At 41.5% G+C, this 123822-nt stretch overlaps 4 protein-coding genes across 7 annotated transcripts; 2 read left to right on the top strand and 2 right to left on the bottom strand.

Annotated features, from left to right (window-relative positions):
- Positions 1–3391: 3391 nt before the first annotated feature.
- LOC102225902 (noggin-3) lies at positions 3392–4982 on the bottom strand. Its single transcript, XM_005806718.2, has one exon. It carries the CDS (start codon positions 4776–4778, stop codon positions 4143–4145), a length of 636 nt encoding a protein of 211 aa, XP_005806775.1. The 5' UTR covers positions 4779–4982; the 3' UTR covers positions 3392–4142.
- An 8415-nt stretch (positions 4983–13397) lies between these two features.
- ankfn1 (ankyrin repeat and fibronectin type III domain containing 1) lies at positions 13398–95815 on the bottom strand. 4 transcript variants are annotated; one of them, XM_023341511.1, is made up of 25 exons: positions 95631–95815; positions 92107–92234; positions 91792–92031; positions 87204–87424; positions 81570–81826; positions 72063–72100; positions 57590–57715; positions 45246–45441; positions 43304–43514; positions 39075–39269; positions 38333–38446; positions 37151–37248; positions 36517–36607; positions 33615–33722; positions 28057–28156; positions 27740–27872; positions 24925–25041; positions 24616–24831; positions 23407–23573; positions 23049–23220; positions 22323–22491; positions 20478–20644; positions 16176–16398; positions 15907–16099; positions 13398–15643 (listed from the first exon to the last, which is right to left on the bottom strand). In XM_023341511.1, exons 2-25 carry the CDS (start codon positions 92220–92222, stop codon positions 14896–14898), a joined length of 4416 nt encoding a protein of 1471 aa, XP_023197279.1. In that variant the 5' UTR covers positions 92223–92234; positions 95631–95815; the 3' UTR covers positions 13398–14895. The 4 variants fall into 4 exon arrangements, with proteins under 4 accessions (XP_023197279.1, XP_023197280.1, XP_023197281.1 ...); XM_023341512.1 differs by having other exon boundaries at positions 15907–16081; XM_023341514.1 differs by having other exon boundaries at positions 15433–15557.
- A 1715-nt stretch (positions 95816–97530) lies between these two features.
- Positions 97531–102022, top strand: LOC102226161 (TATA-box-binding protein-like). The gene is made up of 8 exons (XM_014471651.1): positions 97531–97590; positions 98240–98309; positions 99335–99437; positions 99521–99608; positions 99715–99806; positions 99884–100048; positions 100713–100804; positions 101946–102022. Exons 1-8 carry the CDS (start codon positions 97531–97533, stop codon positions 102020–102022), a joined length of 747 nt encoding a protein of 248 aa, XP_014327137.1.
- Positions 102023–106891: 4869 nt separating this feature from the next.
- On the top strand, positions 106892–111581 carry LOC102226414 (transmembrane protein 100). Its single transcript, XM_005806720.3, has 2 exons — positions 106892–107115; positions 109902–111581. The coding sequence occupies exon 2, from the start codon at positions 109943–109945 to the stop codon at positions 110414–110416; it is 474 nt and encodes a 157-aa protein (XP_005806777.1). The 5' UTR covers positions 106892–107115; positions 109902–109942; the 3' UTR covers positions 110417–111581.
- Positions 111582–123822: the final 12241 nt, after the last annotated feature.

Here is a 123822-nt window from a genome sequence, read left to right as displayed (position 1 = left end):
AAATCATGTATGTTGTGAGCAGATGCTGTCGCTTCATGAAGCCGATGCAGATTTCTGCTCAGTCAAAGCAGAGAGGTGGAATTTTCCTGAAGCGAGTCCCTGTCAGGAGCAGGAGACGACGAAGCGGGCCCCTCACAGTGGGCTAAACAGTGAGAACTCTGTGGGGCAGTGTGTGACCTGCCCTGACCCAAGACCTGCAGTCCCAATGGAAAATACACTCTTACTCTGACCAACTCTGCTGCCCCCTGCTGGATATCTAATGTTTATATATTTTGTTTGATTTTTTTCTGGACATTACGAATAAGAAACATTGTTGTAAACTGAACCTGCCACTGTTTCCCTCTGTCTGCGTGTCAAAAATGGTTGATTGAAAGAAATTGAGAGTCAAAATTATTAGCACCGCCTGATGATCATTAAACACTTTCCCACAAGTGGAAGAGATTAGGTTTCGGCAGAATCGGGTTGAAGTGTTGATGAAATGTTTTCGGGATGTAATTTGGTATCTGTACATGAGCCAGAAAATGTCTTTCATGGCGGAGGAGCAGCACCTGAAGTAGTCTGTCATGGGATGACAGATACAGAGAACACAACTTTATCATTCCCAGAGGAATTGGTTAAGGTTTAATCAAGCAGACAAAGACAGTGAAACATTCAGAAGGGTCATCTTCAGGTCAACGCCTGCTGAGTTGTGATACAAATGGGGAAAAATAAAACAAAGGCCCAAACTCACGGATAAATGGCCACTTGTGCTTACTTGCTATGTTTGACCCACACTAGGACTGAACAGGAGAGGCAGAAATTTTTTTCAGAAAGTTCTTATGTTCTAGTTTCTTGGACAAACCTGTTCAGAAACAAAACGGGTAAAAGCTTTAAAAGGCTGTAAAAAATTGGGATTGAGTCCAAAAGTTTAAAACCAACCCTGAAGCTGGTTAAAAAGGATTCTTGGCTGGAAGCAACAACCAGCCAACATAAAAGGCACATCCAAAAAATTATGTTAGACACAGAAACCACTAAGAACGTCCAACAGAGAGCCTCAAACATGATGTCCAAACCACCAGTCCACTTTAGCTCCTTGTTCTGCTGCCATAGTTTTCATTAAGGCAATCCCTAATCTTTGAGTTTGGATGTTTCAAGTAGGATGTCCACTCCTGGGATTATTAGCTATAATATATATTTTCTTTGTTCCACTGTTATCAACCCTCTCCCAGCTGCTTCCCTAAGGTCATCGCTGAGACGCTCCCACCTTGACATTGAGTTAAAACACATCCAAACATTTTGTGAGAGTTGGAGAATTCACTCCACCGGGATTTTGTAAATCCACCCAAACATTCCCTGCCACACACACACACACACACACACACACACATACACTTGCACGTACAAGCAGCCTCCCAGTCACTGACTGGTATTACCTGACGGTAGCAGGCTGTGTATGTTGGCACACAGTTCAGCAGACTGTAGCGACATGTCCGGCTTTCAGGGCTCTCTGCAGGTCACCTTCACAGTGGCAGACAGGTGGAGGCATGAACATGTGATCTGTGTCATCAGACAGCATTAACAGCCTTCAGACACACTCAGCTACTGGCTTATCAATAGCGAACAGGAGAATACTTTGAAACCTCCTCAATTATCTGATGTTCCCCATGCTATTAAGAGAATCTCCTCAGACAGCGGTGTCTTTGGAAGACTTTGGTTTATGTCTTCTTCAATCCAAAGACGAACTGGAGTGGAACGGACACCTTACTCATCCTGTCTGTCTAAACCTGACCATGGTTTATGTCGACAGCAGTCAGCTGTGAGGCCACCGAAGCTTCCTTCTAGTGTTATCCTAGCACCCTATGGTGTGTTTTACATTCATTAAAGCTACGGTTACAGCTCAGAAAACAAGGGGGAGGCAGAAATTCTCATAATTTTTGTAAATACTATAAAACCATCTTCTTACACCCTGGTGCTGGTGCCTATCTCCAGAGAGACATTTTAGGCGAGAGGCGGGGTCCACCCTGGGCAGGTCGCCAGTCCGTCGCAGGGCAACACAAAGACAAACAACCATGCACACACACACACACGCACCCCCCCCCCCCCCCCCCCCCCCACACACACACACACCTAAGGAGAATTTAGAGAAACCAGTTAACCTGACAGTCATGTTTTTGGACTGTGAAGGAAGCCGGAGTACCCGGAGAGAACAAACTCCATGCAGAAAGACATCAGGCTGGGAATGGAACTCAGGACCTTCTTGCTGCAAGGCAACGGTGCCTCTAACTGGTGAAAATACTTTGTATAAAAATTGTATATTTTTCTTTAAACCTTTTTTTTCAGAAGGAGTACCTCAGGGAAGTTGCTACATATAAGTTTGTTGTTGAAGGAATCGTTCACATTTTACAAAAAAGTTTCTGATGAAAGAAGAAACCAGTAGTATCTTCTTTGCATTATATTTATTTATCGGTGCAAAGTTCAGGACTAATTATTAACTAATTAATCTATTCATAAAGGAAAAAACAAAAAAAAACCTGCAGTATAGAGTAAAATATCAAAATTGAGCACAGTTTGCCTGAATATGCTTAGTTTTCCATACAATCCTGTATAAATATGTAATCAAAAATATATTTTTCTGCCAGAACCAAATATTTAAGTTAAAAACATAAACATGCAATTATTCTACGGGTGACTGCACTGGCACTATAATATTTGGATCCCAGAAGTAATTTTGATACCTACAGACAACAAAAACCAGAAAACCGTTTGACTACATTTGAATCCTAAAGTTAGATGTTAACTGTAAAACTACAGAAACACTGGGGTTTGAATTTTTTTTAGATGAATAATAATTTGAGCAACATTTGTGTAAATTTTTGCAGCAGGACATAAACTGTGCCAACAATTCGCAGAAAGAAGTCTGGGGAATTTGAGCCTGGAAAACCCCCGAAAACAAGAAACAAGAAGAAAGCACAACTGTTGTATCCATGACAACGCATTTTTATATTGTATCGGTGTTATTTGCAAGTTCAGGAAATTGGAAATGGATATACTTAGAGGAACATTACAGAAAGAAAGCTCTGGATGGTAAAACGTTATTGGTTTCAAATTAAAAAATGATTTTGTTTGTTATGGTTCACGCTTCTCTTCCCCCCCCCAAGATGCTTAAGTCCTGCTTGGTGTCAAATTCAAACCAACATATTGTTGCCCATTTTAAAATTCATTTAAGCAAAAAGTATTCCCTTTTGTAACGCCACAACTGTAGATGAGAAAATAGCATGTTTTTTTTTTTTTTAGAAATATTGTGTTATAAATGGCATTTAAGTCACTTGTATTAAAAATGATGGACATCAATGCTAAAAACAGACAACTTTGCAACTGATAGTTATAAAAAACATTTATTGAAGAAGTCTGAATTGTTTGGTATTTTACAAGTGAAATGACAGAAACGTGTCTTTTTTTTGGTACAAATATCAAGATTCTATGAATTTATTGTAAAAATGTGGAGCACTGTAAACAATTCACATCTCTCTCTAAAAGTTATTTGAAGTATTTGACCACTTTGCCCCCTCATAAAAATAGGGGATTGTCATCTCTTTTATGGCATTTAAAACACCACAGTTTTGCCGAAATAGATCAAACGCTATCAAAAATATTTCTTTACATTTGATTCCAATTTTCAAATTGCATATGAGTCTTGTCCATTTCGAACTAAATGGGAACTTTGTTGTGGAACCAGACGTTGCAATAGCGTGATCATGAACAGTTCAGTAATCCAATTACAAATAAAGCCGGGTGATAAATAATTCGTTTCTGACCATCATCTGAAGAACATTTCAGCTTCAAACCCAGTCGCCTTTGGACTCAAACGGGAATTCATTTATTAATTCCGAGTTTTGAACTTCTCTGCGGCAAATTCTGAAAAATTCATCGAGGCAATTTTCCTGAAAACTGACGTTTAACTCAGTCTTATAAATAAGAAACACATATGACACATATGGTTTATATTAATACAGTAGAGCAGAGATTATTAAAAACAAACAACAACTGACCATCATTTATAAAGTTTAGTCCCGAAGCAATACAGCAATCTGAAGACGCAGAAAGCGATTCTCCTCTGAGATTTTTTTTTTTGAACAGTTCTGCGGATCCGGAGCCGGTTCTCCTCAGTTCGGACAGGAGCATTTGCACTCGGATATGACCGGGTACTGGATGTGGATCCAGGCGCACCTCTGCGGAACCTTTTTCTGCGGGCAGTGCCACCTCAGGAAAGTCAAATGAGTCGCTTTGGCCGGTTTGCACGTCATCCCCTCCGGAACCGAGCAGGACCGCTTGCTGTAGCAGCTGCCCACCTTCAGGTAGCGCGGCCAGAACCGCCAGCCCAGTTCGGTCCACGCGTAAACCACCGGACACAGTGTGTAGGCCCAGAGCATCCTGCGCAGCTTCCGGTTCGCCTTCTGCTTCTTGCCGAACAGCACCTCCAGCTCCAGGGTTCGGATCTCTTTCGGCATCGGTCCGGTGAGCTTCGGGCTCTGATCCGGGTCGTCCTCGTAGAGGTCCTCCGGCGGGGACACGGACATGAAGTCCGGGTTGAAGTGGCTCCCCAGGAGGCTCCGCAGCTCCGTCCCGTTCAGGTCCTTCTCCTTCGGGTCCAGCTGCGGGTCCGGTTCCTCCTTCAGGACCTCCACGGGCAGAGAGTCGCTGGGGATGGGGCGGATGAAGTGGTTCAGGTGTTGGCACATCCCGTCCTGGATCCAGAGCGCCAGAGAGAGAAAAAGCAGGAGCCAGCGGGAGGGATCCATCCCCCCTGTCTGGTTCCGATCGCCACAGATCCCCAGCAGAGCTCCTGGTCTTCTCCACAAAAAAAGAAAAAAAAAAGAAGAAGAGAATCCACGAGGGAGTTCAACCCACCTCCAGGCAGGACTAAGTCCGGGATCAGCTCCGGGCTCCGGGCTTCATGGTGGCTGCAGGCTCCTTGGTCCTGCCGGAGCCGAACTGAGTCGATCTGACTCCCGCTGCGCGCACATATTCGGCAGGAGGAGGCTGATGTCATCCAAACCGAGCCACACCTCCGCGCACTTTACGCACCGGCGGTGGCGGATTCTTTTTGGGAGCGATGAAAGGATGAAGTTGCCGGGAGCGGGAATAACGGTTCAGTGATCAGGAGGAGGTAGAAACAAGCTGAGGTTCGGTGTGTCTGGGTCAGTAGAGTTTAAAACTTTATGGGTCATTTTATAGTCTTACCAAGTGTCTCTCTGCTCTATTTTTTTTTTTCGTGCAAATATCTTAGTGCATTTAAAATAAGGCAAAACTAACTTACAAATAACTTTTCAGCAAGATGTGGGAGCTTGTTTAAGTCAGAAATTCATTAATATTGATGAGAAAGTACCAGTTCCACCGGAAAATGTCTTATTTATCAAATAATTTGATAATGGAACTGGTACTTATACTCTACATATACATATACATATACATATACATATATATCAATATCAAGAAATTATTGACTTAAACTGACTCGTATCTTGCTGAAAAGTTAATTGTGAGACGGGTTTGTCCTTTTTAAGGTGTACTAAGATATTTGCACTATAGAAACTAGACCAAGTAAGATTTGTGTTTTTGCAGTGCTGCACTGAACAAGCAACGTTTTTGCGCATGTTTCCCCTTACATGAAGAAAACTCTCATTGCTGCACCATGACTCTGTGAGCCACATGGTTTAGTTGAGACTTCCTGTTAATCCACGCAGTGGGGACGGAGTCGGTTCACTTTCCTGCTCCTTAGGGCTCCTTCCTGTCTGTTTTTTGTTTGTTTTTGCCATATTAGTCATGAAGATTCAACTGAGATATTGCACAACAACCACCACCAACCACGGAGTGGCGGTTAAAGTTTGCCACAGCTTTTAAGACCAGCTGAACACAGCATTGACCAGGTTTAATAGTTTGGAGTGGCATGGAGCCACACTGAAAAAACACAAAATCTAACTAAGTATGTTTTTTTTGTCTAGTTTCTAGTGCAAATATCTTGTTACACTTAAAATAATTCAAAACTAACTTACAAGTAACTTCACAGCACAATACACGGGGTTGTTTTCAGTAAAAAAAATAAAAATAACATTGATCAAAAGCATATTAGTTCCACTGACCAATTTCTTTCACTTAAAACAAGCTATATTTCTCCGATATTAAAAGTAAAAAAATAAATAAAAATCTGCTAGTGAAACTAATACTTTTATTAGTATTCAAAAAGAATTACTGACTTGAAACAAGCCGGTACATCTTGCTAAAAAGTAACCTGTGAGTTAGTTTGGACTTATTTTAAGTGTAATACGATATTTGCATTAGAAACTAAACAAAAATACGTTTATGATTTTGCAGTAGTATCAAGAACAAGGGACGTCTTGGCTCGGGATTCTGTCAGGCCATTTTTAAATGATATGTATATGTAGCCATGTAAGTCCTTGGCTTACCTGTTGTTAGTCTAGTGTCTGAATTTATCTCCCAGGCGCATTAGAAACGTTTAGAGCGGCTAATTAGTTAAACACAACAACCTGTTTGTGCTTGCTCATCTTACACGACAACAGAAACGGCTGAGCACAATGTCCTGTTGAACCACTGAAGTGATTTTCGCCTTTTAAAACAACCATTGCAATAAAGAAGAGAATGTACTCGCTATGGAAAACCAAACCAAACCAAACGGAAACCATAGGAACACTATGATTTCCATTGCTCTGTTTGAAACCTTCGCGTACCTTCATGATGCTAGCCCACGGCTACTTCAGATCAGTGCTTTCTTCGGCTTGTCCGACTCTTCAGGTTCTGTTAAGGCTCAAAAACAGAAATACTTCAAAGAAACCGTTTTTGATCAGAGAATAAGACCTGATTTGTAGAAGCAATGACTTGACAGCCAACTACGTCCATACTCGCCGACTCTTTTTTTGCACTGGAACCGGGTTGGTAGGGTTCGAAACTTCTGCAAGGTTTTGTCCAGACTTCGAAGTAACAGAGGTTGAAAGTGAAAGGCTAGTCGCCTATTTACTGACAGAAATCACACGAGAACGCAGCAGCTAGAAAATTCACTCCACAGACGCCTTTTTGTTACAAGAGAAGTTTTAAAAGACAATCTTTAAAAAACATTTCTCTTATCCTGAGGAAGCCCTACAGAAGATAATCCAATTCATCACAGGATTGAACTTTTTTCACACAAATTGTGTTTCTCTCTGATTCTGACAGATTGTTAAACAAAAAAGCTTTTAGTTTCTTTTTGTTTGGTTCTTTTTGAAGTTTTGTTCTAATTTATCCACCCAGACCGCACGGACACGGATTCACCTCAAACTGCTCCAGGTTTTAATGCTCACAAGTCTTCATGTACATTCAAATCATGCAAATTCTTTATTCTTTTTGAAACATTCTGCTGCCAGCAGTCCGCCAAATGTCGCGTAGTTTTTCCTAAGTTGTATACTTAATACTAAAATCTATGTCTCGTGAAGCTACTGAAATCAACAACTTCTACCTGGAAACAAAAACCTCCCCGGCAATTTAGTCTTAAATGATTCAAAAATAAAGTAGGGGATTCATTTCTCATTGAATCCCCTACTCATATATAATCATAGTTGACATAAAGTGTTCGTTTTGAAACACATTTACTTATGTACTGGCAACGTTTGCGGTCAGACAGCAGCACGGAGCAGCGTTGCGTTCTAGTGCGGCGACTCCCTGCGTCACGCCGCAGATGACTAAGAGATTGCTTTTGAAAAACACAGAGGAATGTGCAACCGTGTTTATTTTGGAGGATCTCACTCAGAGCGAACAGAGAGACACGCAGCAAGAGTCTGGGCTTTTTTTTTTTTCTTCTGGTGACCACCGCCGCCCTCGCTGCCTCTGGCTCCGGCTGAATTTCGGGTAATTTTATGGTGGTGACAGTGTGTGACGGGCGCCGCTAAACTGTCATATCTTGCGCCCACAGGAAGTCGGTGGCGGAGAGGTGATGCTCAGATAAGACTTCCTCTCTCTCTCTCTCCTCTTTGTGAACCTTTTTTTTATCATCCACTCTCATATCTGGCGCCCTCACGAGGGGTTTCTTGGGGGAGAGACCTAAGTTCACACCGGGATGATTTAAGGGCCTAAAGGACTTTTAGGGGTGGTAAGAAAAGTTAGCGCTGTGTGCTGAGGTCATGGGGTGAGTCCGGCTCTCTGGAGCCACTGAAAACGTAGGCGAATTAGACAAATTGGTGTCCAATTCAAGCTTCTTGACGCAATTTTTGCAGATTGTCATCAACTTACCTTTGGAGCGAGTCTCTCAGAGAAACTTTGAGTTTATTTGAAAGTTTAGGAAGCTCTCTGAAAGTTTAGGAAATCTAAATACAGGCTTTCTAGTGAACAATATTAAGCATGTGGTAGGTTTAGGGCACATTCTTCAAAGTCTTCTGTAGCTTGAAAACAATGTGGTTTACAGTCTTCGCTCCCTTCGACTCTGAAAGCTTTTATATACGGTTATCCACTGCCAGAGTCAGAGTTATTGTAAAAGACAATAAAACAGTGTCCGATTGATCCCTACTATAATAATTTTTATTTTATGTATTGCTTTATTGGTAGTAAATAATTTATTTGACCAGATTTATTTGGAAATAAATAAATAAATTGGGCTTTAAAGGGCGTTTCACTTGGAAGGTCTTTCATCTGGAATCTCTCTGATTATGGAAAAAATACTTAGCTGCTCCAGGTCACAGAGGGTTGAAGACATTTTATTCTTTATGGCACTTTTCATGTCAAACAGCATTTCAATCAGGGCATGATCTAGACTTTGACTAAACCATTGAATCATCATTATTTTTTCCTGTTTTTGTCATTCTTTCATAGACTTGCTGCTGCGTTTGGGCTCATTGTCATATTGATGACCTAGTTTGGTCCAAACGTCACAAATGGCATCACATTCGACTGTAGGATACAATCTAACGTTACGCTGAGGTTGTTGACGACCGACTTGCAGAACAAGTCGCAAATCATCATCCCTCCCCCTCATCGTTATTGACAGCTGGTGTGAATTGTTTGTGCTGATATTTTCTTAAACATGTTATTACTGCTAAAACATCTCTGCTTTGGTCTCATCTATATAAAGAGCATTTGTCTAGGAGTCCTGTGTTTCATTTAGACTTTTGTCTAGAAGTTTTGTCTGTCTGCTCTCTTGTTAAGAAATGTGTTGTCCTTCCTTTTTTTCTAAGACAAGCCCTAGTGTGGTCAGTTTTTGCCCAATTGACCCGCCATGAACTTGCTCCGACCTAGGTCTGTTTTTGCTGGGAGTTCCACTCCTGGAAAAATTAGCAGCTGTTTTTAAATGTTTTCCCACTTGCGAATAATGCCTCTCTCTGCAGATTAGTGGATTTCCGGTGGTTCTGAAATGGCCTCATAACCCCTCCTGGGTTGACTGGGAGAACCCGTTGCTTCTCTACAGTTTGAGATGTTCTGTAGGATTTTCTTACACTGTTTAAACATTTGATGCCAACTGGAATGACCAATATGGAACTCGTCTTTTGCACAACTCCTGAGGATATGTTTTTTTTTTTTCTATAAAAGGCGCTAGGTCAAGAAGCTACTAAAAATGTTATTGACTGTGTTAAAATCCTGTCTTTTTTTGGGGGGGGGGAAGATTATGTACAATTTCAATTCAATTATTTTAGGATCATAAAGTATAAAGAAATCCCAACTTTGGCCACAACTGTTTTGAAAACGTTGCCGCAAAGTTAGTAATTTTAGTCTGCAACACAAACCCCCCCAACCCCTCCCACTGCGACATCCTGGACGGACACTTCAACAGGATGATGGTTTTGCCCCCTTAAACTTTGTTGAATCGGCGAGCGTTCTGACCATGTTGGAAACTTTAAGTAACGAGCAAATGATTGAACATGAACATTGACTCAGTGCTGACGCCATTTTAGATACTTGTGGGTTAGATACCGAAAGCTAAGCCTGGCATTTGCCTGTTTTTCGTGTCTGTAATTGCTTAGTTGACCTGTCTCTGCAACCTTGAAGCCGTCTCTCACAAATGGACCGTCCAAATTGCCCCGGCCGTCTCACCATCAAAGCAGCTGCTTGTGGGGAAGGAAAAAAAAAAAAAAAAAGAAGAAAGAAACGACACAAACAACAAACAAAAGATCCTTTTCTCGGCTTCATCTGGCCGGGTCACGAACGACACGGACGGCCTGTTTGTCCATCATCCTGGGAGGCCTCGGCTGATTCGACATTAAGATTACGCCGCCGCTGTATCCGAACTTCAGACGGAACATCTAGATCAGAACCGAACGAGTCCACGCAATGAACGCAGAGCCACTGATCCACGGCGTCGCTCCGTATCTTGGCCCTTGCGATGTAAAATCAAAGGGCCGGCTGATTTGGAACATGTGGACCGGTGTCAGTATGTCATGCAGAGGAGAAGAGGCTGGGGGCGGGGGGCAACGCAACAGCAAACTGGAAACTATGAAAACCTGTAGCAGTCGCTCCGGGACTTTGATGATAAGTGAAGGAGATTGCTGGTGTTTAAGTGTGACGTAATGTTTTTCATTCCGAAGTTTCACTGCTTACCATCAGACCGACTTTTACCAGACAGACTTGTTTCCTCAGAAATAAATCAGAGACTCGAACATAGACCTGAGGTTTCGCAGCTACTGTCGAGTCAGACAGGGAAATATTTCAACAACCATTTTTCCTGTCAACTGAAACATTTTCCTTCTCATCTTATTAATGGGACAACGTTATGTGTTTTCCAGGCACATTGTGCCATTTTGTAGCACAATCAAGTAACTATGTTATCTTCAAACAAATGTATGAAAGATAAAAGAAAGTTGACTTCGCAAATTGACGCTTTGAAATTGGGCCTCGGTCTCTTTAAGAAGCTCCTACTCTTTCCAACACTAAGCTTTATATAGCAAAATCAAACAGATTGTCAAATCTGCCCACTTTGCCCTCAGCGACCCTGGAAAAATATCTTGTTATAAGTGAAATACCTTGCACTTTAAAAAAAATCAATATTAAGGAAATATTCTAACTAAAATAAGCACTCATAGATTGCTGAAAAGTTACTTGTCCTGCTTGATGCTTTACTAAAATATTTTCACTAGGATCTATAGACCAAAAATACTTGCTAAGATTTTGTATTTTTATAGTGTAGAAAAAAATGTAACACATATTTCCATATTTATACTTATGCAATGTGTTTAAATGTTAAATCTGCTGTAACAGACATCCATACAAAAAAAATAAAATAAAATCATGGCAATACATTTTTCTTCTTTCCAAAACTGTGAAGATTCAGCTGATTTCAGATCTGACGGTCTGTCTCAGTCTTTGCTGGATCCTAGAGGGTCGGGACCAGAAAAACATTTCCTACTCGTGAAAGTGAACGATTGTTTCTGGCTGCGCCTCAGCAGCGTTCCTGTGGTTTGGACCGGTGCTGTCGAATGCTCCGAAGTGGACGAGATTCCAGCAGCTGTGTGAGATTCCAGAAGTTTCGCACTTTCCCCCAAAAGCAACCGGAAACGGCGCGGAGTCTGACTGCTGCCCGTCCCTCATGAAACAGCTATGTTTTACAGATTACTGGCAGGTTTAGGTTTTTTTTTTTAAAACCTCTTATCTGTTCTCATTAGGGTCAGCTTTTTTTTTCTTTTAGAAGCACAAGTGAATTATACTTTTCTGTGTGTAACTCAAGGAAGATGTTGGATAAACAATGACATCCTACCAAAAGCCAGCTTTTGGCTCAGTTATGTTTTTACACCATTAGGAAAACTTTGTCACAATCACCAATTTACAGTCAAGATTTCTACTTAAGAAGTTTTACAAAAAAAAAAAAGTAACTGTTTATCATTGCAGTATTAACAATATTGTTGGTCTACAAAACTGTCAGCATGATTATTTTTTTGTATTTTGGTGGAATTTCTGCTTTTCAGTGAGTCATCATGCGATTTATATAAAAATACATTTTCTTTTAGCATCAATTAAATGTTTGTCCCACCCTGAATCTTAATCCCGAGCTGGTAAAGAAGGTAGCATCACAACTGAATTAAAAGGTATTACATGCAGAATATGAAACCAGAATTACAGCGACATCAACTGTAAACCAAATCAATAAGAGCGACTACGCATCTTATAATCCCTTTTAATGCTTCGATCTGCTTTAGTTGGAGCTAATCCAACAGATTATAGTCTTTAAACCACCATTAGTCTGGATCGGTTTTAACTAAACAATTAGAACCGATCCAGGCTAACGGCAGTTTTAATTAATTGATAGAGCAAAGATTTTGAACCCCAAAATCAAAAATACCTCCAGGCTCGTGGCAGGTGGTGCCAATGGAAGGCAAAAATCTGGATTATCAACAAGAAAATAATCTTGTTACTCTCTTTTAGCATTTTAAAAATGAATATTTAAAGCATATTTCAATATAACAAACAAATGGGCATGCAGGTTTTTGGAGACTTGGCTGACATTTAGCTTCTCTAAAACACAGAGTACAACTGCACCATGTTTTTATTTTATAGTTTGTTTTTTTATTTATTTCAGCAAAAACTGATAGATGCCAAAAAAGTACAGACACCTGCAGCAGAAACAAGTAAATACATTTAGTGCATGTCTGGTTGTAAAGCTGAACTCTGACACTTCACTAATAACACATTCAAACATGACCAAACTCACAAGTTAATACTTCATACGTCTCCGTCGTCGACCCCTCCGGGAACCAGCCTTCAGAATAACAGAAGCTGCCACAGTTAATGCCCTGTTGCATCAAATATTCAATTAGCTTGTATTCCATGATCAGAATGTGCAAACTTTAGAAAAACGCTGATTTAAAATACTGTGCATACATGTTGAGAACGTGTGCATGTTCCGGCAGGTCCACATGTCATCACTTCCCGAACATTACGAGAAAAAAAAAAAAAACGGGTGCAGGATTTGGTTCACGTTGGTTTACAAAAATAAAAAAATGAAAAACGGGGGGGGAAAAAAAAGAACAGCAAACACTACAGTAATCAAGTGTAAAGCAGAACAAGGACCGGAAGGATCAGAGCGCATCACGCAAGTCACCGTGCCGGACCCGAACGAGGCACAAACCGGACACAAAGCGTCAGTCCAATAAAACAAAGACTACGGTCTACATCATGCTGACAAAAATACAGCTCAGGCCACATTCCATCTTTAGGTTTAGGAATAAAAAAATACTTCATGTGATAAAGACTCTGGTGTTCGATCTGTTTGTAAGAATATATACACATAGATTTGTTCCTTTCTATTTTTTTTTCTCTTTTCCAATTTTAACTGAAACATCCGAGCAGCTCAGAACAACTGATTGAATCGTCACAAACGGATCAAAACCTACATTCAGTTCATGCTGAGGACGGCGGTTGCGGGAGAGCCACCAGAAATACTGGAATCTTTACAAATAGACTGAACTGGGGGAAATGTCGTCTTCTTTCTTCTTTTTTTTTTTTCTCCAGTTCTTCTCCTGGGTGGCCTGAAGGGTCACAATGCAAATGTCCTGAAGGGGGTGCAGCGATCTGGGTTCTTGGTTGCATTGATTATTATCGGTAACAGTCGATGCCATTGGTTCTGAGGCATGGTGGAGTTGAACCAGCAACTTGAAATCAATCTGGTAACCGGGGGGGGAGGGCTGCTTTTTGAGTCAGTGAGTTCAGCTTCGAGGACGATAGCTTCAGTGTATCACAGACGTTCTTGTGGAAAGAAGAAGTTCGTACTCAGGCTGTTCTGCTGAATGACGACTCTGCTTCGCATTAGAAACATCCACAGAGTAGCCGACCAACCATCAGAACAAACACTGTGAACAAGGTTCCCCCACCGTCCTTAAGGTCTTGAAGAGTATGTGCTTAAACTTTATTTCATGCCCCAATTTCAGGAAAACATTTAGGTCAAACAAAACATGTAACAGGATTGAAGTGTTTTAGATTTCTCTCTGAAGTATGTTATTCTTTTACATTTGCTGCCTAAACACCACTGAAGAAAATTTGGTAGTGAATCCGAAGAGGGATGCATCTGTTTAAATGCTTTGCTTGGTTTTACGTGCAGCTAACAGGACTGCGACAAGCTAGCAGTAAACGACAAAGTTGTTCGCCAGTCATCGTGATGCTATTTTTTAATGATGCAACACCCAGAAGAGCTAAAACATCATGCAGAGCTAATTGCACTGCTGTCCCTCTGCAATTAGGATTTGTCGTATGAGCAAAAAGCATAAATAGCTGTTAACCGGATCGTGGCGTGATCTTTGTTTGAAATGTTGACCAGAAATCAATGGAATGGCCGGGAATCTAATGGAATGCTATAATTGAAAGTGTTTATGCAAGGATAAACTGATCTACTATCTTCTGAACTGGTTTCCCATCAAAGGAAAACCTGCAGGCTATCCACAAACTAAGTTTTACTTTATAGCCTGAAACGGTTTGAATTATTTGGATTCATTCAGAATTAGCACCAATGGATCATTGTTGGTCACTGATTTCTGTTAAAGCACAAACTTTGATGTCAAGATGTGGAAAATTCTCCTTCCCACGTCTTAGGGGTCTTTGTAGTTTCACTATTTCATTTGTTGCTTACTTGAATGTGCCTCTAATAACTGGATTTGTTTGCACAAAGGCCTGTGAGGAACCTTCGATAGAGGGGTTTAAAGATCCCATCTGAGCTGATTTTGATGGGAGTGAATACAGTGAGCCTCTGACCTTTAGATTTAATACAATAAGCTATAAACTGGTTGAAGGTTTTGTTGCAGCTTTCCGCTGTGACGTGACACTGAAGGAGAGGATGCGAGTCCTTGCTGGACGCAAGGACTGTTGGTGTCATGAGGTAAAAACATGTACGACTCAGTCGTTTGCAGTGGCTTTAACAGTGGCCATGTAACGTACGTTATCCAACAACGCGTTTCCTCTCTACAGTGTGCTGCTGAGAATCTCTGAGACCTGCGCGTTTGTCTGGTCGTCTGAGTCCACTTCCTGGGCAGTGGCGCCCTCTGGCTCCTCCCCCTCCTCTCCAGACTCTGCCTGTGCTACAACCACTGACACTCCCGCAGTCGTTACAGTCTCCTCCTCCCGACTCGGCGACGCGTCCTTGCAGGGCTCCACAAAGATCCTGCGAACGTGGGGCCGCGGTTCCCGGTGCCGGGCTTTACGACTCTCCAGGACACAGGAGGCGTGGCTTACGTAGGTGTGGCCCTGTGGTGAGGGTGGGTCCCCCAGTGGAGTTAAGTCGGCATCCAGTTGCCTGGTGTAAACGCCCTCTGACAAAGACCCAGTGAGACTCTCCCCACTGTGGCCCCGAAGCCAGCGCTGGGGCCCGCTGAAATATTGCCCCCGGTGGCTCCTAGAGAGCAGTTTGCGTTTGGCCGGTGGATTGGCAAGACCCCTCAGAGGGGCTGGGCCCTCCTTAGTAAGTGAGAGGCCCTCAAAAGTCTTGGTGGTGTCGGACAGAGCCGGGGACAGGGGGAAAGACAGGGGGAGATCTTTGTAGAACCTGGGGGACAAGGGAAGGGAGGGAGATGTAGACAGGGTTCTGCAGCGAGATGGCGGGTTAGGCGAGGTGGGGAGGGAGAGATCTGCAGATGGAGAAGTGGAGGTAGGTAGGAGAGGATCCTTCCTGGGAGTGGAGACAGGGAGGTCTGTCGGTGGGCAAATACTGTACCTGAGGAAGAGAGAAATCAGATTAAAGGCGAGGTAAGTCTGGGCCACTCGGCTTATCCTGCTACTTCTGTGACCGGATCCAGGATAAGCAGAAGAAAATGGATGGATGGAATCAAACTACAGGGGCACTTCCCCTTTTTCTGAGGAAAGTAAAGCCAGTATATTTACTGATCAGGGATCAGAGCATCCCTCATCTTTTGAGACTGGAGTAGAAAATTTTGGTGTCTGAATTACCCTTGGCCTTTCAGAAGTGTTTAACGTTACCTGAGTTCATGGATCTGCAGGACATCGGGGGCGCTTCCACCTAGCGAGTGCAAGACCTGCTGGGACAGATCTGAAGCTGGGGAGTAGAGCAGATCCAGTTCGCGGGGGCTCAGGGCATCACTGGAGTCATAGTCGCTGTCGGTGGGCAGGAACACCTCGGAGGAGCCGTCCTCATCTGAGCCGAGCAGAGAGTCTGTCAGACAGACGTCAGGGTAAAATCTCTGGAGGTGCTTTGAGTCTGCTTTTAAGAGGAAAATCTTCATACGCACCACTGATGGCCTTCCTCTGCCGGAGCTCCGGCGATGGGGAGGGTGTAGGCATGTAGTCCATTGTGGAGGAGGTGGAGTCAGTCTTCTGCTGTCCAGAATCGCTCTCTGAAGCACTGGCGTCCACCAGACAGGTGATGAGTACACCGCCACGGGGTTGCTTGTAGCGCGCATACTGCAGGGCGTCTGTTATCCAGCGGAGGTCACGCCGCATCTCATCCAGCTGCTGCAGAGACGAAAAGACAAGCAAGTAGGATACTGGGGAACATCCTGGACTTAATATAACACACGCCAAACTATCCAGAGATTGACCGTGACTTTGGAATACTGTTGTATAAAGAAGAGTTCATAATAAGCTCAATAGAAGCAAGGTGCACAAGTCTTCTGACTGGAAAACTGGCTCGAATCACGATCCCTTTATCACTATGCTTGACAGTTGGTACTGTGCATTCATAGTGCTGGTGGGACAATGAACCCTTCCAACACTTCTCTGTCTGGAACAAAGAAAATGCATCAGCTGTCTTAATTACAAGCATTGATTTATCTAAAAAGCTCCCACTGGCCAAACCTATCCAAGTGAATGACCATGGTCTGCGTAGAAAGTGACCAGACTAAGTTAACCTGGAGGATAACTCTTTAAGGACAAAAAGCAAGCAGATTCCAAAACCGTGAGTCCAAATTGGGTTTAGGAAGTACGTAGATCTTTTTCCTTCACCTGTTCCGTTGCTGTGTGTAGTGTCAGAATCCCGCAAAAAAAGTAAATTCCATGCTAAGATGGTTAATGAACATTGACGACTGTCCCTGGTTCTCTGCCTCTGAATGCGGTGTGAACTCCGTTGTGGTACCATTTCTTGATAAAAATCAACCTGGGCAGATAACTGGATTGCGTGAGGACAGAATGTGTCGGGATCAGCAAGATGTTCTGGGTTGAATACACTGGAGTAACTCGCTGAACATTGTTTGACCTCATCCACTGAAAAGGTCAGGTCTTTGGGGATTTGAGAAGTCAATTCCAGGTTTCTTGTATCTGGGTTAAAAATGCCCTTGCTTTAGACTACATTATTTTCAGAAAGTCTTTTCTTTTTTTGCTTTGTGTCTCTATTTCCTCTGACAGAAAAACCTGAAAAAATAGTTTTTGAGTCCAAGTTGTTCCTTCCTGCCAGAAGAACTGAGATCCCATGATAGGTTTGTGATTATTAATCACGAAATTATTACTCAAAATTGTATTTTTATTTCTATGTACCAAACAATGTCTTGAGATTAAGGATATTTGCAAATACTGTAGTTGGACTAGGTTCTGTCCACAACAACATTCGAGGCACTTGTACCGATGTTCTAGGTTTGATTTTCACTAAAAGTGTTTCTTCTATGACTTATGACTATGGTCCCAAAACAGAGTGATGGGAAAGAACTAAAATGGACTAGGAGTCACAGGATAAAAGACCTCCAAAAAACATGAAGAAGCTCCTTTGTAGAAGAGGCTGGATGTTTAAGGACAACACACAACTGCTCCATGTGGATTAGATCATTTGTAACATTGTCATGTTAAAAATATACAATTATTCTCCGACTCTCCCTCACAGTCTAATCACGTTGTTTTGGTTAGCCTCAGTAGGAAATTCGGAGAATCCGACCGAGACAATGTGGTTCTGGAAAAGCTACCGATCGAAAGCTCAGATGTTGGATGGATTATTTAGTATGTAGTGTCTTTTTCATACTTTTTTAAAACTCTTGTAAAAGCTTTTTTTCTCGGTTTTTATGTGTTATTTAAAAATAATTTGTTCAAAAAGATTTTTGTAACCTTTTTCTAAGTTGGTTTTGCTTTAAAATTGTTTTTTTTTTCGCAGTCATTTCATTTTAATAACTATTTTTACATAATTGATCACATTTTCTGTCTTTTTGATCATTTTTGCCTCTTTCATTATGCATTGCGTTATTCCTGGTTTTGGTTTGAGATGGTTCTGCATCTGTCCGTCAGATATTGGACCTCTTTGAGCGCTGCAGCTCCAGCGCCAGCACCGTTTGATCTTCTTGGCTCTCTGTTCTGCTGAAACGCCGACTGGCTGCAGTGGGATGACAACAAACAAGAGATTTCCTGGAGATTCCACCACGGATGAAAAAAGTTTCTTGCAGCTCGGGAAGAAAACCGTGGAGCCGTGGAAGTCTTTAAGTTTCCATCTGCAGCAGATTAAACTGACAGCAGCTTCGTGATTTAAACCGCAGATCTGCTGAGGTTTCAATGGTCGCTCTGCAGCTTCAGCAGCTCTCGCAGACTTTTTGGTTTCTGTCTCCGTCTGAGGAGTTCAACTTTACACATTAATGTAGAAAAGGATTAAGAAACTGCATTAATTCAAGAAAGAAGAAGCTGCTGAGTAACGTAAGACTCTTGCTGAGGGAGGGGTTAGTTTCTATGGAAATTTCATCCTTTTCAGCATAGGGATGGTGGGCCTGCAGCATCACTCTTCACTAAACAGGAATATGGAAACGGGTATAAAAACTTCAGCTTTAAATGGTCACTTTGTGAAAAATATTTCATCCTGGAAAAGAGAATCCCAAAAAAGCCGGAGATACACTGGGAGATAGTTGGCAAACATATTTTTTGTTTGATGTACAGTACAGACCAAAAGTTTGGACACAACTTTGTGTCCAAACTTTTGGTCTGTGCTGTATATTCAAGGTGATTTGAATCAAAAAGTTTCAGAACATTTCACAGAATCAGAATCGAAGCTGAATGAAGTTGTACTCTCTGTGAGCTGCTTAATTACTGAATTGTGCTGTGGAGCCCCGATCTGGCCAAGGCTTTTCCTTTTTTTTTCAGAAAAAGATAACCTGAGCTAATCAGGAGGATTCATATCACCAGCAGCCTCAGCGCAGGTGAGGTGAGTTACACGGCAACTAAACAACAACCTTTTGAAAAACGTGTTTTAGGTTTGTATCGACTGTATAAAATATTTCGGTTGTTTACAAGTTGGCTCTGTCGCGTTTTTCCAGAATTACCGTATTTTCCGCTCTATAAGGCGCACCTAAAAACCTTCAATTTTCTCAAAAGCCAAGAGTGCGCCTTATAATCCGGTGCGCCTTATGGACCAATATTGAGCCACAACAGGTCTCGCAACTACGGTAAGCAGCCGCCGACTTCATTTTCCCCCGTAGAAGAAGAAGCGCGCGGTGCACGCTGGGTTTTGTGTAAAGACCCCAAAATGGCTCCTATTAAGAGACACGCTTAAGATGCAGAGTTTAAGCTCAAGGCGATCAGTCACGCAGTAGAACACAGGAACAGAGCAGCAGCGAGAGAATTTAACATGAACGGATCAATGGTGCGGAAGTGAAGGAAGCAACAGCTGTTTATTCATTTTGGGAATGAACGGAGTTGTCAGAACGCTGGTTTGTAATCTATTAATAAAGTTTGACTGACCTATCTGACTATTTTGTTGACATTCCCTTTAGCGCAGCTCCATCTAATGGATGCATAACGTAACCCCAGCCTCTACTGTAGCGTCTATTCTATGCGCCTTATAATGCGGTGCGCCTTATATATGAAAAAAGTTTTAAAATAGGCCATTCATTGAAGGTGCGCCTTATAATGTGGTGCGGCTTATAGTGCGGAAAATATGGTACATTTTTTTTCTACAAACTCTGATAAAACAAACAAGACTTTGGTCTTCTGCAGGTAAGATACAGACCGCTAATAAATACTCCACAGAAACCCACTTTAAAGCTAGTTAGAATAGTGAGATTTTTTCAAATCTTAACTTGTAATTTAATATTTTAAACTTGTCTGGGTCTTATTTTTTATATATATACAGCGATGCCCCTTAGCAGTACTTCTGCTCACACTGGCCCCTGAAACAGTTTTTCAGTTTGATTCGTTGAATCTGAACTCTGTCGGCACAGAGCGGCTCCCCCTGCGCTGCGATTCGTGTTATTTATCCCAGCTTCTCTGTGGTCAGAGTCCATTTTTTTCCCAAGCCTTACAGAAAGCAGACAGATGGTGTCACTCGCTCTGTGTTTGGAGAGCACTGCGGAGGTTTTGTGGTCGGCCTCCATTAGTGGCGGGCAGCTCCTCGGTCAGAATCTTCAAATGAGGAGAAAAATACTCGCCGTTTATCGGATGAAATTCTACGGCAGAAACAATTTGACATTTCAAAAATGCTTCTGCTTTTACGAGCACATGGGAAAAAAAACCCAAAAGTTTATTTACGCTTCCTGTTGTCTCTGCAGATGTTCACCACAGAGAGTCGCTTCCTGAAAAGCTTAGAAAAAAAACGTTTTAGCCGTTGGAAAGGAGGTGGACGGTTTTCTCACCTGGATGTAGTCCAGGATGAGCTGATGTCGGGATCTGGCGCTCGTCAACTCGCCATCCGTGATGGCCTCCCGCAGTGCTTGCTGGGTAATCAGGGCGTCCAGGTCCAGAACGGAGGACAGGCGGCAGTAGAGACCGATGAACTTTTCTTTGTAGGTGCAGAAGTGAACTGAGATGGGAAACAGAGGCGGGAGCACAGAGGTGAGCTCAGTTGATCTGGATTGGACTGAATAAAACAAAACGCTTTTTATTTAAAAAAAATAAAAAATCCAGAAAACTCTCCAGACTGAAAGATCCCAGTTTTATGGAAAGGTTTTTTTTGGTGACGGTTTTGTCCTTAAGCATCATTAAGGCATCATTTATATACTGGGGGATTAATTGTGTTTTTTCTTAATTAACTTAGTTTTACATGTCTAAAATAGCTTTTTTTCCCCCCTGAAATACCCACACTTATTTTATATCCAATCATAATAAGAAATTGCTATATTTGAAGTGTATGTTTTGGAAATCTAGTGTAAAAAAAAAGAAAAATTATAACACATTTTCATTTTATTGAAAAAAAAACCACGCACATTTTACAAATTTTTTCTTTTTGGCACTACCACAGCTCCATACGATGTATTTTTGATGAAGGTTCCTGGTCACTGCCTATCCTGCAGCCCTTGAGCATAAACTCAAATGCTTCCTGCTCAACTTAGATGCTTTTTTGGAATGCCATTGCTGCCCAAAAACAAACAATATACCCAACAAAATAAATGAAAAAAATAAAATAAAATCTTTGACTGTCTCTAGGATTAATGAAATGACCAACCGCCTTATTACCATCATTATTCTGAGCCTATTCTCTTGAGCAGCATGCAGTCGGAGCTGATCGCCATGATTAAACTGATCAGTAACAGATAAAGTGAGCGTCCTGCAGACGGCTCCGTCCGTCGTGGACGACGTGGTTTTCAGCGGCGTTGGACCCGCTCCACGGGTTGAGGACAGACCAAGCTGTGTTTGTAGCAGCAGAAGTACTAAATCAGCCTGCAGGCTCCAGCAGGACGGCCTCTCTGCTGACCCCCCAAACACACACACACACGCACGCACATGAACGTGGTAATAACACCCGCACGCACTGCACAATATGCTCTCTCTATACAAGCAGACCAGCACACACACACACCCACACCCACACACACACACACACACACACGCGCGCACACACACACACATGCACACACCCCCACTGATGCAGATTCAGCCTCTAACTTTTGGTATTAATGAAAAACGACTTATTTTTCAATTTGCTTTTGACTTTTTTTTAAATTTAAGGCCAGAAAGGTTTAAAGCCTCTACTACATCATCTGATTTATTATCCAAACGTCCTGAGAGATGCTGCAAATCGTTCCAGAGATGTCGGGACAGTCCCACTGAAGACGAGATGTTCAAAGGATCTCTTGTTTGATAAGCAGAGTGCAAAAGTAAAAATGATTCATAAAAAGATCGGAAGAGATTTTAGAGCGACATCTGCTGCCTTTCTCTTCAAGTCCATGCATATTTCACCACGACGATAGAAATGGCTGTGGAGAAGAGATTACTGCATGCAGTCCTGACCCGTGTCCAGTAGACAGGAATAGGAAACAGGACTGCAAAAATGACAAATTAGGAAAATTGCACTAAAGCAGCAGTTTGTGATGTGGCCTTGGTTTTAGTTCTTTCTAAATGTTTTGGGAAGCTGGTGAGTTGCAAAGTTCCCTCCGAACTCCCGGTTCTTTCAATCTGACCAGAGCCTGCGTGTGGGTGTGTGTGTGTGTGAGATGTCGGGCTCTGCGTGCTGCAGAGAGGGAAACAGTGTGTGTAGTTACCGAGCTCAAACATCTGCAGCGGGAGGTGCAGGAACCCCGACAGAGGGGCGTAGGGGTTGGACTGCCCGGGGGCGGAGCAGACGTCGTCAGCAGGGGGCAGCAGCAGCAGGAAGGAGACGCCGTGGCCGATCTCCACCACCTCCTGACTGTAGAGACGGAAGTGGCGGGCCTGTGTGTGTGAACACACGGAAACATGATGGGAACCACAAACATGACGGAACATCTATGCATCCATGGTGATGTCTGTTGTTAATACATCTAGATTGTATGGTGTGTTGTATGAGTTTATTTATATACTGGAATTACAGTTTATAATTCTTCTCATTTATTTATTTTGTTTTATTAAAAAGCAAACTTCAAAACCACTAGATGCGTGTTGTTAAACATGTTTTTTTAATGAAACTCGCAGCATAATTTTTTGTTTTCAGTTAATTAATTACTTTTTATTATCTAGATTTATTTATTTATTTAATTTTTGATCCTCCCCACCCCTCTCTGTTAATTTTTTGTGCATTCCTCTAAGTTTTGACTTTGACTGGTGACTTTGTTACAATAAACAATCCATTTGAATAATTTTACTTTTTAGATTTTTTTTTTTTTGGCCAGTCCTTTCACGTCTTAGAGTGTTCAACCTTTCCAGATGGAATGCACAGGTGTCACACCTAGGAGGCGCTGCTGCTGTGTAAAACGATTTGGCTCGAAGAGAGGCTGTGCAGGTGAGCATACCTGGTGCAGAGGGACATTGATGTGCTTCAGTATCGACTTAATGGCCGTCTGCAGCTCGTAGTAGAGCAGAGGGGCGTGGCTTTCTGGCTGAGGCTCCGCCTCCTCCTCGTCCTCCTCACTGCGTCGTTTTTCCCCCACGGCCACCAGCGTTTGAATCCAGTCCCACTCCTCCCTGAAGGCACACACAGGAGACGGGTTACCTTACATTTATTGCCTACAGGTGCATTGTGAGAAATGCAGTCCGGTGTCTTTGCCTCCTCTGGTTGCAGAGTCAAAAAATGATTTATGGTCTTTAACAAAATGTCAGCATCCGAAAAAACACAAACGGCGAGTTTTAGTTGTCTGTGTGAGAGGGAACCTGGACACGTTGGCGTTGTCCCGGATCCGGGTGTGGCACAGCATGTTGGGGGCCCGCTGGGACACCAGAACTTTGATCTGGTCCACTGAGCTGCTGAGCTTCAGGTAGCCCAGGTAGAGGCCGGGGGCGAGGCGGTGGGTACTGCGCCGCTGGTACGCCAGGATGTCCTGCAGGATCAGGAGGAAGCAAAAGAAAAAAAAAACAAAGAAAGATGAACTGGAGAGTTTTGAAACCCTGGCTATCATAAGTAAACTAATCCTCTAAGCACACGCACATTGATTCACCTTGTATCTTCTTTTCTGTCTTTAATTCTCAGTAAAATCTCTTAAAGGGGCAGTATTATATAAAATTGACTTTTTTCAGCTTTACATCCCATTGTAATGTTATTCCCTCATCAAAAACATAGTTGTAGTATTATTTTAATTCTTTCATGGATGTTTGATTATTCCTTCAATCTCCAGTGGCAACCATTCAGCTGTGCAAAACGCTTGGGGGCACCCAGTGCCTCACGGAGCAGCCCTCCCCAGCCACTCCCCTGCTCAGCTCCTTCAGACTAGCCGGCAACAATCAGCAAACACCTGATGGAACTGCACATCTTCTGAGCTCATTATACAAGCTACTTCTCTGTGCAACGCTGGTAAAAATGTCGTTAAAGAGTAAATAGAGGAGCGTTGTTGTGACTACTTCCTGAAGGGAGAGTTTCCGAAAGAGCAGGAATTTTTAAAGAGACAGAGGCCCAATTTCAAGGTGCTAAATTACAACGTCAACTTTCTTTTAAGGCATATTTTTTATAATAACTCAAGGTAACATAGATACTCGATTGTGCTATAAAATGGCACTACTGTATATAAAATACATACTACTATCCTTTTTGCCCCTTTAAAAAACTAAAAATCGTTTTATTTACATTCGTTCCTGTTCAAAAGATTAAACAAAGAATCCAGCTGTTTTATGTTTTTTCATCTTGTCTCTGATTGTTACACTTGTCCCAATCATGTTAAGAGCACAAAAATGTTTCCAAACTCATACGGCTGGTTGACCTAGCTCTTTTTAAATCAATATTAAGGAATTACTGACTTAAAACAGGCTCCTATATCTTGCTGAAAAGTAACTCACATATTAGTGTTGTCTAATTTCTATCTGCACTAGGATCTAGACAAAAAAAAACAACTTCGTGAGATTTTGTGTTTTTGCAGTGCTCTTCCTCACCTGCATGGTGATGATGAGGATGTCCAGTGCGTACGGCTCCTCCGGCGTGGACAAGGACTTCCTCTGGCTCTGCAGTTTGGTCACCTGCATCCACCTCCCGCTGAACAGCGAGTGCTGGCTCTCCGTGTCGCGGATGGTCACGAGCAGCACGTTGCCGTGGCGATCCTTGATGGGCTCGTAGTGGACCCGGCCCAGGTTGTGCGTTCCGAGAAGGTTCTGTCCGTACGAAAAAAAGCAGATTAAACTACAGCTGCAGTTGTTTTTTTGTTTTTGTTTAATCCTGCTGGTCCTGGATTTAAATGTCCTCACCTGCAGCTGGGCGGCAGCAGTGAGCATCTTATGGCGGGCCTGCAGTGTGGACGAAGAAGACATGGAGACAGACATGCTTTGTCTCAGCCATCGGACATCCTCCCACATACAGGACAGCTGTGGGGAAAACACAGGAGCAGGTCATTGTGCTGTGGGACTGCTAATTTAGGAGGAAATGATCGTCAGTTGGGACACTCTGTAAAGGCAGGAGACAAATGCACTGCAAAAACATATAATCTTACCAAGTATTTTCGGTGTAAATATCTTAGAACACTTGAAATAAGACAAAACTTACTTAGAAGTAACTTTTCAGCAGGACAAAGGAGTTTATTTTAGGTTAATAATTGCATAGCATTGTGTTAAAAAAAAAAAAGTACCAGCTCCACCGGTGGAATATTTCACGTAGAAAAGGGGAAAAATTTCTTTTTTAAAGTGAAATAATCTTCCAGTCGAACTACTTTTCATCAATACTAAAGAGATTATTGACTTAAAACAAGCTCCGACATCATGCTGAAAAGTTACTTGCAAGTTAGTTTTGTGTAATTTAAAGTGTACTAAGATATTTGCATTAAAAACTAGACCATAAATACTTGGCAGGTTTTTTTGTTTTGGCGCAGTGCGAAGTGTCTGGTAGCACAATGCCAAGCAGGAACGACATCAGCTGTGGTCTTAGAGAAGCAACTATTGCTGCTTTTCTTAGTGGGAACTGCCAAAACTGTCTGAAGTTCATCATCCTGCACAGCATATCAGTTAATCATCTCATAGCGACTGCGGTTCGCATCTGCATCGGGATGTTTCCTCACGGTCTGTGGAATTTTCCTGCCACCTTGGCACAGTGGTGTGTCTGTACATCCCAGTGAGTGCAGTGAGACGGCATCATGCATATAAAATCCAAAATCTTTCTGGAAAAGTTTTCTGCTGACCTATAAATACGCATTCTTTAAGCCGAGCCTGAAGACTGAAATTTTCTGCATCTTATATGGACAATTTGGAGTTGTGCATGTTTCCTCCCTGCATGGAGCATTTTCTGTTTTAAATAAAACCAAGAAAATAAAAAAATAAAAATAAAATATGGACAACCCTGGCCATAGTCTTCATGAGACTGTCTTAGAAAATATACAGAATATCTTCAATTCCCTTTGGGATCAATAAAGTAGTTTTGAATGCGAAAGACTGATGGAATCGCACTGAAAACCACAGTTATTCCAGCATCAGAAGTACGGACTCTTTTCATGAAAAGCACTTCTGTATCAAGTTCTTTTTTTTCTTAGCCTAGGAAGACACTTCTTTAGACTTGCTGCTTTTCATCCCATTCGTGGTCAAGGGGGCGGGCGGCCATTGTTTTTACAATCTCTGCAGCCTGCTCGTTTCATGGACTTCCTTCAAACAATATTTTTCTCTGCCTTCCATGAAATGTTGTTCTAACTCAGTTATTCAGATTAAAGATGCTCTCAGAAACCTTTAGTCAAATTGCCATGCGAGTACTTCAGGCACTCCTTCGTTCCCCCCCCCCTTGTTGCTGTCAAGGCTTTAAAGCCCAGACGGCCGGCATTCATTCAGACTCGGCGCTCTGCGGCGCTTTGCGGCGCTCTGCGGGCTTCGGGGGAAAGTGGTAATTTTCCACGTCAGACTCAGAGCAGTAAAGCTGTAAATGTTGCTGTCTTCCCACTCAACACAAGCATTACAGCTGCAGTTGCTCTGTGGTTTTAATTGTTCAGCATATCTCTGAAAAGACTAAAGCACAATCTCCTGGAGCCTAACGGTAACGTTTGTCGAGCTTAAATCGTTGACATTTTGTCCGGATTTGCGAGATGGTGTCAGAGAATTAAGAAAAACTGAAGGAATAAGTCAGATTTTAGAAGCTTTCTGCTGAAATATGAATGGATTAGATAGAATAGGGGTGAACAACAAGCAGGAGCAAAGTTTCTGCTTTGAAAGGTTGACTTTAATAGACATAGAAGTGGCAATTGGTGCGATAACCTCACTGTGAATAAAATATTAGCTGTATGAGTTTATTAAATGATTTATAAAAGAAAAGAAATGCAATTTCGACTGCTATTAAAATTAAACCTGTCAGTAAATACTAGGGCTGAAACAATTAATCAGATTAATTGTTGTGAACTTATTATTTAAAATAATCGTCCACTAAATGTAGTAATCGATTAATCACTAGCTGGACCATACAGATTCAAAAAATGCAATTTGCTCAAAATGTTACCATATTCAGAGCAGTGCTTAAGCCAAGCCTGCACCAAATATACAGTATATACACGTTGCACCTTCGTCTATAAATATGTCTTACTCAAAACTCTTTGAACGGCATAGTTTTAGCTTCATCCTATGTCATTACATTCTAGGCAATAAAATGTTTATTTTCTTATTTAAAAAAGAAACATAGTTATTTTACTGTATTTCTAATATTGCAAAATAGGCTTAAGTGGTTTTAAAAGAAAGATCTTCAGAAAGTGGCAATTTAAAAATATATATTTTTATCAATGGAAAAATTCATTACTAAACGAAGTTAGTTGCAGCCATAATAAGTACAGTGTGTGCTAGAAAACAAGAAGGAAGATATTAAAATGGGTTCAAGATTTATTAAAATAACCTGCAATATTCTAATACACATCTTAACCCCTTGTAAACCAAATCCTGCGCGTCCCTTTCACCAGTCTGCATAAAGTAAGTAAAACCAACAAACATCCATTCATTAGTTTGAAGAACTATTTCTGGAATCATTTAGGATGCAGTTTGAGCTTTTATGGTTGTGGAGTGAGTCGTCTCAGAGGGATGGTGCGACGCAGCCGCTTGGCCCTACCTTGGTGAACCAGAGGAAGTCCTGCATGAGCGAGCTGCTGTAGGAATCATCCACTTCCACAATGGGAATCTGCTCCTCGGCCGTCACTAGTAAGCTGTCCTTATAGTAGAAAACAGCAGCCAGGTATATCCCCCTGCACACAGTGTGGGACAGGTGTTGGATTTTTTTCGTTTCACAGCCTTCAGCTGTAGGTTTATATGGAAGAGGAATAGGGCCATTAATCTAAAAATTCTGACATTTTTTGTTGTCGCTGTTGTTGTTGTTAGTGACCCTAATCCTCTTCCGTAGGTGAGGTGTTATGGCTGTGTGAATCAAACCTTTTCAGTGTCTTCACAAACTTGTTCGAGGAGTTGAAGAGGTGTTTGAGGCTTCTGGAGACGGACTGCTTCCTGCTTGGGTTCTGCAGTTTCGACGAGTCTACAGAGAAAAACAGCAGACAAGCTTTTAAAACGTTCAGCCGGAACCGACTGAAGCGTGATGTCCAGGTAAATCCGGTCCAGTTGGCAGATGCTGTAAATGTTGAGGTGGGTTTTGGTTTCCGTGCGTAACTCGGGGTCAGGGGTTCGGTCACATTTCTCTCCCACGTTCAAGTTATCTCCTTCATTCCTCCTCCTATCTCTGTTCCCTCGGCGTCTCGCCCCCCCCTAACCCCGGCCGTCCTCCAGTCGGAGCGTTCAGGCGATGCCAATCTCCAGACCACAGCGGCCTTTTTACTCCGGCTAATTACACGGCGCATAATTATCAGGCTGTAAACAAACGAGGAGCTTACAAACATGATGCCGTGCCTGAAGTGGCCGGCGGCCCGGCTGCCGACAGGAACCTGTTTAGCTCCGTCCCGCCACAGAGTGAAAACTATCTGTGGCAAGTAGAAACGCGCTTGTTGCGTTTAAGTCAAACTACCGGAACGGGTTCTCTGCTGGAAAGACAGGATTTATCCTCTGATTAAAGACAGAAATCCTGCTTCTATGGAATGTGCTGTAGCCTGAACTGCAGGAATGAATGGAAAATAATAAAGTACAGCTAATGAAGCAAACAGGAAATATTTTATTTATCGAGAGTTATCAAGAGTTGATAATGTTTTTTTTGTTTTGTTTTTTTTAACCAAACCCTTGTTTCTAAGTTTGAAATGTAGACGAATCAAATCGATAACAGAATGAGTCATATCCTGGGAATGTAAAAATCTATATTTTTATTCCTTTTCAGAAATATTTGCAAACTATTTTTCATTCGTGTTTCAGAGCTTTCTTCAATAGTAAAGTTTAGACATTTTTATTTAACTTTAAGAACCATCAGTACCAACCTACAGTACAGATGTCAAACAAACAACCCCCTAAGAGGACAAAAAAGTAATTGTGTTAATGTCTAAGACAACAGACTCCAAGTAGTGAAAAAAGTAAAACGTAAATTCCTGGAAAGTAACAAGCATATTAACAGAAACCAAGTAAGATTTTGAGATTTAAAAATAACATGAACGTTTCTGTGAAGTAACCTGTGACTTCCAGGAAAGTGGCCTTTAATTTCCATGAAACTACTGTAGGTGTGTTTTCACACTATGGTCCTGTGTGGTCTGCTTTAATTGCACTCTAGTTTGATTAATCAGAGTTTGATTTGTTTGGGGAGATGTGAATGCGAAGTCAAACTGCGATGAGAACCAAAAAACAAAAAACAAACTCTGTCTGGCACAAAAAACCTAGGTTGCACGGTTCGAATTCAAATGTGATTGTCAAGCGCAGGGCATTCTGGGTAAATAAAACCAAAGCAAATGTGTGACGCCAACGCTAGCAGTGGAAATGGCTTGCGGTCTTTTGCCAAAGACCAAAGTAACATCCGACAACCACTACAATCTGACACTACTCTACTTTTATTTACATTTTAGGAAGAAGTTGCGCTCAGTGTCTTCTTATGAGGTTTTCGTGTCGTTTTCTTTGGCGGTTCTTGGAGCAGCGCCACCACAGGCGAGGAGATGAACTGATTTTTCAAAGGGGTTTATTTTGTTAAGTGGGAAAGTGAGCAACAGATGGGGAAATACTTTTAGATTTATTCTCCAATTTTAACAAAGCTATGCATAGGTTCCAGAAAAATAGCGCTTAAATGAAAAAAAAAAGAATAAATAAAACATTCCTAAACAAGATTGAAACTGTTCACATCATTTTAGCTTAGGTCAGACAAAAAAATTGAGAGGATCATAACTTATGAGGATAACTCATTGTTTCCGAAGTTCGAAACTCGAAGTTATTAAACACCGCTGAGTCATCGTGTAAATGACGGACTGAATTCTGCTCAAATGTTCTAAAAACATGACAGATTTGAATATCATTCTTTTGCTACTGGAAAATCTCAAGAGCAAAATTGCGTTCCCATTTCAACCAGTGACTGTGCTGGTGTGCGTCTGTGAGCCGTGTGGCAGCATTGGCCCCTCCTGCTGAACACACAGCTCTGATGTTTTACAGTCTTGGCTGAGCTGTGAACAGCAGCAGCATTCAGCAGCTGTAAACGGTCTGCTGGCGTGTGTGTGTGTGTGTGTGTGAGTGTGTGTGTGTCTGCAGCGCTGCAGGATAACACCGTCTGACAGCAGACTAATCTGACAACAACTCTGCGGCCGACTGCGGAGCGCCGCCTAATAAATAAAGAATCGAGCTCAGGTTGGAGCTGATTAATGAGACAACATATTTCCCGCCCCACCTCATCCCTTCGCCCGACAGCCTGAAATAAGAGCAGCTTCACCTCCGCCTCACACGGCTCTGACCTTTTTGTAACCAGTTTTCTCTGATTGTAAACACCGAAGTGACAACAAGTCAAGCGAGCGCTTGGAGAGTGTAATCAGTGGAGAGGGAGGGGGCAGAGGAAAAAAAAAACCCAAAAGAGTATTATGACTTATTCTGAGTTAAATTGCTAAGAAAAACCTGCAATCAAAACGAAATGGGTAAAATCACATTGAGCAGCAAAAATATGTTCGATTGGTCTGATAGGAGAAAGCCTCAAGAGCCGCAGGACTAATGAGGACTTTCAACCGAATGAGCCGGATTTTCACCTCAGAAACTTGAACTGAGCTCAGTTTACCGGGACATTTTACTGAGCAATGGAGGCTGCTGCGAACTGAGATACTTTCTAAAGAAAGAATTTCTATTTTAAGCAGCAAACCCGGTCCAAACCAGACCTTTCCTAGAGGCAGGAATGTGGTTGTCTGCTGTGTGAATGCTGTGGGGTCAGACTAGCTATCTCATTTCCATTAGTCTTTATTAAAATCATTGTCATTTTTGTGAATGAGAGAAGGTTTGTTGTAAATTTAGCCACTTTAAAACAAGTTTTGTGTGATTTTATCTAAATGGGACAGTGCGCATTAATGAACCGATTACACAGTTGCAAATATACCAGATTTAGCACAACGCAGATTTCCGTCCATAGTCCCATAAAGCAAACAACAATAGATATAAGAGCAACATAAATACAATTTCATGAATAAAAATAAGAAATACAGTAAAAATAAATTAACAATAGACGTGATAAACTATTTTAAGAGGTCCACAGCAAAGTGCAAGCTTTTAAAAAAAAAGTTTACAAAGCATTATCTGTCATAATAATAATTGCTGAAACATAAAGTTTGTAAAAAGATAGATAAGGTTCAGCAGTTACAGTGATGATTGCTTTAAGCTTCCCCTTACAGGAGAAACAGGTGGAGCTCTCTGTAGCTGTCAATATTTCAACACCTTACATCCCTTTATTGATAAAGCATCCAGTGAAAAGGAAGATTTTCTAAATTGACCATCAAAGTCCCCCCTGAAAGGCGACCTGGTTCTATTGCTATGGGTTTTCATTAAATCTTTTAGAAATGGTGGGGCCTTACTCATAAAAGATGTGAAAATAAGAGTAATTTTTAAATAACTTTAAATTCTCAACACGTAAAAACAATATACATTTTTGTCTAAGATTAGGTAAATACGATAAACGGGAGGCAAATTGATGCAAATCAGCTGAGAACCGACTGAAGAAAAGCCAACCTAAAACCTGACTGTTTTAACCCAGCTGGGTCAGAAATGAACAAGATTAAAATAGTTCCTAAACTTTGCGTCTGATGTCGGCCGCGTTCGTTCAGGGCTGTTTTCCCTCCGACTCTGTTAAGGTGTTGACCAGGTGGGGGTCTGAGCCAGCGCACCGATGCCGGCGCTCTGCCAGATTAATGTGACGTTGTCTGAAAGCGATGGAAACACGCGCGCACACGTCATAAATTACCGCTGCCCGCTGCTGAACCGGCTCTTTGTGCCCACGCTAATTAATTTTACACATTTATTTTTGGCTCTCTGAGAGTAAACTGTGTAAATATACAGCCCACATGGGGGCGGCGGGTGTAACGTTACAGCTGCAAACACAGCTGGAATAATAACCAGGCCGGACCTCCACACCAACACGACGTTTAACGCCGAGTTAAACCTGCAGAACCGGTAATGCGCGGTGAAAATGACAATATGATTGCCTTTAGTGCATATTGAAAATCAATGGAAACTGATTTCCTGCTTGATCTCCATGAAATTATAACAAGTTTTTTCTTTTGCTGCTGGACGTTTACAATATGTTGATGACAATTACTAGACAATCAAATTGGCTCTGAGTTTACTGGTCCAGCTACCTTCCAACTCCAATCCATGGTTGCGCGAAACGATCAAGACTTAAAAAACGAGATTTTGGGTCCAAGCATCTTAGTCCAGCTTCCCCATCAACATCATTTAACTCAAGCCAGGTGGGAATTCAACTCTGCGTGAAAAGTCTAATTTAACCTCTGAATGTTTAAGAATTGACTGCATTCAATATCAGCTTCAAAATCAATTTTACCTGATTAATATGAATAGTTTTTTTTTTTTTTTCAAACTCACATTCCAGAGGTAGATTCACATGTAATCTAAATTTCTAAGCACATTTTAAGTGGTTGCAACTGTAAACGTAACCACATGAGTCAGACACTATTCAACTGAGTTTGTTGCTAAACTCATAACCAGTCATTTTTATGTAAAAAATCTGAGTGTGAGCCTCATGTGTCTGGTGTAAACGTTACCTTACAGACCCAGGTTTGCTCAGTTTTACCACTCATGTCTTTATTGGCAATGGAAGTGTCTGCCAGACAAATAATTAGCGGCGATGTAAGCGTTGGTCAGATGCTTTTAGCGGCAATTTAAATGTCTTTCAGACATTGTTCTGAGCCTCGGGAAAACGCTGCTGTGGACCACAATGTCAGCAGCAATCATCTTAGGAAATAGCAGGAAAATAGAATTGAAAAGAACACAAATTTGCACATATTTGAGCATTTTTGAAATAAAATACACTCCTTGCCCTTATTTGCTAACACTTCATTGGGAGGGGTGTGCATAAGACTGACATGACACTGACATAAACGTGACATAACACCTGTTATGAACATGAACGAGTCCTCATGAATGGTTATGACTGTTGTCGTGAAGTGTCATTCGGTAAATAATGACACTTTTAATGCAAAGTTGTACAAAAAGTTGCATTAAAAGTCCATTAAAATGGCCAGCTTTGCATTATTCTGTAAATCAACGCAAAGTTGTACTAAAACTTGCATTGAAAGTGCATTAAAAGTGTCATTATTTACAGAATGACACTTCATGGCAGTAATAACCATTCGCAAAGACTCCTTCATGTTCATAACATGTACACGACACGATACCCACCCATTCAAATAATGTGTTAGCCCTTTAATTTTCTAAGAATAAATACCAAATTGTCGATGCCATGAATGAACATCACAACGTTGAGATTCTCTCAAAGATACAAAGCTTTAATCGTTTTAACTGGTCCTGTTGTTGAGGACCAGTTTCCCCCCCCGCCCGCATGCCGGTGCAGCGGCGTCACCTGGACTCACCTCCGCAGCAGTAGTGTGTGTGCGTTGCTCGGACCTGCTGCAGCAGACGCTCCATGGCCTCGATGTGGCCCCGCCTCCTGGGTTCACGGCCGTCGCTCTCCCTCCAGTCTGCAACCAGAGGCATGTGGTGAGACACTGATAAAGGCATCATTTGTGATGCCGTGGGGTCGGTTCACGCATCATTTCAGGTAAGAATGCAGGAAAAAAAACCAAACAACTCAGTTTTCTGCGGAGGATGAATATCAGAGCAGATGCAGCCGTTTGTATCCTGAGTGGAGGGCTGCTAACATTCTCTACGATGGATCTTTCACAACATCGTGAAGAAGTGGTGTAGAAATTTAGATAGTAAGTCAAGGTTTCAAGCAAGGACAAAAACAGGTTATTTTTCAAATTAAGTACTTTTTAGAACATTTGAAACAGCCGAGGAATGTATAAAGCAAAAGATAATAAGCAATACCTACAAAAATCCGAATGCTCAAAAATTTAAAAAGAAAGAGAAATAATATCAGAGGACAATTTTACCTTCAAAAGTCTTTGGTGAGGACAAAGAATTAAATGGTACAAGTTCAGCGACTGAATATGTGGAGCATTTTCCTGACCAGCAGGTAGGGAGGAATGAATCGAAAGGATTTGGCTTCTGTTGTACGCCTGCTGGTTCCAGTACACCTTTTATTGCAACTATTCCTTTGGGACAATAAGACAAAAAAATAAATCTTCTTATGATACTCGCTCTTGTCTTTAGCTCTTATTTTATTAGTTTGTTTAATTGAGCCAAATTTCTCAACTACTTGTTTTGTTGCTGTGTTTGTAATTTTGTTCGTTTTATCAAAAACAGTTCTCAAAGAAAGTACAAAGAAAGATCAAAAGCCGATGAGGCTCAAAGGACTTCCTCTGATAAATTAAATAAATTAAATAAAGCCCAAATGTCCTTGGACAAATGAGGGCATCTTTCAGATATCCTTCAATGTCTGCCAGACATATTCTGTGGTAATTCAGGCGTCTTTCGGATGCCTAAAGAAAACTCAGATGTCTTTCAGACGTGTTCTCTCCAGTGAGACGTCAGACTTTTTTTTTTTTTTTATTTTTCCAAAATTTCAGTTGATTTACGTGGCACACATTCACACCCAATCAAATCATTCATACAATTCAACAAATTCGACGTCTTTCCTTGATGGCAACAAATAAACGTCTTTCAGACGTCTTCAGATGAAAATATCATTCGGAGATTATTGTGGTGACTCACCCACGGCGAAAAATGAAACACTTTGAGATGTCTGTATCAGTACTGCAAATACCGAGCCGATGTCTCCGGACACAAAGTGTCTTTCAGACGTTTTGGACTTTGTACCATTTCTAAGTTGCCTAGATGTTCTCATGACCAGCTCAGGTGTTTTAGTGGTGGACCAATTCATACTGTCTCCCAGACATCGTCAGCTATAACTCAGATGAATACAGATGTCTTTTACATGTCTTTAATTGTAATAAAAACATCTGTAAGATGTCTTCACTAATGCTTTTTAGACATACAAACTAATAAGCAGTTCCCTAAAGACTTCACCCTCTTTTCAGCCTATATCAGACTTTCATCTAGTGCAGTCTGAAAAGAATAATGAATAATATAGCAAATATTGAAGCTTTTTGGACAGGACATTTTTCCAGATCACTTCAAGCAGTTAGAAACCTTCCTCAGAGGAACAGGACCGGACATTCTGGGCCCGTGTTTCTTCGGTGACTTCTGAAGGAGAAAAACCGATCAACACGTCGGAGAGGAGAGTATGTTGCTGGAATCTGCGAGGACTTGTTAATGGATGCGGGGCTCTCGTGTTTTCGCTCTGCTCATTTAAAAACACCCGCCCACACACTCTCTGCCCTCCGCCGCTGTTACAGACACACCGAGTGCAGACACGCGCGCACGCTCTCGCAGCTCAAGGCTGAAGTGCTCGCAAAAGAAAGGGAGTCGTGACGGAGAGCTGGAGCCGATGTTCCGACCCGGAGGACCTCGGAACAGAACAAGCGGCGCTGTTGACGCTGGTTTTCAGACGGAGAGCTCATTCGCCGTCCACCTGAACGGCTTTCTGAAATATCTACACCCAATCAGTTGTACCACAGCTTTTCTGCATGTTTTATAACTTTAAACGCACAAATACACTAAAATGAGCGATAGATTTGCCTTCAACATCGGAAGGAGACATCAACAATGATGTCAACGTTGCAGTTTGCAATATGTTAAATACTCAAGCAGCCGACGATAATGATAAGTGCCACTTCAGAGATTTACATTGGTGTTTTGAAAGCCGCAGAGACGCAAACAGGAGAATAAAAGAGATGCGGCATTCCTGTTTTTATCTAGCACCGGGGTTTTCAAAGCTCGATGTTCCACTGAAGCATGTTTCACTGATGGCTTTCCCTGCTCCAGCTATGCATAGCGCCACATAACATGATGCTTTAGCCGCTTTGTCATTTGCAGTTCTGACAGTATAAACCACCTTCTCCTGTGACCGCAGTTCACTTAGCCTCCTGTAAAAAAAAAAAAAAAAAAACTCCCCGGGTTTTTCATTTGCAGACAAAACAATGGCAGTGGAGCATCTTCAGATCCAGCCTATGAAGTTTACAACTTTTAATAGTCATGGTCACACTTCCTCCTTTTTATATTCTTACTGTGCTTCCCCCAGACTCTGCCTCCTTACTCACAGTAGCTTTAGGTGCTAAAAGTCTTTCCATTTTATCTCTGGCAAAGGCTTGGTGAAGTTGGCAAAATGTTCGCTGTTGCTTTTTCTGGTTTATTTATTCTTTTTTTCCCACCCTCTCATGTCATGCCCCACCCTGAAGATCTCTGGCGACCCCAACGGAGGGGGTCGCCCTCCCCCCACATTGAAAAGCTGATTCAGTGACGGAAACCTACTGGACGGAGCGGCGGATGGAGGCAGGGAGGAGGCAGTCGGACCCCAGCCCTTCATGTTGTACGCCGACACTCGCACGTAATAAAGCCGACCCTGAAACACAAAAACCGGCAGAGCAAACGAGGATTTTAGTTAGTGCTCTTATTAAGTTCTTCAGCCATGTTTTAAAAATAATGTTGCTACGCTGACAGTGTCTAGATGTGCGTTGATGTTAAGACTTGAGCCTCTGATAGTTTCTTGATAAAGGCAAGTTGTTGGTAACTTCAAATTGTACCTATGTACGTTCTGAGTGGATCGAATTGGGCTTAAAATCTCTGTGTACAGTATCGAGAAACTTTAAAACAGGAATTCCAGTGGCAACATAGTCATATTTCGCTCATTGGTGCAGGTTGTTGAAACGGTGACCACGTGTTGGCGTGATCTCATGTTTCGCCTGAAAACTGGATCAGACAGCAGGTGCCGAGTGTCCAACCGGCGGCAGTCCTGCAGCAGTTGTTGCGACGCTGCATTTCTTTGCGTTGCGGGAATATCTCCGCCGGCTTCGCTCAGCGTGTCCTGGCCCACTCCATTAAAATAGCAAACATAGTTAATGTGAGAGAGAGCAGAGGGAGGAGGGGAGGAGGATGCTGCCGTTACCGTGGAGAGGCTGCTGATGGTGCATTTGAGACTCTGCAGATTATCCAGCACCATTTCACCGGCGAGCAGCGAGAAATCCTCCAGGCAGCTCCACTCCACTGCACACACACACACAGAGAAAAAGCACACAGACACACACACACACACACACACGCAGAGGTGGGGTTAATTACGCCAAAGGTGTTAGCAGCAAACTGCCTCTCTTTTCATTGCAGATCAATAGTTCCTCCTGAGGTGCTCAAATCATCATTAACCTTCTCATTGTTTGGCTGGAAGCCTGCAGCGCTCGTTGACTGTTACTTTCTGTCTCAGCTCAGTGGAGACGCTCAGCTGTGAAGCACATTTACCTCTGAATCTCACAACAAGCATGTTTTTGCTCTGTAATGACCCAACAGTAAAGGAAACGTTACAGGATGTTTGTAGACAGCGGGCTTAACCAGCAAACTAAGGAGAAGCTGGGAGTTTTGATCACACCAGGACTAAACTGGAAACTTCTAAACTACACACAGAGAGACAGAGAGAGAGAGGCTTTTATTCCTTAAAGGGACAGTGTCATGTAAAACTGATGTTTTTGAACTTTACACCATGTCATAATGTTATTCCCTCATCAAAAACATGCAGAGATTGTTGCCTTGATTCTTGCATGCATATTTGAGAAATCCTTTAGTCTCCCATGAAACTATTCAGTTTTCCAAAATGCCTGGTTGGACCTAACATTGCCCTAAAAACAGTTCGGGGAAAGTGGCTGCACGAACCTCTGAGCTTTTTGGTTTTTTGCTCTTTTTTTTGTTCAAAATACACTAAATGTCTGCTAAATGATAAAGAATAACTTTTCTGAGTGGGAAAATGGAAAACAAAATTTCAAATATCAGACAGATCATTTTGCTCGGCAGCTGAATGACCTGTCTGGTATTGTCAGAGTTAATGAAACATTTTGGTTTGCTAAGGAGCAAATTGTTTACTCTTTGAATTAAAATAAAAGCCGGTTTGATATCCGAAAATGTGTCATCAAACTTAACAATGCTGTTTTATTTAGGCCACGTTTTCCTGAGCCATTTCGTTTTGTAGGTGAATTGAACAGATCTAGAGCTGAACATTGATTTCATATTTTTTGGAATATATTTGTCTTTGTTTTCTTGTGATCTTTCTAGGCTGTGTGTGTGTGTGTGTTTGTGTATTCACCTCTGTACTTGGTCACCACTGTGGAGTTTAGACTCTGCGGCTCCTGGAAGGTGACGGTCAGCGTGTTGCTGCTGCTCACGTTCAGTCGAACCATGCTGGGGGCCTCCGGGGCACCTGATGGGGGGCCAAAGAGACGCATCAGCTGCAGGGGAATTACTGTTTGAATAGGGGAGACATTAAGACAAAACAAACACCTTGATCTATGGCTGTCAAAACAGACAGCCATAGATCTATCTTGGCCTCTTTGAATCCTTGTTTGATTCAAAGAGGGTATTTGAATCCCATACTAAGCCATTTTCCAGGACTTCCTTCCTTTACCTCAGCAATAATGGCATTGTACTGTAGTTACCCCAGGGTGATGCGGGATAAACTAGCTTATGGTTTCGTTATCTCAAAAGTTTAATTTTCTGCACTACCAGGAAGCCAAAAAATTTCAACGGAAAAAAACCTTCACCTTGTCTGCTTTCAGAACTGGGCTTAAAACTCTCCTTTCTTTGCATTTATGAATAGAACGCATGTCATTGACATCCACTCTGTCTATGTGGTTAGACTGAATCATGCACATTCATGATTTGAATTGGGTTTTTTTTTTTCCCAGTAATATGGCGTAAGACAAATTTTTTATCGTGAATCACTGCTACATGAATAAACTCCCGCTCCTTCTCAAGTTCAACTCAAGCTCTGTCATTCAGGGAGAATACCTGAGCCGCGTCTTCGGGCGATGTCAGTGTTTTTGACTCACGTGCGTGCTGGAAGCCCGTCCTCATGCGCTTGTACAGCTTGCTCCTCCACTCCCACGCCCTCAGCTGCTTGTCTTTGTGGCAGGCCTCGAGCGACAGGCCGTCCCTCTGAGCCTGAGCCGCCAGGTCGGCCGCCCGCCGCTCGGCCTCCTCCACCAGGGCGCTCAGGTGGGCCTCACGACTCTCCACGCTCACAACTAAAACACACACCCACACACAAAACAGGTTTCAGTCATTTAGATCCAACACATCCTGTCTTTCATACTTTGTAACTTTGTTTTTCACCGTGCTTCATTTTGGTGTTAAAACTCCAGCTTTTAGGTGGTTTGAAATCAAAATTCTCTGAACGGTTCCGAAACATCTTGTTGGGTCTACATGTGGCGTAGGAGGAGCAGCTCAGACAAAAGGCTGGCCACTGTGTCGAAAAAAAGCAGGAGTAAAATACGATTTGTGTTAAGCATGTGGATAAATTTACTGTTATCAAAATAATCTAAGTGTAATCGCAGAGTTATATCCAGAAAGTTTCTTATTGTCACCAACTGTCCGTCCGCTCCAATGTCTAATAACAGTATATATTGAAACAAACATGCATTTTGTAAAAAAAAAAAAAAAATCCACATCTTTATATTAGTCTTACAATATCATGACTAAAATAAATATTCACTTGTTGATTTGAAGGCTTTTTTGTACATTTTAGTAATTTTCTTTTATTATTGTCTAAACCTACAAAATATGTAAGTCTGGAGCACAGCTGCGAACAGAATTAGCATGGACTCATATCCAAATATATGTACAGCCTCAATGGTTTTCTTATTTTGCATGTTATGTTGGCCCTAACGTCCCCCAGCGCTGCTGTTTTCTGTGCATCAGGAACTCGTCACGCAGCAGTCGCCGCAACGAAGCATCTGGCTGAGCAGGAAGAAACACCTCCAGGCCTGCCGCTGGGAATGCGTGGTGGTTATGGCCGATGCCCATCCGTTTCCAAGTGCAGCCGAAAGAACTGTGTTTCAGGGTAGCTGCACATGTCATTCTCATCTTTATGGCAGACCACAGATGGTGGCGTGATCCCCAGCAGAGCGGTTTTGCAAGTTGGGCCTCAAAAAGAGCTTTTATTTTATCTCCCCTTAAAATTAAAAACGCAAAAATAAGTGTACATTTCATTAAGATTGTTTACCTTTTACCTGTTTTATTTAATATCTTAATGAAACAGAGAAAGTAATAAGGAGTTTTGCCTGGAAAAAATCTGTAAAAAGGCATTAATCCAAAACTTAAGAATCCACTCACACTTACCTCTAAAACATTTTGATGGGTTATTTGTTTTCTATTTTGTTGGATATGGATCTTTTTTTTTATGTATACAGCAGCGTCAAAGTCTGTTTTTGAATAAAAGTCAAACAAGCAAGCTCCTTGGTTGTTTTTAATAAATGGCAAATACTTTGAGATCCAGCCAACATTTCCCATGCTAAGGAGATTTTGACCTGTCAGTGAAGATTATACCCTAAGAAACTTTTGCTTGTGCGGTTCTTGGTTTGTGGCAGGGGAGTGTGGGGGCACAAAATTATTTTCAGGGCCTCAAATGATCCTTGGGTTGTACTTTGGACACCCTTGCTGTGTTAGGCACTGAAACTGACTTTATGATGGATTAAAATCAGAGAAAAACATCCAGTTGCTTTGAAAATACAGAGGAACTAGTTTCTATGGTGATTTTCCGCTTATCCTGGGAGCATGAAAGAAAAGGAACCCAGGGCAACACTATGTGAAAAAATATAAAATAAATTTTTTGAACTATGTGCGTCGTAACTTGTTGGTGGCCAAACATGCCAATTTTTATGTGTCTACATATGTTTTTTTTTGTGTGTAGAGGCTCTAACAAAAACGTTCAGGTCCAGTTTGGAAAGTTTTGGATAATTCCAGGCTGAAATAAAGTAGAAGTGAATTGAAATTTGAGTGAGAGCATTTTTTGGACAGATCTGACAGAAAACTGTAGCCCTTTAATATTGCTAGACAGAATGGATGAAAGTATATAGAAATGGATTTTGATGTTTAAGCTGTTCATGCGGAGCTGAAACTGTTGCCATGAAATTAGTTTTAATCCTAAAGTTTTGAAGTATTTAACAAGGTGACGTCACAACTCTTAAGATCAACATCATGTTGGGGAAAAAAAAGAAGCAATAATCAACTTTAAATTGTGAATGTGTAACAACTGTGTAATCAAAAGGCCATTTCAGTCATTTTAACTACAACTTTCGAAAGTTCACAGCTATGGACCACCAAGCAGGATCGTTTTTATTCACACTTCTTGTAGTAAAACCCCATTGTGCCTAAAGGGAACGTTTTTGTTTATTATGTTGTTGTCGATTTTGTAAACGCTGCTCACTGCAAACATTTATAGCATAGAACTCTTGATCAATTCCACACATTTGATGATAACAGATATCAATTTTAAGCTTAATCCAAGATTAAGTTTGACCTGACCCCAAAGTCAGAAGCACAGTCTTCTGTGGAAACTCATAGCATCTCACACACACACAGTTCTGTTTTTGTGTCTTCTGGGGACTTTATATTGACTTCCATTAATATTCTACAGCATAACCCTTACACCATCCCTAACCCTACCCCTAACCATCACATACCTAACTCTAAGCCTAAAAAACACATACCTAACCCCTAACCCAAAAACAGCATTTCCCCTCATGGGGACCATGAAATGTCCCCACAAGAAACACTGGTCTTCACAACCCCACAATGTAGACAGAAATAGGTCCCCACAAAGATACAAAAACCTGATTCACGCACACACACACACTTAGAGCACCATCTCCCCCCACCTGGCCGATTTTACTTGGCACTTGAGGAATGACACAAACAGAGCCGGCGGCCCCCGGAGGCAGAACAGCGGCTCTGTTTGTTTACAGGGATGGGATTGTACCACCGTGTGCGGGGCGAAGCCCTGGCTCCAGGGCTCCAGCGGACCCCCGCCTCATACCTCCCCTTCGGCACAATAAATCACTTAGCTGTAATTGCTGCAGCGTTACACGCATCACTGGAAAAGTTCAACCATTAAACAACAAGCGCTGTTAGAGCTGTTCGGCGGGAGGCCGCGCGGTGTAAAGTGGCCAATGTTTCTGTAGCGCTGACAGCAAGAAGGCAAGAATCACCTGTCTGCAGAGGACAATGGGAAGACTGATGGAGGGGCTGGAATAAGAGGAGAGAGGATTCAGACTGAATCGGCTGATGCAGACCTTCAACAAGCGTCTCTGTATCTGATTAGATCAAGGAAATCTAGCTCACTCCTCTATAATAGTTGAGGTTTATGTGGTAGATGAATTTGAATCTGTTTTTTGTTCTCTGGACAAATCCTGGAGTCTGCTACAACCATCTGATCGCAACGTTCTGGGCTGCAGAAAGACCTGAAGGACCTCCTCCTGCTAACTATTGTTGTTTGGTTCTCCTAGGGTTGTCCTATGATTCTAATTATACCAGGTCTAGAGCTTAGGTGATTTTAGGATTAAGGCTGAAATTTATTTACATTGGAAGTTAGAACTCAACACAAACAGCAGCTCCGAAAACCAGCGGCTTATTTTGGCTGTGCTCAGAGAACAGACTAACTGCAATTAACAATGTGAGTTGGATTTTTTAAGCTTTCAAGCAACGCTACACGTTCATTGAGAAATGCAGCACAAACTGTGTTTGTGACTGATTATCTGACAAAGGTGCAAAAAAAAAAAAAAAAAAAAAACCCAACAACAATCTAAACAAAAGAAAAACAAGTTATTACTTCAAGTCTCATTACATTTTTAGATCCAGATACATTTGGGTCCCCAGATACTTGTGGTCTTTTATTGTAGCAAACCCAGAGAAAAGCTACCAGTTCTCACAGATATATGTGTTTTTGACAGTTTCTTCAGGTCTTATAAATACAGTCGACATGTTTCTGCTTCCCAGTTAATATTCCCTTCTACAGGTTTAGAGCAGAGGCAGGTCCAGCTAACATCTCTGAACCAAAATTAACAAAAGGAACAATTTGTCACTTTTGGTCCAGAACAGGCAGAAAGTTCAACTAATGTCTCTACTCTGAGTCAAATCTGAGTCAAGCGGCAGGTTTTACTAATGTCTCTCTCTGAAGTTGGTCCAGGAAAAGGTGCAACTAGCACCTCTAAACTATAAACAAGAGCAGAAGGTCTAGCCACCACTTCTGATTCAAGACCAGCAGCAGGTGCGGGCTACTCACAGTGTGGACTCTCCTTCCCGCCAGCCTTTAGCAGCAGCTTGGCAATGGGTGTGTTGTTGGTCATGATGGCAATGTCGAGCGGCGTCAGGCCCTGGCTGTTGGGCGTGTTCAGGTCCAGCTCCTCAGCAGAAAACTGGTAGAGTAGAATCTGCACGGTGTCCAGATCCTGCTGCTCCACGGCCTCGAAGATGCAGTCGCTGCCCTGCATCGTCTGAAAGGAGCATCATGGTTACTCGAGTGTAAGATGCTGTTTCCCTCCTGTAAAATATGATCTGAAGTTGATCAGGCTTCCTGAAGGCCTTCAAAAAACTTTCCTGCAGAGCTTCGCGGCTCAACAGACGAACATTTTCAAAGGAACATTTGCTTGTGAACACACTTCACTCTGTGACCTGTGAATCACTCAGACATTTTAAAGACTGCATGTCTCTTTGAAACTCGTTACAGCCCTAAGAATAGGAACTAACAATCTCAGACACAAGAATGTTTGGAGCAAAGGTGGGAAAATGTGTAAAGTGGAGGCAGATAAAGTCTTACTTCTGCAGATGACTGATTTTCAGTATCTCTTTTCAATGGACTGCAGCTACACAAGACTAAAAAGTCGGGGAAGAAAACCACAGCAGGATGCTTTGAGGATGTTTGGAGCAGTTGATTTAACTTGGAGGATGAAAACTAATATTACACGGAAAGATCTCTTGCAGAACTTCCTGACTCTGGCTGAATGTTTTGGGATTCTCGTCGTCTTTCAGGATGCAGGTGTGACGGTGTTCGACATTAAGGGTCTGAACAGGGAGTGTTAAATGTCAGTGAAGCGCCGCGTATTGATCGGCTGCTCCCCTCTTCATCCGTCTGCGTCTTTCCTTTCATGTCTGCTGTTGTGGCTGGTCTGTAAATGTCAGTAGGCTGGCAGAAAATTCTGGAAGGCTTTCAACGCCCACACACACGCTCGCGTGTGCACCGCAGCGTGATCCATCTCACTTGATGAGTCTAAGTGACCAAATGTTTCGTAGGGCAACAGGAAGGACATGATGAAGGAAGCTGAGAAAAAAAGCTAAGCTGTTTCAGAGGCGGACAGAGCGCCACTGAGGATGGCACCGCGCCTCTAAGCAGCGGCAACGGTAGGTTTCAACCTTTCCAAAGCCCAAGGCAGTGGCTCAAAGATCCAGTTATAGTCGCAGAGTTGGCACTCTGCAGACATCACCGTTAACAGGATCAGCGAAGCAGCAAACGAGACGGTTATTGATCCATCAGTCTGAGAGCCGAGCGGAGCTGCAGCTTTCCAGGGTTCTCCTCCGACATCGATGTTGTCGAAACTCCTCAGAAAGTGGTTCAACATTCCACTGAACTTAAAGGAGATTACTTCAACAATTATTTGTAAAAGATTTGGAGAACGTGACATCCCAAAGTCTTGTAACTGTTTGTACGCGTCGTCTGTCCATCAATTTTGAAATCAAAATCCCTGATTTTGTGATGCTAATTTACAGATTGATCAAGGACAATAATTTGACATCAGTTAAGACTAAAGTGGCAGTGTTGTGGAAGTTAGATATTCTGCAACCTGTATTGGAAGTCTGTGGCCATTTCTGTGAAAAATTAGCAATAAACTCACACCTGCACTGCAAAAAAGTGTTGAATAAACACTGTGAGCTTTAAATAAATTAGATTTTCTTTACTGTTTAGATTGTAATAACCTGGAGAGAATATGGTCAAAAGCTTTTGCAGTAATGAGTGTTGCATTTGAATAATTCAAACTCTGTCATATTACTGAACAAAGTGAATATTCTCAGTGTTGACGTCACCTTTATTGCCTTACCTTTTTATTCCTACTGAATCATGCAAAGCAATGATTGTAGGGACTGAAAATGTAAGACAAACTTTGATGTTCATGTGTTTATCGATTGATAGGACACATAGCCGCTTTCAACGTCGTCTCTGCTGAACTCACCGAAGCTTTCCGGAGGCGGTCCGTTTTTCCAAAGAAGTAGGCATCTTCAAAGGAGGAGGTGCTTCCCCGCAGCTTTTCCGACAGGTTCCTGTAGAGGCGCTTGGCGGCGCTCGGTGACGTTGGCCCACCGGGACACTTCCTAGTCTGGGACAACTGCAGGTTCTGCATCTGTTGGGTCATAACGCCTGGGAGATGTCTGCAAAAGGAGGGATGTAGAGAAGTTCAATGCCTCTGGTGAATAAAATGAGTGTAGATATCGCAGGCTATAAAGATCAGCTTGTTAAAGAAAGGATAGAAGAAAAGAAGGGTCAAAATTAGCTATATAATGCTAGCATCTAAGCTAGCATTGTTGGTTAACATTAACATAATCCAAAAAGTAGGGCAAATAGTTCTTAGGTCAAAATTAGTTAACAGGGCTAATGCTTACTAAAGTGATATAATAATTGTTTACGCTGAGAAACATGCTGTTTTTATCAGGTTTGCTTAAACAACAAATACCTGAAACAATAGCTCAGTTAAAAACATTACAGCTAGTGTGTAATTTTAAACAAATACCATCAGTCAGTAATATAAAAACAAAGATTTGTTTTAGTTCCTCTCGAGGTTATCCCTCGGAAGCACTGACCTTATGATCCTCGACAAAATCAACACAAAACACGGGAAAGATATGAAACAAGAAGGATAAAAAATTGCCATGTCAATGCCATGACAAGAATGCTTTTAAGACCTGAATGCTGGGCCTGCAGTGACAAAGCTGGGGAAAAATATGCTCTGTGTGACAAAATATTTCTAACACACATTGGTGCTTTGAAATGTGAAAACATGGCAATTATGAGTTTCTTTGAAATGTGACTTTAAAAGGACTAAGGTATTTTTGTTTAATCACAGTGTTACTGATTAAGGTTGCAGCTCCTTCCTCTCCACGAAGGTCAGATGTTGAAGCCGCTTCTCCACATGAACCCGCTGACCTTTGAGGTTCTGACAGAAAAGGCCTGACCTCTCCTGAGAAGCCGCACGGCTTCTGCTTCCAGTAACCTGCAGCTTTAAGGCCCTGCACCGGCGGAGCAGTCAACATGAGTGACCTTTCAACTGACATTGCTGCCCTTTCTACAGACAAATGTTTGCTTCTCCTTTTTTTTAATACACATTTAACTTTTTGCAAAACAGGATCTAAGACCAGTCTGTCGGTCTGTGACTGCCTCCAGTCGGGATAAAGACGGGAAGATTTCCCAAGCTCTTCATCGTCAAATTAGATATGGCAGCTGGGAAATTATTTACAGACAGGATCTTTATTTAATCTGGTTTGTGTTTGACTTGTGTTACACCTCACCACAGTGACGAGTTAGTTGTGTGCCCTGTGACTAAATATGAGAACATTTATGCAGCATTTAGGGTTAATCAAACTGCTAGATGTTCTGCATCATGAAGACCAAGAGACACAACAGACAGGGTCCTGGATAACGTGCAAAACTATGGATTTGGATGTTTACCAGGTAAAGCAGTGAAATATGGTAACTGGAGGAGGTTTAGAGATCCATTGCTCAGGTAGACACATGTTTTGACGTGAAAACTCTTAGTGGCACACTCCACAAATCCAACCTTTTTGGAAGAGTGGCAAAAAGAAAACCAATTGTCGTCAACAAAAGCCACCAAACATTCTGCTGGAAGTTTCCCACAAGCCACAATAGAGACTCAACACACAAGTAGAAGAAGGCGCTCTGTTTAGATCAGACTCAAACTGTTCTTTATGGACTATGTACAGGCCATTTCTCTCTCCCAAAAATGGCCTTCAGAAGCACCTGGCTCCTACATGAAAAATACCAAGTCCCTTCTGGAATCCCGCATTATTTTTCTTAATAACGCAGAACAATTCAAGTTGTTGGGTGTGCTTTCAAGCTGCTGGGCACCGATGATGGCACAACAGAAACCAATTCGGCGTCGCCTTTGGAATCAAACCGGTTAGGCGTCGTCTTGTTCCCTGCTTTTTCTTGTTACGAGGTGGTGCGGTGAGCCAACTAAGAGAGCTCCTGTTCCCCCCACAGCTCTTCGCATACTCATTATGTGCGAAGCAGCTGCTAACAGAGTTGCGGCTGCAGGAAACACACCTGCAGTGTGTCGGCGGTCTCGGGCTCCACCTGATTGTTGAGCACTTGGCCCAGCGGGACGTCAGCTTCGGCGATTGGCTCGTCGTGTTAATGTTGCAGTTGTTACATAAGGCCTAATGGCTCTGTAGTAAATCTGCTTGGAAGCAGAGCCACATTAGTGAGGGTGATTATGTGGCAAAACTGCTAATAGCACATTTTCAGCGTTCACAGGAAATTTGATAAGCAATAAAATCTACTGATGAACCAATAATCTGCTAGGCCTCAGGGTAAACATGTGTGTGTGTGTGTTTTCCAGAAGTTTTAAAATGATAAGACAGAGATCGTCACGAGGGACAGGAAGCATGCCTTTTCCATCTTCAGAGGTTTTTCTATCGCATTAGGAAAAATCAATAGGTCCAAAAATGACACATGAGATTTTATACTACTTTATTATTCATTAAACAAAGACTAAACCAAAGCCCAGTGAGCTAAGTCCACCTCATGATCCAACAGCTTGTAGAACTATCTTTAGCAGCCGTATATTTTTGGTCTACTTTCCAGTGAAAATACCCTTGAATTAAGACAAAACTAACTCACAAGTAGCCTTTTTGGAAGATATAGCAGCTTATTTTAAGTCAATACTGCCTCAATATTGACGAAGAAGTTTTAATTCTACTGGCAAATTATTTCACTTATAACAAGGGAAAATTGTTTTGTTATAAGTGAAATAATTTACCAGCGAATCTAGCATTTTTTCATTAGCATTAAGGAATTGTTCACTTACAACAAGCTTCTATATCTTGCTGAAAGGTTACCTGTGAGTTTGTTTCATTATTTCAAGGGTACTAGAATATTTGCACTAGACACTAAGTCAAAAATACTTAAAATTTTGTGAGTTTGGAGGAATTTTGGCCCACTCGTTTTTCTAACATTGCTTCAGTTCACTGAGTTGAAAGTGAACCTCTGGAACACACGTGAGAGAAAACAAGTTTCTTTAATCTTGTACGTGTGTTGAACTACTGCCTGCACTTGTGTAGCGCTTTATCAGATCCGAGGACTCCAAGATGCTACACCCCATTCATTCATGCATACACACATTCACACACTGATGCTGGTAAGCTGCCTTCTAGCTACAGCTGCCCAGAGGAAGACTGACAGAAGGGAGGCTGCCATTTTATCGATACCATGGGCCCCTCTGACCACCACCAGGTGTTTTGCTAATGGAAACAATAGCAAAGTGACAGAGAGACAAATTGAGGGTTCGAACTGGCAACCCCCAGGTTTCAGGATGAACCGCTACCTCCTGCTGTCCAGAAAATAAAGTTGGTCAGTGGATACATTTGTGGACTTTTTTGGTAATATTTTAAGATAAAATGGAATACGATTAAAAATACAATGAAAATGAGATAATTTCCATAGACTATCCTTTACAAAAAACGTAAATTACAAAATAATGGGTTGATTTGATTACAATATTTTTATATCTCAAACTTCAGGACTGTCTTCCCTTGAGAAAGACAGTGATGCTGCCACCAGAGCAGAGCTTACTTAGCATCGACAGGAATTGGTACACACCGGATGAGCAAACCTTAGATTGGTTGTGTAAAGCCAAGCTTACTGAGACAACAAGACTTTAGGAAACTCCATTAACTCACTAAAAACAGAACTTTTTTAGTTCCATTTAAACTGTTTATCAAATGTTAGAGTTTTTTTTTTATTTATTTCAATTCAAACAGGTAACAAAGTGCATCAAAATATGTTAACTGGACCCTTTTCAGGCTTAAGAGGATAAAAACCGAGATGCTGCCGCAAATTTTATTTTCTAATGTGCTGTTTTAGCGGGAAGCTGTGAAAAGAAAAGGACCCTCTTCAAGTTCACCAGTAGCTTATAATCCGTCCACGCACGCCAAAGTGTGCAAAGAGCAGCTTTAATCACGCTTTCTGGAGTGAAAACAAGAGTACGGGGGAATCATCTTCCCCCGACATCCAGCTGATGGGAAAACACGACCTCGCCGAACTGAAAATGACATTCAGCGGAAACTTCTGAGAGCGTCTCCTGTCCTGCGGCTCAAAACACGGAGAGCGTTTTTTTTCTTTTGTTCCACTCCGCGGCTCTGATGGCTCTGCTCAAAGCGCGGCAAACGTCGGGTAGGAACCAACCAGCGCAACAAGAGCAACAATTACACACTCCACTGGGTCCATCGGCAGATGGGGAGGGATGTGATGGAGACACACACACACACACACACACACATCCACTCAGCAGGTTCTGAGTGTTTGAGGGGGAAGTAATCGACCTTCGGTTGCAGAAGAAGAAAAAGACAGCAGCGATAATGAAAGATTCGCACTAAAGAACATCGAGTTCGGAACTGGTAGTTATGACTTTATTACATTACAGATGGCAAACTCTTTAAAAAGAGGCAGCCAGAAAATATGCAGCTTTTCTGCTTTTTTTTTTTCTGGCAGAAAAACCGCCAGAAATGGAGAAATGTTGTCACGACGACGTGCTTGTCGGAACGATTAGCAGCTTCTTAAAGAGACAGAGGCCCGATTTTAAGGTGTTAAATTGCGTCTTTAAGTCATGTTTCATATATGCAGTTTTAGAAATTTCTCCTAAGACTGAGTTGTTCTTTTCTACAGGGCAGTCTAATACAATTTTAAATAGTCAATGAGTCAAAGGTCACTTTATTAGGGACCCTTGACTCAATTCGAGCATCTTAGGAATTTGAATAGAAAATATGTACTAGGCTAAATTAAGGAGTCTGTTTCAGCTCAATTTATGCTCAATAGCTTAAATCAAGCCCTCTACAGAATTTGTCAGAATACAGGAACATGGAATTCTCAGGAGTCAAAATACGATTAAAACCACTTGACATTCCACGCGACTCTAAGTGAGCACTCTGTTGGTATTTCTTGTTGTGTGACGGATGAGACAAGAAGCCCGCTGATAAAATCCTACTCGGATTTTCAGAGTTGAGGCTCTCACAATGCCATTTCCAATCGGGAGCTTTTTGTTGCAGCTGTGTGATCTCCTGGCAAAATAAGCAGCACGTCGATCCAGCGCCACCTGGTTTAGAGGGAGATTAAATTCACATTTTGTTTTCTGTCCCTTTTTGTCAATTTTTCTCTTTGGAACATGTCATTATCTTCCAAGCAAGGCTCCAACACTGCCAAGAAAGTATCAACAAGCAAAGCGCTCTGAAGGTAAAAGCAAAAACATGCCCACATTGCAGCAGTTAATAACACAGAGACGACTGGCCGAAAACTCAGCGTACTAATGGTTTTCCCGCCATTATCGAAACGTGAGGCTTAATGGAGAAACGTTGTTACGATGACGTGCTGAATGCGGATTGCTCCCTGTCAGAGCAATGTATTTGTAGGACTGAGAAGTCTACACATAGATGCTGCACGTTTCAGACTTTTATCTGTTGACGTATTTTTCAAAGCATGCCTCGTTTTATTCCACTAGGGCGCGGCAACTTGGGTGCTTGTTCAACTCCTTCGTAGTTTCATTTCTACCCCAGAGAAACAAAGTCGTGCTGATTGTGAGAACCTTTGATCGGCTTCAAACAGTACATAAATGGTAAAGGTACCTTAAGTTCAAGGAGATTGTTAGAATTGTGTAAAAACATAGAATGTAATTGAATTTAATTCTCAAACTAAAGGCTCCCTTAATGCGTTGTTCAGTATTAGATTATGCTGCTGTAATTATAGCTTTTCAGGCTGTTTATACATCAGCTGGTCAATGAATGAGGTGAGCGCTCTATGTGCTGCTGCTTGACATAAGGCAGAGAGGATCTGTTTAATTAAACCCGTGGCAGAGAGGAGCAGCACATTTCCTGCACTTATAATAATACATTTATTCATTTTTCTTTTTAAATTAGTGCGGAACTATGCTTTCCTGAACCATGACAAAATGTGTGTAAAGATGAAAATGATTCATAAGGTAAGCCACGGTTTGCAGCTCTGTTCTACATAAGGAAAATTCTGGCGAAATGAATTGTCTTACAAAAAGGAAAGAACTTGAGTTTACAGAGATAAAAGTGGAGTCTCTTGCACCACTGCAGAAGCCGCTGTTAGAGGTCACCGTTTTATCTTAAAATAATTTGAATGGATAATCAAGGCAGCCGCAGATCACAGATGTGTGTGCTGGCTGGAGTCTGCAGACATCCCATAGTCATGAAACAGAAGCCGTCTGCAGCAGCTCAGATAACGACACGGTTTATCTGCGGGTCAGCAAGGTGAGGGCTAACAAACACTGCATATGTGAGCATACACACACACACCTCACATAGACACAAAGTGCAGGTGAACACACACACAAGATACACACAAATCAGAGATGGTAGCTTAATGGTTATGACTACACATATGTCTCTCCAGCTTACACTCACAGCGGGGGGACGCAAGTATTTGATGCATTATCTTTTTAAGTAATGAAGAATTGAGAGGTTTGCAATTTTTAACTTCAAAACATCTGCAACTGTGAGATAAAATAATAAAATATATATATATATATACAGCATATGCTGTATATATATAAAAAAAATTACATTGATTTTGAATTAATTTATTTCGGTTTTTTTGCTTGAAATAAGAAAGACAAACAATAGAAAATAGAAATTTATACTTGATACAGAAACTTTTTTTTAAAATTACAGAGGTCAGACTTTTTCTGTAATTTGTGACCAGATTTGGACAAGCTGCACAAGGCTATAAATGTTCTGCAAAGGGATTTTTTCCCCCCAGATCTTCATAGTGTCAGGGTAACTGTTAGGCTGGCCATGGTTCTGGTTTCCAGCTCAGTCTGGGCTTCCTCCCGTTGACTTGGATTGTCTCTGGCAGATTTTTTTTACCGAGCCAATCAGAGAATTGAAGGAGAAGATATTTATTTTCTGCCCTGTTTTTAAATTGCAGTCTGCCTGTTTAAGCAACGGCAGTGGAGGAAGTGAACAAAGTCGTTCAGTCCGTGTCGGTCATGCTTCCAAATACTGAACTAACATTGACAGCCATCTTGTTCAGTTCGGCACTTCTCCTCTTTGCAGTGGAAGACAGTTACTGGGCAGACAATTTCCGGCTGTGTTCTGGGTCATTGTAAAGCTGGAAGACGATCACGCTTGATTGTCGGGATGGTGTTCATGGAATTGCACTCTTCATCCTTCTTCCTCCAATCACATCAGCTGGAGTTTATCCCATAATGTTCTATTCTGGTCTCATCTGACCCCAAGACCTTCTCCCCTGCCTCCTCTGGATCATACAGATGGTCATTAGCCAACTTCAGACGGGCCTGGACATGTGCTGGCCTGAGCAGGGGGGCCTTGCACGCACTGTAGGATTGTAATCTGTGACGATGCAGTGACTATTGGTAACCTTTCAGATTACGGTCTCAGCACTCTTCAGGTCATTTATCGGACCATGTAGCTCTGGCTTTTTCCCTCACACTTTTAGTGAGTGGGAAAGAGATTGACAGTCATTTTCAGTTTCTTCTATTTTCTAATAATTAAGACAGCAGTGATTGTTCTCTCACCAAGATGTTTGTCTATTGTCCTGCAGCCCATCCCAGCCTTGTTCAGATCTACAATTTTGCCCCTGGTCTTACAGTTCTTTGGACTTACTCTTGGTGGAGAGGATGGAGTCTGATTGAGTAGAGGGTGAACAGTTACCTTTGATGCAGATACACACATTCAAACAGGTAACGATTGGAGGGTAGCAGAGCTTCTTCTTCTTATTATTGTTTTTTTTTTTAATCCAGAATGTGGAGAAAAGTTTCCGAAACCTAGCATATCATAAAGAAGTGAACAATGTGAGTTGAGGGATTTGCAGGTATTGAATAAGACATTAAATTCACAAAGTTAAATGCTATTAGTTCATTTCATTCAGAAATGTGTCACTAAAATGTTCTAACTTTTCCCCTTAGGCATAGATCCATATTTATATTTCCAAAAAGATATCTATAACATTTTACTAAGTTTCAAATATTAAATATCGGCCTTTAGCACATTTTTCATGCTCAATTAAATGTTGAAAAAGAAAATGGTTGATAATTTTTTGTAGAGTTTAAATTGTTTAATTCATTCAACTATGAGTTTTTAACCTACAGCAATTTAGTTTGTGGGCTAAGATGGAGGCCATCTAGTCTGTAGACCAAATGGCCCACAACTGATCAGAAAGTCAACAGTGACTTGAAACCTGACATGGACTTGTGAGACACCGTATCTGACCTGAAGAAACCCTGAGAGTTTCTAGGTGGTTTCAAGGTTTCCCCTCTGCCTGGTAAAATAAAATAAAATAATTAAAAAAAAAACATCTTCTGCATGTTTTCTGGTTATGACTCAAAGATTCTACATCAAAGTTCTCTCTGGCTATGTCATCTCTGGTTCTTCTCAGGAACTAATCTATGGAAATGAGAACTAATTTAGCCTTTGTGAAGCTGCTGGTAGAGAGCGAAAAGATTTCATTTCAATTCTTTGCCAAGCGACATGTCAACACACCACTGGTTCACACCTTCACGTCCCAAGACTTTTTCTGCACGAGTTATTCTGGGGTCAGAATTAGGTGGCTCAACCAATAAATTGAAAATCCTCCTGTAGACTAAAACAAATTTTTAAAAGATCTCCAGGAAGTTCAGAAACCGATCAAGAAAAGTTCACTATTATTTTTATTTTTTTTTTTTACTGTGGATCAACCAAGTCCACACCAATCAATGGAAAAGTTTATGAACAGATGTCTATCAAAAGACTGGCTTTGCCCTTAGAGGGAAAGGTATTCTAAAATTAGATTTTCAAAGAAAAAGTGAAGGACGGTGAATAGAAAACTTTATATAAAAAAGCGCCTGAAAGGCTTCAGATCCATTTGTGTGATTCGTGCTGAGAAACAAATAATTCAGCCTTGAGATGTTACAGCCTTTGGGTGATATTAGAAAAGATATAACTCCAGAGAAGATTTTGTGATAACTGTAAAAGCAGAGAAATCTATGAAATATAAGGTGACAAGAAGGATCACAGACAATAACTTAATCAATCAATCAATCAATCAATCAATCAATCAATCAATCAATCAATCAATCAATCAATCAATCAATCAATCAATCCGCCTAAACCAATCCAGTTGATTTTGTTTTATGTAGAGAAGCACTGGTTCAACTCTAATTTCTCTCTTTTGACAATGTTTTCACAAGTACCTATATTTTAATACAGATCCGATTAAAACTTATTCCTAGTTCAATCTAAAATTGGGGATATTAAGCATGTTGTTCTTGTTTCGATGTATAAAAATGTGTGTTGTTTCCCAGAGGAGAAATGAGAACGCAGCCTCCTGGATCTGACGGAAAGCGATCAATCGGAAAGCGCGGCGATGGGAACATGTAAAGGAAATCAAAATAGAGAATATAAAATAACTGCTTTGGTGCATCAGAGAGTGTGGTGAAGGTCAAATACATATTTATTGTTTTCTTCTTCTATATATATATAGTCCACAAACTAGCACCATTTTCTTAGATGGAAACAAAATTTTTAAACTACTTTGAATAATCAGCTGAGCTTACTACTATTTGATAACTAGGATGTATGCACGATTGAACTAAAATTAGTTTGTTGGCCAGAGGCTGGAGACGACATTTTGGTGCAGACTGGCACCATGTAAATAAACTGAATTGAACTGCTTCTTCCCAGTCGGCCATGTTTGTTTACGTTGAAGTCACGTAGGAGTTTTGAGAGATTTCCAATCAGACACCTGGAACCTTGGCGATTGAGACCGGTTTGTGCGTAGAGTGTTACCCCACACTCATTGTAGGACCGAACCTGTTCCACCTTAAGACGTTTTAACGTCACGTGAGCGCTCCCTCTGGTTTTGAAAATCAGCCCAAAATTTGAAAATCTTGCCCCGTGAAGCAGGCATATAGCGTGAAAAATAAAACCTTCTGTGTGCGATGGTGACTTTTCCTGCCCCTTTCCCCCCATGCTTGGTCTCAGTCTCCACAAACACAACCAGGCCTTCCTCTAAGTTTCTGGGTTTAATGATTCACGTCGCAGCGTTTATAACTTTATAGCGACCGCTCGTTCTCATAAAACAGCTGTGCAGTCAGGATATAAAGACGTGTCCTCGCAAGACGAGGAATAACCTGACTCCACACACACACACACACACATACTGCAGATCCCTCTGATTGGCTCTTTGTGTGCTCACCTAAAACGCAGCTCGGGTCAGCAGTTTAACCTATTCCCCGAATCAAACCGGGAGGTAACCATGGCAGCAGATGAGTAGGGTTAAGTGGGCTATTGGCTCAGGCTGAATAAGGGCAGAAAAAAATCTGTGCTCCTGTGAATAATTTAAACACAGGAGCATAACAACAGCCAACAGTCACCCACCAACACCAAGGATATATGGGACTGCAGCATCCTTGCATATGGAGTTCTTTCTCCAATTTGAGATACACTTGCAGTATAGCATTTCCCAACCTGGAATTTCAACATGGCAGAGCAACATTGAAAAGTCTGGACACCCCAATGGAACCATCTCAGCAGCACCAACTACATCCACAATAAAAACAATCATAAATAAATAAAAATAAGAAAATCCAGTTTCATTGTGAAAATTCATGTTTTGCCACCAGTCTTCTGGTGTTTTCAATGTTTAGACATCTGTGAATCAGGACAATCCCGAATCAGTGCAACTGGATGTAAATCTAGCTTTTAAAAAGGACACAAATCAGACATCTATAGCAAATAATTCTGAAATTTCTTTAAAAAAAAACCCAAAACAAAACAAAAAAACCAGCTCTTTGAGGACGTCCAGTCAGCAATTTGACCAAAGATTACAGATACGATGGGAAGCTGTTTTATTTAACTTGTTTGTTCAGCAGAACATCCTGGCTTTGTAAAACGTAACTCAAATTAAACTGCAGTCTTGTAATTAGTGACGCATCTCTTTTTATTCCAGGTCAAATACAGAAAAACAAATCACTACATGAAAGTAAATAAAAAACATCCTAGGGAATTATTTGTTCCAGCTGCTTTGACTTTTCTTGAACTCTTTGCGGACTGTACCAATGCTGGACTAAAAGCCAACGTATCAGCCGTCCAACGTGGAATTATTTGGTCATTTTTAAAGTTGTCTCCAGAAACGTCCAGTAGGATTGACGTCTGAATGGTTTGTCTGCCATGTTGTTCCGTGTTTCCTGAAGTCGGAGTGCTCTCATTGGATGAGAGAAGGTCCAGCTGTGTATTTCCTGTAGATGTCCTGACCTCTATCTGCCCTGCTTCTGTACCTGAACTGTTCAGATCTGTGGCTGTGACTTAACTTTTCACGTACGATGTTGGCACCGAACAAGTGTTCCGGCGCCATTTCCATGACTTTTCTTATGACTTTCATCTAAACTATCCACTTTCCATGAGTTGTTTCTAATCAGTCCACTGGATCCTTGTTCAGGTGTTAATGTTTTTTTGTTTTTTTTGTTGTTGTTGTTCCCTCAGAGTTCCTCCAGAATAGTGTCTGTTCAGTCGTCCTTAGGCTCTGTTATTGTTCAATCTCTATTTTCCGGAGGATTGCTTCAAATCTTGATGCTTCAATGCCTTCCTTGGTCCGTTGGACGCTCCCATGTTGCCGCTTGAACATTTAGTGTAGCTCAAACTAGCTGGGAGTTTCCAAAAATTTTTTTCTTTACACCCAGTGCTGATTTACCTTCTTTAGATAGTTCCAGCTGCATATATCTGTCTGATTGGCTTGATGTTTCCCGTGAACATCTTGTTAGACTGGGTTGTTTCAGAAATTCGGCTTAATTCCTTCCTCAAAAGTTATATAAGGTGATTTTTACAAAGCGAGAATGTTCAGCTGCTGACTCAAAGTTTTGTGTCCTGTTGACCGAATCTCCACCAGGGAGACAAAATCAAATATTTCCCTTCACCAGGATTTCCATAACATGTCACATGATTTCTGGACCTGAAAATAAACTCTAAGAAAGAGCTGCATTTTATTTTAACAGTGAATATTCCATCACCACACGCAGAACACTGTGTTCTTTGTCTGATTACTCACATTGAAGTGATGCAGAGATGACAAACAGAAAATGTTGTGTTTTTGTCGTTCCGGTTCCCTTCGAATGTAAATCACCGGAGTGCACCACAGCGGACGAAAAGCTACGTCTTCACAAGTGAGGATGAACTTCTTTGTCGCCAGCGCGGCAACAGAAGTTTGCACTCTGAGCAGCCAACGCGTGTGCGCGTGCGTGTAGGGGTGTGTGTGCATCAGTGTGTGTACGCTCACCTGTCCAGGCTGAGTGAGGATCGATAGATTCCTGTGGGGTACAGGGGCTTCGGGTCTCGGATCACAGCATCTCCTGCTGGCCTCTGGTTCCACCGCAGAGCCAAGCGGGAGATCTTACTGTCCGACCTGGCGCACAGAAACAGGGGAAGAGACGGGAATCAAATTCCGACGGCTTCCGCTCTCTTCGCATTCCCTCCCCAGACAGAAAGGAAGAAAGCTCAGACCAAATGGGGTCCTTTCAGATTCCTAAGGGGAAAAAATTGCTTAAAGAATCTCCCGCTGGAGACACTAAAGGATGAATTCTGATCTCAACAAGTGTCTTTGCATAACAGGTGCAGCCCGCGCTTCTGACAGACTGCTGCAGCAAGCCCCCACCCCCCCAAAAAAACCCATCAGCTCTTGATCCTCTGAAGGTCCTACGCAAGACCTCACCGATGGGTTTTAGCTCCACACACACACACACACATACACCCCTTCACTCAGAACTCAGTTTGCAGAATCGGACCGATCCCGGCTTGAATCCTCTCCAACTTCCTCCCATACTCACTGTAGGAACCAGCAGGAGGATGAGCAGGAGATTTATCCCAGCGCTCCAGCCTCCTCCACTGGGTTAAACCTCTCAGACTGATGCCTCCCGGCTGGTCCCCCGGTGCTCCAGATCATCTCTGCAGGAGGAGAGGAGTCTCCACAGCGGGTCCAGGGTGGGAGCGAGCGCTATCTATTCGCTCCTGGCTTTGGAGCTCTGCCTCAAACACCTGTTCGCCAGCGGGTGCATCGGCACGCGTGCACGCCCGCCCGCCTGCGCATGCACACTTTCACACACTCACAAGGGAGGGGAGCGAGCGAGATGGAGGAGGAGTGGCGGAGTGAAAAGGCTGCGAACAAAAGGGGCAGAGCGAGGGGAGGCGACAGTGAGAGGAGGTGAGATCACCGATGCTCCACAGGAAGGAGAGAGGAACGCCGCTGCAGGAAAGACAAATAACGGGGAAAATAACCCAAAAAACAGACGGATGTTACAGTAAAAAGGAGGAGAGCGGCGGAAACAATGAAATTTCTAAGGCTTGAATCTAGTTAGATTCAATTATTTCTCGTAAGACGAGAGTATCTTCAGACAGTATAAAATGTGAAAAGAATAAAGCTGCAGCTGAACATGCTTAGGAAATATATGGGGTGCCGTTTGTAAAGTTACAGTAAAAAAGAAAAAGGAAAATTCAGAATAGGGTAAATAAATAGATGATACATAAAATAAAAAAAAACATTACTTGAGCTACAACTATCCTGCAAGCAGTCGAGATTATGCTTTTGCTATGTTTTTTTAGTTTGACAACTAAACATTTAGCTCGGACTTAAAGATTTAATTTTGTTCTCAAATAAAATATTCATCTTTCAAATTAAACATTTCATTAGCATGACAAATATTTAGTTAAAAACTAAGACTAGTTAAAACCATTTTAGCTAAATATTTAGCATGAGCTAATGCTAACACCATATGCTAAGTGTATAGTTTTCAGAGTAAACATTTAGCATTCTAACTAAATATGAAATTTGAAAGTTGCGTATTTAGTTTGCAAACCACATATTTAGACTTGTACAATTGAAAACTAAATATTTAGCATTCTAACTAAATATGCAATTTGAAATCTGAATATTTAGTTTGAAAACTAAACATTTAGCTTAGATTTAAGTGTTTAGTTAGGAACTAAATATTCTGCTTACAAATGAAACATAGCATTCTAAATCATTCGAAAGCTAAATATAATTTTTTTTTAATTAATTATTTTAAAAATACTGAAATATTTTTTTGAATTAAATATTTAGAGTGGAACTCAAGACATTTTTAAATGCATGAAAAATATGGCAAACATATGACTTTGATAAATGAACTCCCATCTTTTTCTCTGACAGTCTAAAATCATAAGTATTGCTGTCAATCTTTTACATTAATTGTAACCCACAGGAAAAAATCAAAAGCAATACTTTGACAAAAAAAAAGAACTTAAAAGTCTCATCTGTAAATCAGGGAACTGACAATAAATAAAAAAGTAGATTGAATAATAAAAAAAAAGAAGACAAAAAGATGTTTTTCTTTGGAAGACATGGGATTTTCTGCAAGTTTTCCTACAAACATCTTTGAAGAGATGGAGATATCGCAGGGCTTTCTCCAGTTTCTGAGGATTCAGATCTTTCCCTCTTCCTGGGAATGTTTACACCAAGGTTTTGGAGAAGAGACTCTGACCGGTTCAGTACAGAGAGTGACTCTTAGGCACCCTGTGAGGAGTACTAGTCGACTCCAAATGGCTATCAGCAACAAAAAATAAAAAAAGAAGAGATTTTACAAAAAAGCTTTTCGCCACTGCTACAGGTTGGACTTTTTCGGAACGGCTTAGCGTCTCTGGTCACAACGCTGTTGTAAAAGGTGTAAGACCTGGAGAGGAGAGTGTCTGGTTTGGTTGAAATGACTAAAGGAACTGGGGAGATGGATGTCTGCTTGTCCTGCTGGATGTTGCCTCTGCAATCTGACCTTGGATAAGTGGAAGATAAATGGGGCAAAATGACACTTGAACCGCTTCAACAATAGCTTCAAAACATCTCAAGGATCACACTGGACCAACTTTCTCTGGGATGTGATGCAACAAGAAACACGGGAACGGATGGGTAACATGAAAAACACTAATAAGACATGAAAATTGCGCGTGCTCAAACTTATTTGTATTCGGTGGAGTAAAAGCTGGTTTTAGGTCGTTTTTTTGGAGCAAACAAGCACGAAGCCTCACATCCCAACACCAGACTCGTCCTTCTTCCTAATGATGCCTGCACCGACGTGACCGTTAGCTTCTAGCCAAAAAAATAAATAAATACACAGACACTAATTTAGAACCTTCACAGGACAGAAGACTTTGTTGTTGTGATTTAGAGCAAATGAAAACATCCAAATCCATCTCAGCAGAAACACCTTTTTTTTTTTTAAAAAAAGCTTTGTTCCTGCAGCTTTTCACACATCCCTTCAACCCAAACTCACTCATCTGTTCCTGGTTCTCGGAAAAGAGGATTTTATTCATATTTGAGTTTTAAAAAAAAAGAATCTAATCAACAAATAGACAGCTTGTTGCAGATTTAGAGGACATGTAAATTAGTCGTGTTTGTCCACGTAAGAGTCCAAAGCGCTCTCCGGTCTCAGCTGCTCGGTGTCAGACTGTCCTGTCCTTCGGACTGAGAATAAAACACCTCCAAGCAGCAGCAGCAGCAGCAGCTTCTAATGATGTCCCTCTCACCTTCACATGTTTCTGAGCAGAAATCCCGTCTCACTCAGTTCCTGGAACTTTCGGTGTGCAAGGACTCAAAACATTTGGCCAAAAACGCACCAAAAATTCTAATTTTTATACAGCCACCATCGATCCTATGAAACCTAATCATGTCTGGATCTAGTTCACAGAAAGTCGCTTTCTCCACGCAAGACTCGGCGTCACTTGAAAAGAAAAAAAAAGAAAAAATCAACCACCGAATTTCATAGAGGATGACAGAATCCTTCAGAATAAAATTCTCCTTTAGTTGTTTGTGAACCAGCTTGATGTAACGTGTTTTACATCAAGCGATGAGATGGCAGCTGTGATGTGTCTGACGGTCTTTTATAATACGTTTTCTTTTACTTACAAGTTTTTACAGACATGCTTTGTAAAGCCGAAAGACCCAATCTGGATCTTCCGGAAGCTTTTCTTATTATCCAGAACTCCAGCACACATTCCTCCTGCTGATTATTTCTCTTGAGTACTTGTGCACACGCAGTCTAAAATATGCAATTATAGGATATAAAGTAGTAAAAACTTAAATCATCAGGCGCCAGCGCCGTTTCCCCTTCATGTGTAGAAACCTTTCACCTCCAGATGTCCACAGATGAATACTTGCTGTCAAGGATGAAACAAATTTTGCTCCAATCTGATTATGAAAAACCGACTATGATCTGTAGAACTATGTATGTTTGCTATTTTTTTGTTTTTTAGTAATCATAAAATCATTTTTGTGAGTGGGAGAAAAGTAATAGAAAAGTAATCTGACAAATGAGTGAAACTTTTGCAAGCCAGAAAATGCATTCAAAAGTAGTTACACCAGAGGCATCAGATGCTGAAAAGTGTGATTTGACTCGATCAAAGGTTAAAGGTCAATAAGGTTAAAAACTAATGACCAATCAGGAGCCTGCAGGGCAGAAGAGTTAGTCCAGCTTACTGACACCGGATCTGACCCCACTGACAAGTTTTCACCTCTGTTCCACGAAGGCTACGGTTTTGAACAGTGATGCGGTTTCACACCTGTGCTGTGTTCACATAGCTGCTGCATTTTGCGGAGCCAACCTTAAACGGGTCAGCCAACCCTCCAGCAGGTCCTGGAGGAGGCCGTCGGACCGCAGAGACTCTCTGTGTTTTTGTTTATGAGTGCAGTCCAGACAAAAAGGCCTGGAAGCTGGACGGGAGCCTGTTGGTGCATTTCAATATCTTTCTGTCCGACTTATCTGTCGCTCCAGCTGCTTTGTGTAAGGAAGACAGGAAGTTGGATGATTAGCTTAGCTCCATTTACCGATGTGTTGTTTCTTGTTTGTTTTTTTAAAGCAGAAGACGAAATGTGTGAGTGACACATAGAAACCAAAATGAACGATCGGCATCACCACTCAATTATTTTGAGTTTCTTTGTAAAATTAAGACCGTTTCTGTTTTGACAAGGTGACACCTTCACAGAAATGTGAACTGGTGATTTAAATATTAACTAGTGATGGCAACACTCTACAAACGCTGGAGTTTGAGGACGTCTTAGGATGTTCCAAAATTACTAAACTTCACTTTTACTATAATTAATTTACACAGTATTACAGCTATATCACCCGACTCTGTAGCAAAGGTCTTTCGATGACTTCATGTCGTCTCAAGTTTGGTATGCAATATGGCTGCCAAGCATGTAATATAGTAAAAGTTCCATAAATAAACTATTATTTAGCACATAACAAGGTCAAATGTTTCTTTAGCATTGGATTGCATACACAGTTGATAAGCACCTTGCTAACTGTTGTCTTATTACCACAACAAATTGCAAATTCTACATGTCCAACCGCATTGTTGACCTTTTAATGATCTCCATTAAAAGCAGAATTCAGCCTGAACAAAGTGTCGACATTATTAAGGATTATTTCTGGAAGAAGAACGGCGACTGGAAGAGGCGTCGCTTTATTTAAAGTGCTTGATTTCTGTTGAATTCTTTCTTCCCTCTAAAAGCCACAAAAAGATCTTCAATTTACTGCAACACGCCTCATTCCCCCCGCCCCCGACCGTCCAAATACGAGTACATTTCCCTCTGCTGCACCCTGTCCCTACAGCGGAAAACTACCACCATCGTTGATCTGCAGAGACCTAAAGAAGCACTCGGTACAAAGAAGAAACAAAAACAAAAGAAAAAGCTTGGATTTCTGATAGAAAAATATCATCTCCTGTCTCATCTTGCTCTTCTGCTGATTTTATTGGAACTTTTATGAGGCAATTTGGGAGTTAGCGAGCTTTACTTGGTATTCCGCCTCCACAGTGAGGCTGAGACAGCTGGTGGGGGGGAAGAAACCGTACTTATCTACAAAAAAAAAAAAAGAAATTATTAAAATAAATAATCTGCAGACTGTAGCGTGCAGATGTGACCCTCCTGGTATCATTGTTGTGGTAATAATCTGGTATGATCTTCTAAAGGGCATAGCTGCATCACGATGCATGCAGCATGATTAACCTCTGCTTCTCTGGATGCAGTGTGACCTCAGGTGCTCCACAGAGAAAGTGCGCCTATTGCATGCTGGACGGTGAGAGGGGGGAGGGGCAAGTTGAGAGCACGCTTTTATGTAAAGTCAAGTGTCTATTAAAGTTTATGAACTAGACGCATCAGCTTGTTTCCCACCGAAGAGGGTTTTCTTTTTTTGTTTCATCAGTTTTGGGGGATTTTTTTCTCCCCTTTTTTGTTTATTCAATGTTCCTTCTCCTACTTCATCTCAGCTCTAAACCTTATTTTTTCTGCTAAGAACTGAAAGAGCACAAAATGTTCATGAAAGAGCACAAAATGTTTGCAGATGTTGAGACCTGATCCCGACTGATGTTTTAATTGGGGAAAAAAAAAAGAAAAAAAGGCAGACACCGTGACTGACACTAACCGTTTTTGTTGCGGATCGTGGTGAGAACGAATCGTTAAATCCATGGTCTCCTCCTCCCTCTCAGATGGTTCTGCTGTCATATCTGCAACATTCCTGGTTTTTTTTTTTGTTTTTTTTAATTCTTTTATTTATTTATTTATTTTTCTGCATGGATCTACAGCTGCCGCAGCAAGAACAAAACCACCAGACAATAGTTCGCTTTGACATCACAAACATGGAACAATGGATGCTCTGGCATCCTGCCAGCCCCTGGTCGGCTGCAGCCAGTGGCTCATTGGCTGCTGCATTTTGTTTCCATGGTGCCCAAAGCAACAGGTGAGGAGGGAGCAGAAACGGTTAAACGACCCCTTATAAATATTTACTGATGTTTTATAGATATATATATATATATATATATTTTGTTTGTTTGTTCTGCATCTCTGGTTTTCTGGGAACAAACAAGCTGGAAGAATTACTTCAATCATCTCTTGGGCGAGAAACGCTATTTTTATGAAAACATGCGTCACGTTTTATGTGCTGCTTAAAAGGACGTTTTGAGACTAGTTTGACATCTGAGGCACACTTTACACCTTCAGCTGGCTGAAACATCTGCAGAAGTTGACGGAAAACAAACGGAGGACAGAAAGTAATGAGAAAAAGATGACAGCGGAGAGACAAAGAAGCCAAAGGAAGATACCACGTTCCTCCATTTCAGGGTCAATAAAACGACGTTTGCGAAACGCCGTCGATCAATGCGAAACATAAAGATTTTTATGTTGCTTTGCAGAGCCGAATATGTTAGCGTTCATTTGTATATGTGCTGACATTTTCTGGTCAAAGAAATAAAAATAAGACAAATTGAAAACTTAAAACTGCGTTTGGGTGGCAAGACATCAGCAGTGACAGCAGAGAAGCAACAAGAGAGGAGTGCCAAGACCATTTTACTAAAAAAAAGTAAAATAAATATCCATAACACGGAAACAGGTTGAGACTACATTTACTCTTCCCAAGAGAGGACGTTGCAGCAGGTTCATCCCACAGTAAGACGCCGAAATACTCAGAAAAAAATAAAAAATAAAAGACCAGGATCTCCGTCTCTAGTTTTGCAGGCCTCATGTAGTTTCAATGTTAAAGTTCATGACTTGACAATTAAAAACAAAAAAGTCTGAAAAAGTTTAGCTTTGTGTTGGAGAGGTAGAAGTGCAAAATCACTTTTCTTTTTCTATGTAAGAATATGGCAACTCGGATATGCAAATGAAGCATGAAACTTCTGGAAAGATGTACAGTATATCAGAACCAGATTAGAAATGTTTGGCCATAATGCACCGTGTTTGATAAAAAAACAAAAACAAACAACAAACATCTCATTTTGTACATGTGAACAATGTCATAAAAATCATTGAGAACTACAACCAATAAGAAATAATTGACGTATGGTCTCTTAAATACTATTTATGTTCACAAATTCAAAGTAAAAATGGTTCAAGTCTATCAAGACCGTGATTTAAGTTCAGATCTAACACATGGCACATTGTGTCAGTTGCCTTCATGGTGGAAAAGGCTGGACTTGGTGTTGGCTGATCTCAGAAAACGAGATCAGCTCCGCACAATGCCGTCGCGCGGAGCGTGGTCTGCTTTTAAAGTTCGACCGCTGAAGCCGCTTTGGACGGAGGGAGGGAACGGGAAGCCGCCGCAGGTTCCCTCGGCAACCTGACTACATTAAACCAAATTCATGAGACTGCTCGACCGAATTTACGTTTCTGTGAAGTTAAGATACGAGATTGAAACGGATGAGAGTTTAATTATTTCAAACGGAGAACATGGCCCTGTTTCCCGTTGGTGTGTAGTGATCCGGTTCTGTAAGTCATTGTGTGTGTTTGCAGCTCTTCCTACTCGAGGTGTTCTGCAGCAGCAACACACGCACACACACACTGACTAAGAGAGTGAATCGCTGCTCTTCAGCTCCTCTCGCCTGTTTGCTTGATCTGATCAGGCGTTCTCGTTGTCACGACTCTGTAGTTCAGCCGGGAACACGCGGCTTTAATGGAGATAGTATGTGTGTGTGTGTGTGTGTGGAGGAGTTTACGAATGAGTGGGAGTTTTCCTCGGAGGGAGGGTGACAGCGAGGAAATGACTCGCATCAATCACAGAGATGCTTCATCCCCGGCTTCCTGCCGTCCCGACGCTCCGAGCTGCAGGAATCTCGGAACGAACCATCAATTGACGGAACTGAAAGAATTCATTATGGCTGCTGCTGCTGATGATGATGATGATGAACTGCTGGCTGAGTCCCAACTCTTCAGAGCCAATTAGAAACTAATCAAGTCACTTTGTCTCCCCTGAGGAACGCCGCATTCACACACCCTGAGATCTGAAAACATCAACACCTGCTTCAGTGTCCCCAGGCTGAAATTCCAGCCGTGCTTGTTTATTTATTTATTCATCGAGACTCCTTTTTTTTTTTAATTGTTTTAGCACAAAAGGGAGACATTACATTGTTAAACAGCTCAACGTTTCTCAGAAACACCTCCCACCGCCTCACAATACCTGTTCTCAACCCTAAACTCCACCCTCTCTGCCAACACATGGATCAGCCCTAATCTTTATGGCCGCCAGATAACACTTTAATGATGCGAGTCATAACAATAGTTTAGTAGTGCAAATATGTTATTACACTACAAATAAGACAAAATAACTTAAAAGTAACTTTTCAGCAAAATATAGAGCCTCTTTTTAAGTAAATAACTCCTTAATATTGAAGAGAAAGTACAAGTTCCATTGGCAGATAAATTAACTCATAACATGGGAAAAATGCCTGGTTATGAGTTAAATAATCTGTCAGTGGTGTTAGCACTTTTTCATCAATATTAAGAAATGATTCACTTAAAACAAACTTCTATATCTTGCTAAAACGATACTTGTAAGTTAGTTTTGTCTTACTTCAAGTTTGCTAAGATATTTGCACTTGAAACTAGACAAAAATAAATACTTGGTACGATTTTGTGTTTTTGCAGTGTATGGATGAGGGGCTGGCTTCATCACGAACCTTTTCTGAGGTGTTAAAATGTGTGACGACAAAAACTGAAGTGGATGGTTGTTGATCCAGCGATGTTAACCCAGGTTGTATTCCAATTGATTTTTCCATTTTTAGCATTCATGTCTTTTTGCCATTCTTTAATGGAATAATCTGGTCATTTTAAATGACCTGTCAAATTCAAGTACAACAGACATTTTTTTTTTGTTGTCTGTGAGTTTTATATTAACTCTCCAATAGGGTGTAATTTTAAACAGCCTCCTCATTGGAGGATGTAATTGGACGCAAGAGATGAGCGTGATCTCAAATTACGAAACAACGGGACTCCGTATCGAGCGACCAAATCTTGCTCTGTTTAAATTGTCCAAGTATATTAAAGACGTCCAGAACTCGGACAGCCCGTCAACTTGAACCGACTCCTTTTGTCGGGAGATCCGATCGTCCAATCAGCGCCCTCACAGGCTTTAAGACACTCATTTTTGTTTGATGCATATAATGTTTGCCTCAGCAGCAGCAGCCTCATTTTGGACGCTGAATCAGATTCGCAGCAGGTAACACAGAACCTTTCAGCTCTGAGCTTTTAGCGCGACTCGTCATGACTTGGGAAGCTTCCGGAGCTCCAGAGTGGGTTCTGTTCTTTTAACTTTTTACTGAAAAATCATCTTTTTGATGATTCGCAGAAGTGGAGCCTAAAATGAAAACTTAAATGGTGTTACAGGATGACAGAAGGAGTATAAGGGTGGAGTTTGAGTAACTAAAATTGTCTCTCATCAGTCCCTCCAGGATGATGCGATGTGTTTGTTGTGATCGTCGAGGCCTGAAACGGCTGATTTTAACCCGGTCTAATGTCTCCTGACTCTTTGCTCTTTCAACAATAAGGCAAATGTTTCTGCTTGGAGTCACACGTTCTTTCATCTCGCAGTTTTGGCTTTCAGGAGACGCCGTGACAGAGGAAGTTACATTAGAAGCGGACTGAGGGATTGGTCAAAATTCAGCCATGTTGCAGTGATTGATCAGAAACGAAGGAAACAACAACAACAACAAAAAAGGATGTTAACGAGACTGGTAAGACTTGCAGAAAAGTTACAAGGACTGGTGAAAATTGTGCAAGTCCGCACAAACATTTATGAGTAGTGACGGAATTTGCATCAATAGTTACAATTGCATCACCACAACTTCCTGGAAAAATCAAGGTACTCCTGCAGCTCATTTATTTGACGTTTGTCAGCCAAATATTCTAAACCAGCTGATTTCTTGTACATTAATATGTACTGACTCTCCTGGGTAGTTAGAAAACCCTATTTGTAAAACTACAAAGTTGACTTTGCATTGTACGTCAAAGGAGATCACCAGAAGATGTCCTGGATCGGCCAAAGCTGCTGAGAATAAGTCTCAGGCTGTCTGCTTTCATTCGCCAAAACTATTTTTTTATTAAATTCCTGAAAGTGTCTTTTTCGAGGGCACGCCAAAAATGAATCTATCAATTTTTAAAACAGATCAGAATTAATTTAGCGCTTTCTATAAAATACTTTTGAAGTTTTATTTATTTATTTATTTATTTATTTTTGGTGTTAAGGCAAGTTTAAGGCCACATCAACAGAAAATCTTTTTAAGCAAATCATCCTATTCAATTATATTCTGAAAACCTCGAGTTGTTTATAATAAAAGAAGCTTGTGCACAGAAAACAGAGTGTTGCAAGAGGAAATCAGGACAACCTTATGGCATTTAACGAAGGTGTCCCTCAAAGCTTCTAATTTGTATCCGTTCGGTTCCATTTCATCTCGACAAAACCCGCATATGTTTGCCTTTACGCCGCCTACAGATGATTCGCAGCTCCATTCTCAAACACACGGCTGAACTGGAGCGCATCTACCTGAAACAGCAGACGGGACGCAAACTAAGCCGAACACTGAGCAGAAGAGGACAAAGTGTAGAGTTAGGAGCCGTGTCCCTGTAAATGGGTCACACCATCTCTCTCATCCTCACTGTGACTGCAAAAAAAAAAAACATGACTCAAGTGCCAAGACGGACAAGTTTTCAGATTTCCTGCGAAGACGAGCAGAAAAAATATGCAACACTGTAGTTTTTAAGAGTCCCCCCCACACACAAACTTTAAGAACAAAAAAATGATTGGGATGAATTGGAAACAGCAGCAAAGCTCCGTTTCCGTTAGATTTAAAAGGACGAGCCTTCAGACACACGCATGCACTCTGATAATGAAGCCTGATGCCTCATTACCAGACGGGTGGCTGCGGGTTTAGCTCAAAGAGCTGCACCGGTGTGAGGCGGAGAACGAGAGGAGAGGAGAGGAGAGGAGAGGAGAGGAGAGGAGAGGAGAGGAGAGGAGAGGAGAGGAGAGGAGAGGAGAGGAGAGGAGAGGAGAGGAGAGGAGAGGAGAGGAGAGGAGAGGAGAGGAGAGGAGAGGAGAGGAGAGGAGAGGAGAGGAGAGGAGAGGAGAGGAGAAAGCTGCAGAGAGAGAAAGAGAGAGACTGGGAGTTCTGCACGAGACGAAAGAGACCGAACGTCGCTTTGATGAACGCGTGACTCAAAAACTTCCGGTCACGACCGACGCTGCTCGTTGTTCCCGTGTGAGGCGTGCGAGTTCGTGTTAGGTACTTTCTGAATACACCTCTTTTTATGCTACCTGTCAAATTAATTATGTAGAGCGAGAGCACGGCATTTTCTGACAGCTGAGAACAAAATGCGTTTTTAAAAGCTGCAGACATCCTAGATGAGGTTCGGTTTTACAACTAATCTGACCAATCTGGTTCGGCTAATCTGAAAAAAATTTGTTTTGATAAGATGAATGGAGGTGTATAATAGAGAGGAGGCGCACTTACTGTATGTATCAGATTTTTTTTTTTTTAAGTAGTCCCAGTAGAGGGACTTGTCCCGTTGGATACCATATTGTTAGACGTTACCGCCTCTGCAACAAAGAATCAGCCAATCAAATGTTCCACCATTCGATGAAGATGGTGCAAAAAAAACAACAAAAAAAAAAACTGTCATTGCAGCAAAACATGTTTTAACTGCTCCCAAATAACACAGAACCAATTTTATTACTCATTTCAAATCATCAACCAATCTTAGGAGCAGCTTTGGAATCCGCAAAATCATCAACACTTGTTCTGCTGGAGACTCCGAGGATGCCGCAACGGCCCGCAAAAGTCTGAAATCGGTGAATACTTGAGTCTCCCTCTCGACCTGCATAAGATTCTGGTGAGAGGAACGTCTGGTTTCTGCTCATGATCTTATTACCTTTGCGGCCGAAGCTCCGATTTGCGGAAAGGGGGGGCAGGGAAGCACCTGTGTCAAGAAAAACAACTCTTTAGTTCGTCCGGGCAAAGAAGCCAGAGCTTCTCGATCGGCCGACTGGTTGATGCAACTGTGACTCTGCCATGACTAACATTTGATCTTTATCAAAGCTAAAATATTGATTTTCTTCCATCTTCTAGATCTTTAATAATGGAGCAGAACAAACCAAACAATGAAACTAACGCTGCATGCATGGCTGAATATAGCTTCTTTTTTTATCTACCCCCTCCGAAATGTACCACACGTTTTATTAAACGGACCAAAATACCATGAATGGGATTATTTTTGTCCTCATTTATTCATGACTAGGAGTAAGAGCTCCTGTAATCTGATTAAATCCACCTGCAGTTTGGCGCATCGACGGTTTCATCCACAATCATCTGCGGATTACCGCGTCCTAACGCACAGGGAGCGTCTTTGGACCTCGCAGGAGACAGATGTGAACTCCCTGCGACTCATCAGCTCCTCCAAACATGCCTTTGTTTCCTCTCGCCTCCGTTTCCAAGGCAACCGGTAGCCGGAGGCCATTATTGTTAATAGCTACCTCGGGCCCCTAAATGTCTGAGTGTGTGTGTGAGCTTTAAAGTGCACGCTTAGACTCAAGCAAACCCCACGAGGTGAAGTTTGATGTGTTGCGCTCTCCGTGGAAACCGGCATTTACGGAATTACAAAGAAGCATTAGCCGCGTGGGAGTCACAGAATGTTCTGGTTCTGGAGTCACCGTGTTAAAATCCACCTGATTCAGTGCAGGGATGCGGCGTGGTGCTGATCTGCTGCTGCCCATTTTGTTCCTGGCTTTCTTTGCAACCTGACTCGGTGATGTCTAACAACAGAGTGGAAATGATGATGGAAGGAACCTGGATTTTTATCTAGACGGACATACCGAGTTCTAAAATGATGACATAATGAAGTTATTACTTCTAAAACGAAGTAGGCACTTTCCCCAGTTTTATTTACTTTGTGAAGGTTTCAACGTCTCCAGCTGGTGGCACTGTTGTGATTTCTAGTAGGGTTGTGCCTCGACCTGTGCGACAGCAGTGGCCCCTCTCCAAAACCCAGGTACAAGTGGAAAATATCACCGAAATGAATAAGGTGACCAAAAATAATCTTTAATATCCATAGTCAATGTCGTAATAAGCCTAATGTTGTAAGACTGATAGTCATTTAACTTTGTAGAGATGGAGATTGAAGTGGATTGGTACATATCTGTCAGAAATGTGGTCCTGGCAAATACATTCCACATTGATTCAGGTATATTAGATTTTTATTTTTACTTTGTATTATTGGGCTTTACAAGATCATGCAAAAACAATAGTGTTGAAGGGGAGTCCCGTAATTATTTTCCAGTAATTATGAGACATGGGAACAGGTGCCACAACTTCCTGTCCTGGACACAAACCAGACACTTCCCATATTCCTATAGTGTTTGTCGAGTTCATTTATCAACTAACACTTTTGCATTTCATTTGGAGAATATGAATAGTTTCTTTCAGAATGATAAAATAGCAGCAAAGTCTTTTTCTAGCTGGTCATAATAGGCAAGACGCGAAAGAGGAAGATGTAATGGTAAAGCTTAAAGAGAGCAGTGAAGGGTATTTTATGAAGATGGATGAATCACCTGCAGATTTCACTGAACCTTTGGAACACTTTCTCAAAATAAAGTGAAGGTTTGATACATTTAGGTAGAAATACCTGCTCTCTGGTTTCAGGCAGTGGAAATGGGAGGCAATAACAGTGAAATAATCTGGTTTGTGGGTTACTCTCTCAAAAAGAAGAAATAAAAAAAAAATACAGCAGAGGTGATCAGTCCTGTTTTATTAAATCAGGACATATTACTTCAGGGCTTCGGGAAGGTTTTTTTTTTATTTTGGGGGGGGAGGCGGGGGGGGGGGGGGGGGGGTTTAAACGGGAAAATGAAAAACCGAGCAGAAATGTGATGCTAACGGAGTCAGAAATACGAGGAGATGAGACTCACTTTTTCCTGCTGTCGTATCGGCCAGGTGTTCCCAGGCTCTGCGGAGAAAACGGGAAGAAAATGATCAGTCGCTGTGCAGGATCACGTCAAGCGGCCGCGCTAATAACCCGCTTCATACTAAAAGAAAATAACTGCTATTTTTAGCAGTTTATTTCCGTTTTAGCCAAAAATTATTTGCATTTCATTTTAGCAATGTAAGCAGTTCACAGTTGGGAGCGCTACGGTTCATGTTTAAGAGCCATTGTAGTCAAATCAAAATCTTCCGCCAATGAAAAATGTCAGATAAAATCATGAAATGAAAGGACTTTTAAAGCGCTTCCCTGGACACTTTACATAAAATCAGTCATTCAGGACAAACATGGTTCAAAGAGTTCGACTTATATCCTGACAGTCTGCCGAATGGTTTCCCAAATGTCAGAAAAAGCTTTGGAGTTTCCCATAACTCTTCATTCTGCATCTTTCAGAGTGTAAAACTCACAAAGATCCACTCAGAAGGATTCACATGAATAAATCAGATTGTTCTGAAACCAAATCAAAATTAAATATATATAAAAAAAGATTAATTTGAACAACTTTTACGATTAAAAACAAGCTGCGCTTCTCTGTGCTGTTAAACCACCGGAGTCATAAAGGTGCAGCCAGAGGTCTCTTGGGACATCTCGGGCCCTCGGGGGCCAATTGTGTCTACAGAGGGACGTCTGTTCGCAGAGGCAGACTTAATGTAAGAACACACACACGGGCTTCTCTAACCACTTAACCCACCAAACACCGAGTTCACTGGGAGAACAAAGTAATCTGCCTTGAACCCGCTGCACTGCTGGGAAAACAGCTGAATGTCAGCGCAGCACGCAGCTGCAGCCAGCATTTATTGAGATCCTTGAAAAAACTCTTTGGCTGAAATGAGCATGTAGATGAGCACAAACTGCAGCTCATTTTATCCAGAGTGAGAGAGACAACGCAGTTGCTGTAATAACATAAGGGGACGTGCTCTATTATAACAAATGGTACTGTTTTGTTTTTCTTGAGTCACTCTCTATTTTTTTTTTCGTTTAAGGTTTCATATTTCACGAGTATGCATTTGGTTTAGATTGTTCCTTGTTCTTTCCAAATTTTGGAAATATGGCAAATACGCTGGAGTTTGACGCGATGAAAGAATCTGCAGCTGGAAACGAAAACTGCACAAAAAAAAACCCCCAGAAAAAAAATTTAAAAAATGAAGGCCCCCGACTTTGCAACTTCCAGGACGGACGACTTTGTTTTGTCCTCATCTGATCGACCACATAAGCAGTTCAACAGCACATCACTTTCCTCACAGCCACACTGGCCTTGTATATGTTTGAATTGAGTTCCATTCAGTCGTGATGCTGTCCTGAAGTTATGTAACGGTGCCATCTTTAGCCTGCGTTAGCAGTAGCGCCGTCCACATACTTAACTGGAAGTTAAACCACTTTCGGGTTTCCTGCCAAAGCTCCAGGTGGTTTTGGTTTGGGTTACACCAAAAACAGCCAGGAATTAGGATCTGGAGGTTCCGGGTGTTTGTGTCCAACATTTAAAAACCTGATTTGCTTCAACTTGCAGCTCAGAAAGAGTTTTTGCCTCTATAGTAGACTAACTAGAGATTTTCCAGATATATTTGCATGTTAGGATGCAATTGTTTTTTTTGTTCATAAAAAAAAATCTATCTTTATTAGAAACACTTAAAAAAATTACTTTATGGTCAAACAACAGTTCTGCTTGTACATAACTGAGCTGTCAGTCGTGTTTTTAGTCAAGTTTGCTCATCGTTTGTATTTCAGGTAAAAAAACGAATGAAAGTGGTGAAGAATACCTCCTCAGTGGACCAACCCCGGTCCGATCTCACACAACCTCCTTCAGCGGCATAAATACTCTCCAGTCAACACAGAAAGTCAATCTGCCTGTCAAGGTTTACTGCTAATTTGAACTGATGTAACCTTGTTCTCACACCCACACACACGAATCCAGGTCGACCACAGCCAGCTGAGGCCCCCCGACCATCTCCTCTCCAAACCCTGCCCTCCCTCCAGGCCGTCCCTTCACTTCATCATGCTAATTTGAACAAGGCGTTATTCTGAGGCGCGTCAGAGCCCGCTCTGTGGCGGCCCCTTGGCCTCTCCTCAGGTTAATTACTGCAGCAATGCCCGCATTCACAGCTTGGCGCAACAGGACGCTGCAGCCAGACCAGGCTGAGCTGGGCCCCCTGGGCTCCGGCCGCTGGCACCTCTGAGAGCTGGATGCTGGATTTGTGGCCGGCTGGCTGCAGCCGGCCAATAGCCAGGCTCAAAGTTGGGAAGGAAGACAAATTAAAACTCAAAGATATATTAAGCATATGTTTTGTTTTTACAAAACTGGCACAAAAAAAGGAACCAAATGAATACATTTAGAGTTCTATGTAATACTTAACATTACTGAGAAGTTAATTCATGTCACTGACATAATTCACAAAGTACAGCACATTAAATACAATATTTACAGTGTTTTCAGCCCTTTGTTTTTGATAACTATAATGATTTTCAGCATAATGCTAATGAAAACTGGACATTTACAAGATTAGAATTTTACACCAGACTAACAAAAAATAATAATAAAAATAGAAATGCTGACTTAATGTTTTAACAAATATGTCAGTAATGTTTTTTCTTTTAATAAAGAAAACGTTAGCCTACTCTATCTTTGGTTTTTCATGCCATTTATTTTCCTCTGAAGTTCTGACATATTTCTTTTAAAGTTCTCTCTTTTTAATTTATAAGCTTCTGGTACATTTCTTAATTTTTTTCCCTTCCTTCTACATTCCTTCAAATACAGTTATTTCAAATTAAACTCTAGGTTAAACAGAGTTTTTTTTTTTAAAAGAAAATAGTGAATTCAAGGATTTTCATCTTAGAAAGTTGTCTGGGAAAAATCTCTATTTTGTCCTTCAACTCTATAAGGTGCCAGGACAGCCCCTGTTTCACATCATCGAAGTAAGTTAAGGCGTGATTTACTAGGTTCATGTTTCCAGCAGACAGGAAGTTATGTAAAACTATCTGTCAGCTGCCTGAAGAAAGAGCATAGAGAAAGCACGCAAATTAAAGAAGAAAGGACCAAGAACTGATCCCTGAGTCACCCCGTGACCAAAAACAAATGTATCTAAAGTAACAACAGAAAAAGAAAACGCTCTACCAGATAAGAAGAAAGCCTGTTGAGAAGCAAAAGTTGCACTGCGGTCAAGGACAGCAAGAACAAATTCTCTGGTCATCACGACATCCAAAATGATGACCGGGGTTGTTGCTGTGCTGGTATTGGTTCTAAAATCAGACTCGAAAAAATTTGCCAAGAAATTGCGTTGGATTCGATGCACATGCAGCTACTGACAGCCAACACTTTGAAGTATTAAAAGACACAAAATATGCACAATTGATCTTGGTAGCTGTTAAATAAAACTGGATCCAGTGTTGTTGTGGTTTTACATGGGTGTTTTGATGACATGTTTAGAATTAATAGGATATACTCCAGATATTAAACAAGCAAAACAGAACTGAGAAAAGTTATCCGTCCATTCATCCATCCACAGTGCATAAATTATAGCCTGAAATCACTGAAGTTAAAGTACTGCTAGTGACTCTAGGTGTGTTACAAATGAAAACCGATTTTCCATCAACTTTTAATAATGCTCACAATGAACTAAGGCGATTACAGACCAATCAGATGGAAGAACAGACAGTGGACCCGCCCCCTAAGTCACCTTGCCAGAGCAATGTGCATAATATGTGTCAATCTCATCTCCAACTTTAATTTTAAAAAGTTGTACATCATTACTACTTAAAGATCCCTTAATTGACCAAATGCTATACACATAATGTAAAAAGATGAGGCTGTCAATCTAGTCGGTCAGTCTCCCCACTGGTCTGGCTTGCAGCTCTTCACAGTAGGAAGCTGCTGGGAACCGTCTGTGGCTCTTGGTCGTAGCAGCAGTAAAACATCAGGAGTAACTGCAGCAGCCCCACATTTGTTTATCCAGCCTTCTCATATCATGCAGACACACACTCCTGAGGTGGAAGGGTGGCGGCGGAGGCGGGGGAGGCACCAATCATTTGCTTCGCTTCATGTTTTTTTTTTTTAAGGGATTAAGCTCAATAAGATGGCAGGCCGAATTTATGGAGCTAATATTTCATGGGTGGGTGATTCATGGAGGATTTGGTGCGGAGAAGCAGCTTAATGGATGTTCAGAAACACTTGCTTGACTTGTGCCCTGATGTGATTAGCCCCGTGGGAGGAAGACTGCTTAATGCACCACTGTGCAAGTGTGTGTGTGTGTACAGAGAGATGGCGAGCCGGCAGAGAAAATGAGTAAACAGAACACAAACACAAATCCCTCCTGTGCCCGACTTAAACACTTCAGATTCAGCGAACACTAACTCCTTTCCACACCGTCCCAGAAGCTGGACAAAGCGGGACACGGCCTCATCGATCCTGTCTAACACACCTGCAGGAGAGGTACTAAAAACCTGAACTGTACCTTAACTGGGAACCAAGAATCATTTCATGTTTTTTTTTGTTGTTTATCCAGCTACTGCAGACATCTTGGTTGTTAATCCAGATGAAATGTTCAGCTCTGTTGCTCAGTTTGGAGTTTCCCTCCAATTAATTGTAGGATGGTTGAGAAGTTGCAGGCTTCAGTACAGGGTTCCCCATGGCGGATGTCTAGAGACTCATTGAGACATGGACAGAGTTCCACAACAAGGCCAAAAATGTCACTTTGACAGATTTAAAAAAGAAAAAAGAAGATTTTTTTTCTCCAATAAGGTGAGTCTCACAGAGCTTTATGATGATAATCCAGTCTGTTAGAGGACAGACTGGGAAATAAACAGCCCAATAACATAACAAGCAGTAACCAGGTAGACTACCCCGAGGAGCAGAAACATTGTCACAGAGTGAATGGATTAACACTGAAGAGTGTTCCTTTATTGGACAGGATAACGCTTCCAAAACCATACCTGGGGCTACAAGTTACGTTCATTTTTTACTTTATTTTTCAATATTCGCAAAACAGATTGTCTGTAGTGGTGCAATACCGTTGCCCTGTGGCTTATCGGGTAGTCGTCTTGCAATCTGGAAGTTGCAAGACATGTCCATTTGTCCCCGGGTAAGGCACTTAACCCCGAGTAGTCTCCCGATCTCTGGATCAGCATCCGAAAATGCAACTGGGTGACTATGGATCTAGTGTTCAGCGTTTTGCAGCATCAGTCTTGGTGAAGTGAAACCTTCACTATAGATTTAGTTTGGGTGCCCTCATGCTCCACAGCTGTAATAACTGTAGACTCAACCGGCAATCCAACCACCTGGTCTCTGATAGTGTTACCCAATGGAGGCTGATAATACTTTCAAATAAGAACAGGAAGGTGAATGTGGTGCAACAATATTTCCAAACCTCAACTGGGGTCCTGAGATAAGGATCCTGACTGACAGAAGAAGATTACACATACGGAGAGGAACATCATCGTCTACATCAAGAGAAGCAGAAGCCATCTTTGGCCCAAACATCTAATCAGTAAACCTTCGGGACTCATGCCTTGAAACATTTTCCAGGCACCTCTAAATGAAAGGTAGACCCCATCACAGTCTCAGAACTCCCAGTTGGGACCATCCCATTTGACCTATGAACCTTGTGATCCACTAGGGGTACAAAAGGGTCTGGATCCTCGACTATTGAGAAACGATTGCTCGCTGGGGGTGTTGATTCTGCTGAAATTTAAAATTTTACCCAATTCAAGTTTGGCCATGACGTATGCAAAGTACCAGCTCAGTACTATGAAGCTAACCGGGAATTACCTGCGCTATAAACAGCTATCCTCCACTGCGAAGAGAGATGCGCCAAACTGAACAAGATGGTTGTTAATGTTGAATATTTGGAAGCGTGGCCGACACGGACCGAACGGCTTTGTTCACTTCCTCCGCTGCCACTGCTAAAACTACAGGCAGGCTGCAATTCTAAAGCAGACGCCGTTGTTCTCAACTTCCTCTGTTCGCTGACTGGTGCGGTTGAATTTCTATCAGAAAAATCCACTACGGTGGGAGAAAACCCAGATGGAGCGGTGAAGAGAGACAAGAATCGAACTGAGTTGCGTAGGAAGACAATGGTCAAGCTATCCTGGATGTGTTACTCGAAGATGGAAGGAACTTAATGCAAGTTTGGAAATCCTGGTGATGTTGGAGGCTTAGAGATGGGTTTTTGTGAGAAAGCATACATAGTTTGGGTTAGATACAATGTTTTAATCGTCATTTGAATTATGCTTTCATTGCATTTGTAAAATGATCAAACCAACATTTTATTACTCCATCCAGTTTGACTTGTGTGTAGTCTTATCTGTCCTTCTCTGGACTGAAACTACTGTATTTCTGAACACAAAGCGAAACCTGACCTGACCTAGCAAAGAGAAAGAAAAGCCTTTCAATCATTTCATCTTTTTGCCTCAAAGCACCATATATTTCCAGCAAAGGTATTTCCATTAACCTTTAAATCCGGCAACAATTTGTTTCAATCAGTGGCAACCACACTCCGGAAAGGAAATAACAGTTCAGGATGATTTGAAATAGCACTGATGTAAAATTAAAATCTATTTTTTATTCAGTCTGACATTAAAAGCAAGACTTTTTTTTTTTCAATCTCCATTTGTACAGAAAAAGCAATTTGGTTTCCTCTCGCCGCGGAAAATTACAGTCCTGTTTCCGCCTCATCTGGATTCTCCGAGGGTTTCTGGACATTTGTAGACATTTCCAGCATTTTCTGATATTTAAAACATAACGGATCACTGCGGAGCAGCGGGCCTCCCACAGTTTTGCGGTCGGATCTGCGGAGTTCAACGTCTGGGCCATATGGTAATGCAGCTCAGAGACGAGGACCTGCTGGGGTCGCAGCATCTTTTTAAAAACGATAAAGAACACCAGACATTGCCGATTCAGGGAGGAGGTGGCGCGCTGTACCCAGAAGTTTCTCTGTCCAATTCTGCATAAGAAGAAAGGAGCTCAGTGGGTCTGCTTGCTGCAGGCGGAGTTGGAGAGGATCGGTCAGTGAGTTTTGTGAAACAGAGGTGGAGGGAGAGTGCCTCCTGTTGGTAGTCATGGGAACACCATTTAAGCTTTTACATGCACTGACCTATCTAGCTAACCTATCCTCAGACCTGTAGGGCAAGTTTTAGGCATAAAAAAAAAAAGAAAAAAAAATTTCAAGCTATTCTTACATTTTTTTTACTTCCAATTTACTGTATATGTGTTTCCTCATGTTCTGTTGTAAATATCTGCTGGCTGAAGGAAAAATTAAAGGCATGCTGCTGATAACAGTGAAATAAAATGATGTAATATTATAATTAAGATCATCTGATCAGTCTAATGCTGACCTGCCAATGCCAGGAGAAGTTAGAAAACTGGGGTGAAAGCATCAGTTACACACAGACGCCTCCGCTGAGTCAGCGGGGATGTCTTCAGCTTCACCTGTCACCTGTCCGTATCGCCATGGCAACAGATGCTGTAACCTCAGGAGGTGATCAGGTTCACAGAGCCGGACTATTGTGAAAGAACAACCACGCTAAAATCCAACTAAGGAATCTAGTTCTGTTGTTTAAATCATTGCAGTTATACACAGGCCACTTTAACAGGCTCACCTTGCTAATATACGGCTGTTTTTTTTTTTTTTTCCCAAATGTATTGAGTTGCTGCCTCGTGATTGGCTGAGTCATTATTTGTATTAACGAGCGACAAAATTAGAAGATCATCTGACCTGGGAAAGAATGGCTCAAATAAATTATTAAAACAGAAAAATAAATGCAACACTTGTGTCCACGATGAGTGGATGTAAACGTTTTTCCCACGTGTTTTCACACTGAATCTAGCCAACGTATGAAAATACGTGCTGTTCGCGATGAGCAGGATGAGAAACTAAAGATACTTCCTGATTCAAGTGGTGAAAAAGGAGACGGATATGTTTCATCGACTGTAAAGCTTGATCGGTATTTCTGGTCATACATGTATATGACAGCCCTAAGAAACTAGTGGTCATTACCTTTTTTTGGGGGGAAAGTTTCTGATATGATATATTGTGGCTCAATTTAGCTCAAAACAGCTTAAAATAATTTAAAAAGGACAGGGGCGGGGGGAAAGTGTCTCTCCAGAGACCAGAAGGCTGGTTGAGTCACTGGAGAGTGTGTAACTGGAGAGGGTCACCAGGTTCAGCTTAGAGAAGGGTTATAGCTGCAAACAAACAAAACGATGTCACGTCCTGACAAGGGGAGTGCGACAGGGTTTGAGCCGGCGCTCAGCCGAGTCAGCCGGAAAACAGCTGCTGAGGACAACCACCAGACTAAAGCGATCTAATTGCTGGAACCGCCAGCGCCTTCGACTCCACCGCTCCGTCTGTGGATCCAATTGTTCCAGAGAAATCCCAAACTCCCAGTGGCCTTTTCACAATAAGAGCTTCGACGGGATAGATGGCCTAAAGACGGAAGGAAGCTGCAACTTTTTTCGTGACCAAACCAACGAAGTAGTGAAAAAGCTTTATTCTTCTCAGTGCTTCTTCACTATAGAGGAAGAAGAAGCTGTGGAGAAACTAATGGGTCTGCAGCAGATGATTCAACACATAAAGGTTGATGGGAAAATAATGGAGATCTAACTGTAATAAGAAAGAGATGCTGCCCAAAAAACACAAAAGATAAACAAATATCAAATGAGGTGATATGATTTCTTTCAAAGGATTGATTTAAAAGGTCAGACCCCTGATGAATATTTCCAGTGTTATGCAAAACTGACAAGGTTTCTTCCTTTGCAAAGCTCAGAAAAGGCTGTTTTTTTTTTTTCCTTTGGTGTCATAAACCAATTAAACTTTTGGAGAACAGCCGGGTTCAGAAAGAAAATCCTCATTTTGCGTCACAAGTCTGGTTTTGCAACTACTCCGTTAGTTAGTGAAATAGATTTTCAGCACAAAACGACACTTATCTCATAAAAGAATGAGCAGATCAAACACAACCTTCCCTCTGACGGCAGGAATTTCTCAGATTAGATTTTTACACCAGAATAGAGACTGCCTCACAACTGCAGCTAAAAGCTCAACTTAAGCGTTTTCTGAATAGGAGCAGAAGTTATGGTAAGCATTTTCAGAATAAAAGCAGAAAGTCCGGTGAATGTTTTGAGAGTAAAAGCAGAAACTCTGCTGAATGTTTTCAAAATAAAAGCAAAACCTTAAATATTTTTGGAAAAAAAGGCAAACACTGATACTTTGGGCGTATGAGAAAATTCTGGTGAATAATTTCAGAATAAGAATATTCTACTGATTATTTTTATTATTATTATTATTATAAAAAATATAAGAAAGTGATAGAATAACAGCAGAAATACTTATAAATATTTTCAAAATAAAAGCATTAAATAATTCAAAATCAGAAGAAACTGCTAAAAAAAATGTAGAACCCCTGATGAATATTTCCAGAATGAGATCAAAACCTAAGATCGGAGACTCACATGGATGCTGCGCAGCTTCTTTCGGCCTCTCTCCAAGCGGTTCAGCAGCTTCCGTTCTCCACCCGCTGGCCTCCGCAGCTGGTCGTCGGCCGAGAAAGTCTTCCTCAGAGCTACCCGCTCACCTGCCGTCCACACAGGTGTCACCCTGTCCGTCTGACCCAGGGGGAGGCTCCTCCCACTCAGCCCGGCTCCTCTGGCTCCACCTGCTGCCGATCCAGAAGGAGGATCGGATGACCAGAAGTCGCGCTGCACAGAACCTGGAGAATAGAAACCAGACGCGACCGGTGGTTACTTTACACCACAACTACACACACACACACGCACGCACAGAGTGTTTTTGTATTTCATTTGAGTAATATGTTGAAATTATAAACTGAGAGATCATTTTAGTGTTCAGAGCAGGTAGACTGCTCAAACAAACGAGACATAACATGACTCATGCATACTTTGAATTGTAATAATGACATAAATATGCAGTTTATGTTGCATATTTACTCATAACAGATAGATTAAATGATCTTCAAATAAATAAAAAAATATCTATTTTTTTCTTTCAGAATGTTGCGATAAGACAAGTTCACCTGGTGGATTTAGCTGTCCGATAAAACTCAAAAGGTTTTTAGCTGGAAATGAGAGAAATGCATCTGAAGAACAGTGTCAAATCAAGATTTAAGATTCAAGATCTGCTTTATTGTCAATCAGTACTGCAATCAAAACACAACGCCGAACTAAATCAGCTCGCAGAAGCTCCCGTGAAACGTCAACCAGAACATTTCTTACATGTCATTTGTGTAAGAAATGTCGGTACAGTTTTTTTTTTAAAAACGAGGCAGGGAGGTCCGAGTGGGCCGGGAGCTGCAGCACGTCGTCCTGCTTCAGGAGGTTTTATGTTTCAACTCATGCATGCGTGCATGTGAGCACACGCACGTGCGCGGCTCGGGTGATGTTGTGCGCGGCAGCCGACTACCTGATGCTGCTGCATTAAAGCTGCATGAGGACGGTGAGAGGCTAAACAAAAGGAAGCTCTCTGTGTTTGTTCTGGATGGAACCGATCCAGCTCAAATTCACATTTGAGAACACAAACTCATTCGCTTTGAGGGAAATGCAACAAAATATGAGCACTTTGAACTTCCTTGTTGCTGAAAGGCGCTGGGGGAAGTCACATCAACTTGACTCTGCATTTAATAAAATAGTGTTTCAGACAGTCGGTTTCTCACAGGTCTACTAAATGTGATGTGAAAAATGTGTCTTTTTATTTGCCATTATTCTGAGGGAGAGAGATGTTTATTACTAGTGCTGTTGTATGAGAAGATGCAAAATTTAAGAAATATTCTGTGTTGCAAGAAAAGGCCAAGAATGTCTAAGTCTGTAAAGTAAAGATAAAGAGGTGGAGATATGTAAAACAAAACGATTAAAGTGGATTATATGAAACAGATGGAAAAAAAGATTAAGTGACTCTACAATTGCCTTAATTGTCTTGAAACACATTTAATAACTAATTAATACGAAGCTGAGCCATAGTTCCAAGTTGGTGTTCTGTAGATTTCATCAGCTTCAATAATCAGATGAAACGCAATAAAAGCTTTTCAGTTTCTCCTCTCTATGGAAAACCCCAGATTGTTGCAGGATGTAAGGAAGGGTTCTGGACCAGTAAAAGGAGGCATCCGGATCGGAACCTCCATAACCGACTCCTGTCAATTCAGAGAAGTAGCAGCTTTCCGCTGAGCTTTCCCTGGATGTCATGAGGGATACAACAGACGTGGCGCGGTAAATCCAGAGCTTTTCCGTTTAGTTCAGGTCCTTCTTTACCACCATTGATCAGAGAAACACCTTTATTAGTGCACGGGAAACCGTGACCGTACTTTCCAAAGTTCTGTTAGCAACGGTTACCCACTTAGTCAAGTCATCGCTTTGAGCCAAGATGTCGCCGGGAGAAGTTTTGAGAGCGGAGAGGCTGACCCTCAAAGAAAGTTTTCCAACATCTAAGAAGAGGGCGCTACAGTAGCGCCACCACTGCAAAGCCTGATGCATTGGTGAGACAGCTGCATGGGGTGAGTGAAGCAGTGACATTTGGAAGAGAAGGACAACAAAGACAGAGAGGAATTTTGCAGAAAGTACATGAATTATTGGCAACCTGGTTAGGTCCTCCTGACTAGTTGGGGGCATTTGCAGAAAGAAAAGCTACTGTTAATCCCACATGGTGCCAACAGTGAAGAATTCTGATCCAATACGTTTGTGAACTTGTTTCTCCTCAAATGGAGTGGACTTCCTTCCGAATCAACCAAAGAATACCGTCAGGGATAAAACAAGGCATCGAAATGTCTTTCAGGAGCAACTTCTTCTGTTATCCAAGGATGAGATTGGTTATGATGAATCAATCTTCTCCTGTCTTCCCAGATTGAAATGACATTTTGAAAATGATCAACTTCATGCAGGTATTGAAAATACTTTTTAATAAGCTCTTTTTTTTTTTTTTACAATTTTTTTTGTGGTCTGTTCAAGCATTCTAATCTTCAAAGAAATTGAAATTCAGACATAAGGGCTTGAACGCAGTCCATGTGTAATTTTCCTTTTATAGTATGTGGTGTATTTATACCCTATTCAGTTAAAAAAGTTGATGAACTTCAATTATGTTTTAATTTGTTGAGATGCACCAGTAAATGGTCTTCTGTAAACCTTAGAAACCCCAAATAAAATAAAATCCTGTATCAAAGCGTTGGCAGTCATCAACCACAGGGTGGAGCCATAGAGCTCTGTTAAGCACTGAACCATGTGGATTGAAGCACCAAACCTCACCAAAAACTTTTTTCTTTATTTTTTCTGAAAAGACAAAAATCTTTATGAATAAAACCTTCCAGTGCTTCTCTATCGGAATATTTTAGAAGTAAAAGGTTTGGAGTATCTCACCATCAATAGCAAACCACCTCCCATGATGCTTTGGTCTGACGCAACAGGAGGATTCTGAACATGTGTGTTATGCGGCTCCCGCTGAAGCCGGACATGCACAGCTGCTGCTGGTAATACAGCAGAGTTAGAGCTATGAATGTTTGATGAGGAGGAAATCTGCCTGACAAACACACCGATCGCATCACTGAAACACATCAGGAGGGCGTGTTTCCTGATGTGGAACATCAGGAAACGGTAAAAAGGGTAAAACATTTTTACCGTTTTTATCACATCGGTAAAAACATGTACCGTTTGTTACAGGCTGAAGAGAGAAGTAAAAGCTTTAGAAACACCAACCCATCCGGCAGAATCACAGTTTTAAAAAAGTCTTAAAAGTTTGAGTAAAACTCCTTATTGTTGTTCTGATTTGTACGGAATTGGAAAACGCAAAAATCAATCTGCTTCAGGTCCCGCCATTTAATTATTTATTTTTATAGATTTAAACCGCAAACTCTAAAGATAAATATGTTTGTTCCATCTGAGGTGACTGATTTTACCTTGCTGTGTGACAAGTTTCTTTTCTGAAGAGCGCTCCATCTCCACTTCATTCCTGCTGAAAGCCTCAGGTCTACTGTTATATTGTTTGCATTCACTCTGTGTAACCATGGTAGGCAAACTTCTGAGACTAAAAAAAAATCTCCTAATCTCACTGGAAAACCTGCGGAGTCACTTTATTAAAGTTCAGTGGAGATTAAGCGCCTGCACAAAGAGCAGAGATGTAATGTTGGTTCAGTCTGTCTTGCACAGTCTGAGTTTCTCTCAGCTCTGCGTAAGTTGGCAGCAGAAAATATCGGAGATCCCAAAGCTAACTCTATCAAAGATAACAGTGTCACCTCTTGAGCCATCCTTAATAACTAAATCTAAGCTTCCCGAGTCCACAACGTTTAGATAGAGACACAGCACCATCTGGTGGTCAGGCGTTAGGCAACGTCCCAAACAAAACTTTTTTAATCAGGGAGCACTTCAGAGTGAGTGACCACTGGACGAAATAAAACTGAAAAAGCAGAAACTAATCTTCTTTGCATCATAAACAAAAGGTAAGGTACATTATGGAATGCAGGGTCAATAGATTTGACCGTATCGCTTGCAAAATCTAAGGCCCTGCAGTGTTTACAGCCAGAAGTTGAAGATCTTAGCTTAAAAAAAACTTAGGAAGATGATTAAGAACACTGGTTCTGTTTTAAGGACTGTTTTGTAGCCTTTAGAGCTGTTTCTACAAAGAAAGATGCTTTACAATTGGTGTCTGGCAATGAGCCAGACACTTTGCCAGTATTGGAGAGTGAGTTCTGTCTCTTCTGGAAACACTAAAGAGCTCCTGGTGCTTTCTGCTTCTAGCTGTAACTTCTGTGCTCTCCAATGTAAAGTCTAACATGAGTTTGGTCTCTCAGTAAGGCTTTACTCAACAGTTTGGCAATTCTGTTCCGTCGTGACAGGAACTGTTGACATTATGCATTTGTTGATGGTGAAAACTGAAATGTAGAGGAATTCCACAAGGTGTTTCTCTGCAATTTCAATGGTACCATGAACTTGAAGTGTTAAAAAAAGGAGATCCCCCACTCCACAATCAATATGCTGCTACCATTGGCTGTTTTAGTGCTAGTGGTACTGGTGCACTGAAACTTGGACACAGTTGGGTGTGCTTCTGGAAGGGCTTTCCCAAAGCTCTGACCTTAACTCTGCTGAGAATGTATCATTAAAAAGAACTATAAAAACAAAACAGTGAAAGCCCTTAAATAGCATGACATTTCCTGCAGACAATGAGTGGATGGAAACTTCTCGAACTGGGTGTTAATTGGCCAATCTAAATGCAGAGTGACGGAATCTGAAGTCAGAGAAACACCTGGAAGACGTTCAGCTGAAATGAGGACAGCTGCTCTGATCTGCTCCCCAGGAAGCTCGTTATCATTCTCCAACAGGGTGGAGCTAAAGAACAGAGCGACTCCCACAGGAAGTGAAGCGCCGCTCAGAGTAAACAGCCACAGCGACTCCAGCACCAAAGCCTGAACCGTCTTCTGCATCGTATCAACACCTCGCCTCTGCTTCTCTCTTTCAACAAACGACAAAGACTCCCAGACCTTCTGATGGAGTATAAGAGAATTATTAACATTGGGTAGGTGGGCCAGACTCAAAACCGACCTATTGTCACCCTGTGTCCAATGAAATTTTTTTTTGTCAAAACTCTTTTCATCCTAGTGACAGAGCTGGATGTCAAGATAAAATGAGATTTTTCTCTGTTTCACTGGGAAGAGTTTTTTGTTTGTTTGTTTTTTAAGGTTTCTTCATTTGGATGTCATGTTTTTAACATTAATATTTTTATATTCTCTTTTTATTTTGTAAAACTGGTTTATTTGTCCTCCCGATTCTATTTATTTTACCATGCTAAACTCAGTTTCTGCAATGGCTGATCTGTGTGAAGTCCTTTCATACAAATCTTTGATTTTCTTTGCTTAGTTTTGAAACACAAAATCTGCTAAACTTTGAAGACCTTTTAACTTTTCTCACATAAAAAATGTGATTAAAAGCAAAGATAGGTGAAGTTTGTGAGCAAAAGACAAAGTTCAAATGATCAAGTAATAAATAAAGGAAAAAGAAGTGTTCCTAGTACAGATCCCTGACTGACGATGTCCTTTCTGTTGACATTCACCGATGCTCTGACTCTCTACATGATGAGAGTCCTGCTATTCTGACCTTCAGCGTTCCAGTGGAGTCCTCCGGGGCTGGCAGCGAGCCTCCGCCGTTTCCTGACGCTGACGCCGCTGCAGGAGGCGGAGTCTCCTGTTGCAGACCGTGAGCTGGTCTCTGAAGCGGCAGCAGGCGTAGAGGAAAGGATGGGCAGGAGAGGCGTAGACAGGAACGCCGCCTCCTTTCCCAAGGCAGGTGTGAGAAAAGTCGATTCTCTGTCCAAGGCCCTGCAGAGAAGAGAAAAATACTCACCCCTTAGAGGCTAGAACTAGCTAAACTAACCTAACTAAGAGTTAACATTGTGGTATAACTTCTAAAATGCTAATTGACTGCTCTTGATGTCTACTTTGAGTCACTTAGGCAAACCAGTTCCATGCAGCCAGGCTTTCTGAAGCTATGGGCATCATGGAAAGGGGTTGCTCTTGGCAAAGCTAACGTCCATTTCTGGGATGGCAGAATTACTGCAGGATGTCCAACGGGGGATTTTAGAGCAAGACCATATCTTTTACCACTGATGTCCAGTGGAGATGTGCATTCCAAACTCATTCCAGATGCATATTTGAGAAAAAAGATGATAGCCTAACCTGAACCCTGTGAAGAACTCTCAAGAGTTTAAGACGATTGTAGGAGGAACAGGTCAGCAGTTGCTTTTGAGGCATTCAAAGACGGTGCAGAAACATTAAAACAGTGCAAGGATCAACCCGTAATCCTTGTGAATCAACTTAACTTTTTGTCAAACTTTATCAGGACAACAAATCCCCGTTTTAAACTTAGCTTTCACCTGTCCTCCGAAACGACGTAGCTGCGACTCCTCCATGATCCCCTCACCCGCTGCCTCCTTTTATTTTTCCTCCTGAATATAAAATCCAGCAGCTCAGTCCAGCTCAGCATCTCTGACTGAGTCCATCAGCGATGCATACGTATATGTCCTCCATTAGAACAGTCGCAACCAGCTGGGGACCGCTGAGTGTTGTCTGAGATGCGAATAAAACTGTTGCGGGTGAGGAGAGGTTTTGTATGGATCCCTAATGAAGCAGAACTAACAGAGGACTGAAGAAACGCTGCTGCTCTCAGGTATTCAGTGCCAAGCAGTGGTGTTACCTTACCTCACTGCCTGTGTGTGCGTGGGTGTGTTAATCAAGGAAATCGAGAATCAAGTGCTTCAGATATCAGAGTTTATGTGGCGAGGCTTTAATGAATGGAAAGTTGAAGGCCGATGCAGTGAGATTAAGAAGTATTGGATTTGGATTTGTTTAGTTTCTACAGTTTTGTCACTATTAAATGTTTCACATGGAAGTATTTTGGCACAAAGCAATTTGGAGTTAAAGTGGGAGTGAAAAATCCTCTAGGAGTTTTGTATTTGTAGATATTTTTATTCAGGCTTTCACAAATCCAAAACAGCAGTTACATCTTGTCAAATTATTAAGTACAAGTATACAAATTGCATACTTTAAAACATGTTTGCACTTGTTTTGCCTTAAATGATCCAAAACGAACATGAAGAGATATTTTTTTTTGGCAGAAAGGTATTGTAACTGTAAAGCTTTGTAACTGTGAAGTGCAAGTTAGGGAGAACTGATTTACTTTCAGAAGAAAATAACCCGAATAAATGCAAAAAAATCAAATTAAAATAAAATAAAAATAAAACCTGCTTTATTGATGATGATTTATTGGGAGAAAAGCCCAAACCAACATGGCCTCAAGTGAAAATAATCTGACCTTAAATATGCCATTCATGCTCGAAAGCACTTCACTGCAGCTTGAATGAAAACGATCAGAATGAGTAACTTCCAACAAAATAACACAAAATAATAATCTCCCCGCCTGCGGACCATCTAAAGCACATTCCAGACTTGTGTGTCAGATCTGTCTGAAGACCTCCTCCAGCTCAACTTCAGCGTGTGGCTAATGACCAAACTTCCTCATACTCCATTTCCTCTGCATCTATAAACACCAGTGTTTTCCCCTCGGGCACCCTGCCGCCGCGCAGCTTATCTCTGCCGCTTGTGACGGCCATCACCATGGAGCCAGACAGGTTCGTTATGAACGCTGAGGAACAATGTTCCCGCTAGCTGCAGGAGGAGGAGGGAGGAGCGCCGTCTACAGCCAGGCTTTGTTCTGGCACGACTGCAACGCTGTTATCAGAACCTGTTGTCTCTGCTGGGGATTGGGCCGAGGTTCTGCCAGAGGAACGTTCCTCTCAGCTCACAGTTCCCGTTATATTTCATATGATGAGACGTGACACTAGAAAGCAGTCTTTTTTGTTTTTAGTTGTTTCTAACATTTTCCAGCATGGAACGAGGAAGAAGAGGGGGATACATTGGACTGACCAATGTAATTGAGGGAGTTATGTAACCGAGAGCAGATTAGTATTTTAGATTACGAACAACAGTAAACTTTCCTATTATTAAAATGAGATGGAAGAACAGGAGCCCAATCAAAAAATAAAAAATTCTGCTGTGAGTTAAAGATTCCCAAAGCTGTTTGGTTCATTATGTGGTTATTTACTGGCAAACTGTTTAGACCTGGAGAGTTGCTCCCGAGCGAGTTCCCTCTTTATGCAAAACTTATTAGTCATCTGTCTGGTTTTCAGCAGGTTTTGGTTTAATTCCCTGACATCAGTCTCCTGCAGAGCTGCATAATTGTTTGGCATGAGGATTTATTCTGGTCAGGAGTGAGTCATTACGCTGGGAAACAGCAGATCCGCAGGAAAACAAATGTTCCCAGAGAGAAGACACTTCACTCTTCAGGCCATGTTAAAGTCAACAGAGGGCCAGAAGAAAACGACATAAAGCCCTCTGCAAGTGAGACCATGCAGACATGTTCATTCATAACTGTACATAAATACAAAGAGCAGTTTTCAAATGTTGATTTCATTTAGAAGTAGAAGAAACCAACTCAGTCCAACCTCGCCCTGTGTGAAAAAGTAACAGCCTTCCATTTAAAATCTCTAATTAACTGTGATTGACCACATTTTTAGGGTTGTTTCCACAAGCCACGCCAAACTCTGATCACTGCCAAGCTAGTAGAACCGAGAAACGTCTGTAGCAGAGCCTTCCTGACAACATGAAGCAGGCTGGAAGATCAACACATCTCAGCCCGAGCTAAAGAAATTCAAGAACAGAAGAAAAATCAAGACTCTTTAGGCCAGGGGTCTCAAACTCCAGTCCTCGAGGGCCGCAGACCTACAGTTTTTAGATGTGCCACAGGTACAAAACGCTGCAATGAAATGGCTTAATTACCTCCTCCTTGTGTAGATCAGTTCTCCAGAGCCTTGCTAAAGACCTAATTATTCTATTCAGGTGTGGTGCAGCAGAGGCACATCTAAAAGTTGCAGGACTGCGGCCCTCGAGGACTGGAGTTTGAGACCTCTGCTATAGGCCCTTTTCGCATCCGCATCATAAGTTCCGCATGAACAGGATTAAGTGACTTAAACACTCATACAGTTGTGAACTGCCCAAAGATTACTGCAGTGCATTGACGACTCATGCACAACGTTGGCAAAGTAGCCAGAATAAATGCTACAGGCCTAGCATGCCCAGGTTGAGTTTGTTGTTTTTGGTTCAACAATCAGACATCAGCAAAATGGCATCCATAAGTTCCGAGGCTAAAACTGCTGCCGACTAGAAAGAACACAAAACGGCATCTCAAATTTGTCAAAGCATGTCCACGTCCATTTTTGGAAAATGTTCTCTGGACTCATGAGACACAAAAATGATGTTTCCGAAAAGTGTGTGTCTTGTTATGTGTAGTGTAAAACTAACAGCATTTCAGTTTGATCGGGTGGTGGTAGTGTGACCACATGGCTGGTTGACCTAATTGTCTTCGGTCTTGATGCAAACACCAGGAGTCGAAAGACATCAAGAAAGAAATGTGTAATAATCACAACACATCTCATCCTTTTATTATTTAATAATAATAGTATTGCAATCGTAATTGTTTTCCTTATATCCTGCAGCCCAAACCTGAGCCGATATTCTCATTTCCGGAGAAACTGAGTCGTCTTTACCTGTAAACCAAACATCACACTGTGTGGTTTATGTCATTTATTTCATTGAAGTACTCCAATAAATAAGCTTTTCAATGATATTCTAAATAATTAAGATACACACACCCTATAGATTCCATTTCATTCCACAAAAACAGCTGAGACTGTTTTGGTTTTTTTTATATTAAAATAAACTAATCAGCTCGTGTTTTTGTAAAATACAGGATAATGTTTTCATTTGAGATGTGCATAAAAAAAAATCACCTAAATGAAATTCTGCCAAGTGATGCCAAAATATTTGAATTTTTCTAAATCTACATATTCCATCGTATAAGTTTATTCCAATAAAACGTTATAGATTTAATCTTTTTTTTTTTTTTTGCCATTTGGGAAGACGTATGATCTACAGGAAACCAAACGAGAACATATCAATGTAGAAACTAAATAAGATATGTATTAAAATGTATAAAATACAATAAAAATTTTAAATTTTTTTTAAAATGTGAAACATATAACCAAAGTTTCAATCATTTACAGGTTTCTGACTCATTTAGTTGAGATTCTAAATCAAATCCACTCATTTGGACTTTAAAAGTGATGATTTACCTGAGCAGGGTTTCTCCCGGCTCGCTGCAGATGGAGCGCCGGGAGATGGAGGCCGCCGACGACGACGAGGACATAGTCGGCGAGTTGGAGGAGTGGTTGGACGCATGCGAGGACGACAGGGTGGAGCAGGAAGAGGAGGTTTGGGTGCCGTCCAGAGGCCTGGACAGCAGCAGGGAGGACGGCATGCACAGCCATGTCTCCAGGTCCGAGTACTTGGAATAACTCAGCATCTCCAGGACGCTGCAGGAGGACAGAGGCAGACCATCACGGGGTCTTGTTTTAACGCCTGACTTCCACCCCGTTCATAGCTCTTACCTCTCCTCTCCCACTCCTGGGATTTCATCCCTCTCGTCCGCAGCCTGGAAGATGCAGGAGGTCCTGGATTCTCGGGACGACAGCAGAACACAGGAGTTCTCAGAATCCACAGACATCTTCAGCCATTTCTGTGAAAAAAAAAAAAGAAGGATCTAAATGGCCGACTTGATTCCCACAAATCTAAAGCAAAAACTGAGAAGCAACAGAATTCCCACACTGACCGTTTCCATATATTTAATGGGGTAAGGTAAATATGTTGAGGTTTGTATCAGTATTTGTCAAATTTACAGATAGATTGAGACTGTTTCCTGCAGAATGTTAGCCATTAAAAGATATGCTCTTTTGTTTTTTTTAAATGTGTCATTCAGTGCTTCTTCGCACCAGTCATTATGTATTGCAGAAGTGGCTGGAAATATTTCGATGCACAAAAACACGGGACAACCTGCTGTAATGATATGCAGCACCAGTAGGTGGTGATGCAAGAAGATTAAAGAGAATGGTACACGAAGAAGACACAGACCGGAGCGGGTAGAAACCTGAGGGTATAATGACTGATGCTGTTAGTTAATAAACCAGATAACTTTAAAAGATTTGGCTTCCTTTATGTACAGCAGTACAAACATTACACCTACGTGACTTAAAACATTCTACTGTCAAACAAAATAGATATTGGAAAAATCAAGCAAAAATAACCTTGAGTAAAGACAGAAAACTGTTTCACATCAAGAACCAACATTACCCTTTTTGAAAAAGTCTGTCATAATTGGTAGAACATCTTTTATTACCCTGTGGAGGAATTGTTATCCACTGTATAGTTGTTTTAATACAGTCAAATTGTACGTTTTTCTGCATGAATGAGGTGGGGTTTTACCCAAAATTGAATGCACACCTTGACTAAGTCACTTGACAATCATTCAGAAGTGATGGAGTCCATTGGGTCATCATTTTGGATTGTCCTCTATAAAGCAAAATTGATGGATCCATCAGTTATGGCTGGTCGTCAAGGTCATGCAAAAGCAGAGGTAGCCCCTGACTGTCAATCCACCACCATGTTCGATTTTTGTAATGATTTTTTCTTTTTCTTTTTGCCGAAAAGCTGTGTTGCTTTCATAGCAGATGCAACAGGATGCATACCTTCAGTAACATCTTATTGTTTTTTCCTCATTGAGTCATATAATATTTCCAAAAAGTCTTGGCAACCACGCGGATGTTTTTTGGTAAACGTGAAATGTCTCTGTGTTTTGTGATATGTGAGCCTAATTCATGTCGTCAGATGCTATTCAGGAGGCTTATGAAAATGAAAAGCAAATCAAAGCTTATTTGGATAGCACATTTCAAGGTGGTTTACATAAGACAAACAGAAAGTTACAAAGTTTTAGGGAAATGCTTGCTGCTATAGATCTGGGTGAGGCTTAGTGAACTCAACTTTTGCGGGAACTCACAAGTAATTAATGACTCAGCACTGCATTATAGCATTTAAAACTGCCTTTTGTGTTTACTCAGGTTATGTATGTTTAGCTTAAAACACTCATTTGATTATATAAAACATTTAAGGTAAGAGTCAAACACAAAACCGAGAGATATTTGTGAGAAGGCAAATACATTCTAAGACCTATGAATTAAATTTATAATGGCTTCTACAAACCTGAGCTGCACAGTGACTCACCAACCTTATAAAAAAACAGCCATCAACTAGCAATTAGCAACTAGCAATAGCAGCATTATAAGGGACTGCTTGGACTGATTACCACAAGCTCATAAAATAAAACTCTTGACGTTGAAAACTGTTCAAATTAGTCTCATCACTAGTTTTAAGAGTGGGTGTTCACTCGTCTTCATCAGCCAGGAAAACTGCATTTTGACTCCATGCTATGATGCCTTTTTATTCCCAGTTTGCTGGTGACAAGGATAACCTCTGGATGTATGCAAGATAACAGACGGTTGTTTAGGGACGGTAAGCTGCATGACAATAACTGACTGAAGACGCACCGCAGATGGAATGCTTGAACACAGTGTCCTATGGTAGTAGGCCTAGACTTTAGACTTTATTGTTCACAAAGGGGAAATTACTCCCATTACCGAGACAATACCAACAACTAGGTAGACAATAATATACAACAAGAGACAAAACAGGTGTGGCAATGGAGGCTATGCAGCGGCTGTCCTGGAACTTGAATGCATCTCTGAATAATTAAAAAAATTTACGTAGTTATTGAAGTTATTGAATCTATCCCTTGACTATATGTGGTCACCATGGAGACTACAGATGCAACTGGTGGCTCACCATGTCTTAACATCAGGCAGCACTAACATGTGCTGACAGGGACAATTGGGTTACCCCTTAAGTTGTCACGTCTATAAATCATTACATAGGATATGAGTAACGTTGGGAAGACCCAACACTTCAGTGAGGAAATCAAAGTACAATTCCGTGACATCTCGGCTTGTCATCCCAGAGACAGGAATGAGACAGTGTGGGCATGTATCTTTGCGAGTCTTTCAGTTCAGATATTTGCCAAAATTCTTCTATCAAACTCCATCCAGTGCTGCTGATGCTGCCTGATGTGCCTACGAGGCACACTGAGTCTGTTGACCTTCAGGCGGTAACTCTGCCAGACAACACCATCACTCCACGCTTGGGTCAAAACTACATGCAAATTTCACCATTCCAATCTGCTCATTGGTAGACTTAAACAGGTCTCACAAGACCGTGAAGATTAGCTACAGCTAAAGACAAGCTAACTGACAGCTGACAGTTGAAGCTCATCACTCCTTCATGGGCAGCTTGTTGGAAACTGAAAATCAGCTAGCAGATTACTTGTTGCTTCTTGTTAAAATGTGTTTTTGTGTTACAGTAATCAGGATTTATTAATAAACTTGTTTATGACAGTCTTTAAACATCTCTACTTACTGTCTCCATGGTGAGCATGCAGTATTTAGCTAAGAGGGAATAAGTCATTTGACAGGGTGGCGACAGTAGTTGGAGTTTGTCCCACAATCAATTGGTTGGTGGTCCAATTCCATCTTTGTCCTCCTTTGTTGTTGTGCCCTCGGGCAAGACACTTCACCCGCTTTGCTTGTTGGTGGCACGGCAGCCTCACCTCTGTCAGAGTGGCCCAAGGGCAGCTGTGACTACTATCCAGTAGCTTGCCACCATGAGTATGAATGAATAGGTGAATGTAGTAAGAAGTGCTTTGTGGTCCTCTGGACCAAAGCGCTAAACGAGTGTAAGCCGTTCATCATTTTATAAGAGAGAGCTGCTGAAACCTGGACAGAGTCCTATGTGCACGTCTAGCCTTTTCGAAGCAGTGGCTGAAGTTGTAAATACGCAGATGACCGTCAACACGTGGCTCATTCCACGGTGAATTAATCTGTGCCTCAACAAACCAATCAGAGACCGAATCTTAGGGTTTCTGACAGCAAACATGAAACTAAGACAGAATTTAACCCACATGCATGCAGCTGCCACTGTCAACCGAGCTCCAGCTCCACAGCTGCTTCAAGGCACCAAAACCAAACTTTACCGTCTATCCCTTCCTTTCTCTGCAGAAATAAGGTCTCCTCCTCCGCCTCGTCCTTCTACCCTTGTCCTCCACAGAGCAGGAACATCTGCTCAGGCCAGGCTCCGGCCTGGAAACATGTCTTTGTCCCGGCCCGTTTAAAACATCCCAAAAATACAGACGGCCGGGCTGGAGAGGAGCAGAGGGAGCTCACGTTTCACTGTGGTTAACTGAGCGCAGCGAGTCCCACATCTGGAGGGTGTGAGCCTCGCTGCCTATCTGCCTCCCACCCCGCTCCTATTGGACAGCCAGACGTGAGGAAGGAGGACCTGAGGTTTCCTTCTGTTCCAGGGAGGAGGGAAGAGAGAGGGAAGAAAGGATCAAAAGTCAAAAAAAGGGGGGACAAAAATAGAGGAAAGGGAGGATAAATCGACAGGAAGAGCTGTAGTGTGATTTTGTAAGGTTCATGTCAGGTTTAAATCCTTTTAGACATGGGTAAAAAAAAAAACACACACACACACCAGTTACACATTAAAACTTTTGAATCAACTGAAGTTTGAAGATTCTTCAAACCAGAATGGAAAAGGAGGGTTGACAACAAACAGGAAGGAGGAATAAAAGCCGGAACTGTTAGATTAGACGAACAGAACATCTAGGATGTTGTGGAGAGGGAAAAGAGAGGAAAGAAAGAACGATAGTGATAATGACAGAAAGCAAGAGTTAAGCAATGTTCATTTAAAAAAAAAGAAAATTGGTTCTTTGAAGAGTAAAAGCAGAAGAAAAGGGAAGAATGATGAGGGATTTGCCAGAATGATGTGTTCTCTGCTGAGGATCAGATCTGGAGGATAAGTGCAAACAGGAAGGAGGCAATTTATGAGCTCAGATTATCTGCAGTTTGCACCAGCAACATAAATTATATATATATATATATATCAATTCTTTTTGTGGCTTTAATGGCAACAATGAAACTTTACAGCATCAAAAAAGCAAGAACACATGGGTTCGTTCAAAATCAATTATTCTTCTAATGAAAAGGAAAGCCACCGAGGCTCTGATCAGACAGAACAGTTAACCGTGTTTATATTCGGCTAATGACACGGCCTCGCTGAGATTCAGATGATGAAAGAAGTCGTTCGAGCTGCGAGATTTAGTCATACTGCACTGCATAGCAGTTCCTCTATTTACCAAAGTGTTCTCGAGTAAAATATGAGGTAATTTGTCCAACAACTGAAGCTGTATGCAAGCTGGGTCATTAATAAGACAATAATCCCCAAACAAAGGAGCAAATTTGCATCATAAAATTATGAGTACCAAGTCACTGGGAAAAGTGGCAAAGTGGCTCAAACATCAACATGGTACTCTTGTGTTTGTTTCACTGGGAAAACTCTTATCTTCCTCCTTACTGATGACTCTTTGAAGCTCTGCTAATAAAAACCTTGAAATTCACGAGCTCTATTACTGAATTCAATCAAACATTATTAATAAAGCCCTTTTCAAACAGTCAAGCATAACACAAGTACAGACATTTGGCCTCTAGAGAGGCGCACAATGAAGTTATCAAAATAATAACAATAATTAAAAAAAACCCAGACCCATAAAAACAAATAGTTATTGATAAGAAACAGAGAAATCAGGGAATGATAAAGAATGGTGGGAACACAATGGTGTGTATTAAACTTGCAATTAAAATAATTCATAATTTCCAAATTAATTTGTATTAACAGTAAACATTACAGGAAGTTATTCTGTAAATTTAGATCGATGAATTAATCAAGAGCTAGTCTGCGTTGCATCTTCCATAATTTCAGTAACTTAGCAACAGAATTCTCTGGACTGAGAATACTTAAATCCAAACAAACATTTGAACCTTAGTCAGTTGCCAACAAATAGCAGCTGAGTGGACACTGATGAAACATTTCCCATAATGGACTCTGTCATGGACTGGCACAACCTGGAGCACTTTTTTGAAACGTATATCTTAACTGTAAGTACAAATGTTGTTGTCCTGTTCACCAGTTAGATGCCAACACACCTGTGCTATGGTCTTAACGTTTAAAGTTACATTAAAGAGACGGTATTATGCACAAACAAGCAACTATATTGCCTTCAGTTGTCTGAGAAATGCTGTATATCAAAAAATAACTAACAGACTTAAGAAATTTGAGTTTGTAACTTGACGATTAAAAATCTTTAAAAAGCTCCTGCTCTTCCTGACACTCCACCTTCAGCACGTCATCACAACAATGCAACAACATACTATTAACTAATAGTATAATTAACTAATTAATTAATGGTATAAGGCCTTGGGTTTGGTCAAATCCTACAGGTTCCATTTGTGCTGTTTACTGAGGGTATCTTTAGCGAAGACATGTTGCTGCGCTGTTGTCCTGATGTTCCTTTTTCCATTTAATTTCTGTGAAACCTTTCTGTTTACATGTCGAGTTACATAAATTGATGCCATCTGTTAAAAAAAATGAAGGAATGATGATGCACTCCAAGGACTTTTGGTCTGAATTTACATCATCGTATGCGTGTTTGTCTTTGAATCCAAACTCAGAGAATCAGACGCAGCTGTAGCGCTGCTTGAAAACTCTTTGGGATTTCTGATTTCTTCCATCATTTTCTGGCTCCAGGACACAAAACAAGAGGAGATTAAAGATGTAATCAAAGAACTCATGATCTGCTTGGAACAGAACAACACAGGTACAAACTAACACATCTGGTACTTGCCAGGGCTTAAAGTGACTTGACATAAAACTGCAGTTAGAGAACAACACAAAGTCTATTCAGTTCAATCAGTTTATTAATATCGTTAATCCCAAAAGGAAAGTGCTTATGCGTCGACTCTTTGAGAATATTTTCTACGGGAAAAGTGTGACAGCATAGCAGTTCCTCTATTTACCAAAGTGTTCTTGAGTAAAATATGAGGTAATTTGTCCAACAACTGAAGCTTTATGAAAGCTGGGTCATTAATAAGACAATAATCCCACAACAAAGGAGCAAATTTGCATCATAAAAGCTGAAAAAGAGAGCAGTTTTAATGGTCCAGTTAAAGACCAGACCTCGACCATGATTAAATGATGTGGTGGCTCCTTCAGAGAGCTTTTCAGGATCTAATGTCTGCACACCTGATTGAACATAATCATCTTCAAAAATTCCTTCGTAACGATGTGAGAGACTGATAAGACGAACATCAAAACACTGCTGAGTTATTTGTTAAAGTTGGCTCTACAAGTCGCTTATTCACTCAGTTTAATTCTGTTTAACAATGCGTTATTATTTCCAAAGGAAAATTAGATGTTGTAATAACTCACATGCTCCAAGTTTCTTCAAAGAGTCAATAGAAATGGTTTAATTCTTGGACATTTAACAGTATGCATTCCTGTAGGAGTATTTGAAGAAGCAGCTAACGAAATTCACCCTGTTTGTTGATACTTTGTCATAAAGATTATACTACGGGTTGTTCTTTTATTTTTTTTTAAGGAGGCAGGAACAATCCCCAGAACAAAGACTATTTTTTTCACCTTTCTTTGCATTTAAAATATCAGATGTAACTTTGATTTTCTTAACGTCAAGCTCCATTTTAACTTGATGTTTCTATTATTTCCCAAAACAAACCCGTAGAATTTAAGGAAGTTACAATGACTCCCTGGTTCTCTGAAGCTTTGAGGCCAGATGGTCTGACCTCTGAAAACAGTATTTTTTTTTTTTCCTTTTTTTTGTTTCAGCTGAACATAATACTTTGGATGTCTTGCCAAGCAACAGCACCTTTTCTATTCCCCCTTCAGTTCCAGAAAACCCCGTGGACCTCACATTCAAACCACAGATACAGTAGAGTCCTCTCTTTTCAGTTTTCTGACATTCTCAATCGCAACATCCAGTCGTGAACGCTGTGTTTCGATCTTTCTATGCAGTAACGTCTTGTCTACAGCAAGGCTCGGCTGTAAATTGGACCTAAACTTTATAGCCAGAAACAAGTGGAACTGTGAGTACAACCCAAAGGTGAATGAACTTCAAATGCAACACTTCCAGACTGCTCCTACTGCTGCCAATACATGTAGAGTTTGCTCTTACCTGTTTTTTCCTTCTGTTTATTGTTGTATTTCAGACTTTTCCAGCAATCACCATAAGAATCCGTAAGCCAAGGTCCACAGCAAGATTGTTTAGAAACGGGACCCTTGTTTGTGCAGGAGCCAAGAGGTCAGTATGTGCTCCAGTTCCTGGAACTCAGTGTGCTGGTCTCACTAAAGTGACCCTCTCTTTGTCCGTTTGGGCAGCATTGACGAGTCTCACCGAGCAGCCAGGAAGTTCGCCCGAATAGTGCAAAAGCTCAACTTCCCGGTCCGCCTTCTGAACTTTCAAATCAAGAACATTTTGAGCTGTGGCAAATTCTTCCCAGTTCACTTAGCAGATGTTCGACAGGCATATAATAAAGAGTGCAGGTCAGGACAACTATTTATGAGCAGTAATGTACAGTGTTTGCATTCACATGTGACATTACAGGTCACTCTGTAAGTGTGACCTGTAATGTCCAATATGGCCAACAAAGGGCTGAAATGTTGGCATCACTGTTGAATCTTGAGACTTTGTTGTCAAGCAATACTCCGATGCATTGGAAACATTTTCTTGAGAAGACAATTTTGAAATTCATACTTCTTCATAAAATTCTCCACAGTCTGACATATCAAAGGCGATAAAAGACTTGCGGGTAACACATGGTCCCATCCCACATTGGATAATGTTCAGCCATGAGTCTTGGTTTTGACTATCATGTTGCACCTTTGGACTTAGATGAAAGAATACACATTCATTTCCCAACAAATACAGACAGATTTCTCAACATTTGTCCAGCAATGATCATGTGAAACGTTTAAAAACGTAATTCTCAAATTCCTTGCAAAGTAGCGCAATGACAATTGTTTTCACCATTACCTGACCCAGAACTTTTTAAAACATTTAAATCAATCAAATCACCATTTAAAGGGAGTTTTATCCAATTTTCGTTTCCAATAACTGAGCAGTGTTTGGTGACTGCACTGATTCTGCTCGACAACGCTGGGTCCCCAGTAACTTTCTCTCGTTTTGTGTCGTGATCACTCTTTACAGCTACCACCCGGAGCTGTTTCCAAGTCTCTTTTTTCGGGGGGTTCCTGGAATCACTGCCACCATCTCTCCAAATGGGTATGTAATTCTAAATGGTAAGTTCCATCCAACTGTGTATCAATCACATTCCAGTTACTTCTGCAAATCACTGATCACTGATTCCATCAAGAGTGAAGCATAGCTCTTTGTTCCTCAAAGTCTCTTCAAATTCTGCGAAGTTCTGAAATAACATTTGTAGGTATTATTGAGATTTTCGTTAACATACGTCTAATCTTTGACTGGAAGTTCTGAAAATGAGCAATTTTATAGGTTTAACTGGTTCTCACATTGGTCTATAGGGGTCATCAAGATTGTTAAATGTGTTTCAGCTCATAAAATCCCATCATCATACAAAAAGGGAAGAGGAAGAAAGCCAATTGTTTAGAATGAAGATAGGCTGCATAGTTCAGGCTGTGATTAGGGTTTGTGTGGTGCTGCAGGTGTGGTCTGAAATTTTGTATGGTTAATGTGTTAACAAGGGGGATTTTGTGCAACGTCAATAGCAAACGTTCCTGGAGCAACTGATTTGACTTTTCAGAGTCTTAAACATGTTTACTTGACGCAGAATATTGGGTTCTGTTGAAGTAGGGTGTTCTTATTGGTCTGGTTCAGCAGAAAAACGTTTTTAATTTTCTTTAACCCTATTGAGTGCTCTGATAGCACATCTCCTAGAATAGTGTTGGTTCTACAAGTGATCAGTCTCTGAGAAAAAAAACAGTTATTGGTTATTTTTCTGAGTATTTTATTTTATTTTGAGCCTGTTAGGACATTTTGTAGCATCGTATTAGAAGTTCGACAATTCCAGTAGCTGTACGGCTAAATCTGGAGGTTTTACTGTATTTTTCTTCTGATTCTGGTGGTTTCACAATGACCTCTCAGGTCCTGTAATTATTTCTTGTGGAAACTCCACGAAAACCTAAAATAGGCCCCGACTTCCTTTGAAAATGGGCTGAGGACGTTTTCAAACGTTCTTTACTTATTCTCTTACTCTTGTGCGCCACTACTCTTTTTCTAGTTCTTTTCTGGGTTCCTCGGTTGTCGCTCCCAATTTCATGGCACCCTGGAGCCTCATGAGAGACACATTTTGGAAAATCTATTTTTTGATGTATTAAAGTTATTGGTTGGTCTAGATCACCAGCATTGCTTATGTTTAGGGGATTCCTAGAGAGCCTTACAAGATTCTGTTTTGGTTTCCAGGACCTCGAAGTACTGAAGAGATCCATAAAGCATCAGAAGCCATCTCCCTGATCCTGAGCCCCTTCAGGAAGCAGTGAAAACTAGAGCTGCTCTATTTTAAACTGCCTGTGAAATACAAACAATTTTGAAGAAAACGATAAATCTCATTAAATTGTTTAAAGAGAAAGTTTGGGCTGTATTTGTCAGACTGGTTATTGCTGTTCCTCAAAGTACCACTAGATGTCATCATGGTTCAGTGTAAACAAAGGCTCTGTTTTAGTTCTTGTGGAAGCTGATGTGGATCCGCCACAGTTTGATTGGGTTTCAAAGCAATTTTGATAACAATAATGAGAATTATGGACAAAGACTCAAATACTGAGAGTTTTTAGCTCAAGAAGCAACTTTTCGCACACGTTTAGTTAGTCCCAAGTGTTACAGCAAACAGTAGCCTTTAGGTGGAATTGATTTGGAGAAATCAACACTGAAATATTTTTATATTATCCAAACTTCTTAGTCTGTCTAGTGACAGACTGTTCAGTGTTGCCAGTGTTGGAACTGGGAGAGTTTTCCCAGAACAATAGAGACAAAGATTGGAAATGCGATTAAAAACAAACAAATAAAACCCACCTGAAACATATCTGTAGAGCAAACAGCATGTGGATCAGGACAGAAAGAATTTGTGTCTAGGTAATTTTCCTTCTTTGGTGAAAACATTACCAAAATATACATAACAATTACAAAAATTTAAAAAGAACAAAAAGAGAGGGGAACAGAAAATTCATGGAAAATTTTGGAAAAATCAATCAATATAGTCTTGGACAATAAACAAAAACGTGATCGCAACAGAAAAATGGTAAATTAATTTTTTTTCTTTCATTTGAAAGCTTAGTATTAGGAGAAGAGTCCAGGTGAAAGCTGAGCAGATGCAGGTCCATGTGACCTGCTGACTGCTGGGCTGGAGCATCTTCCTCGCTCCTCTCAGGGGGATGACCTCCTGACCTCTCCCCCTGCACGTTTTTACTTCACGTCGACGGTTTTCTGTTCTACCTTGTTTTTTCAGCCCACATGCGTTTGTTTCCTGCTCAGTCTCCGCTCTTCTCCGTCAATCTTCTTGGAGATTTAAGCCCTTTCATTAAATTATTTGTGACCTGCATCCCTCCTCATCCTTCCTGTGGTTTATTTGATCTGGTTTTCACATCCTGTCACTCCTGCTCCACTTGGCTTCAGTTGCTGTTCTCTCTTAATAACATCCTGACTTTCCTCTGAGTCTAATATTACCAAACGGTCACACCCTGCGTCTTCTCGTTGCTCAAACACAGCCACAGTTCTTTCTATTTTGCTTTTGTATGTTCCACATGAGACTGCTAGCAAAGGCTTCTGTCAGTGTTTTCTGAAAGTATTTGTTATAGCACTGCAAGTGAAATTAAACCAGAAAAAGTGGACAGAAGAAGCTCGCTTTACAGAGGGAAACCCGATTACCTGATATTCTTGATGTTGGTCAGGACGCTAGCAGCAGAATTTAGGACGAGTTGCAACTGTCTGAATGACTTTTCTAATTACAAAAAAACAAACCAAAAAAAATCAGCCAGCCATTTTTCTGCACCCTCTCCCCTGAGTTCTGAAAATTTTTGAAGATTGCCAAAAGTTTATTTAGATATAGATGTTAAAATTTAACCGAGTCCAGAACTACATGTGGCCTTGTGGTCTGCTCTGACCTTTTCCTGATGGGTCTTCATCTCTAAACTTCACCGATTTGTTGCAACAATCAAGGACTTCTGCCTGTTGCACTAAAACCGGGCAAATTCTGATTCATCCACTCACACAATGAAAATACAGACGATAAACCTTCAGAAAGTAAGAAACGGAAGCACCAGGATATTTGGTGCAAAATGAACGTCTAATAATAATAATAATAATAATAATAATAATAAAAAGCTACTTTTGTAACAGTTAATACAAAGAAATCAATCATGTCTTATTCGCCCACTTTGTTCAGAAATAGATCTTGTTTTGGGTTAGAAAAGCCTTTTTTTTTGCAGTCCTGTGCATATTTAGTAAGCTCCTCTTCCTTCCGGATAGATTCCCTGCTGGTTAGAAGTGTCTGGAAGAGGTCACATGTTTGGAAAAGGTAACTGTAGGTTAAAATAATGGAATGGTTTAGTGAGGAGAATCTCTCAAACTAACATAATCTTGCACAGACGGATCTACTTTCAGCTGCACCAGGAACTTCCTCCCAGATTCTTCAAGTCTGCGATTTTATCAGCTATCTGTGATGTTTCTGGTTTCTACAGGGAGCCACGGAATACCTCAGATTATAAGACTCCACTTCAGAGTCAGAATGTGTCTGATAACCCACAACTGAGGGTGTTTTTGGGGGTTTTTTCTACTGGTTTTCATCAGCTCAGCACTTTTCAGGGGACCTTGTGGGGCCCCTGGCAGGACCAAACACTTTTACTGAAGTCTTTTTTTGGTAACTGGAGGATGTGAAGTGACAGAAATGCAAAGTCAACTTTTCCAGAGCTCTGAAGCTGGAGTTTGGATGCACCTGTGAAGGCAGGAAGCGGCGAAAGGAGGAAGAACTGAAAGTCCGTTGCGAGCAGCGACGAACTCGCTGTCTCCACACGCACGGCCCGAAACCATCTGGCGAAGGGGAGGAAGCAGCGCGCCACGCCGCCAGGGACTCGAGTCCAAAACAAATAACTCGGATTGTTCCCGACCCCCCAAAAAAAGACGGAACTAGGAAGGAAGCGATTCAGCACTCGCGCACTGTCCCCACGGTGTTGTGATGTCGGGAGGGAAATCAAACTTGTTAATCATAAAAATGATCAGTTCTTCAGCTTCAATTAAAAGCGGAGAGAAGAAGAAAACCTCCAGGAAATATGAAGAAGTGCTCCAAGAGTTAGGAATGTTCAAACACCAACACAGAATTTTTTTTTTGTTGTTCCCTTAGCTTTTGAGCCTACTGGGGACCTTAACTGGTCCCTGGTCAGCTGCAAAAACAGCATGTGATGAATGTTTAGGCGTTACTCCCCATGTGCACAGCTGCATTTATTTTGTTCAGAACAGGCCGCTGGATGTTGGGTCAAGTACAGACATTCGTGAAACTAATTTCTCTCGCACAAGGATCCATCCGAGAGAAATGTGTAAAAAGCAGTGAGGATGACATTTTATGCTGGATGATATTTAGCCAGAAGGACTCATGCCATCAAAGATTAAAGTTGGATGTAGACACTCAGCCTCTTGAGAAAAAAGAAAAAACATTCACTCAACTCTTGCAAATTCTTCAACAAAAAAAATCTGATCTGTATGTTTTCTGTGAGGCAGAAACAGTCTGCTGCTCTTTTTCATTGTATCAACACCCACAAGACCGCATAGCCGTCATCTATAATCCCAAAACCCTTAAAAAAATAAAATAAAAAACATCAACCCAGAAAACCTGCAGAAACTGGAATTCAGTTGGCAGGTGGGCCACGAGATGGAACGGATGGGAAGGCGGTGTTTTATTCTCACTGATCTGCACGAAAACTTTGGCTCAGAGTCAGCAGAAGACCCGAGAACTTTTCCGCTGAACTAGATTCAGAGCTGAAACTGCAGGTGGAGTCTGAGCTGCACACTGGTGGACCAGAACCACCTGCTAGTCATAACCCATTTAAATGAGACCCGCATTGTTTTAAATTAATCACTGTGATCCAAATTCATGACCTATTTTTTTTTCTCCTCTGTACCTAAACAGAAAAGCAGATGTAGTTGAAGTCTGCTTTCTTATTTTACCAGAATACTACGGAGAACCCCTGGGGATAAGGGGGAAATTTTGTTTCTTTTCCGTTCCCATGCAAAAGGTTTTGCTTTGTCTCTCACTAATGCATTTACTAGTCCGTTCATGAAGGATATTGAACACTGAAAGTCTTTTTGCTACGATACGTTTTTTACGGCTTTTCCAAGTACATTAATATCTTGTTCGTACAATGTCGAAGGTTTTACATCTTTTTCTTCAAGATACACATACAACCACAAACCTAGGTGCGAAATGCAAAAGCAAAAGAAGTCCAAACATGGACTTCTGTATTTTGTTTTTATGTGTCATAAAAAAAAAGTTGAAATCACTGCACATAACCTTTCCCCCCCAAAAAAAACAAACAAAAAAAACAAACAAGATTGTACCAGTTAAAAGTACAAACAACATTTTTCAGTATATTCTTTAAATAGCGACCTTAACAATAAAATCATTTTCTGTGGTGTTATCCAGGTGCAATAAAAAAATACCACATTGGTCATTCAAATTTAAATTAACTGTATACACACAGTACAAGCATATCCTACAGAACATCTTCAAACAAAGTGAAGCAACTGGCTGACCATCGTCCTCAGACTTTTGTGGACGTGAAAGAGGAGCTGCTTGAAGGCCTCAGAGGAAACATCTGATTCCTCCCACACGCTGGATGCTCAGCTGCAGGGCGGAGACCTCTCAGCTCTCCTACTGGTTCTCTTTAAAAAAAAAAAAATGGATGCAGTTTTGTTGTGTTTCATGTCTATCCTCAGCAACAGCAGCTCAGCTGTCTCCACTCAGACTCTAACGTTTCCATTCGTCCGGTTCGAGAGTGAAAACCAACTGCAGCAGACTGAACAGAGCCCAGGCTCTGAAATGTGAAGACCGCATGATGTTTCTGTGATTTCTTGGGTCGCAAATCTTTGTTACGACTCGACCGAGCCTCGTGTCAGGTACCGGACGACTCAAACCAATCAGAACCCATCATCTCTCGTGTGACCTCGATGATGTCATGGATCTACCGGAGGATGAAGGGAACCATGACTGTAAAGAAAAGGCATACCATCTTGGTTTACTGCATCCTTATTCAGTCGCACCAGATTCAATTTGTTTGACAGATTGAATCGGAGAATCTCTGAAGGGAGGAAAGAGTTAAAGCTTCTTCTGGCAGTCTGATGGGAGGTGGGCTGGGTGTTTGGGAGGTGTTGGAGGAAGGCGCCCTGTCTCCTCCCCCTCCTGCTCCCCCTGACCCCCCTTCTCTCTGCCACCTCCTTCTGTTGATAGCCATATTCCCTCATTTCTTCCTGCAGGGGGGACGGTACGGAGCGGAGAAGTGAGGCGCTGACTGATTCTCCACGAGTTCACGTCCGCAGTCAGGAACACGACCCAAACAGCCAGAGGAATGGAGCTCTGCTCTCTGCTGCGGTAAGTGGATTTTCTTTTTCTTTTTTTTCTTTCCCTGCAAAAATTCAGCCTGCAGGGCGTCGGGTTTTACAGCCGTGACAGGCTTCACTTCCACCACAGCAATGCAATATTCTACAAAGACAATATTGCAGCGTTTCACTGAAAAATCATGTATTCACCTTCATCTGACGTTGTGCAACTCTTCTTTTTTTTTTGCAAACCAATGTAATGAGCCGAATGTTGAGTCTGACGCTTTTCTTTTATTATAAACTAAACATATTTTTGGTTTTAAGGCAAACAAAATAAGATGTCAAAATCACCATTAGAGGCTTCCCTCAATGTGTATACCAGAGGCTTTGCTCTGGATCAATCTAATATGAAAAGGTCCAACAGAACAACACCAGAGGCAAGAAAACCTTGGAAAGGAGAAACTTGTATACCAGGAAAGTTCAGTGAGCAAGGATTGTTCAGGCGAGCCCACAGGAACAGAGAAAAACTGACAACCAGCTGAATGGATTTAAAGGGGAGACGAGAGCAGCAGGTGAGAAACTAGTCTGTGTCAGGGCTCTGCGAGGACACCTGCTGGACAAATGGAGAATCACATACTCAAAATGGGATGGAGTTTTTAAAGCACACATGGATCCACCTGGTTGCAAAAAGTGAACCAGTCAAAATCATGTCATTATTTATCCAGTCATTAACTTAAAGGCCATCTAAGATTGGTGGTTGGTGTTTATAATAATTTCTTATGAAAATGTTCTAGCTTTATTACTTCTTCCTAATGAGAAAGGTTTTGCTATTTAGGCATTTTTATGCGAGTTTTCAAAAGCAAAATCCAGAGAGCAGGATATGCGTAGTGAATTTGGAACTTGTTATCTAAACACGATAGACAATAAAAACCTGGTGCCGGTTGCAAAGTAAAAGCATAGTAACATATATATGTAACATACCTACCAAATAATGGAAGAGTTAATAAAGCAAGCCAAAGGTTTAATCTGCTACGCTTTATTAGTAGGTGCTTTTCTGAATAGGTATTTAATTTTATTTATAAATGAAAAAGCAGCCTGTAAGATGTTAAACCATAAAAGTGCCATGTTCACAATTACTGGGGGGGAATATACTGGCTGTTGCTCTTAATTAGTCATCAAACTTGCAGCTGGATACCGATTATTTTCTCATGTAACAGAGGCTGTAAACAGTTTTCTTACACTGAGTTTTGCCCCTAAGTATTATTTGTAAAAAATAAAAATAAAATAAAAAAACAGTAGTTTTCAATATGATTGTTACAGATTTGCTCTACTAGGTCAACTTTAATTTCTCAAGCAGTTTCCCGAGTAAGATTTGTGGTTCTGCTCGTCTCCCTGTTTCTAGAAAAGCACATGTCTTTGTCTGAGTTACATTTACAGATGTTGGTGAAATTACAAAAGAAGAACTTTAAGGATCATTGGCAATATTCTCTTTATCTGCTTTAGGAACAATCAGTCTCCAACAGAAGCAGGACCGTCAGGTAGAAGACGTAAAACTACAGATGAAATTAATCAGCTCAGGCTGCTTGGAATATGATAAACTGACTGTTAAACCGAGCGCCTCTCCAGCCTCACTTCATGTTCAGCAAAGTTCATTTTGTTTTATTAGACTTGGGGAAAAAAAACAACTTCTGCTTGTTTCCTGAACAGCAGCTGCTTGTGTTAACTGATGGCAATGAAGCTTGACGTTCCCTCCATCTGCCCCACATTAAAATTTCATTACCAGCGTCTGACCTCAGAGGCGTAGCTACAAACTGCCACATTAACCCACAGAGATAGATGGATGCCGACGGATATTAAAAAAAACATAGAACAACATAAACTTACAATGACACTTTGTTAATCAAAGTTAATAACCGGTTGAGTTTTCCACAGTGAGAGAACAGACTTGGAGACTTTTGTCTCGAGCTATATTTGGTGTCTGAACTAATAACAGCGATTTTAATGAGGGTCTCGAGAAGTCACAGATCTTAGCTACTCACAGGCAACTGTCGTTCCTAACCCCTGCTGGAGAACACGGTAGGCAATTTGTAAAAACAATGTTTAAAATCAAACACATTGTTCAACAACAGTTCCAAACATGATAACCATTGGTCCAGGAAAACCCCTCAAGAAACATAAAGTAGTTTGTTATGCTAATTTTTTAAGCTAGTAACATTGGAAGCCATTCACCTACCAGTGTGACATGTGTGGTGCTACCTTGCAAATTCAGAACAGGCCAGTTTGTGGTATGGGAGGAATGTGGAGTTTGAAGACGGACTTTGTTTTTTAAGCCCTTTTACAGATGCCATCTTATGGAAAGTGAAGCCTTTTGGGGTTTCCCCATATTGTCCATACCTCATCAGAATCATTAAGTTTAAAATGGCCGTCTGACTGCTTTCAACCTCATGGTTTACTGTAAGAAACGTTGCTTGTTCAGCAAAACTGAGGCTGTCTTTCTTTAAGACATACAAATTACAATTGGATGCAATATGACAGAATTTGAGTGCGTGATCAATGTCAAAACAAATACTGATGCTATCTGAAGAAAACCTAGCAAAGAGTTGAAAAGTGTATGTTTTTAGCTACTGAAATCAGATTCACCAAATACCTACTTACTTTATTTGATACCAATACACTTGGTTATAAACCAAGATGGATAAGCACACCTTTTATGGGACATTTAAGCAATAAAAATCACATTTACTGTAAACCGGAAGTACAGCTGCTATTTAAAACCACTCATCTTTAACTGCATGTTAAAAAAAAGGCTGTAAGCTAACTTTTTGTTTCTGTTTACAGCTAGCTGCTCTCTAATTGGCCGAGCTCTGACATCCCCCGTCATGGCTCACCTGTTCCTCGCCAGTAAGATCACCATGCCAGACGACCTCTACGCCAAAGGGGGCGGAAGGATCCCGAGGAACGCCGTGAGGATCCCGTCGTCCATCTCGGCAGAGAGGCTGAGCCGGGAGAAGACCAGGAAGGACAGTGCTGTCGTCGTGACAACACGCATCCCGCACGTCAACGAGGTCCAGCTGACGGCGGCGACCGGCGGCGCGGAGATGTCCTGCTACCGCTGCGTGGTGCCGTTTGGCGTGTTTGTCCTCATCGCCGGCGTCGTGGTGACGGCGGTGGCTTACACCTTCAACACCCACGGGTCCACCATCTCCCTGCTTGGACTGGTGCTGCTTTCTGCAGGGCTAGGCCTGCTGGGATCCAGCGCCATCTGCTGGAGGCTCCGACTGAGGAAGAAGAAGGACAAACGAAGGGAGAGTCAAACCGCCCTTATGGTCAGCCAGAGTTACTGCGTGCCCTGATCTCCTTGAAGTTTGGACAATCAGACCTCGAGCTCTTCATTTCATGCAGCAGATATCTTTAACAGTTTATAACTGAATGTACCACACAGACGCCATGCTGGGCCATCAGGTTAACAGGCTGTATAGCGCTCATAACCCCTGTCCTTCATGCTCAACAACTGAAGAAGCAAACGGTGCCTCGGCAGACACCTGACACGTTCTGTGAAGGCCAAAAACTAGTTCCCTGAAAGCTGATGGAGGAAATGAGACCAGTTGGTCTCTGAACCAGAACCTTTATTGGAGCTAACTAATTTCACATGACCAAATAGCTTAGAATGTAGTTCATTAAAAAAAACCACACACAAAAAAACTAAAGATTTCTTGAAACTTGTAAAGCAAGATGACAAAACCACAAAATGAGTAAAAAAAAAAAAAGTAAATCATTGACCAGTCAACGAGACGTCAGTCTTGTTAAACATGACAAGAGATCGGTATGATCTGGCTTGGGGTGTACAGTTTATGCATATTATACATTGATAATAACGTATAATTACGTTATTAATTATACAGTTGGAATGGTACTCTACAATATGGATGTTGAGCAGCTTTTTGTTTCTCTTTGAATTGGGCTCATTTGTGACCTCTGTTCATTCCTCTGAGGTTGGAAATGTATCATTTAAACCGAGAGTAAATTCAGAGAAGTTTCTGAAGACGTTTCCTCTCTGCTGTGGAGATTTGCTTCACAGAACCGACAACACAGTTCGTTAATGCCACTTTGAGATAAGAGTAAGCGATCTTTACTGAATCATGTAGCATTTCTTCTGACAGGGTGAACGGAAATAGGCGCTGCTGGTCTTGTTTTGTTTTTCTGGAAGATTCTAAGGGGTAATAGTTGATACAGCAGCTTTGTGCTGCTGTTGGTGAAATGTAAACTAGAACTGAAGGTGCAGGTAATTTATTTTTATTTTTGCCATAGAAGGATGTGCAGGCGTGCAGTGTTTTACTTTATGACTGAATACCTGAGTGTTGAGGTCACAGCTGGGCCCAATTTCTTGCATGCATGCCTGTTTGTATGACACGTGCATTAAATTATGTCACACAGATACTCCTCCGTTATAGCTCGATTTTATTTATTCTAGTGACTGGAACTATAACTATTAAAACGAAGATCTGGTGCCAAAACAAACCCGACTCCTGTTTTCCTCTCGCGGATCCGATTTCCAGAGAGCAGGTCGGGAGGGCCGACCGTGAGGTTATATTTAGCCGTCTTCATATTTTTCTTTTTTTTTGCATATTGTTGATAAAAATGGGAGTCTGGGGCGAGGTTGCGTCACTCGGAGGTGGCGACAGCTAAGCGATTGCAACGCCGAGCTAACTTTATCTCCACAGCGGTTTGGGAATGTGGGCAGAGAGTGGAAGCAGAAAGCAGCGGGAAGCCGGGCCCCACATCACCACAGACTCATTCGACACCTCGGAAGAGGCGCCTCTGCTCAGAAAACAACTGCAGAAAATGCAGCGGCGCGAGCCCACGCACGGATCGGATTTTCTACAGTTCGGGCCTCCTACGATCTGTGGCGCAGCTGACAGAAAGGCGGGCTTCCCGGATGAGTCACTGGAAACTTTCCAGTTTCCTAAAGTGCTGGCATAATTCAAGGTTAACACAATTTTTGTTTTCCTTCCAATCGGGAGGATCGATTTTTACACGCAAGTAAATACCGCAGTCTCCGATGTTTCCAGATCCTCGCTGCACCTCTGGAGGTCACTGGCTCCTGTGTGAAGTGGGGGGAAATCCCAAAACTCCCTATACTCTTCCTGTAACATCGTGACCAGTTGAAGCCACCAGAGGTGTGTCACATTTGCAGTGTCACCCCCTTGACCCCACCCCCTCTTCCTTAACTGCTCCCTGTTTCACTGAACCTCATCCCAGACCGAGAGTCGGGGAAAGAGCCTGGCACGCTAAGAGACAGGAATCGGCAGCCTGGTGAACAGGAAAGATTTTCTTCCCAGAAACGCCCTTTGCAAAAAAAAAAAAAAAAAAAAAAAAAAAAAACTGGGAAGTTATTAATTCCTCTGCAGGCTTGAGACCGTCTTGTCATTGAAGTAGAGGTGAGGTCAGCTAAGGGGAAAAATAAACTTTTTTTTTTTTGTTTTACAATACATCTCACAAACATGGACATGCAGTAGAAAACACAAGAAAAACACCTGTTAAAAGTCTTAACTGAAAGTTCCTTCACACATTTTAACAGTACATTCACCCATTTCTTACAGGTTTCCTTTTTTAAACGCAGTTGATGGCACTAATGACTATGGAAGCCGAGATAGCCGTTTTTATTGGAATCCAGCTTAATCGGACTCATAAATGTTCCTGAAGCTGCACCGATAAGCAGCTCATTAGAGCATTGTATCTGCAGAGTGTCGGCGTGGGCCGGGGCGAGAGCCAGCTGCCTGCCAGGAGCTGGTCCTGACAGCTCCCAGGATCCTTAATGAGGGTGGGAGTCAGTGAAGTTGTCAGCCGGAGGCAGCACAGCTCATTACAGGCTCTTCCCATTCCCGGCAGCAGAGCCGGAATCTTCTCAGCCCTGACTACACAAGTCGATCGCTATACAGGAAAATCCTTCTTCTCATTAAATCAATAACATTCAGTAATAGCTGCCAAATAAGTAAGTGTCATTTGTTTAAAGTAAGGTAAATAACCTATAATAATTTTCAACATACGCCTTCAAAATCATGGCAACAATTGTTTGTTTTTTTTAAAAAGAAATATAGAACAGGTATGCAGCTCACCAGTTCATTTGGTATCAAAACACAATCTGATAAATATCAGCCACTTTAAAAGAAAGAAAAACATAGATTTTATTAATTATTGTTATGTGGTAGGGTGGTTATAGGTCCTGGTGGTTTGTGTTCAACTCTCGAGTGCAGTAGCATGTTGCATGTTATTGTCAGTTACTTGACAGATGACTGATTTCCATGTTGGGAGTCACCAGATAGCAGCATCCGAACTTGAAATTGTATACTCTATACCTTCTTAACAGTTAGACAACATTTAAAATTTGTTTGAATTTAAGTTCTTAGCTAAATAAGATTTTTCTGAAACTGGTAGCTGCTATCCTTGCTAAAGATGGCAGCTGTGAGGTTTAGCTAGCTCTACCCCAGCAGAGCAGATAGCCTGGCTAGCTAACTTCAGCTAATTTCAGCTTGCTAGCCTCCACAAGTCATAATCTGAAATTAGAAGAATGGCGAAAATGTATTGTATTCTGCACAACAAGCAGCTTCACTTGAAAATTATTACTAAATTCAGTGGTTTGTAAAAAAAAAAAAGAAGTGTTTAAATGTAAGTATTTTACCAATCAATCAATATCAGAATAATAAATAAATGACGTATGTATTATTATCACAACTGCAATGATTAGAATGTTGGCTCTGTTTTTTCTTGTCTTTATTTCCGGCTTTAAAAGAAACATTTTTTGATGATACCTAGTGGGTGTTCCTGGTTGTTCAAGATTTAATGGAGGGCATTTTTCCGATGGATGTAGATCAATATTTTTATGGGCTGTAAAACAATGGTTGGAACTGTTTTCTCTAAGGATTGGATTGAGAAACAAAAAAATCAAACCACACATCACAGAGCTTTAGTTGGTGCCTAAGGTTGTAGGATGCACTCAACAGCCCATTAATAAAGAACAGAGGAAAACTTGAGCAGACAGGACGTTTTCAGATACCCTGAAACTTTTTGTCTGCTCCAGTATGACTCTGACTCTGAATTAGAGGTGTTTCTGAAATCTTTAATGTGTTCTCTGATGCCATCATCATCAGTCAGCTCATGTCTTGGTTGGGGATCGTTGTGTTGGCGTATGTGGGGTCAAATCTGCTGGTTTCAGTTTCCCCAATCCTGACCTACAAAGACCAGCCTGCATGTCTGAGCAGGGGAAATGACAGCAGACCACAACGGGAATCAAACCAAGCTGCCATTCTCCTTGGACACAATGTGAGCTTCCTGCGTTGAGGCGGTGCAGCTGCACGCTCGCGCCTTATCTGCGGCAACACCGCAACCAACCATTCTCCCAACAAGTCTTTAAATCCTTCGGCACGTCGACAAGTGAAAGAAGCACTTGCGGAGAAAAAGGTACTCGGGGTTTTGACGGATGAGGGGGAAGTGCCGCTCCCTGGTTAATGGGGCCGTTTGGGGCCCCCCGCGCCATTGTTGTGTTTCTGGTTGGTCTCCATTTGGAGGCTGGAACCAGCGTCTATCACAGGATCTCTCCCTGCCACTCCATCCTGCGTCTGCCACTGCTTAGCTAAACAAGCTTTAACTAAAACAAACTTCAGGGCGTGCTCCAGTTTGGAAACCAATTTGTTTCTGAAGTGCAACTTTCCCTTGCATCCTGCAAAATCTGCCCATCCATCTCCAGCAATCTGAGCATGCTTCTGTTTGAGAGGCGTCTCATCGTAAAAGCTCACTGCACGTAACCCTGGCGGCATCCTGCCAGTAATATCCTACAGAATCTGCAGGCTTCATGATAAAAATAAAGAAAGAAAGAAATAAAATGCCGGTGCACAGGAACATGGGATCACTTGATCTCTAGCCAACAACAGATTTCCAGAATGTCTGCGCAATAAACAAACTTCCTGCAGGTCATCTCAAAGTGCATATTCATTTTTATTCAAAGGAAGGATGTGAAGCCTTAACCTCCCGTGCCTCATAACCTCTAGAGTTCAAAATCATTTCCTGGCTGAAACATCCTATGTAAGATTAAGAAAATAGGACAGGACATTAGGCAACTGCATGAATCACTGCTCCACCGCGTCAGTTCAAAAACAATGAAACCTGAAACTGAATTGTTAGGACTGTGTAGCTACGCATCTGGTTTGAAATGGCAATAGCTTTTGTTTTGGAGTCCGAATGATCAGCAGGATGGTGGGGAATGAATGTTCTGGAGGAGAGCCCTTTGACAGATGTTGAAACACATCTGGTGTTAATCAGAGGAAAATTAAGGCAGTGATATATTTCTAGAGATCTAAAGTGCATGATGTTGATTTTTGGCTGGGGATGCATCAGAGTAAATAAAGCTTTTGATCCGTAATGGCTCATAGCTATATAGCAGAAATTCCTCCTGAGATTTAATTACCTCAGCTGAGTCCTTCAGCTTTACTTCAAGCTTCCATTGGCAAACAGAGAACTCCCGAAGCTGCGAAAAACGACAATTAAACTCATCATGGTGGACTTATTTCTTAAGAAACAGGAGTTTCATTTATTTCACTACTATAAGTCCTTTCTTGGTCTTACACCAATGTAAGGACAGACAACCAGGCAATGACAACCTACTTATTCTTCCACCGATAAGAATAAAATAATGTCTGAAGTCATGGAAAAACATGTAGCTGTCATGTTTTTCCAATTGATTAAGCTCACATTTCTGTTTAGGCTTCATCCGATTTCCAAGAAAACTTGTTCAAAATGACCAAAGTGTAGATTTGAAGTCCGGAGAAAGTCGACGGCCCCTCTGCACTTTCCGTCCGCTTGTCATGGAGGGGTGGTGAGGCAGACGCAGCGGACCCAGGTAAGATGAATAATGAAATTTAATGAAAAAAACACGGTCCAAACAACAGGCAGCACGCACATTAGACGCATTGACACTGAATTGACAAGGACCCGACGAGGAACAAGGAACACAGGTGGAGTTAAATACACAGCGGGTAATCACAGAACGAGACACACCTGGGAACAATCAAGGGGAAGACAGGACAACACGAAGACTCGGGGACACAGAAAACTCTAAATAAATACACAGAACATGACACCGCTGACCCTGTTGTATGATTTGAAGTTGTCTGCTGTAGTCCTTGTGAGTTGATTTCAATTGCAATTGCTTGAGTTGTATTTGTATTTTATTGCTGGTTATGTATCTTAAAGTATTTTCAGTTTTTGTAATCTATGTTATTGTGCCTTTGTGATGGAATTTATAATGTCTTAGACGTGACCCAGTCGGTGCTGTTTTCACCACAGAAGGGGATTCAACGGTTTTAAACCTTTTGGCAATATGGTGTTTCTTTTTTTTTTTTCTTTCTTCCTTTTCCATTCATAGTTTTCTTCATATATAGGTTGAATTTAAACAGTTTGTCCCAGTTTTTCCTCCTTTCAGCTGATGATCTGCAAGTTGTTATTTATTCAGCTTGTTGCCCCATCTGTCTTCTATTCCGCCTGCATCCATCAGGCAAAAGAAAATCCTTCCCAGATGGAGAAAGGCAAAAGGCATTAACAAATTAGCCTGATTTCCGACAGGATTTCATCCTCCACATCTGAGTTCGGCCGCAGACACATGGCCTCCACTGATGGACCTACATTTGAAAGTTGTGGCAGATTTCTGGAAAAAGAGGAAAAATAAAAACAAATCAAGACAATCTGAATATTTATTCACAATATCTTCAGAAGAATCAACTGACTATGTTATTGCAGCAGTAACAAAAAAATAAATAAAAAAACAACTTGAACATTTAATCAGAGATCTACATAATAACCATAAGCTACACCAATATAGAGCGAGAAGATGGCTGCAACTTTTAGCATTTTATAATAAAAAAAAAAGAAAAAACTTAAAAACGTTCCAAACAGAAACAACAAAAATAAATAAAAGTTTTAAGGAATAATTTCAAACCACTGTACAGTAAGCCTTTCACACTCAAACTTTGTCTTCTTCCTCCAATTTCCTGAAATGTAATAAAATACTGACAATACACGGGGGTTTGATTGTAATGGCTTTTGGAAAAAAAAAAAAGAGAAAGAATTTAGGCCGTTACTGTAGGAAGGCAACGACATGTTCTTTTGTTTGATTGGGGTCGATTTCAAAGCCAGCAGAACATGAATGAGTGTTTTCTCTTTGAACCCTTCCAAACAAGTCATTCTTTTTTTTTTCTTTAGTATTTTCCTTATCGTTTTGTCATGAACTTAAACAGTTAACATGCTGCCTGAGGTCTATAGGGTCTCATATCAAACATCAAACTGCACGTTTTGAGCTTAATTTGAATTTGCGTGTTGTTTTTGACTGAGCCACACTAAAAACTTGATTTATAAGGATTTTGTTCTCTATGTGGCTGAAACTGGACTTACTTAAGACACTATATAATATTAGATGACAGAGTATTGGCTCGACAGCCTGCTGACTCGGTGTAAAAAGAGCCCATTAACAGGATGAAATAACACGTACTTTTGAAAATTGCATGTTTTCTTTTCTTTTTTTTTTATCTGGACCACAGCCAGTTCTGGGGCCTTATTTGCTTTTAATGTAATCAAATTCAAATGTAAAAATAATCTCCAAGCGTGACATAATAAAAAGCGGTTGTTTAATACATATTACATGACTCCTCAAATCCCCTCGGTGACGCTCGTGGCAAGCTGACAGGTGTGCGCCGAAGCCATCCATTTTCGCTGGGAGTGTAATTTTGATATTGCTCTCTAGTTGGCAAAATCAAAATGGTGGCTTAAGTTATTAAAAGTGAGCAGCTTTCGTCATTGGCCGCTGAAATTCAAGGTTGGAGGAGCAGCGAGGATTAACGTCCTTTAAAGCACAAAGCCTCATCTCCACTCCGGCCTGCTGTCGCTGCTCCCCGCCCCTCGCTCCCACCTCATCCATCTCATTTCATCATCTGATGCAGTCCTCTTCTGTCTTTTGCTCTTTCTCTCTCGATCAGGCCAGCTGTCCATCCACTGTCCTTCATCGCTGTCTCGTTTCTTTTTCTCTTTTTGCCTGTTTTGCCACCGTTTCGTGCGCCTTCCTCTCTAGATCCGGGGCGAGATATGAAGCGGCACCATGGGTTTTATGGAGCTCTACCTGGAGATTGACCCCGTCACCCTCAACCTCATCATCCTGGTGGCCAGCTATGTCATCCTCCTCCTCGTCTTCCTCATCTCCTGCATCCTGTACGACTGCCGTGGCAAAGACCCCACCAAGGAGTACGCCCCCGACAGCACGCCGGCACCGCAGAGCCAGTCGCCCATACGCCTTGTCGTCATGCAGAACTCGCCGACCTCAGGCCGCTGCGAGCCCAACAACACGTCGGGACACGCGGAGCCACCGACGCCGGACCTGAGCCGGGAGAGAGCGGAACGGGAGAGGGAGAAGAGGAGTACCCTGGTCTGAAGATGAGGAGGAGAGAGCGCAGGGAGGAGGAGACGACCATCAGTTGCTGTTGTATCACTTCGTGCTGTGGGTTTTCGTTCTTGAACTCCTAGTTTTTCTTTTTCAAAGTTGCTGTAGGATGTTGTTGACCTGCAGAGGAGTCCGCAGATGGTAAGCAGTTGGAAAAAGTCTGTTTGAACCAAAGGAGATCGTGAATCTTTCCAGATCTATTCTAGACTGAGCCAGGTTCTTATGTCAGACTTTAAAGTTTGACTGACTGTTCAATATGTCAATGTAAATTTCAATATAAATAAAACAAACGTGCAAAAATAAAAAATCTAACATCTTGTAATCTCCCACACCATAAAATGTCTCACATGAAAGTCAGAGTGTTAAAAATGGCAAATAATAATAATAATTTTGATTTCAAACGCTCAAAAACACTTAACATGTCCTCCAAAATCCAGCAACAGCAATTTGCCTTAACAACAAAGCAAAAAGTGAATTCTTAAAATGTATGAACTGGAAGTTTATGTTTCAGTTTACTGTTTAGACAATAAGAAGCTCGTTTCTGACTTTTGGTAGACCTAATCCTCTTTATGATATTTTGATTCAATTGTGTTAACAAAGATGGTAATGATTTCATTCATTTATTCGTGCTAAACGAATAAACTTGATTTTATTTGATTGATTAATGAAAAACCTTAAACATTCCGGCATTAACAACATGGCAGCTCTGCATGACTTTCGCTCTTCTTGTTGCTTTGGAAGAACAAGCGCTACCGAGAGAATATTGAACTCAGTTTTGTGAGGACATTTCCACAGAACTCTTGATACCCCAAAGCGAACAGAGTGGGAGAAACATCCGTATCATAAAATCCTGACATCTAAGCCTTTGTTTCTCTGCTGTGTGTAATCCCTGGCCCGTCCTCACCCTCCCCCCTACATCAGCTGGAGTGAGCTGACAACATAAACCCTCCCTGGACAGGGAAATGATGAATGGATGGACGTTTCGAGATCGTCACTCATCCGTTTGACGTATGTCGGACAGAAGAGCTTACCCTCACAGACTCGTGTTCGTTTGCTAAAGGTTATATAGACGGGACCGCTAGCAGATGTTGGAGTTAAAAGAGTCGTTGCGTGGCGATGACAGACGACTGATGGTGGCAGATGGGGAAATCCTCAAGCTGTAAAGAAAACGCTCTGCAGTTTGGAAACCATAAAGATGTTTGAAATAAACCGCCAAAAGGAGAACTGTGTTTATATTAACAATTAATGTTTGCTTTGTGGGGCCATATTGGTGCACCTCAATGAAACCAATTGTCGTTTTGGAATTCTGAGAGCAAATCTGAATAATGACCAAGTAGCCCTGCTGGTTAGCATGCACACCGGTCTCTACCAAAGCAAAGAAATCTTGCTGGATATTTAAAGACTGGATGGAGAGCAAATATAAAACGTTACATTGAATACTTCAACCAAGTACATCCAAGCTGGATAAATCCAACAGAGCTCTCACTCGGTGCTGGTTCTTCATCTCTCTTAGGTCCCAGAAAGTTTTTTCTTCTGTATCCAAAGAAAACAATTCACACAACACCCCGTGCATATTAAAATACAAACAGCTCTGGACATGATAGTAGTGAGCACGCTATAGGTCTGAAGGAGGCAATAGATCGTTGTGACCAGAGCTGTCTTTTTATAACCGTTTGCTTGCATTTTAGGGAAACATATCATCTGCATGCAATCTATGCATCTTCGCTGATAGTTTAAATCTTCCACCATGAACAGATTTTGCTTTAACATGCCAAATAATCTGAAGAGGTGCAGCAGCATTGTTGCTTCCATTTACACTGACATAATTTGCCTTGGGATTCTGAAAAGTTACACGCTAAGGCCACGGTGTCAGACCTATGAGTTTTTGTCCGACTAGACAGGCCCTGAAATATTATTTGCAGGATTAATTTATTTAAAAGCTTCCTGAGTTCTCAACTTAGCAGAATAAGATTATTCACTTTAAATACCATTGATTGACTTGTACTGTTGCACATCTAAATAAATTGCTAATTAGCTTCGTAGCAGAGCACAAACATTGAATTTAGGCATCGTTTTACCATTGCAAGTTTGGAGAATATTTCAAGTCAATCTAATATTTTGTAATGAAGAGGGGTTTTTTTTTTACCCAGTCTTGGTTAGAGTGTGACATGTCAGCAAAATGTCAGATTCCTGAGCTTCTTTACTGCGACATGAGTTTAAGAATGCCAGAATCGAGCTAAAGACGAATAAATGGGTCAAGGCTTTGACTGCAAGGTAAAGAAGGAAAGATGAGAAGTGAAGCTCTGGATTTAAAGATCCGTCTTCGTCTTAACCCTCACCTACGGTCACAACACTTGATCTATGACTGAAAAACAAGCCTGTGAATACAAGGAGTTGACACAAGCTTACTCTGTTGGGTGGTTGGGCTTTGAATTAGAGATAAGAACTACCATCATAATCCGGGGAGAGCTCAGAGAAGAACTGTTTCATTTTTGGGAGGGTCATGTTTAACGAAAAAGAAACCTCTGGGGAAGACTCAGAACTTTCTGGAGGGACTTCGGATGTTTTCACACCACACAATCCGCTAGACTGTTTGACTGGGAACCATAATTGCAGCATTTGTTACATTTTGGGCATTTCACACCGCACTGTGTCTCATATGCCTTCTGATCTGGGTATCCCATAGTACTAGCTACAGAGTAGGTAGGGAGAGGAATGTCTAGGTTACTAGGTTTCCCTCCTGGACCGGTTGGTTCTGTGAGTAGAGCTTAAATAAGCAAACGATGGATAGAGATGTTTGAAATATTTTCACAATTTTAAAACAAGAACATTTCAGGGGAAAGTCCTGAAACCTCACAAGATACTAACCTAATTACTTAACTCTTCTTCTTTTTTTCTAGGGTCTTTATGTCTCCTGCAAATCCCAGAATTCCTTTGCCAGTAGACGCCAGCAGAGGACATTCCCTTCCCGCTGGTATCCGTCCTCCAGGCACAGCACACCAACTTCTGGCCGCTGCCAGACTCTGGCCTCGTTTCATGAAGACACGGGAGACATTTCAAACAGCAAGATCTCACAGTTATCACCGTTTCCCTCAAATCGACTCCCATCAGGTGTCGCTCTGAATCGAGATGTTTCCGGGAGGAACTGATGAACGGTGTCCTGAAGCGAATCTGACTGATGAGGACTTGGATCAACCAATGAGAGACAAGCTGGCAGTGAATCATGGACATGTGCGGACAGATGATAGATGGACGTCATACCGGGACAATTCCAGGAATCTTAAAAGAACGCAAATGAAACAAATAGTGAATCTTCCAAAAAACGTACTATGAAGAAGATGCAAATATAGCATTGTAATATCACTAGTAATCTTTTTTTTTCTTTTTCTAAAGTTGACCTGCTTCTAAGGACACACACAGCTGCAGACTTGGATTTGCATTTTTAACAGAACGTATTAATGCATTACATGATAAATACAAGTCTAAATACAGATAAAGCAATTGACAAGTATCCAGTTGGCCCTCAGTCATGAAGCTGTGTCAGTGTAGCTCTGGCTTTGGGAAAGGGTTTAGGATCAACTCCTTTATGTAGGGTTCTTGAATTAGATATAAGAGCAAAACATGTGCAGTCAGGCTTTTATTACAACACACACATCACCATAAAGCACCTTTAGTTTAACAGAAGGCCCGAAACAGCAAAATTACTGAGACACAAAGCACTTTAATCGTGCCATTTCCTTTCAAGTCTGGTACAAAGACTGGATTTGTACCGATGTGTTCATATGGATGTTAAGGCTCTCGTAAAAGCTGTCACAGAACAGCAGATACAAAAACTCATCCTTCAATAAAACAAATATGCAGCATACAGTAGAGTTTCAATAATAGGACTTCTTGTTTAAAACGTCTAGATAGGATACACTTGAATACCTTTGGGTGTGCCTTTCCAGAATCCTGATGTAGTTGATGTTTCTGGAAATCATCCAAAAAATAAGCTTTGTTAAGAGTCCCATGTATACACCATGTATACAGCTTTGCAGTGTCTTTGGCAGAGAGTGCGGGGTTTTAATCATGCACAAACCGTCAGTAGTGGCATTGTGGTGGTTTACTGTTGTATTAGGTCCTGGGGGGTACTTGGCACCAACAGGTTGGAGCAACAGCATTGCTCGGTTCTTTGGAATTTGAAGCAGTACGCACCACATTAGCCTGATGCCTTGCAAGCAACCTCATCTCACCCACATGCTGCTGGCAGGGCTCCAAGTTTATGCTACGATTCGACGCTGCATCCTTAATTTCCTGCTACCGCTCTTCCTGTTTCTTTCCTGTTTCGTTTGAGCCACATTTTCACCAAACAACATGATTGCAAACACCAGCTCACATTCTCCAAGGCACCAATAAGCACCAAACATTTTGGATGCAGAACAAACATTTTCCTAGACAATCTCAAGCTGATGGATATCCTGGTAGTGTCATGGTGGTATTTCTTGAGAGAGACAGAGAGAGAGAGAGAGAGCAGATCCCAGGTGAAGGTGGGGTAATTGGAGGGATCATTGTGGGAACATGCTGGATATAACTCAGACTCCTCGTCCTGTAGGGACTCTATAGGAAACTGGTTGATTTGTTTTTGACTTAAACTTGATCCATCTACATTTTCTGATGCGGTCTGAATCAGGAGTAGCTTGGTCCCGCCTCCGATCTCTTTCTGATGAACAATCCCACCCGAAGTCTTTAGAGAACTCGTGCCACAGACGCTGATACTGGGACAAATCCTCTTACATAAAAAATAAATAAAAAAATACACAGCCAACAGACCAAGTCACCAATGACTGAGTTCCATCCATAACATAGCATGAACTGCACAACCATTCACCAACACCACCTCCCCCCTCATATTTCATGTTTGGGGATTATACGCTGACCAGCACAGAGTATTAGGAGCTCGGGTTGTGTGTTTGTGTTCCCGCTTTGCTGTGTCTCTGTCTGTAGGGGTGGAAATTGGCGGTGGTGGGGTGGGGGGAGTTTACATAAGCTTCAGGTTGTCAGAGATGGTGTTTTCAGACCTGAGCTGTTAGACGGCCTCACATCCACACAAGCCTAAAAGGCTTCAATTTAATGTTGCTAGAAATGTATCTTTCAGACTGACTCTATTCTCTTTGGATGGATCAGTCCCAGTGCTGACTGAGCCAGGATTGAAGACTTACACCAGAGACAGCAGCAAGAACGACTTCCTAAAGCAGAACGCTGATAAAAAGAAAAAGAAAACAAGGTACAATTAGGCAACAG

The sequence above is a fragment of the Xiphophorus maculatus genome, chromosome 10 (assembly GCF_002775205.1).
Source record: "Xiphophorus maculatus strain JP 163 A chromosome 10, X_maculatus-5.0-male, whole genome shotgun sequence".
Classification (NCBI taxonomy): domain Eukaryota; kingdom Metazoa; phylum Chordata; class Actinopteri; order Cyprinodontiformes; family Poeciliidae; genus Xiphophorus; species Xiphophorus maculatus.
Note: the sequence above shows the minus strand (reverse complement) of the source record. Positions and strands in the feature narration are given on the sequence as shown.

Bases quoted from the DNA above. Each gene is read 5' to 3' on its own strand.
- LOC102225902 (XM_005806718.2), bottom strand. From the start codon at position 4,778: ATGGATCCCTCCCGCTGGCTCCTGCTTTTTCTCTCTCTGGCGCTCTGG.
- ankfn1 (XM_023341511.1), bottom strand. From the start codon at position 92,222: ATGTCTGTGGATTCTGAGAACTCCTGTGTTCTGCTGTCGTCCCGAGAA. The intron at 45,442-57,589 runs GTGAGCGTACAC...CTCCTTTTGCAG, and splicing joins TCCTCACTCAGCCTGGACAG to ACATCTCCCAGGCGTTATGA. The intron at 37,249-38,332 runs GTGAATACACAA...GTGTGTGTGCAG, and splicing joins AGTGGTGACCAAGTACAGAG to TGGAGTGGAGCTGCCTGGAG.
- LOC102226161 (XM_014471651.1), top strand. From the start codon at position 97,531: ATGGACTCTGTCATGGACTGGCACAACCTGGAGCACTTTTTTGAAACG. The intron at 99,438-99,520 runs GTAGAGTCCTCT...CTTTCTATGCAG, and splicing joins ACATTCAAACCACAGATACA to TAACGTCTTGTCTACAGCAA. The intron at 99,807-99,883 runs GTCAGTATGTGC...CCGTTTGGGCAG, and splicing joins GTTTGTGCAGGAGCCAAGAG to CATTGACGAGTCTCACCGAG.
- LOC102226414 (XM_005806720.3), top strand. From the start codon at position 109,943: ATGGCTCACCTGTTCCTCGCCAGTAAGATCACCATGCCAGACGACCTC.